Here is a 144,179-nt window from a genome sequence, read left to right as displayed (position 1 = left end):
GGATAGATTTAAACATATATGAATATATATATCTTAGTGACTCAATAATAGAATCTAAAATATTCATTTGAAAAAGAATATAATAGTAAAATCACAACATTCTAGTATATATCAGTTATCTTGATAAAAATCAATTGTAACTTGCACACAGATAATTGAGTAATTTTTGTTTGATGCTATATACTTTCCACATAAAGATTTTATCAATTCCCCATGCTTCAACTCTTAATTTCTTGTATCGCTCCAATTCATATCTCACCTGGTATCTCTTTGAAAAAAAAAAGAAAAAAATCAATAGCTTATTTCCCTATGGGTCTCTCACAAATGAGTAAAATTTAAAAAGTCTCCCTGAAATATACATTAATGTCCATTTATTCTTCTAATTTCAGCACTAGCAATGAAAAGCAGAAAGAATGTATTTATTTTTAAAACATGAAGGAATAAAGAATCCAACAAACATTCTAATTTATTTTTGCTGAGTTTCTAAGCTAATACCATTGTTATGATCTCATAAAAATATATTTGATTCAACAATTCCACTTCTAAGTATCCATACAAGAGAAATCAAAGCAGATAATATGAAAAACTTGTACATGAATTTTCATAATAACCAAAAAGTAGGAACAAGTCCAATGTACATTAATAGATGAATAGATTTAAAAATGTTATATATCCATAAAATTGAATATATTCAGCCATATAAAAGAATGACATATTGATGCATGCCGCAACCAAGATAAACCCTAAAAATATGAGACTAAATATAAAAAAATGCAAAAGACCACAAATTATATTGCTCCACTTACAAGAGGAAATATCTACAAGAGGCAAATCTATAAAAAGTAGATTTGCAGTTCACTGGTCCTGGGAGTGGAAGAGGAATGGAGAGTGACTGCTAATTTGTACTGGATTTTCTTCTCAATTGATGAAAATGTTCCAAGATTAGATTGTGGTGGCAGTTGTACAACCCTGTAAATATACTAAAACCACCAAATAATGTACTTTAAATCAGGGAATGGTATGGTATGTTAATTATATCTCAAGCTGTTAAAGATTAAAATTCAAATACACAAAAGGGGATAAAAACTCAGACGGATATTAAATATACTATTGTAAAATAAATTTGTATATTTAGATGAAATGCTAGTTTTCTAAAAATAACTTTAGAAGGTTTAGGAAAACTGAAGTCCAATAGCATCTAAATAAAATGAACATATTGTCAAAAATTTCACCCCACTTAAAAATACTGTGCAAAATTATTTCATAGGCCAGTTATTTCAAATTGAAAGAGTAATAAATATATACACTATTCAGAATGTTCTACTATAGAGAAAGAAAGTAAAATGAATAAGCAAAACAAAAAAAAGATGATGAATATAGAATAAGCACATTGTCATTTATGACCATTATGACAAATTATAAAGTATTATCAAATTTGATCTACATGTATATTAATAATATACAATGACCAAATAAGTTTTACACCAAAGATGCAAGGATAGCTCCATAGTATAATTAGCAAATTAATAAATCCAGTGAATCCATGGGGGAGCAAGCTTATAATCTATAAATAAAATAAATGACAGATAAATATCAACACCTAATTTTTTATAAATCTTCTCCAAATATAAGAAAACAAGCAGTATTTATTACTATGATTATTCTCTCTCTTTCTATATAAATATATACACATATATATGTATATATCTAAAACTACATATATATTATATACTATATATATTTATAACTGCATATTAATATAAATTCAAATTAACAGCCAACATCATGCTCAATAAGAAACATTGAAAACATTTACAGTAAAAACAAGAACAGGAGTATAATGCTCTCACTCCATATTATTTAACATGGTTCTTGATATTTCAACAACAAATTTTGACTGGAGTATGAAATATAAGTTATGAGTGCTAGAAACAAAGAAAAATTAGTCATTAAAATACTGGCTCTGGAGTCATATTTTCTGTATTAGAATCCTAACTTCTGCTTTATCTCACCAAATACTGGCTAAAAACATGTGACATTTCTGTTTTGAAAGATGTAAATATTTGCACACTCAGAGGGAAGGGGATGGAGAGGACAACAGAAAAATGTCAAGCTGCTGTTACAATTTATCTGGTGAATGCCTGCTGCAGTTTTCCTCAATCTGTCTTGGTCCCAGAAATGTTTATCCTGTGAACTGCCTTCTTGCTGCTTTAGAGATCCATGTGCCTGAGGTAAACATCAATCCATGGGTCTCCAAACATTTTTGACATGTATTTTTATCACCTAAAGACTAGAATGGGAATTCTAATAAATGTGTATGCATTTAATTGAGGATTATATCTATGTACTACTGTATTAAATAACAGAAATATGAAAAATTTACAAGGAAGAAACAAGATGAAATAAATAATTTAAGAGATTCTGTTTAACAGCACAAAAACCGTCTATTATATTTTTATTGAAATCAATATGATTGAATAATAATTTTAAATCTCCCTTTCAGTATTTTATTATAGGTTAACACATAGACCTCTGAGTTTAAAAGAAAATAATTTTGGGGGCGCCTGGGTAGCTCAGTCAGTTAAGCATCGAGTTCTTGATTTCAGCTCAAGTCATGATCTCAGGGTCCTGGGATGGAGCCCCAGCTCAGGCTCTGCACTCAGTGGGGAGTCGGCTTGAGGATTCTCTCTCTCTCTCCCTCTGCCCCTCCTCCTGCTTGTGCTCTTTCTCTGTAAAATAAATAAATCCTTAAAAAATTAGTTTGGGTCATTTTACATTGCTCTCCACAGTATTAAAATGTTCTACTATTGAAAGACTTGTTCCTATAAAGTTAACTATCCATGGTTTGGGGTAGACAGTGAACTAAATCAGGTTAAATATACTAAAAGAAATTAGTGAATGTGGGTACTTTTCAGTGTTACTTGAAGATATTTCATATACTGCTTGATACATGATTCCTCATTTAAAAAAGGATTTTTAAATATCATTTTTAAATGATTTTACTTATTCACTTATTTTAGAGAGAGAAAGAGAGAGTGCATGAGCAGGGGGAGGGACAGAGGGAGAAAGAAAGCAAGACTTCTCAAGTAGACACCCCACTGAGCGCAGGGCCTGACATGGAAATCAATCCCATGACCCTGAGATCGTGACCTGAGCCGAAAACAAGAGTCAGTTGCTCAAACAACCGAGCCACCCAGGCACCCCTTAAATATCATTTTGAATAAACAGAAATTAGAATATGAACATTCCAAACTTGGGGATCACTGACCTAAGTAGTGGTCCTGAGCTACTCACTGACCTGAGCTGGATTTCTACTGGAGTCTCCTTCTGAATGTGTCTATTGCAGATGTCCATTGAGCAGAATCCTGTTTTCCATACCCAGATTCTTTTCAGATGTAAAATGAATTAAATTCATACAAAAGGGGATAATAATTGACCCTGCAACTCCTTAAGTCACTTACTTCCTTCCATGTAATGAAAGTTTAATAACTTTGCTTCTACAAATGACCACTGGCAAGTACTCATTCAGATACACGTTGTTATAATTTCTTTTGCACAATCTCAAATATTCATTCACTAATTGGTGTAACTAATACTTGAGTACCTCCTTTATAAGCATCACTATTTTAGATATTGTAAATAGGTGATCCCTGAAGTCCAATCACTGATGAAGCTTATAACCTCTGGTATTTTCTGTGGTTTCTAATTTCATTCTTTAATATGAAGTCAGCCAAATTAAGCTATCTTGATATTCAGGCTTTTGTAAATTATAGCCATTCATTAATTCATTTCAAGATGAGTGAGCAATAGGAAACAATAACTACAACTCTTTTATCTCCAAAATTACCTTTTCTCTGAATATTTTCTCTGCAAGCTTATGAAAATTCTACATCCAGAAACCAAGTAGTGGATGAGATGAAATGAACTTTCTCAGCACAGCTTTACATCATCCTACCCATTGCTGTGTGTCTGGATAAGACAGACCTCAGTTCCAGGACTCAGTGGAATGTCTCTAGAAATGTCAAAAGACACTGATGACAGCTATTTCACGTTGCTCTATTTTTTATATATATAATGTTGGAGAGGAAGCGGAGGCTCTAGTCCCTAATACATCAACTCCTGAGATTCTCTACCTACTGATTCTCTGCTTCTTCTTTCATAAGAAAACCTCCCTCTCAGGTACATTTTACAACACAAAATCCTAAGTGATATGAAACCTTTGGACATATTTTGTTAGTACAAGCTATGTCAAGGCAAGGTTGTATAACGCATCATGTTAAAATAATCAAAGAGAATGATTTAGCTAAGCAAATTTTATCTCACACTTCATGAAGTGGACCATCTCCACTCTCAAGAATCCAGAGAACTGCAAAGTAAGGAACAGGATAGCAGGCTTTAGGAAGACAATCAGGGAATAAGGAAAGAGTATTTAGGTTAAGTTGACTGGATTGGGTTGTGTATTTGACCTCATAGTAGAACAAGGAAATTACTACAGATTCTTGGCAGTTGGAGATTGGCTGGCTAGATATACTGTTTCTGTTTCTGGTCAAGTGAAGCATTAACAAGAACAGGAAAGTTTTCTAAGTTCTAGTTCCCCAAGCAGGAAAGGCTCTATCTCAGGCCTAGAAATTTATTTCAACGGTCATTTGAATTTCCCAAACACTGTCCATTTGACACTTATAACAAAGGCAAATGATGTTTTCCATGCAGGAAGTGGAGAAGATGCCAATGGAAAACAAATAGATTCTATTTAATAGAATAGATTCATACAATCTATTAAATATCTGAGAGGGAAAATTAATTTTAGCCAACAACATGGGATACAAAATGCAGCACACACAATCATGTCTTATGATCCAGAAGGGTATATTACTCTTAGTCATATATAACTACTAAAAAAAGTAGATAAAATGGTTCCATATGAAAGGATTTTTTGAGTTTGAATGCACTGCTTTAGAATTATCCTTGGCACTGTTGTGTTCATTAGAAAAAAGAGCTGTCAAGTAAATTAAGTCTTTTGCATCGGGTTCTATCAGACAAAAACTATCATCTGCTATTAGTGCTACAAAATAGGATCATAGTTCTAGCTAAAACACTTACATATAGTTAAGAAGTGGGACCACAGAAATGAAACCATATGTGCAGTTTAGTGAATTCCCTAAATCCAGATACACTCACATTCAATAAATACAAAGCAAATAACAAATGCAATTTCTTTTCTAGTAACAATATTATCATCCTATTCTTGAATTAATATCACTCTCATATTAGACTGGCTTAGATCATAGGCCTACAGCTAATCTGTATTCCCTTAGGGGAAAGAGATGCATTGATTTGTTAGGACTGTGATATAGACTTTCTCCAGTCATCAGTCCATCCATATGGATTGAGATCGTGAGAGGATGAATTACCAAATGAGGTGATCAACTGCAGGCAGAATGCATGATGGATGCTCAGAAGAAAACTACAAATACAGCATGGGAGTAAAGGAATAACTGCAGGAAGTCTCTTTGCTGCCTTCTAACAGTCCTTTCAGTTAATGTTTAGTCTCTCCAGAAAAAATGCTATCTATGTCTCTTAAAAAGCCTTGCTCTTCCCTGCTTTCCCCCCCCAAGATGATCTCTTTCTCAAGGAAGTTGTGGCAAACATACTGTTGGTGGGAAAGATTTGGGAGTCCTTGGTACTTTGTCTATTGAATGTTCTGGTCCCTATCAGCTTATTGCCTGCCTCCATCTCTTGTTTTCCATCCTAGAATTTTTTTTTTATCATACCCTAATATCATCTATACTTCAACCACAGTGAAGCAGACCTTATGATTTCAAGAACTGGGGCAGAGGAAGTGTCTTTGCTATTAGAGGACAAGGACAAATCTACGTTGTGACTCCTCTGATAATATTAATGATAACACTTATAATGATAATAATAATAACACTTACAAAGCAACATTATACTCCCTAGTTTCATCCATATTATTGCAAATGACAAGATTTCATTCTTTTTTATGGTTGAATAGTATTCTCTTATGTATATAATGGAATATATATATATATATACACTTATATATTACATCTTTGGTATCCATTCATCTATAGATGGACACTGCTTCCATATCTTGGCTCTTATAAATAATGCTGCTATAAACATAGGGATGCATGTATCCCTTTGAATTAGTGTTTTTGTGTATTTGGGGTAAATACTTAGTAGTGCAATTCCTGGATGGTAGGATAGTTCTAATTTTAGCTTTTTGAGGAAACTTCATACTATTTTCCACAATGGCTGTACCACTTTGCATTCCCACCAACAGTACATGAAGCGTTCCTTTTTCTCCACATCCTCACCAACACTGGTTGTTTCATGAGTTGTTGATTTTAGCCATTCTGACAGGTGTGAGGTGGTATCTCATCGTGGTTTGATTTGCATTTCTCTGATGATAAGTGATGTTGAGCATCTTTTCATGTGTCTGTTGGTCATCTGGATGCATTAACTCAGTTTTCTACACTGTCTACCTAAGAATTTACCTCTTCCTCCATTGATTTGTGCTGCCTTCATTATTTACTAAGTACCTTATAAATAAAATGTTTCCAAGTTCTCTTTTGTCTTTCTGCTACTTTTCTATTACTGTGTCTTTGTAGCATGTCTTATGCTGGGTCAAATAACTTCTTTTTATTCTACTTTTCAAAGCTGAGCTAACAATTCTTGCACCTTTTTTCCTCCATAAATTTTAGAATGAATATATAAGGTTTCTGAAAAAAAAAGTTGAATTCTGATGATAATTTAGTTGAATTTATAGATTAATTTGAAAAGAATTGAACTTTTTTATGTTATCCTGTCATTACTTCCAAAAACATGGATTATGTCTCTGTAGATAATCTTTTATGTCCTTTATCACATTTACAAACTTTTCTGCAAGAGGGTCTTATATGTTTTGGAAAAGTAGTTACTAGACACTTTATGACATTATTTAAAAATCATCCAAGATCTATAAAGAACTTATCAAACTCAACAACCAAAAAACAAACAATCCAGTCAAGAAATGGTCAGAAGACATGAACAGAAATTTCTCTAAATGAGACATACAAATGGCCATCACATACATATGATATATATATAAGAATATACATAAGAATATTACTCAGCCATCAGAAAAGATGAATAATTAACATTTGCTTTGTCATGGGTAGAACTGGAGGGTATTATGCTGAGTGAAAGAAGTCAATCAGAGAAAGACAATTATCATATGGTTTCACTCATATATGGAATATAGGAAACAGCACAGAGGATCATAGGGGAAGGGAAGAAAAACTGAATGGGAAGTCATCAAAGAAGGAAACAAGCCATGAGAGACTCAACTATAGGAAACAAACTGAGGGTTGCTGGAGGGAAGGTGGGTGGGGGGATGGGGTAACTAGGTGATGGGCATTAAGGAGGGCACGTGATGTGATGAGCACTGGGTGTTACATGCAAAAGATAAATTGTTGAACACTACAAAAAAATCAGCTCTTAGAGGCATAACTTATATTCAATAAAATGTATGCCTTTAATGTGTAAGGTTCAGAAATTTGACAATGGTAAATAGTTGGTAACTATCATCATATGTATGGTCTGCAAGCTAAAAATAGTCTTTACATTAACGGTTAAGAAAAATCAAGATAATAATATTTTGTGACATGTGAAATGACATGAAATTCCAATGTCAGTATCTATAAATATATATTGGAACACAGCCACATTTATTCTTTTGCTGTTGTCTATGGTAGATTTCACACTAGTGGCAGAGTTCAATAGTTGCAGCAGAGACCACATGACCTGCAAGATCTAAAGTATTTACTATCTCTTCTTTTACAGATATCTGCTCTTTTTGATTCATGCTTTCATTCTACTGTATCACGATTAATTACTATCACCTCTTCTCTCAAACCAACAATGCTTCTTACATTCATTTACTTTCAGCTCATGATATTGCATCCTAGTTTACTAAGAACAGTTAATAATCAGAAGAGAATTTCAACAAGATCTCAGTAAATTTACTTGCATATAAGCATCTCAAACCACCCAATATATCTGTTCGTATTTTCACCATAAATGAACTAAAAGTTCTTAACTAAAAGCCAATCTTTTTACTTGTGAACTAAATTGGATTCTTCTATTTAAAGACATTGCAATATTTCCCCCATTTTTGCCTATATAACCAAGTTTTGACTTTCCTCTGGTCTGACAAATTATATGCTATTACGTCTCCCATTCTTAAAAAATAAAAAAAAAAAAACAACTATCACCATAATAAGATAATACTACTCACCTATTGGAATAGTTGTAAAAATAGAAACAAAATATCTGACAATACCCAGTGCTGACAAGGAAGCAGAGCACCTGGAACTCTCATACATTGCTAATAACAAAATATTCTAGGCAGTTTGGATAGCAGTTTGGTGTTATATGCAACTAATGAATCATTGAACACTTCATCAAAAATTAATGATGTACTATATGGTGGCTAATTTAACATAATAAAAACAAACAAACAAACAAACAAACATACACAGGGTGCTTCGGTGGCCCAGTCTGACTCTTGGTTTGGGCTCAGGCTGTGATCTCAGGGTCATGGGATCCAGACTCCCCTGTGGCTTCACACTTAGTGTGGAGTCTGCTTGGGATTCTCTCTCCCTCTCCTTTTGTCCTTCCCCACTGCTCTCTCTCTCTCTCTGTCTGTCTGCTTCTCTCTAAAATAAATAAATAAATCTTTAAAAAACAAAATAAAAGTAAACATATGTTTAACATAAACTCAGCAATCTCACTACAAGGGTTTATTCTAGTGAAATGAAAACTCATACTAGTACAAAACCCTGTACTAAATTATTTTGATGGCTTGTTAAGCAAAAACTGAAAACATCACCAGTATCTCACTTGGGGAGACACACAAAGTCTCTTACTTGGATAAACAGATTATGGCATATCCATATATTAGAATATTCAGCAATAAAGAGAAATAAATACCAATACATGAACATATATATGCTATAATTTCATCATGCCAAGGGAAAGAAACCATATCCAAAGCTTACATACTGTATGATTCCATTTATATTACATTGTAGAAAAGACAAAACAATAGAGACAGAAAGCACATCAGTGGTTGTTAGAGATTGGGAATAGGGAAATTGTCAACTACAAAGAGGCACATGAGAAATTGAGGAGTGACGGAACTTTCTATATTGTGATGATTGTGGTTGTTAACACAACTAAATGTGTTTATCAAAACATAGAGAATTTTACACAAAGAAGGGCAATTTACCATTTGTCGATTATTCCATAATCACAATAAATTTTCTTAAATGAGTGACACTTTCAACGCAGAAAATAAAACTGTTTTAAAGAAGCCAAGAATAATCAATCAATCAATAAAATAAAGAGGCCAGAGTCTACCAAAAGAAACAAGAAATGAAACAATAAAGGTAATTGTAGAAATCAATGAAACAGTGAACAAGAAACAAACTATAGAAAATTAAATAAACCAAAAGCTGGATCCTTAAAAAGATTCATAAGTTAGATACACATCCTGGCAAGTTGAACCAACAAGCAGAGAAAAGTTGTAAATAATCTATTGAGCGATGTAGGAAAAACTACTGATTCAAGAAAAATATCACAACAGGAAGCATTATAAGCTAGTATGCCATAATAAACTTGAAAACATACTTGAACTTGCCTTCCAGCGAAATCATGATCCCCATGAGCTTGTCTGTTGAGATAGCAATAGCTGGGACTGGAGGTCCCCAGTCTGGACAAGGGCAGGCTGGCGCGCAGGGACGTGCTAGAAGACATCACGCTCAGTGAAATAAGCCAGATTCACAAGGACAAATACCGCATGATCCCGCTTTTATGAGAAACCCCCAATAGCCAGATTCATAGAACCAGAGAGTAGAATACTGGTTACCAGGGGCTGTGAGGAAGGGAAGGTGGGGAGGTGTCGGCCAAAGGGTACAAAATGTCAGTGTGCCAGATAAATACCTTCTGGCGACCTACTCTATAACATAGGGCCTATAGCTGACGATGCCCTATCCCATACTTAAAAATTTGCTAAGAGTAGCTCTTCTGTTAGGTGCTCTTTCTACCAAAGAAAATAAGATTAATTTTAAAAATAATAAAATAAAGGCAGGAGGAGACAATGTTTGAAGGTGATGGATAAACTTACAGCCTTGACTGTAGTGATGGTTTCACAATGTATCCTTATTGTCAAACTCAAGGAATCGTATGCTAAACATACTTAATAGTATGTTCAGCTTTTTGTATGTCAACCTTACCTCAAATAAAGAGGGTTTTGTTTTGTTTTCTTTTTTTTTTTTTTAAGATTTTATTTATTTGACAGAAAGAGAGACAGCAAGAGCTGAAACACAAGCAGGGAGAGTGGGAGAGGGAGAAGCAGGCTTCCCGGCCAGCAGGGAGCCCGATGCGGGGCTCGATCCCAGGATCCTGGGATCAACCTGAGCTGAAGGCAGACGCTTAATGACTGAGCCACTCGGGCGCCCCTGTTTTCTTTTCTTTTCTTTTTTTTTTTAGATTTTTATTTGTTTATTTGACAGAGAGAGACATAGTGAGAGCAGGAACACAAGCAGGGGGAGTGGGAGAGGGAGAAACAGGCTTCCCGCAGAGCAGGGAGCCCGACGTGGGGCTCAATCCCAGGACCCCGGGATCACGACCTGAGCCGAAGGCAGATGCTTAACGACTGAGCCACCCAGGCGCCCCGCGCCCCTGTTTTCTTTTCTTTTTAAGTGCTGATGCATTTCTTCTCATCACTATTGAGTGTAGGGCCTGTGGCTTCTGGGGTTACCTGGCCTGGCAACCTTCTTGCTGGAAGGATTCCTCTCAATGATTCTTGTGTTCCTGTAGCAGTGATATTCTCTATGCATACCACGCCAGGAAGAAGATTGAGAAGCACTGCTTTGAGCATCCTGTCAAAATAATAAAACCCTTTGAGGCAACAAAGGCATTTTTCTTTATTCTCATTAGCCGTCAGTATTTAATTCTATCTGTTCTTCAAATCCTGTGCTGAAAATCAGCTGCTTCCTCATAAACACCGTAGGGCATTCTGAATTTGTGATATATCGTGACAATTTATTAATAATGGGCCTATTCAGACTATCTACTCACAGCCATAGGAAAAAAAAAAAATTTTTTTTAATGCACTTCCATGATGAGAAGGCACAGGGCCATGGAACTCAGGGAATATGCAGTATATCAGTATGTTTTCTCTGTGCTCACAAATTATTGATTTCAAAGAGCATAATGTTTCCCTACAGAGTCAAACATCTTGCGGCCTTATTTTATGTCACTTTCTCTGAGCACATGCAAGATATGAAAAAGCCTTCTGTGACCTCTCTTTCTCAGGGTATCCTGGAAAAAAAATTCTCTAGATTGGGGACTTTGGGGATGTTCATTTGGTGGAAACCTAGAAGAGCAGGGATAGTGTCATTTTTCTTTGTTACACTTTCACTTTCTGAGATCTTCTATCCATAGAATGTAGATGGGAATGACCTCTGGTGATTCAATATCTACGAGCTGCCTGAAGTCCTCGGACAGTACTTCTTCAAAGCTGGAGCATGTCCTAATCATGTCTAGCATTCTCTGCATGAGCCCTTTGTTTGGACATAGCAGAAACTGACTCTTCTCAGAGCTACTGCATCTCTAAGGTGACGGTAGGCTTCAGTATTTGAGCTTCAAGGAAATGATCCAATCAATAACTGCCATAAGAAATGCTTTTCGGAAAATAACTTGAACATATGGCACCTGCAACCCACCCCTCACTATGGCTACAATGCCTAGTGTACTCACATACATAGAAGTATGTGAACTACTTCCCTGTTTTGGCCTCCCCAACTCCAAAGGATTAGGATCTCTGAAGCAAAGTTGTCAGGTACATACTCAGGTGGGACTCAGGAACAATGCATGCCTGGGGCCTCTCTGACATGTGGGACTTGCCCTGGAGAAGCCCTCCAATGCCTAAATATCTCTCATATCATAGATATTTGCATTTGTGCCAGATGACAATGGCCAGCAGTGCCTTTAAAAGATGCAAGCAGTATTTATACTGGAACTTAACTCAAGGGCTTATAAAACAGTGCCAATATTTCCCTCTCCTCTACTTAAACTAAGCTTCAATTGTAACTGACTATTCTTTCCTGTTCTTCCTTTGTTACAAAGTTCAGGATGAGGTGCAAGTTACAAAAAAAAAAAAAAATCATATTTAATAAACACTGCAAATGAATCCCTGGCTAAAACAAAATCTCTTCTCAGTATGTCTTAGAAAAAAAGGAACCATAAATGTGATCTCTAGAAAGGCATTCCTCTCCATATACTTTTTAATACTTCTTTTTAAGATGATATCTGGAAGCCAAAACTCCCTCTTGTACTCCTCTTTTATTCCAAAAGCAACTTGTCAAATCCTTACCTTTCTGTCTTTATGCCTCACTGATCTATTTGTCCAAGGAGACCAGTCTTCTCAGCACTTAGTCCTGAAAGTTTATTAGGGTGAAAAGAAAGCAGTGAACCAGTGTTTGTTCGGGTGAAGACTATAAGCAAGTGTACAATTTTCAGTTGAAAATGTTAATTCTACAGTATGGCCATAGTCTGAAAACATAAGTCAATATAGATAGCAAAATATCAATCACCACTGCATTATAATACATAATGTGGCCAATGACATTACATGATATGTTTGATGTGTTGTTTTCTATTTTCAATTCATAATACAATGCATGGTACAAAGTTGTAGTAAACTCAGTGCATCAACACTGCATTCCCTTCAATCCCTGGGTTGCCTCAGATTTGTGTCTCTGATTTTCACTAAAAAGATACATGCCTTAATATACCACTGAAGGCATCTGATCTGTAATATATATATATGTGTGTTTAGACCTTATGGCCAGCTATAAAATTAATTCTATAAATCATACATTGTCCTAGGCACTGGAATACTGTCAAGAATAAGACAGAGAGAGTAGCTGTCCTCATGGAGTAGATGATCTAGACAGAATAACTGCATGTGTAATGTACAGAGAGAAGCATTGTGATATATCAGGGGACTTTAACCTACCCTATGGGGTTAGGGAAGACTTTCTGGTAAAATGACATTATGTTGAGATTATAAGGAAAAGTAGACAGTATTAAAGTGAAAATACAAAATTGGATGGATTGACTCAATCTGAACAGAGAATATGGCATAGACAAAGCAGTGGACTAGCATTAGAATGTGTCTTCTTTTAGGCGCTGTGAAAGAGTCTAGAATATCTGGGTGTAGAGTCTGGTGAAACGGGTCTGGGAAGGAAGTTAAGGCTTCATGTGGAGACCCTTATAAGCTGCATTAAATGTTTCAGATTCTATAAATAGAGCAATGGGAATTCATTGGAAATTTTATTTTTTTTATTTTTTTATTTTATTTTTTTATTTGAGAGAGAGAGAATGAGAGACAGAGAGCATGAGAGGGAGGAGGGTCAGAGGGAGAAGCAGACTCCCCGCCCAGCAGGGAGCCCGATGCGGGACTCGATCCCGGGACTCCAGGATCATGACCCGAGCCAAAGGCAGTCGCTTAACCAACTGAGCCACCCAGGCGCCCTCATTGGAAATTTTAAAGCAGAACTAATACAACTGAATTTTAATTTGAAAATAATATTTTGGATCAGGGCAAGTGGATGCAGGGGAACCAATAAGAGATTATTGCAGAGGTCAGGGCAAAGATGTGGTAACTCATGCTAGTGGCAGTATGCTGAAACAGTATATGGCTTAAGAGACCTTGAAGAGGTTGAGTTGATCAACTGGATTTGGTGATTGTTAAATGAAATGGGGCATAGGAAAAAGAATCAAAGGTATTTGCAAGATTGAGTAATTGTAGGTTATTTAATGAGATAGAGAAACCTGAAGAAGGGGCAAATTTGTGAGAAAAATTAATAAATCTGATTTTGGACATTCTGAGTTTGAGGTATATGAGCTGTCCATTAAGCACATAGAGAATGGAATTAGGGAACCATCTGTTGACAGGTGGTAATGGAGCCCGTGGACTGAATACATGCATGTGGGTACAGGTTCAAATGTGTGACTATTTGTTTTGTCATGTAGAAGGGATATGCCATTAAAGCATGTTTAAATGTGGTTGGGATAGAACAAATGAAGGAAAGACTTTAGTGTAGGATTGAAAAGGAATAATTTTGTAGCTGAACAATCTTGGGGGTATTTGTAATATTCCATTCATCCTAAGGAGAGTAGTTTCTGGTATGTAGAAAATTCTTAGTAGAGAATTCTTAATCTATTGAGTACGAATTGTTATGGTCCATATGGTTGCTTTTCGCATAGCTGAAAAAAATTTTAAGGGATGAAGCAAGTGTGCATTTAAAAGAAATCTGACTGGGGTGCCTGGGTGGCTCAGTCATTAAGCATCTGCCTTCAGCTCCTCAGGTCATGATCCTAGGGTCCTGGGATCGAGCCCTGCATCTGGCTCCCTGCTCAGTGGGAAGCCTGATTCTCCCTCTCCCACTTCCCTTGCTTGTGTTCCCTCTCTCGCTGTCTTTCTCTGTCAAATAAGTAAATAAAATCTTTTTTAAAAATTTTTAAAAAATAGTATCTTTCTAGTTCTTATTTTATGTGAAAAAGGTCAAAACCAAACAAGTACAGATGGATCTCTATTAACTTCACATATGACTCATAAGATAAATGCCTTTTTTTTTTTTCCTGATTTAGTTTGTCTAGAGAGGGCTCAAAACTCTCCGCCCTTATTTACCCAGCATTACCAGTAAAAACATTTGCTTTCCAGCTTCAACTTTTGTTTTAAAGAAACCACTTCCTACTTTATTTTCTGAGGCAGTGGGTGGTAGCTTTGAACTTGGAACAACGATTTGTTCAAATGTACATCATTCATCTAAGGGCGTTAACCATACGAGCTAGTCAATTCCCAAATAAACCCATAGATTTGGAAACCCTGGCTTGTAGGGGGAACCTAGACATGCTGCAATATTTTAAGTATTTCTGTAGAGGCCTTTACAAAGGTTGTTAACAATAGTAATGCTAACATTTAAATTATAAAGCAAAAACCCAAGTGAACACTCTTTAGAAGAAACCAATCCAAGAACAATTATATCGTTTCTGGCTTTCCCTTTGTCTGTTTAACAGAATGAGTACCAACATTCTGAGAAGCCTGGAAGGAGCACATAAAAATATAAAGCCATCTTAGAAAACTCAACCCAGACATGACCCTCCTATAATTGTAAATCCTCACAACAAAGGCAAAAGTTCCTTGTACTGTTCCTTCCCTCAGGCCTCTCACCTTCTATCAAATGGCCAAGTAGAAACAATGTTTCCAGTGTTGCCCATTTGGAAATTTGTAATCTGAAAATATTTTCATCCACTGCCACTACCGAAAAACAAAGCAAAACTTAAAAATAGATATTCATGGGATGAAAAGACACATTATTTAAATGACATTGGTTTCTACGGCCCTCATAGAAAATAACCCATGCTCGTGTTTTTATCATATGGTCCCAGAGCTTTATTTTGGCATACAGTAAGAATCTCTCATGTTCTGAAATGTCTAGCATGTCTATTGTCCTTTGGAGAATCCTTTCTTAGCTTAATAACTTACTACAACAGCAATAAGTACCGTGGTGCTGCCAAGCAGGGAGAAACATTACTGTTTATGAGGTTCTTAAACCAGCATCCATAATAGATATAAATACAAAGTGATATTTAAAAATGTAGATCATCCATCCTCACAACAGACCAATTAAATCAGAATTTCATGATAGAGGGGTCCAGATATCAGTCTTTAAAAAAAAAATACCCTAGATCATTCAAACGTGCAGACAGGTATGAGAACCACTTACACACAACAACAAGATGACTGAAACAGAGTTTTCATTTTTGTTTTTGTTTTTTTTCCTTTTTTTAATGCTGATTGGGGTGCAGAGAACTATCGTTTCCTTTTAGACTCTTAGCTTTTTTGGATACCATAAGGCCTTGTTGGGTATTTACATTTAAAATATACGTCATAACCAGTTCGATCAAAATCACTAAATGGCATGCATCAATGCAACTACTTAAACGATTAGCTACTAAGAAGTATGCTTTACCTCATGGTTGTGCTTGCCTGTTCTTGAATCAGGTCAGACTAAATCAAATTAAGTCAAATAAAAAACCAGTGTTATAAAAGATGCTTTATATTATCGCAAGAAAAATAAGAGTCATTTCCTATCCCAGCTACACTAATATTTATAAAATACTGGCACTGGGGTGGACACTGTGATTCCAACTTTTAAGTTTTAGAGCAGCAATGCTATTTAATATAGAGTTCCAAAGATGGGGTAGCAAGAATGAAAATACCATGGCTGATCCTCCACACACCAACCACCAATTTCTAGCTATGTGACCACAAACATTTAACTTCTCTGAATCTCGGTATCCTCACATGAGAATGTAGTACTGTTATGATATTAAATCATGTCAAGGATCTGGCACATAGCAAATCATTCTTTGAACTGCTTATCATCATTTTTTACAGTGAGAGTAACTTATCATCTACTGTCTAGTTTCAAAGACAATAGTATTCAGGATAGATCTTGTTTTCAGATAGTTACTGTTATTGTCTTTTTTTAAAGATTTTATTTATTTATTTGACAGAGAGAAAGAGAGAGCACAAGTAGGCAGAGTGGCAGGCACAGGTAGAGGGAGAAGCAGGCTCCCTGCTGAGCAGAGAGCCCGACATAGATTCCTGGACCCCAGGATCATGACCTGAGCTGAAGGCAAATGCTTAACCAACTGAGCCACCCAGGCGCCCCACTGTTTTTTTCCTTATATTAGAGGTTAGGTGGCTTTGGTTGGCGTGAACATATATCACTTCTGCCTTAGTAGAACAAGAATGTTTCCTAAACAGGGCTTCATAAACGAAACAGAATTCTCCTTCCCTCCCCACCCCCTTCCTTCCTTTCTTCACCTCTCTCTCTCTCTTTCTTTCCTGTGAGAATATAGTACACCAATATAGTTGCAATAGAGCAAACTCTGATTGAGACTATACGTGATGATGAAATTATCAGTATCAAGCCAAGAAGAAACATAAAGTCTTCTGAATACAATCAAAATGTAAAAGTCTCTTTTTTGAGACTTTAGTTTTTACCTTGAATAGCAGCAATATTACTCATGTTCACATGTCAGAATGATAGATATAAATGTATATTTATGCTGAAGTATAAATTATAATTAGATGTAAATATTACTTTATATTCGTTGCTATGATTTCTTCATACCATTACTTCATACTAATTGAAAATAAATGTTGATACTTAAAAATAAAAATAAAATGTATTTTAATAACATCTATCTACATTCAGCAAGTAAATATTTTATATATCTGTATTTATCAAGTAAAATTTTTCTTTATATTTCCCCTTCAATTTCCATTGTATTTGTTACTCCCTAGCTCAGGTAGTTACACCTCATGACTTTACACTGCAACAGATACCCGGAATTTTCCATTGAACACTGTGTTTAGTTGATGATTACGTGTTCAAACAAAAACCTTTCTGTTATATTTCCATAAGGATGAGGGAGCAGAAGGCTAGCTGAGGACAGGCAGAAGTTGACACGCCACAACCCCCCCCCCCATGGGATATATGTGACATTCCTCAGTCACTCCTGGCTGCCCTAAAAGAAAAACAAATAGTTAATTTACAGAGATTACAATCCTACAAGATGTGAGTCTCCTTCAGTTTACAAAAGTCTTGGCACTTTACAAGAACAAAGCATTTCTATCAATGGCCTAGCTTCCAGAAGGGAATGTAGATAGAATTAAATGACCTTATAATCTGCAGCCATTGACAGATACTTTAAGTGGGCAAAGTGTAATGTTCCTCCAGGAAGCTCCCAACTATCTTACTGTTAATGCCTTACTAGAAGGAAAAACAACTTTAACTTGACAATGGCAAGGCCTCCTATCCTGTGAGTCTTCTTTAATATACAAAAATCCTTTTGAAATCTCCATTTTCCATACCTCCCCCAATTCCCAAGTATATAATCAGCCACACCTCACAAACCTGGGGCAGCTTTTTCTGCCCATGGGTCCTGTCCCCATGCTTTAATAAAACCACATTTTTGCGCCAGAGACGTCTCAAGAATTCCTTCTTGGCCATCGGCTCCAGACCTCACCCCCACCAAACTTCATCTGTATTCCAAAACCCCATCAATAAGATTACACATTTTTTCTTTTTTTTTTTTTTTAAGGTTTTATTTATTTATTTGACAGAGAGAGACACGGCGAGAGAGGGAACACAAGCAGGGGGAGTGGGAGAGGGAGGAGCAGGCTTCCCGCTGAGCAGGGAGCCCAATGAGGGGCTCGATCCCAGGACCCAGGGATCATGACCTGAGCAGAAGGCAGACACTTAACAACTGAGCCACCCAGGCACCCCAAGATACCACATTTTTTCCAAATCTCACTTTTCCAGCTGCTTTCCATCTGTTCTCTTCTGAATATTCTACTTCCACCAACCTGCTGATATACCTCTTTTGAACCTGTTTCTTCTTCCACCTTTTTTCTCTACACACACCCTGGAATTGAATTCATCCTCTTCTTTAACAATAAAAACTCATCTTACCTTCATCATTTTACCTACCCAACTTGCTTCTCTTCTGCAACGACTTCTCTGGTTAGCCAAACCCAAAGTTTTTTCTCCTACTAATAAAGTCCCATAACGTAGCCTTCTGAAAAACCGTTTGTCAACTAGATCCTGGAACTTGCATTATGTGAGGTACAGTTGGCAGAATAAAGGCTCTCTCACAATGTTCACCTCCTAATTTGCCAACCCTGTGAATATGTTACCTTACATGCTGGAAGGGACTTTGCAGGTGTGTTTAAGTTATCTTGAGATGGGGAGATTTTACTGGATGGCTCAGGTGGGTCTAATGTACTCACACAGAAAGAGAGATGTAGGGCGCCTGGCTGGTTCAGTCAGTTGGGCGTCTGCCTTTGGCTCAGGTCATGATCTCAGAATCCTGGGATCAAGCCCCGCATTGGGCTCTCTGCTCAACGGGGAGTCTGCTTCTCCCTCTCCCTCTCCCTCTGTGCTCTCTCTCTATCTCTTTATTTAAATAAATAAAATCTTTAGAAAGAAAGAAAGAGTAGAAAATAAAAACACCAATTTGAAGAGATATGTGCACACCTATTTTATTGCAGCATTATTTAAAATAGCTAAGATACAGAAGCAACCTAAGTGTCCTTTGATAGATGAATGGCTAAAAAAGATGTGATACATATATCTATATACATATATACTGGAATATCATTTAGCTGTAAAAAGGAATGAAATCTTGCCTTTTGTGACAGCATGGATGGATCCAGAAAGTATTACTCTAAGCCTTACAGAGAAAGACAAATACTGTTTGATTTCACATATATGTGGAATCTACAGAAACAGAACAAATGAACAAACAAAACAAAACAGAAACAGACTCATAGGCACAGGAAACTGTTGGTGACCAGAGGAGGTAGAGGCTGAGGGGCAAGCAAAATCGGGGAAGGGTATGAAGAGGTCAAATGTTCAGTTATAAAATAAATAAGTCATGGGGATGTAATGTACAACACAGGGAATATAGGAATAATATTGTAATAACTTTGTATGGCACTAGATGGTAACTAGACATCACAAGGATCATTTTGTAATGTATAAAAATATTTAATCACTGTGATGCACATCTGAAACTAACAGTATATTATATGTCACTTATCCTTCAATTAAAAAAAAAAAAAGAAAAAGAACAAAGAGATGAGAAGGCGAGAAGCTGGAAAAGGAAAGGGAATGTAGTCTCCCTTAGAGCGTTCCTTTCTGAAGGAATGCAACCCTTCCAACACCTGGATTTCCGCATAGTGAGACCCACTTAGGACTTTTGTCTTCCAGATTATAAGACATAAATTTGTGTTGTTTTAAGCCACTACGTTTGTAGTATTTGGTTGCAACAGCAATAGGAAAATAATACCTGAGGTAACCACATATAATAATGAGACGAGTGCTTCACTGTAAAGACACACATGGAATAAAAGGGACAGGTGTGTCAGTCACCCAACTTTAATTCATGTCATGGGATCCAGGAACATGACCAGCCCCCGCAGCTCGAACTTAAGCTGTCTCATGGACTTCTGAATGTACTTCAAACCTCTTCGCAATAGCGGGAAAATGCTATGCTTTATCATTAAAATTGAGTCAGTTCTTTTTGTCTGGACTTACACCCTTCCTGTGGTTACTATTAACTCTTCACCTTTTAATCTGCAAACCTATCCTGCACTTCATGGCTTTTGCTTGATCTTGGCTTCTGTTTACACATCATTTGCCTCACCTCCTTGTGCTTTTGACCTACATGTCTACCCACTGGCATTTCTGTTAATCTTTCAGTTCTGCTTCCAAATGCCTGTCCTTGTCTCCACATCTGCAGGTCAATATACGGAGGAAGAGAATAGAAGTGGCCCAGATTGTACTTGATGCTTCTATTTGGATTCAGCTTTCATATCAAGTCTCTTTATGAGTTGAACTGGTCATCAGTTACTGGCTTGGCTTTCTCTGGCACGTATGTGACTTTCAGTTCACTATATATACACATTTATGCTTTGTTTCCAGAATCTGATTACAAGAACTTTGATGTCTAGGACCAAATATTATGTTGTATTCAACCCACCATCATATAGCTTGGGGCCCAGAGACCGAGGTTTTAATCATTTTGTCATTTAAGATTGAAAGTATTGCCATCAATCCCATTAAAGAATGAAAAAATGACAAAATATATTTCTGCCAAGTCTGCCACTTCTTCAATGTAAGGTAAATGATGAGTACCACAATTTTTGTCATCATTTTTCAGATATATATGTAACATATATAATAAACATATACATGTGTGTATATATTAACTATACACATGTTTATAGGTAAATAATTGAAAATATACATTTATATCTATACATAAATGAAAGCAGATTCTATGGTTTATTTATAATGTTTCAAATTGAACAAATATGTATATTCTCACTGACTTCCCAGTTAAAATATCTATAAGTTAGTGCTTCATTAGTGTTTTAACTTAAGGGGAGCTTAGGTGGCTCAGTCAGTTAAGCATCTGCCTTCTGCTCAGATCATGATCCCGGGGTCCTGGGATCAAGCTTTGCATTGGGCTCCCTGCTCAGTGGGGAGCCTGCTTCTCCCTCTCCATCTGTCACCCACCCCCACTCATGCTTTCTCTCTCTCTCTCAAACAAATAAAATCTTTAAAATTTTTTTAAAAAAGAATTTTAACCTAAAAGTATCTATGCTATTAGAAGATACAAATTTTGGGTACCTGGGTGGCTCAGTTGGTTAAGTGTCTGCCTTCGGCTCAGGTCATGATCCCAGGGTCCTGGGATCAAGTCCCACATCGGGCTCCCTGCTCAGCAGGGAGCCTGCTTCTTCCTCTCCCTCTCGCTCTGTGTGCACTCTCTCTCACTCTCTCTCAAATAAAATAAAATCTTAAAAAAAAAAAGAAGATATTAATTTTATGCACTTTCCTATAGTACACAAGAAATTTATCCCTAATTACACATTGTTCTATGGTCATATTTCTTTTAAATTATTTAAATAAAATTTATTTATTTATTTAAAATAATTTTTAAAAAATGTTAATTTAAATTTCTTTTAAATTAATGACAATATGTGTAACTTCATAGAAAGTCATGTAACATGATAATGTTGATATAAATATGGACATTGATTATTTTTGCTCTATGTTTTTATACCCTACTCATGTTCTATAAGGTCCCATTATATGATGCCTTCCATGTCACTAGAAAATAAATGATCAGTTTCCTAAACACTGAATATATCTAGTTTAATTTATATGCTTAAATATGTCTTATTTTAAAAGGAGAAACAGACTCTAGGATAAGCTAAGATTGTACTTTTGCCATGGTAAATTTTGTGAAACACATTGGAGAAAAATAATCTGCTTTACAATAGACATATTTTACATTCATATATAATGAAGCTTCGATTTTGTCTAGCAAATTACATTTTTTGCCAGAAAAGGAGCATGAATTCACATGAAGCACCCATTAGGAATGTCTTATTATGGAGAGTTTAAATGATAATGTGTTTCTGTCATTATTTATCAGGAATGTACCTTTCTTCTTGTAGAGCTCAAATACCAGTACAGAAAAGCGTATAATATTATGCAAACAGTTAAATTCTTTCTTGGCAGGAAATTCTTCCTGAAAAGGGTTTAAGAAGCTTGTTATGCATATTTCTCTTTTGTGCTATCATTTCATAAATAATTGATTAATTAGAATATAGAGCATATGAGATGTCTCATTTTTTTTTTAAAGGATAAATCATTTATTGAGCACAAACTAAATGTTCCTTTGAGATGTCTCATTTTTTTTTAATGCATAGAGACTGGAGATAGTTCTCCAGCTTTAAAATGAACCGGATGAGGCAATAAGCCCCATAATGCTTCTTTCAAGTAAGTGGTAAATAGTGCAGAGAGTGAAATTGATAGTGTTCTCACTACTGTACACAGAACATTATTTTTTTAAGCATGATTGGTCCCTATCATGAAGTGCCTTCTATCCATTCTTTAAGCAGTAAGAATAAAAATACTATAAAAAAATCTAAAAAGCAATAAAAGTCTGAAAACAATATATGGAGAGTCACTCTGGACTTAGTTGTTTTCTTCAAGTCCTTTTTTACTTCCTTTCAGATGCCTGATAACAAAGATAAGAAACGGAAAGTGAAAAATTGCAAATAAGTAATAAAGGAAGGCCATACATTTATTGCAATATCCTCTTGATTACACCCTTCAGCTTCAGTGTTTGTGGAGGTTAACTTGTGTTACTTTCACTCATTCTAAAACATACAGGAGCCACACACCGTGTAAAGTCAGTGTGCCCATGGCTTATAGTGCAGCTTTCCTTAAGGGATGCTGTTTTTGTATCTTTTCAAGTCACTTAACATCTCAAAAGTGAGTCTCAGTGATATTTGCCTACCTGATGTTTACCAGAGGATAGGGGCTGAGGGGATGGGCAAAATGGCTGAAGGGGAGTAGGAGGTACAGGCTTCCAGTTATGGAATGAATAAGTCACGGGGTAAAAGGTAAAGCCTAAGGAATATAGTCAATGGTATTGGAATGGTGGTGTTTCAGGACAGATGGTAGGTACACTTGTGGTGAATATAACATAACCTTTGGAGTTGTTGAATCATGGTGTTGTATACCTGAAACTAATGTAATGTTGTGTGTCAACTATACTTCAATTAAAAAAAAGTATTGTTTGAGGTGCCTGGTTGGCTCAGTTAGTTAAGCATCTGCATTCGGCTCAGGTCATGATCTCAGAGTCCTGGGATCAAGCCCCACATTGGGCTCTCTGCTCAGTGGGGAGTCAGCTTCTCCCTGTCACTGTCCTCCTGTGCTTTCCTTCTCTCTCTCAAATAAACAAATAAAATCTTTTTAAAACAAATATTGTTTTTCTACTCATTCCAGATTTACTACAAATTTAATACAAAAGTAATAACTTCTTGGACTAGGTGCCTTATAAAAGAAAATGCACTGTTCAAATTCAAATGGTATTGTATTAATTTATGGCAACAACTAGAAATAGAACAAGAAAAGTAAGTCTCTGTGAATGGCACATTTTATTTCTCTTGACTAACCAATTTTATAATCAGCAATAATAATGTCTACAGCTGCTAATATTTCATTAGAACTTAGGAACCATGATAGTAAACATTTACATGTATGTTCTCAGAAACTTCTTAAAATAATTTCATAAACTAGGTCTGCGAAACTAAAGCTTGGAAAGCTTTGTGTGGATTTATGGCTTTTTCATGTGACTGGAGCTAGCTGTGTGAGCAAAGAGAAGGGACAGCAGAGGTAGAGACAAGGTCGGAGAAGAGGCTGCTGCAGTGAACATAGACTGGAGCTGAGCAAGTGTGAAGCGGAGAGATCACTGAGAAGCCCTTGCAATAATCCATGTAAAGATGATGAGAGTTGGGACACATGGTAAAAGCGGGCAGAAACGGGAAATATTTAGAGGTGTCTCCTACGAGAATTACTTACAGCTTATATGGAATATGAGAGAAGAGCCAAGAATAACACTATTTTTGCCCCCAAATAATTGGAAGGATAAAATTGCTTTCCCAAAAAGCGCAAAATTATCTCTCAGTGGTCTCTCCCTTGTTAGGTTCCAGTCACACTGACTTACTTTCCTCTCATCCCACAGATAAATATCTATCTCACTTGGAGGCTTTTGAACTTGCTGTTCAGTTGCCTGAAATGCTCCCTCTTTTCCTTTAGCTGGCTTTTGCCTGCCCCTCAGGTGTTAGCATGATTATTAACTCCCAAGAGCTATGTTCCCTGATGGCCCAGTCTAAAGTAGAACATTCTGTTATCTGTTAACTCACCGACTTTGCCTTATAGTACAAGCATACATCATTTCCTTGTGTTTTGCTGTATTGAACTTCACAGGTATTGTGGGGTTTTTTTTTTTTTTTTTTTTTTTTTTTTTTACAAATTGAAGGTTTGTGGCAACCCTGCATTCAGCAAGTTTATTGGCACCATTTTTCCAAAAGAATTTGCCCACTTCATGTCTCTATGTTACATTTTGGTAATCCTCACAATATGTCAAAATTTCCTCTTATTATTATATTTGTTGTGGAGATCTGTGATCATTGATCTTGGATGTTACTGTTGGAATTGCTTGGGGGCACCACAAAACAGGCTGATATAAGATAGCGAGCTTAATCAAGGAATGTTGTATGTGTTCTGACTATTTCCCCATCTCTCTCTCTCTGCTCAGACCTCCCTATTCCCTGACACATAACACGAGTGAAATTAGGCCAATTAAGAACCTACAATGACCTCTAAGTATTCAAGTACTGTCTCCCACTTTAAATCAAAAGCTAGAAATGACTAAGCTTAGTGAGGAAGGCATGTTGAAAGCTGAAATAGGCTGAAAACTAGGCCCTTGCACCAAAGTTAGTCAAGCTGTGAGTGCAAAAGAAAAGTTCTTGAAGGAAATTAAAAATGCTATTCCAGTGAACACACAAATAATAAGAAAGTGAAACAGCCTTATTGCTGTTATGGAGAAAGTTTGAGTGGTCTGGATAGAAGATCCAACCAGCCAGAACATTCCCTTAAGCCAAAGCCTAATCTGGAGCCAGGCCCTAACTCTTTTCAATCTGTGAAAGCTGAGACAGGTGAGGAAGCTCAGAAGGAAAGGTGGAAGCTGGCAGAGGTTGGTTGATGAGGCTGAAGGAAAGAAGCTGTCTCCATAACAGAAAAATGCAAGGTGAAGCAGCAAGTGCTGATGTAGAAGCTGTAACAACTTATCAAGAAGATCTAGCTCAGATAATTAATGAGGGTGGCTACACTAAACAACAGATTTTCAATGTAGACAAAACAGCCGTATATTGGAAGACAATGTCATCTAGGACTTTCATCTAGGAAGTCGATGCCTGGCTTCAAAGCTTCAAAGAACAAGCTGACCCTCTTGTTAGAGGCTAGTGGAGTTGGTGACTGTAAGTTGAAGCTAATACTCATTGGCCGTTTTGAAAATCCTATGGTCCTTAAGAATTATGCTAAATCTACTCTGCCTGTGCTCTATAGATGGAACAACAAAGCCTGGTTGACAGCACATCTGTTTACAACATGGTTTCTTGAATATGTTAAGCTCACTGTTGAGAACTACTGCTCAAAATAAAGATTTCTTTCAAAATATGACTGCTTATTGACAATGGATCTGGTCACCCAAGAGCTCTATTGGAGATGTATAATACGATTAATGTTGTTTTCATGCTTGCTGACACAATATCCAACCTGTAGCCCATGGAACGAGGAATAACTTTGATTTTCAAGTCTTATTAAGAAATACATTTGGTAGGGTGCCATAGATAGTGATTTTCCTGATGAATCTGTGCAAAGTAAATTGAAAACCTTCTGGAAAGGATTCGCCGTTCAAGATGTCATTAAGAACATTTATGATTCATGGAAAGAAGTCAAAATATCAACATGAACAGGAGTTTGGAAGAAGTTGATTCCAACCTTCCTGTGAGACTTGAGGGGTTCAAGACTTCAGTGGAGAAATCGGTTGCAGTTTTGGTGAAGGTAGCAAGAGAGCTAGAGTTAGAAGTGAAGCCAGATGATGTGACTGAATTGCCACAATCTCATGAAAAATTTTAATGGATGAGGAGTTACTTCTTATGGATGAACATAGAATGTGGTTTCTTGAGATGGATTTACTCTTGTTAAAGATGCTGTGAAGATTGTTAAAATGACAACAAACTATTAAGAATATTAATTAAATTTAGTTGCTAAAGCAGTGGTAGGGTTTGACAGGATCGACCCCAATTTTGAAAGCAGGTCTACTGTAGGTAAAATGCTATCAAACAGCATCCCGTGCTACAGAGAAATCATTCATGAAAGGAAGAGTTAACGGATGTGGCAAACTTTATTGTTATTTTGAGAAATTGCCACAGCCACCCCAGCCTTTAGCAACCACCTGATCAGTCAGCCGCCACCAACATCAAGGCAAGACCCTCTACCAGCAAAAAGAGTACAACTCACCAAAAATCCAGATGATGGCTAGTACTTTTAAGCAATAAAGCATTTTTAAATTAAGGTATGTACATTGTTTTTTAACATAATGCTATTGCTCCCTTAATGGACTACAGCATGCTGTAAACATCACTTTTTATGTACTGGGAAACCAGAAAAATTAATTTGGCTTGCTTTATTTATTCTAGTGAATATTACAATATTCACTTCATAAGAGTGGTCTGGAACTGAACTGCAATATCTCCAAGATATGCCCATATATACAGACATATGTATATACATATATACACACATAAATATGGGAATATATTTGAATATATGAACATATATACATGTATTATATGCATATGATTATTTTATAAACACATTTGTTTTTCATATGTTTATTTACTTGATTTTTGTGTATTCATTCAATTTTATGTCCATGAGGATAAGATTTACTTCTGTATCCTCAAAATTTAGCACAGCCCTTTGACCATAGAGTATGTGGATTAATTAATTAATTTGTCTTGATGATATCTTATTCTTCCTTCAGTAACCACCTTCCACTTCATTCTCTATTAAAAATTCTTTATTAAAACTTAATCTGGTCAACCAGACCTTAGTGCCATCATCCCTTTTAAGATGACTCAGGAGAACCCTGCTTTGATTTAGTATATTTATAGTCTACCATTTTACTACAGGAGATAATTTTTTTTCAATACCTAGATTTAGCAAAACACCCATGCCAGTTATTAGCTGATTCTATCACCTAAATTTTAAATCAGGCTTTTTTGAAGTGACTAAAAGCTTGCACATTTTCTTCACTTTAGCAAATTGGGTATATATTGATGAAATACTGGAATGCGTAAGTACATCCACAATGCATACAGTTTAAACTAGTCTGAAGAACGACTGAATCTTTATTGGTAAAATTGTCTGGCTCACGACTAGAGTCACAGTAATTTCTCTCTAACGTAATCCTGCTGATTAATGCAAGATTAACAGAATCAGGAGGTTCTGTTTAGTTGATTCTCAGGTTCTGCCTCTGAATAAGGAGAAGATTACACCCAATTTCTTTTTATTAGTAACTATTTAATTCTTATTTCTTTGAAAATTGAGGATCATTTCAGATAATGATAATATTCAATGCATGAGAGCATTATATTCTTTACCTTCCATACTTTTTCGTACACTAGCCAACTATTGGGAAATCACTGAATTACTGTTAACAATTATGAGGTCCTTTGTAAGCCCAAAATAGGTTATGTAGGAAAGATAAGAGAGGATAAGATAAACTCTTAGTCTGACTTTTAAAACTATACTGATCATTATATTTAGATACTAATATTAAGGACGATTTATTTCAGTAAAAAGCAGAAAGTATTAAAGTGTTGAATAAATTAAATAGGTCATGGGAGCAAAAAGAAGGATGAATTATAATTAAGGTATATGGGAAACTTCTTTTTCAGCAGTGATAATTTTATTTCAAATTTCCATAGTATGTTCATCTTTTCCTGTATTCAAGAGAAAACATATGTGATTACTAATACAGAAAATTACTGGTACAAATGAGGTGAGCTCCTGCCTAAGAAACAGCACTAGAAAATTCTCTCATTTCATTTTCTCTTAATGAAAGAAAATAATTCCTGCTCCTTTTTTCTCTGGAAACATCATATGTTAAAACAGATTCCTTCTTTATTGTTCCAGCTCTCATTGAACATATTTCTTCAATTATATCAAACCGCATTCCCATCTCTGCAAGTAAAAGTTAATAAAATTTATTTGTACTTTATATTATATAAGTGTCTTAGGTTCACATTCTTCAACAGCTGTTTAAGCTCACACTCTGTATTGTTTGGTATGGTAGATTGGCTAAATGCAAAAATAGTCTGTAGTTTGGAATTAAAAATCAGTTTGTTTTATTATATTTTACTTCACAGCTCTCTTTTAGTAAAATAAAGAAAATTTTATTTAGCTGAAAGTTCTAGCTGTTGGTGTTTAATAATCAAAATATTGTGTTATCAATTATTTCCATAGAATGGAAGTATAATTTGAGATCACTAATATATGAAATGTTAGTCTAATTCGGGTTTGATAAATGCGGTAATAGAGATAAATTAATACTATTTGAGAATAGGTATTTAACTTAGGATTTTAATGAATCCATCTTTGTACTTCCATATCCTTTGTCTCTGACTTAGGTTTAGAGATGTGAATCTTGCCCAGATTTTCTGACTTTGGTTTGGCAACCTGATTCCAGACACATAGAAACATGGTCAGGGAAGACATTGGAAGATTTACTACTTCAGCTTCTTCTCCCTTCCCATCCCACATAACCCTGAACATCAACCCTAATGCTCTATCATAAAATCTCTACTATAAGATCTTTCATAAAAATAAAAACTAATTCAGACTCTGAAAATGTTCAAGGAGAGAGCTGACTTCATATGAAAGGCATGCCCCCCAATCTTCTGTTGGAAACATATTTGGAAACAACACGCTATGTTTCAGCAACATCTAAGCTCTGCTCTAGCCGGGCGTCTAGACTCCACCTCTCACTCCCTCCAGCCTACATTGCAGTGCTCCTCACTGGGTAACCTAAGGCTGAATCCTGATTGCTACAGTTCTGAGAGGCTCAGGAAGGTCTGTGGGTGCTGCAGGGAACACACTTACATTTTCCTCTCCCTTCAATGCCTGGCATAGAGCAGGTGGTGAATAAGGATATTAAGTAATTCTCAAAATGGATCAGAGAGAAAAACGTGAAAAATCTTAATGCAGTCATATCCATATGAGAAAATGCTTTCTAAATGTTTGTGTTGTTGAGACGAGTGTTTAGGACAACTATAAATAGCCACGTTCTGTGATAACGGCTTGTAGAAACCACAGGTCCTGGCTCTCCCATGGTTCACAGCACGGAAATGGAATGCTCGTTTTCATAACCTCTCTGCTCAGGTCATTCATGTGAAGAACAAATACAGGAAACTACAATTTTTTACTCGGAATCTGCCCCTGTCAAGTCTCTATGCTACAAACGTGGAAACAAAGATAACACTATGACTCTACCTTCAAAGAGCTTATAGTTCAGTGGGATTGATAAAAGGTGCTCACAACCAGCTGTGATACAGACAAGATTTCAAGAGGCAATGTGCTGTGTAAAAGATACAAGAAAATGATGATTTTTGACACCCTCTTGTAATAATACCTATATCCCTGTGGAAGTGTAGAGCTATGTTATAGAGACATGTATAAGGGACATCCATTTGTAATAAGGTGGGTTTTTTTTTAATTCAAAAAATGCTTGAAATTTGGTGGCAAAGTATTTTTTTTATATCACCCTTCTCTATAGATCCAAAAAGAGGAAAAGAGTTAATATGTCGTTGATATATTCATGAATATATAAAACTCAAGTTCCTAAGTAATGACTTAGCCTTGACAATTATTGCTTTTTAACATATGGATCATTACTGATTTCATCTTAATTGATATGACACTTTCCTCTACACTCTGTAGCAACATTTGGCATTGTGGTTTTATTCATAATAAATAACTCAAATATCTGGCAATGTAATTTGGGGATATGGGATATCTGTCAGTCCAAACTAGAACTGGTCATTAATTTTGCAGCATCAAAATATTTAGAACTTTAGTGATGGAGTGCAATATGATCTCTGAAATAATTGAACTTTTTCTAGAAATTACATGTTCATATCAAACAGATATGCTATAGCAGCATAGACAATATTTTGTAACTCTCTTTTTGTATAAATATTTTAATTCATACAGTAAAATTTATTAACTATAATTTTTGTTCCCCATCATTGACTAGCAAATAATTTTTGATCCTCCTTTAATGAAACAAGATAAAATGGACTCTCCTCTTGGCTAGTTTCTGAATGTCTTGTGGTTCAATTACTACATATATGATGTCTGATTTACAAATAAATACTTTTATGAATATTGCCAGTAATACATTCCATGATTTTTTTTTACCTAAAATTAAAAATAGCACAGTATTGAAATGAGCAGTAGTAGTGGTTGACAAAAATGACATCAAGGATTCTCAGCTAAATGAGGGGTTGTATCAAAATGATCTAGGGAGATAATTTTAATTAACTAGGCACCCCCACCAACAGTGTTCTTTTTTATACGCACCCTATTCCATCTCCCTGCCTCAGTCAGCTACTCTTACTAACAGCTCATTTTATTACTTAGGTGTGTGGAGGGACAGGCAAATATTTGAGAACCATTGGATTATAATACATTAAAAAGAATTCCATATTTAGTAAAAACAAGTCACTTCTTCCAATACCATTATATTTAGGCAATTTTCATAGATAATGAAAGTAGACACAAATTGTTTCTACCCCATTCCAAAAACTGATGTAATAGATAAAATGGTTCTTATTGGGCGCCTGGGTGGCTCAGTTGGTTAAGCGACTGCCTTCGGCTCAGGTCATGATCCTGGAGTCCCGGGATCGAGTCCCATATCGGGCTCCTTGCTCAGCAGGGGGTCTGCTTCTCCCTCTGACCCTCCCCCCTCTCATGTGCTCTCTCTCTCTCTCATTCTCTCTCTCAAATAAATAAAATCTTTAAAAAAATGGTTCTTATTATTCATTCTTTGTCTTTGCAGATATGTTGGCTACTATGAGAGCATATACAATGAAATTGTGTTTTAAGAATTACTGTGAACTTGGCCAATTTCAATTATTCACTTTGGACATATACATAGAAGAGTTTGTGTGAGGCCAAAGATCCTGCATTTTTCATTAATACTGATGCAAATGTTTCATGGCTCATATATGGAGAAACATTGCCATGAGAGTTGAGTTCAAGGTCTTTGGACCTTGTTTAGTTTTGATTACCAGATCTGCCCTTTTCAGTTAAGCCACCTGAGGCATTACTTAATTTAATACAGCTAAGTTTATTTAACTTAGTTTATTTAACCACAAACCAGGAATAATAATGGTGCCTATTTCTAGCTGAGGATGCAACGAAGTGACTCATGCAAAGCATTTAGCTCAGTCTGGCACTAGGAGGGAGCCATTAAGTTCTGCTATCATCACCATCATCACCTACCAGGCATAGAATAGCACTTTATATTAAAGATACATAGAAGTAGCTTCCCTTAATGCTTATTATTTCTTTTGATGGTATTTCATTTAAAATTTGTTTGTTTGAGTTGTTTGAGTTTTGTTTTGTTTCTTGGTTGATCATTTTCTTAACATATAAAATCTTTAGAGCTATTTTACAAAAGCAATTTGCATTTTTGTAAATATTGCAGATTGCTAAGCCATTTTAGGGGAGCAAAAAATAAAATATCAAAATATGTCCAGCTGGAAAAATTCAGCTGAAATGTCTAGAAAGAGTAATTTGTTAATCTTCAAGAGTGAATTGATATTTCCTTCCTTTTGAAGAAAGCACACATATTCTAAGTGAAATAACTCAGACAGAGAAAGACAAATACTGTATAATATCATTTATATGTAGAATCTAAAAAGACAAACTCACAGAAACAGAAAACAGAATGGTTGCCAGAGACTGGAGGTTGTGAGAAATGAGGAAATGTTAGTCAGAGGGTACAAACTTCCAACTGTAAGATGAGTAAGTTCTAGGGATCTCAGGTATAGTATACTGGTTGTAGTTAGCAATACTATATCATATATATGAAAGTTGCTAAGAGAACACATCTTAAATGTTCTGACCACACACACACACACACACACACACACACACACGGTAGTTATGTGAGATGTTAGAATGTGTTAAATAATTCTGTGGTAAATATTTTACAATATATACTGGTAGCAAATCATCACCTTGTATACCTTTTACTTATACAATCTCGTATGTCAGTTATATCTCAATAAAGCTGGGAGAGGGGAGAAATATCCCAAGAGTAATAGAAGTTCTACAGAGAGGAACCACCCACATAGATAGCTCTTTACTCACTTGAGCCACACGTGGGACACAACTGAGAAGATGGAGAGATACCCTGTCCCTTAGCTACACTGCATCTATCCTGCAGTTGGGTCTACCAAGAAGGCTGAAGATCCCAGGGGAAGACTTGTGCCTTCAGACCAAAAAATTGATAGTCTATTTGTGTCTAAGATTAATATTTCAACAAGAGATACCAGTTGAGAAATACCGAAGTGTCATATTGTTTCTGGGGGCTTATTATTTCATTAAATGTTCTATGTTTTTCACCCACTTTTTCCATGCAGAGCATCCATTTGCACAACACAGTTTCATAAGTTACACTCTACAAGCAAAGCTAAGACATATACCCCCCAACCCTCCATGTGATTTCTGAGGAGGGATGCTTTTTGAACTACACTTAACCCTGGATATTCTCATATTTTCTAAATAAGGTTTTCCCACTTTCTTGTATACCCTATCCCCTTAAAAAAACAGATAATGTAAAAAAAGTTGTATAATGTAAAAGTTACCTCAAAGTTCCTGAGGTAATGGAAATGTTATGCATCTCATTTGGGGCGTTGGCTTTATGGGTGTATGCATTGGCAAAAACTCACTGAATTACACAAATAAGATCTTTGCATAAATTCCCCATATATAAATTTTCATCAGTTAAAAAGAGAGTGATCTATGTTGATTATTTTGTTTGCATTTTAATATAGTTTCACACTGGCCATTTTTTTGTGTCATAAATTACATGCCTATTACTAGCTCAATCAAAAGAGATGAAGCATTGAAGTCTAGACTCTGTGGCAATATTCTCACCTAGTAGCAGCAGACTACCATTGCAAAAATGGGATTTACAAGGAAAATTGCAGCACAGAGCTGCAAACAATGGAAAATCATGGCTTCTCAAGGATATCCTCTTTTAGTTACCATGGTTCCAAATATTTTATATCTTGAGACCAGTTAAAGATTTTAATCTATGAAGAGTATCTGGGTTTGAAGAGACCTAATCAACATATCTGACCACCGCCAAGACTCCTAACATTGCAAAAAAGACAAAAAAGCCCAAAATGTCAGCCTTCTGGGGATACCTTGGAAGATACAGTTTAAATGAGAGTCAAAAGACTGACCTCAGTTCCAGCTGGGAAAGGGTGAAGCCCTCATTCTGTTGTCTGTCTTACTTCCACTGGTTTGAAATGGAGATGGCAGCTCAGATAAAATTCCCAGCGCCTATATCTTTCGATAGATAGGTCAAACTGAAAAATTCATAATCCTACCTTTTACCCAGCAACCAGACAATTGGCTCTACCTGTGTGAGTAAAAGTAAGTGGGGAAGAAGAAGAAAGAAATGTTCAGGGAACATTGAAATCAGGAGTGCAAAAGAGGGTCCTTCCCTATTTCAGAAAGAGATAAAATACATAAGCAGAAACTATGTGAAATCAGGATATGAATTGTAGGCATCGTTGGCTCCAGTCTTGGACCTTATATAGCACAGATCATTATCATTAGATTTTGGTGATGTACAAATTCATCGAAAGAGTTCTTTGCAGACTCAGATTTTTAAAATGTTATTACAATACCAAATATCAACATGAAAAATTAATAAAATTATAAAGCAATTCGTCCAGCAATGCTTGGTTAAAAAGATCTTTGTCAATCCCTGCATATTATTTTCCAAACCATTTTCAAGGACATGTGTGGCTATCTGCTGCTGGGCAAAGACAAGGTCAAAAGACTTCTGTATATCTGATAGGATTATTATTACTTGGAGGTAGAAAGGAGTAGAGACAGAAATCACTGATGTGGCAGGCCACGGAAGCCTGCTTGTAGGTATAACATGACTAATGAAATCTCCGGATTTCTTGCTGTTTGTTGAAACCTTCCAATGGCTTCTCATTTTACTCATGGTAAAAGCCCAAACACTGCTAATGGCCTACAAGATCCTTTGTGATAAGGCATCCCATTACCTTTCTATCCTAATCTAACACTGCTTACCCTATTATTTGCTCTACTCCAGACACAGGAGCATCCTTGCTATTATTCCTCAGACGCAGCAGGTATGACCCCACCTCACAGTGTATCTGTTTAGCTCATACCTTCACGTCTTTCAAGAGTCTTTTTAAATGTCACCTTCTCAGTGAAGCCTAATAATGAGCTCAATACTTCTGGACACCTTGGCCCTACTACTTGTTTCCCATGGAACGCATGACCTATCACTATATAATATACATGTTTGTTATGTGAGAGTATGATTCCCCTGACTGGAATAGAAACTCCAGGAGAGAAGGCATTTTTGTCTCTTTTATTCACTGCTATATCGGATGAATGAATGAGTAGTCACACGTAGGATGACAAAAGCAAAGGGCATTGAGGCTTCCCTGGTGCTGCAGGATACATGTCTTTTGTCTTGGGTCTGCCATGCTCTGTTATACCCCTGACACTTGCAGCTGGCTAATCGAGCAGCAAGGAATTATCCAGAAGCACAACCCAGTTGTTAGGTATTTTCCCAGGATAACACTACAAAGGCCCTAGTGCTTAGCTATGTCTCTGAACTTATCTGTTTGGTCCCTGGATTTATACTTCAAGCCTGTACCTCAGCTTCTGGTCCCTTCACGTCGACAATTGGTTTGGGCTTTAGTTGAACTTCTTGCCCTTTCATCCAGATCTTTATATCATGTCCACGCTCACCTACCTCCAGGGTCACCTCTCATCCTGCACAAAGGGGGAGAACCAGAGAGCAGCCTGCTTCATTTTTACATTTTTAAAATATGCAGGCCTCAGGGTAGTCATTTACCACCTACAATTTTGTACTTATAGCCATGTCTGCGATTTTTAAAATCCCAGATATAACATGCAGAACATAAGGAGGAGAGGCTTTTTTTTTCTTCATTCTAATCATATCATTTTCTCTCTTCTTCAATTTTCCTCTGCTCTCTATTGAGTTATTTTATTTTCTGCTTGCCTTGAGGTCTCTCTTCCCAGACAGTATCTTAGGGGACTATTTCCCATGGCTTACCTCTCTGTATGTTAAATCTCAGAAGCAGGTGTGGAGTGCGGGCATCGGAAACACATCATCCACCAACAAGGTGCAGTGGTGAATACTGAGTGGAGGCCAGGGATGATGAAGCTGGGGTGGGGGATGGAGCCAGGGCGAAACTGGCTTATGATGCTGAAATGTGGGATAGAAGTCACAGAGCCAAGAAAAAGAGCCTGATATAAACTTTCTGCCATATTAAGGTTTTCATTCCGGGAACAAGAGAGATTTATTTTTAAGTCTTAGCGTCATCATTTGCTAGTGGTGTAAGACTCGAGAGACGATTTTCCTTCAGCTGTTTTCATCTGGGGCTGCTAAAACCTATCGTGACTGAATCCAGCTGACAAACTCTACTCCCACACTACGATCCCAGCCGACTGAGGTTCATGCTTTGCCAACACAGAAGTTGGCAAAGGTTGATGATGGATGTCACTCTTATGGGTATGTTACGTTAAATAAAACTCCATCTTACTAGCACACTTGCTCTAGACTCTCCTTGTTGGCTTGATGAAGTTAAATGGCATGTTGGGAAAGCCAGCATGACTAGGAACTGTGGCAACCTCTAGGAATCACAACAACCTCTAGCAGGATAACCTCCAACCTTTAGCCAACTAGATTGAGAGGGGCACCCAATCCTACAGCTGCGAAGAAATGAATTCTGCCAAAAACCTGAGTGTGTTTGAAAACAGACTCTTTCCCAATCAGGCCTCCAGATGGGAATGCATCTCCAGCTGACCTTTATTGCAGCTTTATGAGACCTTGATATTTGGTGATTATATCAGTATAAGCAAATAGTTTATAACTTTTAAGCTAATAAGGTAGCTAAGCTGGGCCCAGACTCCCGACCCATAGAAACTTTCAAGATGACAAATCTATGTTGTTGTAAGCCTCTATATTTGTGGTAATTTGCTACACAGCAGTAGTTAATACACTGACTTTGCAAACCCTGGTGGTTTGCCCATGGTAAACTAGAGGATGTCGCCGTGTCAATAGTCCTCTGTGATTTTTACCAAAGTAAGCCATTTTCCCCACTTTCTCAGGCCACATTTTGCCGTACTAGGATTGGGCAACTGCTAGTTCCTAAACTAAAAGATATGACTTTGGTAATCCTTCTTGAAAACTATGAAAACTATGCCAATTATAATTTCTTCATACAGGGGCGCCTGGATGGCTCAGTTGCTAAGCATCTGCCTTCGGCTCAGGTCATGATCCCAGGGTCCTGGGATCGAGCCCCACATCGGGCTCCCTGCTCAGCAGGAAGCCTGCTTCTTCCTCTCCCACTCCCCTGTTTGTGTTCCCTCTCTTGCTGTCTCTCTCTCTCTCTGTCAAATAAATAAATAAAGTCTTTAAAAAAAAAAAAAGAATTTCTTCATACAGTTAACACTAAGTAGCACCATAAATGTCTCACAGATTTTTGGGAGGAGGATCACGTTTGAGAGCATAAGTGAATGTGTTTTCTACAATATACAATTCTGTCCACATATAAGGTGTTAATATTTTATTCTCATAAGTTTCAAAATAAGAGGTACCTAAATGTCAAATATAGCCTTCACCATTTATATACAAATTTACATTGTATTGCTTGTGTTGCTATTTCTATGTTAGATATATTTTTTAAAAATCTTTGGTAATGAATCCACTTATTAAACACTTGCTAGTGAGAGATATTTAAATCAGAATCTTTTTAATGGGAAGAAACAAAGATAGCATGGGGCCCCTGAATTTATTTGTTTATTATAAATATTTGTTAGTGGCAGAATGAGTGCTTAAAAAGTGCTGAGGGTATAGAAAAATAAATTTGTAATTTTATTATGGTTAGCCTTGGTAGAAATCCAAAATCAAGTCTTCTTAATAGCAGTCACGTAGTATATCTGATTTATTTAGTGTTTTTATTTTATTATTTTTTTAAATATTTATTTATTTATTTGACAGAGAAAGGGACAGCGAGAGCAGGAACACAAGCAGGGGGAGTGGGAGAGGGAGAAGCAGGCTTCCCACCGAGCAGGGAACCCGACATGGGACTTGATCCCAGGACCCTGGGATCATGACCTGGGCCGAAGGCAGACGCTTAACAACTGAGCCACCCAGGCGCCCTATTTAGTGTTTTAAAAATAACAGTTGTTCAGTATTGCCAATTATAGGAAATGACAGGTGCCACTAAGGAAAAGATGAATGAGACACAATACATTTCATCAAATATTTTACACCTAGAGTAATTAACAATATATATCAAATATATTTCGTTCAGCCCTTAATAGAATCATTGACATCAAACACCACATGCTTCACTATTATTGAGAGAAACTTGAAGGAAAATTTGATATTGTATTTTAAAATATAACATTGGATAAATGTTTACTGTTTTAATAAAGAAGGAAGAGACATTAACAAATATAGCAGTCACAGTGAAATCTCCACTTATTCTCATTAGAAGGTTGAATTCTGTCTATTTCAGTTAATAAAATCCCCAAGACCAGTCCTAAGTGATTGACAAGTTTCCTTTCATAGTTCCAGACATTTTTGACTTAGTACTTTGATAATATAAATACTTTTTATGGGGAAATAAATATGTTAAAATATCTGTTGAGGAGGGGCACCTGGGTGGTTCGGTCAGTTAAACATCTGCCTTTGGCTCAAGTCATGATCCTGGGGTCCTGGTATCGAGCCCTGCATCAGGCTCCTTGCTCAGCAGGGAGCCTGCTTCTCCCTCTGTCTGCCATTCCCCCTGCTTGGGGTCACACACTCTCTCTCTCTTTGTCAAATAAATAAATAAAATCTTTAGAAATATATATATTTCTTGAGGAAATAATGACCTGCTTAAACTAGTAAACTATGTCACAGGAGATTGGCAGGATCACAACCTGGGAGCATGGAGAAAGGGGGCCAACAGAAAATAGAACAGCAGGACATGGTTAAGTTTTGTTTTGAAGGATAATCCTCAGTTGAAAAGCAGAGAAAGAATGGCAGAAATAGACACAGAAATATAAAAGAATGGTCTATTAAGGGCTGAAAAATACCTTTAATTAAAATATATTGTCACCTAGTCTATTTGAGAAGGTTCCTCTCAACATTTGTGATTTATGGTGCAAATGTTTTAGTAATATTCTTACTCTAATAAACTAATGTCTCTTTTCTTTCACAATAGATCCAGAGTAAAGATCACATACAGATTTTATAAGCAGTGTAAAAGCTTCTAGACAAAAGTATTATCTAGTATTTCTATAACACCCTGAAAGTGGTTATTTAATTTAAGGAGGCATCTTAGTGCAGTTGACGGAGAAGTCAGGTACTTAAGACATTTTTAAAAAACATACTTTGTAATGGCAATTTCATACTAAATTCCTTAAAGGGAGGGTATTGTGTAACAAATACTTGTGGAAGAAAATATGTAAAAACGCAAACAGTTCTCTAAGCACTATTAATAAAGCTTTGAAGATGCAACATATACATTAACATGATGGTTAATTTTTATGCATCAAATTGGTTCAGTGATGGTGCCTAGATATTTGGTCAAACGTTATTCTGGAGGTTTTGTGAAGGTGTGTTTTTGATGAGATTAACATTTAAATAATTAAATTTTGAGTACAGCAGATTACTTTATAACATGGGTGAGCCTCATCCAATCAGGTGAAGGACTCAAAGGAACAAAGACTGACCATTCTTGAGCAAGAAGGAATTCTGTCAGTGCATTGCCTTTGGGTTCGGGTTGCAGTTCTACCGTGGATCTCTGGCATGCTGGCCTACCCTGGAGGTTTTAGAGTTGCACCTCCACACTTACGTGAGCCAATTCCTTAAAATCTTAAAATAAATTCTCTCTCTGTTTATCTGTTTCTCTGGAAAACCCAGACTAATACAACAGTCTCTGTCACAATGAATACTTAATCGCTCTGAATAATAAGTTCCCAATCCATAAAATAAAAGAACCAGACTACATGACTTCAAAATTCCTTATAGCCAGACTTCCTATGAGCTACAATTTAAGGTCATGTTCTCAAAGAATTGTGAGATGCGAAATCTTAGATGAGCCACATTTTATTTTCATAGTGTGTGTAAGGAGTAAAAGTTACAATTACATACAAATTAAATAATCATGTGTAAATACCCAGTTTCTAAGGAAATAAGTTATGCCCATGTGATACTTGTACAAATGGCAAGAGAGAGAAAAAAAATCTCGATACACAGAGATTTTTCCCAAAATATTACCACTTTGTTATTTTTTTATACTGTGTTTTTTTTTTTTTCATGAACTGACCAGAACAGCTAACACTTGGTTATCATTTTAGTTAAGAGTTATTGCTTTGATTGAAATTATGTTTATTTTCAATGGTTACTCCATCTTTGCAATGTTATTTGGCCTTTAAAAGCTAATGATCTATGCAAACTTCACATGCATATATCAAGAGCATTTACATAAAGACACAAAATAATTTATTTTCTTGATAATCCATCCATGTTGGCAACTATGTTTTTTAAACAGATGACACTATGATAAATTATCCAATATGTAGAAATCATGGCATGAATCTGGAAACTTTGCACAGATGCTTATAATGAGATGTTCATGATCACATACCACTTGCACATTCAGAGAATGACAGAGCCTTCTGTTGTGAAAGACATTTCTCCGGTGAGGTTTCTTTTAGCAATGTTTAGGGATGCTGCTTTATTTAGGGTGATGTGTTCCCCAGGAAGTAAATATGTTTAGAGTCTCAATCTTTCAGGTAAAATATTTCTAAGGGAAATTTTTGATGGTAAAGATCAATTTAGAGTTCATTCATTTTAGTAAAAAGAGTTGAAAATACTCTGGCTTAACAGAGTTTACAAAGTTAGCTTTTCAGATCTCAATACGATTTTAATTTTCAACCACAGTGCTCTCCAGGAGAAAAACTTCAATTTGTTATAGGGAGAAAATATTGTTTCAAGTGAAGAACAAAATGTTGATATCACGATATATGAATTATGATGCTATGTTAATTCTCCTTGAAATACAGGTCACAGAATAGCAGGTTAACTGGACCACTCTGGAAAAAATCTTTTATTCCAAAGGCACAGAGTCAATCAACCTGAGTTGTAAAGGACTTTAAGATGATATTAATAGGGAGCTAGTGACTTGGAATGTTGAGTGATGATTCCCAAGGAAGGCAGATAAATCACTTGACATAATATGAATACAAATGACTGGCAGAAACATGTATCATAACAATCTATTTCTTGGCTCTTTACTACTGAAATATTTAAGTCTCTAATATTCTAGTACCTGAGTCTCAACTCCAAACACAAATTCTGACTTTCTCTGATTTATATATGGAGAAAAACACATGGATCCTAGCATATTCCAGGCCCTAATTTACTTATGTTTACTCTCTGTCTCTGTACCTTTCTTTCTGTCTGTGTGCGTCTCTCATATACATACCACATATATATACAAACACACTTTCTAAAAATTCAGTAGAGCAGATATAGATATATATAGTATATATATATATATATATATATATATATATAGCAGATATTTCTGAATAATACATGAGAAATTCTCATCTGTCCACATATTTATCATATTGGCAGTCATTACTGAGCTTTACAACTGGAGACCAATGGTGATGAATTACAAGCTAAATTAGGTGCCACGTGTCTTTCAGTTGTATATTTCTAGATAATTGAATTATGAACACTTTTTTCCTAGGCACACTTAAGAGTTGCCTGAACAAGGTACAAATTTGATGTACAAGATATACAAAGGCTGGGCTTTGTTAAGAGAATATTCTTGAAAAGCAAAAGTGAAGGCACTTAACATAGCAGAACATAAGCTTCTGTCACAACAAGAATTGAAGAGTGGATGGAGGAAGACGTATGACTTGGCCCCAGGAACACGTAACTTATCTGCCATGGAATGGGGTTTAGATGACCCTGTTATGAGACTTAATGGAGGCCATGTATGGAGAAGCACATACAGTATCCTAAGCCTGGCCAGCATGGGTCACACCACCATCACAGAGTGACATGAGACTCACACCAATGCTTGAAGCATATCAATTCCCACAGGAGTATGTGCTTCATGTGTGCTGGGCTGAAGAGTCATGTAGGTTATATTTCTCATCATTGCCTGGTAAGGACCTTCATCAACATTTCCTGCAGGTTGCTCATGAATCATCTCATGAATCAAGTGATTCTCACTTACGCTGCATGATTTTTCAGAGATCCATCCAAATGACCAACATGGTGTTCCAATATTTACTTCCAGACTTCTTGTAAGCTTTTTGAATAACACCAGAGAATTTATGAAGTTGGAATGATATGAAGGGAAAGACCTTAGTTACTACTGGACAATAGAGGTGAAAACATTCCAGACCTGTTACTTATGGGGGATTTATGTAGGCACCACAGAGGCATTACTAGTTCCTGGAGGGGGGGGGGGGGGGGGGGGGGCCTAGTCATTTGAACCCAAGGGCATGACCCTGGGGGGGAAAAAAGGAAGGAAACATGCCAAGGAAGAAAAAAGGGAGGGGGGGGGGGGGGGGGGCAGGGGAAGAAATGAAAGGGGTAAAAAGGGAAAGGAAAGGAAAAGAAAGGAAAGGGAGGAGTGGTGCCTCGGTGGCTTAATCAGTTAAGTGCCTGCCTTCAGCTCAGGTCATGATCCCAGGGTCCTGGGATCAAGCCCCATGTGGGCTCCCCACTCAGCGGAAAATCTACTTCTCTCTTTCCCTCTGCCTGCCACTCCCCCTCCTTGTCCTCTCTCTCTGTCAAACAAACAAACAAACAAACAAACAAACAAAAAAACTTAAAAAAAAAAGGAAAGGAAAAGGAAGGACATAGAAAACCTTTAAATTTTATTCTTGGAATCTGAACTTTCAAAATATGGTACCTCTTTTCAGGTACAGAATACAAATTTACACAGCTCAATCCCTAAGTGTTTTGGTCTACAGAGAATTTATTCTCTAGACCAAAAAGGTTGGATTTTGTAGGAAAAGATTGGTCTCTATAACCAGCCCAAAAAGAAAATGTGCTGCTGGTAAGGTGGACACTAAGTCACTCTGGAGATGTCTTGGGAAGTCAGAGAAGAGTCTTGTCATTATTTAGGATGTGAGGACACTCGCATTCCTCTTGAATCAGATGCAGTTGTGACTCACACCTGGAAAATGATGCATAACTGCTCAAAGAAAGCTTTGCCTGTGTTGGTGGCATAGCTACTAGTGATGGAAATGAATATTCTTGGGCCCATTGCAGACCTGCAGAGCAGGAATATATGCTCCAAGAGACCAGAGCTCAGTTACAGATAATAAACTCGTATCTTCAGAGTTAAAATGTGTAACTAAACACAGAAAGAGTCAGGATTCACGGCTCTTTTCCAATAATCTTCTTAGCTCTTCCAAGTAAAGCCTTCCCTGGCTGCAAGTGAGGTATTTTGGTAACATCTCAGATAAATAGATCAATTCCATGTCCAAAGTGGTATTATATTCGCACTTAAGTAAATGCACACTTTACCTTAAAAAAAAAAGTTACAGGCAATCCATGCATTTTAAATAACAGCAATTAATTGTATTTGTTGAAGTAGAATTTTCCCTATCATACTAACATCTCTTAAAATAAATTTAAGAAGCTGCAACAATCGAGAAATTTCCCAGGGATATTTTTGAAAAATCAATATGACTTATTTACCAAAGCTAAGGTGAGAAATCTGACATGTGTGTCTTTCAAATATTCACATCCAATCTAAGGCCATCAGATACAGCTTATAGCCAATGTTTGAATGCAAACACTTCAAGATCTGCTTTATAAAATGATGCCAAATACAATAATAAATGCCCTTATAAAAATAAGACTCATAAAAGACATTCCTTGTGGACAGACAACTCATGCTGAAAAGCTTGTGAATTCCAGAATTCTTCAGGCAATACTTCCATTGGCTAGTCTCTCTGGCCCAAGTTTACAATGTTATCTGATCATCACAAAAAAGGTGACTAAGAATGCATTTTAAAAAGAGTTTGGATAATTTTGGATTTGCAGTGGTGACAACGAAGAGCTTTACTAGGTTATATTATCCTTCTAGATGTGTAGACAAGAGGATTAAGCACTAAAAAAAAGTTTCCAGCAAAACATGCATGGTTATATAATTAAGAGGGCAGCCTTAGCCTATAAACAAAAATTTCCAAACAGCACACAGTGAAAAAATGCAGCCATAAGTCTACTTAAAGGGTTTCTTCATTCAGGCTTGCAAACATAGCATTGTCTTTGTCAATTTGTCTGTAGTCCGTTCTGGTAGGTGACATTGTTCTTGAGTACTAATCAATTGATGTCTCCGTGCCATCTGGTATTCTGTTGCTAAGCATAGCTGCAACACTCTAAGGTGAAGTGTGAGTGGCAAGAAGCAGGGTTTGTGTTCCTCACGATGTCACAGTTCAGACTACGCAGTCAATAAATCCTTGGTATGCCAGGCTTATCCTACCAAATGAAGAAATGCCTTGGCAATGCATTGCAGAAAATATGATGAAAAGTAATCATTCCAATGAGATTTTGAAGATCTTGCTTTATGTAGAGTGACCTCTAAGAAAGGATACTGTTCTTTACTTGGGACTGAATATTTAAAACTTATTAACATCTATATCACTACATAAAAAGATGGTACTGAAAACTCTGAGTTCTTATTTGCTTCTTTACCACTTAGTTACGTTTAATATCTCTCACTGACTCATTTTCATTTATCAGTAGTGGCCTATATTACTTGTTTTTAAACTTCTGAGAGTAAAAGGCAGCATGCAGGGAAAACGGGCATATACTAGGAGTGTCCCAGAGAAATGTAATACAAGTCTGCAATTCCAGGAAATGGGGTCCCATTAAATATTGTAACATTCAAATAAAAACTTCAGTTCTTATCAAAATGTTTTCAAAATACTACTAATTGTTTGCTTTCAGAACATCATAAATAATCAGCTGTTGTTAAGCTTGGGGTGGTGAAATTTTACGCAAATCTTTCTCAAAGCAATAACAGTAAGGTGTTGATTTCAGTGATAATTACTCGTGCATTTGATCAATAATCACATTGTAACCTATACATTCCATGAAGTTTCTCTTTGCAATTATGTTTCGTAATACCACAATCGGCATTCCTACCACCTCAGGAATATGCCTGACTAGTTCAAGAATATCTTGAATTTGATCTTCCAAATCTCCTATTGCATTCCTTAGACAAAAGACACCTGACTGACCTTCAAATAAATTGCTGCATTGAGTGTATCCAGCTGGAATAGAAGGTGTTCAGAAAACACCTTTGGGAAAGGTACTGACAAATTCCTGTGGTAGATAACCACCTGTAACAGTTGAAGGTTTCAAAGGTATCCCCAGTGCTGGGAAACATTTCTTGTTAAAAAAAAAAAAATGTAGTTTCTCTTTCTAACAATGAAACTCTTAGAAAAAAAGGCACACTGTACATATAAACAGTTTTGAGTAAATTGCTCTATATGTTTTATAGATTATACAGACAACTACCAAATTTTTATACAGTATTTACTGTATGCCAAGGAATTTGCAAGATGCTGAGAATACAAAGATAAAATTATGTTCACTTTATAAACTCAAATACAAGAGGGTGCCCCAAGAAAATTAACTTAGAAACTATGGTAAGGTATTTACTCTGAAACCAAGCCCTCTCTTTTTCCCCCTGACCACTTACCCTGGCCTATTCAGATGTTTTAACTGAAGTAATCAATGAGTACAACATTCACTTCAAAATGACTGTTTATTTGAGTGATATCAAAGGGAGGAGAAATAGAAATAGACTAAGCACCCGTCCTTCGATTTTCACATCCTCGCTTAAAAAGTAATATATTCTTGTGATATGGCCATCTTTCCTCAAGATCGTGGTGACTGCCCTTAACTGTGGTTGTGTTTGCTCCTGTACTTGGACGTTGCTACTTCTGGAAATCCTCCACTGACAGGTATCATAACAGAAACAGGGGCATTTCTCACTTTTGTAAGACCAAGTGTGAAGAGTGGCACTAATCGTTATTGGTGCTACAATTTTATTGTGCTTTGGGAAATAGAATATGATTAGCAACAGAAATAAAAACAGTTTCTGGTTATTTACATTTATAAACTATAAAATAGAGCAATGTAACAATATGACAATTTATTACATGCTTTCCATGCATCACTTCATGTGATTTTTCCCAAAATCGAATAAAATAGACAAACAGAAGTACATAGTCTCTGCTGAAGGCTCTTTGGGTCTTTTGTATGCCTAGTGATACAGATTTGCATAAACTTATACATCCTTAAGTTTAAAAATTACTGCATAAAAATAAGTTAGATATGTACAATCTACTTGTAGAGGAATACTTTGTAAGGTTACAAATAGGTCGTCCTTTCATATTATGTTTCTTGGGATTTGTAGCACTAATTTATGTTATATGTCACATTGATTATTTAAACAGAGCCAGAAATTTGACATCAGAGGAATGATTACACAGAGAAGAACTAAAGTGCCACCTGATGGGTTTAGGGAAGAAATCAAAGGTAGAACCATTGCTTGGAGGCAGCAAATTATTTTAAGTCTTCTTGTGGCCAAAACAAGCTTCTCCATATTTAAGAATATACTCTAAATAAATTTCCTTTATATGGTCAAATTATTCTATGAATGTGATCACCAAATATGAACAGACTGAAAAACAATATTAAGATGCAGATGGTACTAGGACATGGTAAGATTAATTATTATTTGCCTGATTATATTTAGTAACTGCAGTAATGCCCCAGCAATCCAGCACTTTGCTAAATGTCAGGCTATCTTGGCATCCCATTTGTACTCCAGTTGCACAACAAAGGTGAATCTCAACGGTTTACATTATGCCTTTTGCCTCTCTTTCTCCCTACTCTCTCCAAAAATAAGATTTAAATACTGGTATTTGAAAAGTCATCCCGAGGTGATAAAAATAAAGTTGCTTTTTTTTTTTTTTTTTTTTTTTTCTAAAAAGTAGACAGAGGAATCTGGAAATACTGCAAAGAAGATGAAGGGAGGGCGCCTGGGTGTCTCAGTTGCTTAAGCGACTGCCTTCGGCTCAGGTCATGATCCTGGAGTCCCGGGATCGAGTCCCACATTGGGCTCCCTGCTCAGCGGGGAGTCTGCTTCTCCCTCTGACCCTCCTCCCTCTCATGCTCTCTCTCATTCTCTCTCTCGCAAATAAATAAAATCTTAAATAATAATAATAATAATAATAATAATAATAATAATAATAATAATAAAAGAAGATGAAGGGAAAAAAGACCTAGGAGACAGAAGTTAGGGGGAAAAGGCTGAGGAGGGATGGCCCTGGGAATGAAGGCACCATCCTGCCGGGGAAGGTGCCACCAGTGGCTTTTTTTTAACCTTTGTCTCAGAAATCCCTGTATGACTCCAAAATGTGCTTTTATAATGATCAAAATTATTTTATATGAAGTTTATTTTTATTGAAACATGTTATATGCAAATTAGGAAATTTTTCAAATTATGGAAATGAAGAAAGCAAAAGGTTACAATTTCCCACCTCAGAAATATAGTAGCATAACTGTTTTATTTTATAGCCCATAAATCTCTGTCTTTTCCATCTCAGGCCTCGCTCTGTATATTTTGCAGCCAGTGTCTCTCTACTACTTACACACACACACACACACACACACTCTCTCTCTCTCTCTCTCTCTCTCTCACATTCACACATTGGCTCAAGAATCATTGAAAAACAATGCTAGTCCATACTAACAAACTCAAGGATTCTCAGGAGACATTTAAACCTCACTGCAAACATCACCCTTCCAAAAGTCTTTCTCATGCACACAATTCCACAACATTTGTACTCTTTAGGGCAGCTCCCCAAAGCACTCCCCTTCCTGTTAGCTCTTTCACCTTACCCACCCTAAAATCTCCTAGCTCCACTTCTTCAAACTACAACTTCTTTTTTTTCTTTTTGTTGTCTTTAACTTATTTTGCCATGAAGTTTGTATTATTTTAGTAATATCAAATGAGTAGCTTTTCCTCTTTCCAATTCTCTAAACCAGTTAACACAAGCTAAAATCTCATCAGATCACCTGAGCATGAGGTTCAGGAATTTTTTAACTACTCCATCTGGTGATATACAAATAGTGATTATAGGATTACAGGAACAATAGTTTTGCATTACAGAAAACTAGAAAACAGAGAGAAGCAAACATTTAAAAAGTAAATATTATATATACTCTCTATGCAGCAGCAACCACCATTAATATCTTAATGCTTATCCTTTCAAATCTTTGTGTGTGTGTTCTGTGACCCACTTCTTTTAATCAAGAATTTCCACCATAATTATTCTCATCTAATGTAACACCAGTAATTACTCAGATTTTCAAAACTGACCCCCAAAATATCCTTTCTGATATTCGAACCCATTTCTAGTCTGCACCATGCACTGCATCTGATTATGTCCCTTATGTGTTTCCCAGTCTAATGTAACTGAACTTTCTTCACTGTTTTTTTTGAAATGACCAGGCCTGAACGTCCCACTTTTTGTCTGGTTACTTCATTGTGATGTCATTTATTTTTTCATTTATTTTCTTTATTTCATATGAAGTATAAGTCATATCTTAAAGCTTGATGATAAAACACACAACTTAAAAATTTTTAGGTAAACTATGTACTGTTCTATGCCCAGTATTCCATTGATCCCACCATCCATGATGCTAAATTTGAACCCCCTGCTTAAATTATGAAATTCTGAATGTAATATGTGTGGTTCCTCAGGAATATCAAATATCCAGTTCTTCATCAATCATACATCTAATGATTTTGATATCAATTGTTAATTCTTGCCTGACTCAATATGTTCATCAGGGTTTGTCAAATTTTTGTTTCTAGCATATTATTCATTCTCCATTTATTGGTTGCCCTTTTTAAAGTTAAAGTTGTCCCTCAATAACAGAGCTATTTAGTTTGTGTTCTATTTGGTTAGACTGCTGATTGAACTCACTTACATCTACTGCCAGAGAGCAGGTAGATTTCCATAGATCTTAGGGATAAAAAATTATAAAGACTGCAAATAATACTGAAATAATTCAGAAAAAAATAATAGGCACATATGTGCCCATACACATATATTATCCCATACATATATATGAAGAAAGAGAGAATGATATTGAAAATGGGTCAAAATATTAACCTGTGAATCTGGGTAAAGGTATCTGAGAGTTCTTTACACAGTTTTGAAACTTTCCCATATATTTGAAATTATATCTAAGTAAAAGTTACATTTCAGAAAACTAATAAACGCATGACAATATATAGTTGTGGGGCACCTGGGTGGCTCAGTCAATTAAGTGTCCAACTCTTGATTTCAGCTCAGGTCAAAATCTCAGAGTCCTGGGACTGAGCTCTGTGTCAGGCTCCATGCTCATCAAAATTCTCTCTCCCTCTCCCTCCGTCCCCCCACCAAATAAATAAATTAAAAAAAAAGAAAAAAGAAAATACATAGTTGATCATAGCAATGAATTAAACATAGTAATATTTTGTCACGTGAAATGGGAAAATAATAATCTATTTTCTTTTGAGCATTATAAAAGAAACATTTTCTTAAATTGCAATGGAAATATAAATTGATAATATTTTGTGGAGGTAGTTGGTCATATATATCTTAGTCATAAAGCATGCATTATTTTTGAACAATTCTGATTTAAGTAATTATCCCATGAAAAATAAGAAATATATAAAAATATTTACAATTGTTATGTCCATTTTTATATTATTATTCCCATGAAAAATTTAAAGTAATCTACCTATACAACAAAAATGAGTTAGTACAATCATAATACATCCATAGAAATGATTAAAACACAGGTAATAAAATTAAGTTGAAGAGAAATATTTGATAGCATCAGTTATATGAAAGCCTACTACAAAATATTATATTTGACATATTTCCAAATTAGCTTAAATTTAAAGATGTAATTGCACATGAGTAGATAGAAGGAAAAAGATAAACCGTATATATGATAGGGTAACAATTTCCTGAGGAGACCAGCCCTGGGACTCTGCCTCTTAGTGTGGTCTGTGAACATCCCTAATCAGCCTCATATACGTGGCTAATTTATTTCATTATTTTTTAATTTTTTATTTAAATTCAATGTAGTTACCACATAGTGTATTACTAGTTTCAGAGGTAGAATTTAGTGATTCATTAGTTACATACAATACCCAGTGCTCATCACATCGAGTCCCCTTCCTTAATGCCCATCACCCAGTTACCCCATTCCTCCACCCTTCTCCCCACCCTTCCCCCCTCCAACCCTCAGTTTGTGTCCTATAGTTCAGCATCTCTTACGGTTTGTAGGAGACTAGTTTAGAAGACCACTGCAGGTCTACCAGAGCCAAAGTCCAGGATGGGGTCCAGGAATCAGGATTTTTAGAGCCCTTGGATTGATTCTGTGGCATGTTAATGTACAGTTTTTCTGAAAGTAAAACTCTAGGATTAATCAAATGTTTAGCAAGAGTAAATTTAAGCCAATTCAATAAATCAGATTATAAACAAAGAAGGGCGCTGCTGCTTTTCTCTCTTTCTTCATGCTTAAAACAATGAGTTTTTCTTTCTTTGCTCAACCACTGTGTGATTTAGTTTCAGAGTGTATTTCCTCACTTTGATTCTCCTGCCCTTGCAATTTCCATGAAAATCAGTTTGGTACCGCATATCCTCAGAAGCCATGGATTTTTTTCTTGATTTTAATTATCTTCTTAGAGTGTAGGGTTCAAGATTCTAACCAAACTGTTGGTGCCTATAAACCTCTCTCCAGAACTCCTTTACACAAACTCCCTATATACCCATATAAATAGCACAGGGCTACTTCAGACTCCCCATCATTCAGTCTTCCTTAACTCCAAAAGATCTTTGTTACATCTCTAACCACCTCCAGGCAGTTAGCTGCCACCACACTCTTCGATAATTTTATTGTTTGCCGTGCTGGACCCACTTCTAAAATCTGTCCAGAAATCAACATTTAAACACCTGTCACATCCAGGTATGAATGTATAGTCTCTTAGCTCCAGAGACTTCATCATATTTATTCTGATTAAGATTTCCCCTTTTTGCCAGAATAGTTGGAAACAGTCTATGGAGGATCTCAGAAAATTGCAAAAAAAAAAAAAAAAAAAAAAAAAAAATTACTTTGTACTAGTCATATTCAGTTATTCCACATATGGGAAAATAAATTAAGAAAATAAGCAAAAGTTACACCTAAATATCCATACACAAAAATGCCAATTGTAATAGTGCTTACATAAAAAAAATATTAGAAAGTACTTTTATTACCTGTATGATTTTTTGGCAAGTTACTTAAACACTTTGTGGCTAAATTTCCTCAACTGTAAAATAGGGATAATGATTATACTTATTTAAAAGGTGACTTCAAGTTTTCAATGAGTTAATATATTTATTTTTTTTAAAGATTTTTATTCATTTATTTGAGAGAGAGAGAATGAGAGAGAGAGAACACATGAGAGGGGATAGGGTCAGAGGACGAAGCAGACTCCCTGCCGAGCAGGGAGCCCGATGCGGGACTCGATCCTGGGACTCCAGGATCATGACCTGAGCTGAAGGCAGTCGCTTAACCGACTGAGCCACCCAGGCGCCTGAGTTAATATATTTAAAGTGCTTAGCACAGCGTTTGCAAACAGTAGTTATTAGCTAAAAATATTATCATAAAAATAACAAATAGTGCAATAAATTATGGTATACTCACTATAATACATCACTCAGTCATTAAAGTATTTAATAAAAATTAATATGATGAAATAAAATAAAAACAGGAAATAAGATTGATTCCTATTTGACTATTGTTATATATAACTCTATAATTATGCACATACCTTTTTAGAAGGCTAGAATGAAATACAACAAATGATCTTTTTTCATCTCTGTCATATGTAAAATGTGGAAATATACTTTTTTGTAATCCATATTTCCTTTAGAGAAGGTATTATTCTTGTCAAAAAAACCCACAGAGGATTAATAAAAGATTAGGGCATCTTGGGGCATCAATATGCCTAAGGAAGACTAATGTATAATATGGGATTTGTATTCCCCACCCTTTCAAATCTCCTTGAATGCTGCTCTCTCGAAAACAACCAGCCCAATGGTAACTAAGTTACAATAAAAGCTTAAAAGCAAAAAGCCACCATAATAGGCTAACTGAAAATGAGCATAGAGTCGAGACCATAATGATTGTCTTGCCTGAGCTTGGGCATATATGGCTGCAAAACCTGAGCAGTGTTAACGTGTCAAGAGTCTTGTGGTATTTTAGCAATGCCACTTAAGAGGCATACCCTACCTAACAGTTAACAGCATGATCTTAATCATCCAGGGTGTCAGGGAGCAGAGTAACACTTCCCTAACCCTGAAACAAGACTCTTATGGCCTTGGACCTACATGAGCTCTGGATATATGTTAAAAAAAAAAAAAAAAATGGTGATGTAAGTTAAAAGACAGCTGTTGTATGTTGAGGCACAAAGAAAGAGACACTCAAATAAAACAGGAGGAATTCTTAATTGTAGGAAACAAACTGAGGGTTGCTGGAGTGGGGGGTGGGGGGGAGGAATGGGGTGACTGGGTGATAGACACTGGGGAGGGTATGTGCTCTGGTAAGCGCTGTGAATTGTGCAAGACTGTTGAATCTCAGATCTGTACCTCTGAAACAAATAATGCAATATATGTTAAGAAAAAAAAAAAGAAGAAGAAGGTAGCGGGAAGGGAAGAATGAAGCGGGGGAAATCGGAGGGGTAGACGAACCTTGAGAGACGATGGACTCTGAAAAACAAACTGAGGGTTCTAGAGGGGAGGGGGGTGGGAGGATGGGTTAGCCTGGTGGTGGGTATTGAGGACGGCACATTCTGCATGGAGCACTGGGTGTTGTGCACAAACAATGAATCATGGAACACTTCATCTAAAACTAATGATGTAATGTATGGGGATTACCATAAGAATAAAAAAATCATAAAAAAATAAAGCAATAAAATTATTCATGTCATAAAAAAAAACAGGAGGAAAAACATGCACTGAAATAATGCATCAGATAATGTGGCATAGCCGAGAAATCAGAGAAAACAAACTAAAGGGGCAGTAGTAGCTAAAGGGAGTCCACTGAAGCCAAGGTGCTGAGATGAGGAAAAACTGGCAGGTTTTGATATTGCTAGTCAGCCAATTCAAACATGGGTTAAAAAAAATCTGTAGCAGATTATTTTATTGTTTAGCTTCCTATTTAACGATGAAAAGGAAATATGTGTATATATGTGATATATTTTACATGGTGGTGAGTTGGTATTAGGAGCATGCAAAATGCTCTGCCAAAATTCACTAACATCAAAAACATCCCTTGACCGGTGCCGGATTTGAGAATAAGCCATACCAGCACGGAAACAGTGCAGCAGAGCTGTGTCGGAGAGAATTTTGACACTTGACACTTGCATACAAAATCACACTTACTAAACCAATGAACTCTCACCACTTTTTTTTTTTTTTTTTTAAGATTTACTTATTTTAGAGAAAGAGAGCACAAGCAGGAGGGGCAGAGAGAGAGGGAGAGAGAATCTCAAGTCGACTCCACGCCGCCTAGTGCGGAGCCCACAGCGGGGCTCCATCTCACGACCCTGAGACCAAGACCTGAGCTGAAAACCAAGAGTCGGATGCTTAACCAATTGCACCACCCAGGCGCCCCAGAATGACTACATTTTAAACAGAAATGCCATCACTTTATAAAGCATTGCTTAATTGTCATTATACACCTTTTAAAAAACCCTTCCTCCTTTTAGATAGACCATGTATTTTGTAACTTTCGTGTGACTAGGTTGTCATCATATAAACTGCATTCTAAATGCATTGCAAATCATTGTGATTGGGAGGGTTTTTTTTATCTCATAAATACCTCCTGAGTAGCAATTTTTGCAGAAAAGATATTTTTGAAGACCAAAGTGGCTATTACTCGGAAACAACATGAAATGACATCAGACAGATCAAGTTAAAATGTTGATTCCAACCACTAGTAGTGGTAGGATATCTAACAAGTTTCTTATCTTAATAAGCCTTAGCTCCTTCATCTGAAAAATACAGTTAATGATATTTAACTAATATATTTTTGGAATAAAGTAAAATAATTTATGTAACTGTCAATTATAATGACTGGCACAAGGTAGTATCAATAGCAAATGACAGTTCTTATATTTGCATGTTTGAAATTTTAGCACAATATTAAAAACAAAAACAGGTTTGCCTACAATTACATGCCTACTGATAGCCAAAAAGTGAGAGATTTAAAAGTGAAAGCTATCATTTGAAAGAGATAAAGAATGTAACTGCGTTGAGAAATCAAGCTTAGGAGTTTGTATTTGTTTTTGTTTTTTCACTTTCCCAAATATATATTTCAAGGCAGATAAGCCTGAAAGTTATAAATACATCTCTGAGAATTCACATTCTTCCAATTGACAAATGTATCTTTTTAAGAGTTTGGTGAAAATTATTCATTGTATTTTTGTCTTGACCAGAAAACTGTGGCTTCTCCTCACACTCGACTGCCTGCAGGACCCCTGACAGGAAATTACCAGTGCTGAGATTTATAGAACTTAAGTAAGTACTGGGGCACAGGGCTTGGAAGGACATACATAACAGAGACATTCATTCAGTTAACGTAACTAATCTTTTGATTTGCATGGCTTTATCTACAAAGTAATTATTTTGTTTCCAATTTTCTCTTTTGCACTCCTTTATAACTACGGGAAAGGCACAGGTTAAAGGTGCAAAGAATTTCAATACCAAATTTCTTGAGAACCATGTGCACGTCTTTAAATCTTAAAATGAGCACCCCCCCAAAAAAATTTTTATATTTTATAAAAACGGGAAAAGACCTTAAAAGATCTGGTAGTATTTAAAAAGGAAAACACATGCATTTTCTGTTCAGTTTCAGCTTCTGTTAAAGAAACTTCTGTCTTTTTTTTTTTTTTTTCCTTCACTCTGAAATGAGCGCCTGCAATCGTTTGTAAAGCATGAATCTGGTAATATTTTTGTAAATGAATCACTATTGCATTCATACCATTAGCCTCTGAACAGATGTCAGAAAGTAAAGATTGGCTGCCTCTAGATGGAGTTGCGGCTGCCAACTCTCGCGAGCTTCGTCAGTAACAGTTGATTGTAATGTCAGTGCCTTCCAATTTACAGGCTGGAGCAGCAGCTGCATACTGCGCTTCCCCGAAGTAGTACACGATTTCCACTCCTTGCAAACTTTATCATCTTTGTTGCAGTGAGTCAGGTAAGCGGCTCTGAATTTACATGTTCGTGTAGAGATGCAACTTGCTGAGAAGCTCATTCTGTAGGAGGATTGTTACCCCTTCGCTGGTTTGCTGTGCCCCTTTGGTGCTCTGTGGAGAACAGCTATTGCCAATGGGACAGATGAAGCAAGCGAGCAGACACATGCATCAACTCTGCCTATTATTCAAGGAACGCAAACTGAGTCCATTTAACTCCTGAGGAAAAAATGAATTTACTCAACTTTGTGTAAAGGACCGTAGCACTTGTGGAATCACTGTGATGTATCTTCTCAGTGCGCTCCCTAAAGGAAAACATTTTTTGCTGTATTTTACCCTTAAATGCACGATTCAGTGAATCTCTGTCTCTCCTAAAAAGAGTAACAAAAGTGGTTTTTTCCAGTCTTACTCTATTTCTTTTTTCTTTCTTTCTTCTTTTTTTTTTTTTTTTTTTTTTAAGTGGCATGAAATGAATAGTTCTTTTATTGTCTGGCTTGAACAGGATACTTAATCAACATTTTGTCATCTGAAACAATATCAATTGGCAAAGAATAAAGTCTAAGTTTCTTATAACTAAAAGAAAATTCTGTTTTCTAACTCGATATACCAACTTTCCCCCCTTGGTTCTAGTTGTCCTCTTTTTTAAAAATATGTGCACTTAAATTATAGCAAAATATTGTAAATTTGCTATTATTTCTATTATTATACAAACAATTAGCAAATATAGATTTTCTGCTCACCCTACAGTCCTGTACACCTACCTTTATTTTGATGATATCAGTTCTTGTTTAATCAGAGAATTAAGCATTGAGTATAAAATGTGTGAATGATTAAAAGTAAACTGAAATGTGGATGAATTTATTTAATTGTTTATGATTTCTATTTATAATTCATTTTTTATTTCAAAAGTAGGCCTTCCATATTTTTATGAACATATTACACAATAATAAACTCAACTAGGAGGTACTATCACTAGTCTGTATAATGTCTTCCATGATATAAACTATCTCATACTTATGATAAATATATTTCACTTATGTAGTTACTTGTTTAAGGATGAGCATGAGTTTTTAAAGAGTGGCTTTATACTTTAAATGAACATCTTTAGAATTCTCTGTGAATTTGAAATAACACCACCTTTGAATGACAAACAAAATTGCTATTTGGATTCGCTAAGTTGTTTTATTTTCCTAGATTTGTTGTTTTATTGTTGTTTGTTTTTAATGTCCTGCTTCTTTAACTGTAAGAAAATGTTTGAGATCTATTCCACATTTCAGTTTTTAAAATATGAGCTAATAATATCTTAACAAGTCACATCTTGTTTATAAATTTGGTTTCTGCTCTGAGTCATTTTTTGATAATAACATATTTAAATTGTATGTTGTCTTCATATTAATGCTTTCATGCCAAAATCTGCTCATTCTTATAAAAACTGTAGGACGTTAGAGAATTATAATTGAATAGATGTCAACCTAACACCAGTTTCAACTTTCAAAGAAGACCCAAGATCTCTCTAATATTAAATGTTTGAATTATTCACATGATGAAAAGTTTGTGAATGTTCTTCCTGATTGAGGACAGATAAAGATCTTACACTCCTCATACCTAACATAGTGTCTTCTATCTGTACACATTCTTTTAGGGACTAATGGGTATCTGAAGGATCCCTGAAAGACAGTGGTATAGTCTATTTATAAATAGACTTCCTCAGTTCCCCACTTCAGATAGCCTGCAACAAAACAAGCTTTTTAGGTTTGGTATAAAGGCTTAGTTGTTTAATTTGACAAATACATTTTAAAGGCACTTGATCTAGATCATATTATCTAGATGGCTCTTGCCCCACTATTTTAAGGTTTATTTTTATATAGAAATGCATATTATAACTTTTTAAAAAACAGGAAAATTACATGCAGAGAAAACTATTATCAATATTTGCTTGACCATCTTTTTTTTTTAAGATTTTATTTATTTATTTGAGAGAGAATGAGATAGAGAGAGAGCATGAGAGGGGGGAGGGTCAGAGGGAGAAGCAGACTCCCTGGTGAGCAAGGAGCCTGACACAGGACCCAATCCCAGGACTCCAGGATCATGACCTGAGCCAAAGGCAGTCGCTTAACCAACTGAGCCACCCAGGCGCTGCTTTGCTTGACCATCTTTTAAGAAGTCCTTGGGCGGCGAATTATTTTGAAAATGTGGTTGATAATCAACTATGGCAAATGTTTGGCAAATAAATAACTCTTTCTGTCAATCATTTTATTACAGCCATGTCTTATGGCATAACATATATTTCTTAAAATTGATAATACTTTCGGGGCACCTGGGTGGCTCAGTCGTTAAGCATCTGCCTTCGGCTCAGGTCATGATCCCAGGGTCCTGGGTTTAAGCCCCTCATTGGGTTCCCTGCTCGGTGGGAAGCCTGCTTTTCCTCTCCCACTCCCCTTGCTTGTGTTCCCTCTCTCGCTGTCTCTCTCTCTCTGTCAAATAAATAAATAAGATCTTTTTAAAAAAGTTGATAATACTTATAAAATTAAATCAAAAATGAAAAAAAGTAATTTTTTGCCTTTTTTTATTTTCAAAGTTATATTGTTAGGGCGCCTGGGTGGCTCAGTTGTTAAGCGTCTGCCTTCGGCTCAGGTCATGATCCCAGGGTCCTGGGATTGAGTCCCACATCGGGGTCCCTGCTCAGCAGGAAGCCCGCTTCTCCCTCTCCGACTCCCCCTGCTTGTGTTCCTGCTCTCGCTGTCTTTCTCTCTGTCAAATAAATAAATTAATTAATTAAAAAAAAAATCAAAGTTATATTGTTAAAAGTTTGAAATATTTCCCAAAGATTGCCAGTAGATTTTGATATCCCAGAGCACTTTACAACTTTGGAACACTATAGTCTTCATTATCTTTCAGGTTTTTCCTTCTTCCCACACCCATCATTCATTTTCTCTTGCAATTCCAAAAACTCTTGCCTTTCTTTCCAAAACTATGGCAGTAAGTTAAGTGATCTAATTCAGATACTCAGTTGTAGTTGGTATGAAAATTTTCCCCATTCCTTATGATGTATTATGTATTCTCAGAGTTTAAATTGCTTATTTAATGTGACATTAGCCAACTTGCACCAGAATTTGTTGAAAAAACAAATGAAGTTTTATTTAATGTTTTAATTATTAATAAAGATTTCGATATATAGACTAATAACATTTTCTTAGTCTCCTTTATTCATCTTTTGTTTATTTAATCATGTGGTAACATATACTAAAAATACAGAGCAACCTGTTAGAATAGAGAATACCAGATTATGAAAAGGACAACATAATGCTTATTTAAATCAGTACTACAGCTAACTATAAAAATATTACCCTACACTAACAATGTGTATATGAGCACATGCATACTTTCATATTAAAGTCTAGACTTCATAATATGGTATATAAATGCTCCAACAAGTACCATGATGGTGAGTTGGGATTATATTGCCATTCTTTTTTTTTTTTTTTAAAGATTACTTAATTATTTGAGAGAGCGAGAATGAGCGAGAGTACATGAGAGGGGAGAGGGTCAGAGGGAGAAGCAGGCTCCTCGCTGAGCAGGGAGCCCGATGCAGAACTCGATCCCAGGACTCCAGGATCATGACCTGAGCCGAAGGTAGTTGCTTGACCAACTGAGCCACCCAGGCGCCCCTATATTGCCATTCTTGCTGTGAACACATGCTTACGATGATTTTTTTGAATGTTACTAATTACATTATTTGTAAGATGATGACTCATAGGTCATTGTTGAGAAAGCAAGATTATTATTTGCATAAATCATACTATACAAAATTAACACCTAGTCAGCACAAATATAAATAAAAACATACAAGAAAATCAAGCTAAGTTACATAGGAATGATACTAACCTTTTATGTGTTATAGTAGATAGTTTTTAAAATATTCAAGGACAATTATTACATTTATTAATTACATATAAAAACAAAATGTTTTTGTAGTATTATACTTGCTGTGCAATAAAATTATTAAACTGTACAACAAATGTTTGAAAATTATCAGAGACCAAAAATTATTAGCATTAGGTGTTTAGTTTACAAAGGCAAAATAATATTTATATAAAACCACACACACACAAAAAACAGACGGTCTTTACTTTAGATTCAGAAGAACATTGCTTGAACTGGGCCACAGGGAGGAAGGAGTACAACCAGAGATGCTGCAATTAATCTGTTGAAATGCAGCTTAGAGTAAACCTGCTTTGTGTCTTAACTCCTATTTTCTTTCCAAAGCAGGCTTTTAAAAAGAAAAAAAAAAAAAAAAAAAACTCTGCAGCACTTTGTTCTCCAAATGTCACCTCCATCTATTTAAAAGAAAGGGCTTAGAAATTATCAGAAGGAAAAAAAAAAATAAGACTGTAGTAGCTATACCTCTAAAACTCCTAAACTGTCAGAAATATAAAATTTCATTAGTGTTAAGTCTACAAGAACCTTTACATGATTGTTACATTGTTGTAATACTATATCATTATAATTATCATAAATATAGCATATTATAATAGTATAGAAATCATAAATATAGTATAGAAATAGTATTAAAATATTATGTAATTCAATAAAGTATTTAACAGCCAACACATATTCAAAAGTATCAAAACTGATAACATAAAATAATCTCACAGTTTGATTTTTTAAAACCTTATTATTTTTATAACCATTATATATAGACATATATGTGTATATATATGCATATATATGGACAATGATAGAGTTAGATCTAGATATATAGATATATAGACAGAGACAGAGATAGAGATATCCATACGTACACTGAACAAAATACTGTACAATTGATCAGGTTATCCAGATCTTTTGGGGGGCTCAAAAAATACTTGTTGATCACTAGCTGTACTATTAGCAGTGGTGAATGCGGTTGATTTAAAATGTGAGAATCCGGGGCACCTGGGTGGCTCAGTCGTTAAGCGTCTGCCTTCGGCTCAGGTCATGATCCCAGGGTCCTGGGATCGAGCCCCGCATCGGGCTCCCTGCTCCGTGGGAAGCCTGCTTCTCTCTCTCTTCCACTCCCCCTGCTTGTGTTCCCTCTCTCACTGTGTCTCTCTCTGTCAAATAAATAAATAAAATCTTAAAAAAAATAAAAAAGTGAGAATCCTAACTCTGGAACAGTTTTCAGGGTAATACTTTATTCTCTCTACCTTCTGAGACAATATAAATTAAAAAAAAAAAACAAAACACTAATACAGAGTCTCAATGCTCACAGCATTAGCTTCTTAGACACATAGATTGTATTTACAATTATGGTATCAAAAAATAATACAGATTTTTTTTTTTTTACATTTATGGACCTTTGTTATTATTGTGTGGATGAGAATCAGTGTTTGTATTTGACTGTTTTAATCAGGCTTTCTTTCAGTTGTATAAAGATGTTAGTTCTTTTAAATGATATGGGCATTACATTTTTGTGTCCCTCTTTGTTATGTGAAGTTTCAGAATCTGATTTTTAGGTTTTATTAATTTTAAAGAAATTCAGGTGTGCATTATGAATTTGTTTATTTATTTATTTATTTGAGAGGAAGAGAGAGAGCACACACAAGCACGAGTTGGGGGGAGGAGTAGAAGATGGTAGAGGGAGAGAAGCAGACTCCCTGCTGAGCTTGGAGCCCAGTGCAGCTAGAGCTCATGACCCATGAGATCATGACCTGAGCTGAAATCAAGAGTCGGACACTCAACCCACTGAGCCACCCAGGTGCCCCACATTATGAATTTTTAATGAAACTTTGATTTCCACAAGCAATCTTTTCATGCCATCAATAAATATTATTTAATAAAATGTAGGGGCGCCTGGGTGGCTCAGCTGGTTAAGCGACTGCCTTCGGCTCAGGTCATGATCCTGGAGTCTCTGGATCGAGTCCCGCATCGGGCTCCCTGCTCGGCGGGGAGTCTGCTTCTCCCTCTGACCCTCCCCCCCTCTCATGTGCTCTCTCTCTCTCTCTCTCTCTCTCTCATTCTCTCTCTCTCAAATAAATAAATAAATAAAATCTTAAAAAAATAAAATGTCAAATAGTTATAATTTTGTAGGTCTCAAAGATTCCTTTTTCTTCTACTCTTTCCAGTAATTCCTCAGCATTAGTCCTCTTAATCTCACTTATTTTGTCCACTATCAAAATGCAAGTAATCTGACCATGTTAACGCATGTCATGTGTTAACATATAGGCAAACTTGTCAGTTGCATATACTTTAATCAATTAACAAATAGCAGATGTGCATTGAGTAATCCCTGAGTGTAAAATTCCTTCAAAGTATCTCCTCTCACACATTATATTATCAGCTGCTGGTTCTCTCCATTGACATTGTAATTTAGGTAGAGAAGGCTTTCTTCGTTACTCGCTTTTTCTGGTATATATCCTCAGTCTCTCTTCCCGTTTTTCCCATAGTTCTTTACAGTGGCAGCAGATTTGTTAGTTTTCACAATTTTTAGGTTCAATGACAACTGCTGTATTTTTGTTACTTAATATTCTATGAATATATTGTCCAAATTCTCTTCTGGATTGTTTTGAGGAAGAAACCATGAGGCAAAAAGAACCACAGAAGGGACCATGGAAACAGAAAAAGCCAGTAACAGAAGTCTAAGGATCCTTAAAGGTTCTCAATCTACTTCAGTTATGTCAAGAGTCAGCTGACCATGAATAGAACTGTACACATTTCAGAGCATACATGAGCTTATATTTTTTCCTCTAACCGAGGTAGAAATGATATCTTCATAAGTTGACTACTACTTAATGCCACTTTTGGTGGGTCAGTCAAAAAAGTATATCTAGATATACTTTTATATATAGATATATATATATGCCTGAGACAAACTTCCTCTTTAAAATACTAAATCTTCCTTACAGAGACCTGATAATGAATTCCTCCAAATGAAATATTTTCTACTTTTCCATTCCACTTATTCCTGTTCTAAATTGAAAACTGAAATATCTCCAGACATTTTCTGTGTGTGTGGGTTTTTTAACAAAACCTTTATAGTAGTAACAGATTTATTAGTTTTCATAATTGTTAGGATTAATAAGAATTACTTTATTTCAGTTAATTATCATAAATAAAATATAATACTTGATGCATGAGGTTTTTAAAACTTCCTAATTACCTCTCTTTCAGAAATCAATATGCAGAGCAAGGGTACAATCATAAGCATCCGGTTTCTCTTGCGGTTTCTTCTGCTCTGGGTGTTAATTGGGAAGTCACATATGGAAGAAGACATCATAATTACCACCAAGAACGGAAAAGTCAGAGGAATGAACCTGCCAGTTCTTGGTGGCACAGTAACAGCCTTTCTTGGAATTCCCTATGCACAGCCACCTCTTGGGAGACTTCGATTCAAAAAGCCACAGTTCTTGACCAAGTGGTCCGATATTTGGAATGCCACAAAATATGCAAATTCTTGCTATCAGAACACAGATCAAAGTTTCCCAGGTTTCCCTGGATCAGAGATGTGGAACCCAAACACCGATCTCAGTGAAGACTGTTTATATCTGAATGTGTGGGTTCCAACACCTAAACCAAAAAATGCGACTGTAATGATCTGGATCTATGGTGGTGGTTACCAAACCGGAACATCATCTTTACCTGTTTATGATGGCAAATTTCTGGCTCGGGTTGAAAGAGTTATTGTAGTTTCAATGAACTATAGGGTGGGTGCCCTAGGATTCTTAGCTTTACCAGGAAATCCCGAGGTACCAGGGAACATGGGCTTGTTTGATCAACAGTTGGCCCTTCAGTGGGTCCAAAAAAATATAGCAGCCTTTGGTGGAAATCCTAAAAGTGTAACTCTCTTTGGAGAAAGTGCAGGAGCAGGTTCAGTTAGCCTTCATTTACTTTCTCCTAGAAGCCAGCCATTGTTTACCAGAGCCATTCTGCAAAGTGGATCCTCTAATGCCCCTTGGGCAGTAATGTCTCTTGATGAAGCCAGGAACAGAACGTTGACCTTAGCTAAATTTATTGGTTGCTCTAGAGAAAATGAGACAGAGATAATCAAATGCCTTCGAAACAAAGATCCCCAGGAGATTCTACTGAATGAAGTCTTGGTTGTCCCCTCTGATACTCTTTTGTCTGTAAATTTTGGTCCAATTGTGGATGGTGATTTTCTCACTGACATTCCAGACACACTACTCCAACTTGGACAGTTCAAAAAAGCCCAGATCTTGGTGGGCGTTAATAAAGATGAGGGGACAGCATTTTTAGTATATGGTGCTCCTGGTTTCAGCAAAGATAACGACAGTATCATAACTAGAAAAGACTTTCAAGAAGGTTTAAAAATGTATTTTCCAGGAGTGAGTGAATTTGGAAGGGAATCGATCCTTTTTTATTATGTGGACTTGTTAGATGATCAGAGAGCTGAAAAATACCGTGACGCATTGGATGATGTTCTTGGGGACTACAATATCATATGTCCAGCCTTGGAGTTCACCAAAAAGTTCTCAGAATTGGGAAATAATGCCTTTTTCTACTATTTTGAACACCAATCCTCCCAACTTCCTTGGCCAGAATGGATGGGAGTGATGCATGGTTATGAAATTGAATTTGTCTTTGGTTTACCTCTGGAAAGAAGAGCTAATTACACAAAAGCTGAGGAAATTTTGAGTAGATCCATAATGAAATACTGGGCAAATTTTGCAAGATATGGGTAAGTGCTGATTTTTGTCAGTGTTCTTGTTTGATTTTGTTTGGTTTTGCTTAGCTTTGCTTGCTGTCTGGTATAGACTTCATTAAAGGCACAGAAATGTTTTAATTATTTATTCTTTTTGTACCATAAGCTACTTTTGGTTTCTATTATATAATGAATTTCAATTTCTTGCATCAGGGTGCTTAAATCAGTGAAGAACTTTCATGAAAAATATTTTCTGATTTCATTTCCAAAATACTGCAAAGTACTGTGGTAATATTAGCCAAAGTTTATATGCAAATAGATGTTTATCTTGAAAGCTAAAGTTATTGTGACCATACTTTTTTTTTTTTTTTTTAAGATTTTATTTATTTGACAGATAGAGACACAGCAAGAGAGGGAACACAAGCAGGGGGAGTGGGAGAGGGAGAAGCAGGCTTCCCGCGGAGCAGGGAGCCCGATGCGGGACTCGATCCCAGGATCCTGGGATCATGACCTGAGCCGAAGGCAGACACTTAATGACTGAGCCACCCAGGCGCCCCGTAACCATACTTTTTAAACTGAAAGTTTATAGTGTTCACAGGTTTAGGGAAGAGTAGAAATATATCTTCTCCTCATGTTCATAAGCAGAGGTAGTGGTAACTGATAGGTGGAGAAACACCTTACCATTCAGGAAAATCAAAGGGCAAGATCGTGATGGGGTTGGCCCTCAGATTACTTCAAATGCAAATGCAGAGTTCGGGATTTTATCAATTTTTCCCCTAATAAGTTTGTTCCGAGCTTTCAGGTGACTGGACAGGAGCAGCTACAAGGGTCCTCACGTTTAGCTAAGCTGCTTTCAGCTTGAGCAGCCATATAGCTGACATTAGCTAATCTGAAGTATTATAGAAGAACCTATTTTTCCTTCTTTGTTATAAATATTGTGATATTATGCCCCCAAGAGTCAGGAGAAAATAATCTGTTCAAATATATTTTCTAATTTGTATCTCTTAAATATACAAATGTATGTGTATAGAAAATAAAGGGTATTTTTTGTAACCCCCAAAAGAATTTTATACATTGGGATAATTGGTATCAGTGAGAAAAACAAAAGAAATAGAAGTTTGGGCATCTATTTTTAAAATACTGTGAGTACTTGCAGAAACTCACAAATTGATAGATGCATTAATCCAATCTGTCGTAATTGGATCTTTTATAATTGGAAAGAATGTTAATAGTGATACTGTGTTCTAGTTTTCTCTTCCAACCTCCATTTGAAATTCATTTTTACTTCATGTCACTATATATATCTTCTACAAAGTACTTGTATGATGTAATTCTTCTCAAAAATTTTTAATGTTTATCCACTCAGTCTAAAGCAAAAATTCTTCTCTCTGTCAATAAGAGACCTCTATAATCTTACTGCAACCCATATTCCCCAACAATACTTGGCTTCTTGGCAGGCCAATTGTCTCACAAATGCCAAAGATTTTAAGCTTAATATAACCTCTCATCCTTGTTCTTGCTCTGCACCCTGTTTAGAACAGCTACCCCTCTCCTTTTTAATGACATGAATCCTACTCTTTTTTTAAGGTCCTGAACACCCACCTTTCACCAAGCATATCTTTAATTCTTAGAGTTGTAATTGCTTCAGACCTCTTTTTCACTCTCAACAGAAGTTGTTGACTATAACTTGTCTCTGAGATTTTTCATTGTATGCTAAGCCTCCTAAGCTAGACTGAACTAGCTTCTGAAAAGAGAAACTGGTTTTACTAGAAACTCATTAAAGTACTAGTGTGGGTATATGACATATTTATCAAATTATTTGGTTATCAAATGATTGAACAAAAACAGGTAAATGCTAGAATGAGTAAAAAATGGACATATGTTCAAGATATGTTGGCTATTATTTATAGTTGCACAATCTTATGACTTATCCACATCAGCTTCAATTTCTGCTGAAGAAGAATCATCATTTCCAGAGCAGCTTTAGAGTGATTTCTATCTCATTTTGTTCTCACCCTAAAGGCTATATCCATATTAAATCGCTTTAATATGTTTTAAATTCTTTCTTACAATTCTAGAGATTGTAAAGAGCTTAAGGAGATATATTCTTTAAAATTATTGATGCCTGTAATTTTTAAAGGACTTTATTTTGCATGTTAAAATCATCAAGGAATTTATACTTTCTCACGTCACAATGGAGAATACTGAGAATTGGATGTGGCGAATATCTTGACACACAGCAACAGTTCAAAGAAGAGAATCTCTGATGCTTACCAGAATAGATTGTTTAATCCTAATCTACTTCCATGATTAGCATATTTTCATGGGAAATATATGAAGATTGACACATTTCAGTTATAATGATAAATTCATACAAATGAGATTGTAAACCATAATCTCATTTTTAAAGTAGTTTGGCTATCACAAAATGTCATTTTAGTTGGGGAGTTTCTTTACAGTCAATATTTGCACAGTGGAACAGCAGTAGTAATACTTCATACCTGTTGAGAGTTGACTTGTTGGTAAACATAATGTTAATCTCCTGGTATACATTATCTTTCTTTAAAGTATACCTAGGAATAAATATAGAAGTTTAGAATGGTTAAGTAAACTCCAATGGAAACAAGGTTGGTAAACGTACAGTTTGTTAAATCCATCCACATCATCTGACCACAAAGGCTATGTTCTAGCTCTGTGGTTTTCAGTGAAGGGAGATTAATCCCCTGACCCCTCACCTTCCCACCCCTGGGAACATTCACTAATGTCTGGATCTGTATTTGAGTGTCACAGCTGGTGGTGGGGGTGCTACTAACAAGGTAAAGGCCAGGGATGCTCCTACACTTCCTGCAAAGTACAGAACAGCCCCCACAATAAAGAATTATTCATTCCAAATGTTAGTTATTCCAAGATTGAGAAACTGCAGTTTTCTACTTCTTCATATCCCAAAAATGGCATATCAAGAAAGTAAAAAAGTAGAACTAGGAGCAGTAATAATTATTCAGGAAAATGAGTTTTCAAGTTCATGGTTCATAATACATTTTAACAAATTCTCCTTCTTAAATAATGTCTAGTATAAGTTGTACTTTTTGTTATAATCAAATTCAAAATAAGAGGTGCCTGGGTGGCTCAGTTGGTTGAGTGTCTGACTCTTGGTCTCAGCTCAGGTCTTGACCTCAGGGTCATTAGTTCAAGCCCCCTGTTGGGCTCCATGCTGGGTGTGGAGCCCGCTTTAAAAAAAAATAAATTCAAAATAATTTTGAATTTTCCTTGGTGATTTTTTATTTTGCCAATAGGTCATTTAGTAGACTGTTATTTAACTCCCAAGTATTTGGATAATTTCTAGATATTTTGTTATTGATTTCTAGGTTAGTTCCATTCTAGTAATAGACAATATTCTGTAAGATTTTCCCTTTGAAATATATTAAGAACTATTTTATGACCCAGCATATGATCTGTATGGGTTATTAGTTTATGTGCTCTTCCGTTACTTAGTATGGTGTATTCTGTAAATTAATTAGTTCACAGTCATTCAGGTCTTCTAATATTCTCCCTAATATATTTTCTACTTGCTTCAAATACTGAGAGAAGGGTATTAACATCTTCAACTGTAATTGTGGTGTTACTCATTTCTCCATTTAGCTCTGCTAATTTCTTTTAGTATTTTAAATCTATGTTATTAATTTCTATGCATATTTAGGATCATGTAGTCCTGATTAATTGACCATTTTATCATTATGAAATGTCTCTTTATCCCAAAGTTGGCTTTGTCTAATATCAAGATAGACATGTCAAGTTTCCCATACTTATGTTTACACATTTTGTTCTATTCTTTTATTCCACTTATATTTCTAAAGAAATCTTCCTTACAGTTGAGTTGGTATGACTAATCCATTTGACATTTAATGTATTTATCAATATGATTTTAAGTACATCATCTTGCTTTTAAAAATGTCATTTTATATAGACATTTTAATTTGCCTTTAATATTTTTTCCCATGGTTGCTTTAGGGCTAGCAATTGTTTCTTTAACTTGTGAAAGTCAACTTATAGTTAATACTGAAACATTTTGCATTTTGCAACTGACATTTCCCACTTTCTTCACAATTCACATTTCCCATTTTCTCCATCACCCTTACTACTTCACAAATGCAAGAAACTAACAATATTGTTTCACGTATTCTTGATGTTTTTTGTATTGCTGTCATATGGTTAGGCAATGTGTAATATAAAATCTCACTTAATATTAAATATCATTAAAACATCATTTGTTTTAAACCATCAGTTATATTTATGTAAATTCATAAAAGAAAAGGAAAAGTGGTCTTTTATATTTACCCACAGAATTGCCATTTCTAACGTTCTTTATTCTTACCTATGGATTCTAGTTTTCATCTGGTATCGTTCCCTTCATGCCGAGGAACATTCTTTAGGATTTCTCATTGTGTAGGTTGGCTAGTTACAACTAGCCATTCATCAACTTTCTTTTATCTGAAAATGCCTTTATTTTACCTCCGTTGAAGGATATTTTTTAAGAATATAGAATACTGAATTGTTGGGGTGCCTGGGTGGCTCAGTCGTTAAGCGTCTGCCTTCGGCTCAGGTCATGATGCTGGAGTCCTGGGATCGAGCCCCACATCGGGCTTCCTGCTCCGCAGGAATCCTGCTTCTCCCTCTCCCACTCCCCCTGCTTGTGTTCCCTCTCTCGCTGTGTCTCTCTCTGTCAAATAAATAAATAAAATCTTTAAAAAAAAAAAATACTGAATTGTTTTTTTTTTTTTCTTTTCCATTATCTTCTTGTCTCTAGTTCTGATGTGAAGTGCGCTTTTATTCATATGACTTCCTCCCTGTATGCAATATCTTTTTTTTTTTCACCCCCTGGGTTGATTTTAAAATTTTCTCCTTATCTTGGGTTTTCAATAGTTTGTCCATGACATTTCTAAATATATATATATATATTGGTCTGGGGTTCACTAAGTTTCTTCTTGTTGATTTTTAATGTCACATTTGAGATATTTTGGGTCAGCATTTCATCAAATATTCTTTCTGCTTCCTTCTCATTCTCATCTCCTTCTAAAACTCCAATTATACATATACTAGGTTGTTTAATATTTCACAGGTCACTAAATTTCTGTTCCCTTTTCTTCAGTTTTGCTTCTGTTTTTCAAATTAAGTACTTTTTATTGATTTCTCTGCAAGCTCATTGACCCTTCTAACCTTCTCCAATTTGTAGCTGAACCCACCCCATGACTATTTTATTTCATTTTAGTTTTCAGATAAAAATTTCCTTTTTAAAAAATAATTTCATTCCTTTGCCAAGAGTCCCTCCCTGTCTCCTATTTAAAAAGATATTATTTTTTAAGTTCTTGAACATATTTAAAATAGTTTTAAGGTTTTGTTTGCTCATCCAATATCTGGTTCACGGGTTCAGTTTCTATTTTTCTATTTCTCTGCATGCTTAATAATTTTCAAATTTATACTGGACTTTGTGGATTATATGCAGAAAAAATTCTATATTATTTTATCCCTCTTGGAAGAAGTATGCTAGCACTGAAGAATGTTTTTCTATTTTACCAGGCCATTCAATTAAAAAATGTGTATACACTTAAGTTTGTCTCAAATGTGTAATAGGCATGGTTTTATATTTTGTTAGAGTGGATTCAGGAGAGGTCCAAGATATTTTATAGATCCTCCAACTTGGCAGGACTTAAACTCAAAAGTCTGTTTTCACTGAGGGTATTGCAGGTACTTGGTTTCAGGGTCTGTTAGGATGGGATAGACCAGGTCTAATTGTATTCCTTACTTCTAAGGCTTGTCTTTGCCTCCAGCTGGACACTGAGTTTTAAAGAGGTATTAATGAGATGTAAATGAAGTGTTGACAACATTATGATAGTTATTCACTCTCCAACTTTTCCCATCTCTCTTCTGCTCTCAGCCTTGCAGCATCTTCTCTCTAGTCTGCCTCTTAGACTCTCACCCTGTACATATTCAGCCCAGGCCTCAGCCAAAAATCTGCAGGGAATCCCTGCAGAGAATTTGAGCCTCACTCCATCCTTCCTGGAGTCCTGCCCCACAGATTTCAGCTTCTGTATCCAGGAACTCTTATTTCTGTCTCTTGACCTCAGTGAAGCTACTCAACTGCTTAGCCTCACGCTCCCTGCATCTTGGATGAGAAATTCTCCGCATATGTGTAACCACAGTAAACACGGGCTCACCTTAGAGTTCCCTGCTCTCAAATAACACAGACTTGTGCTGCCTGTTCTCAGGTTCCTGAAACTCATTGCCTTGTTTTTTGTTTTTGTTTTTGTTTTCTTTTTTGTCCAGTATTATAATTGTTTATGGTGGGAAGGCTAATCCATTTTAAATCACTCCATCATGGATGAACATAAAAGTCCAAACTCCCCTCATTTGTATTTTAAGGGAATCCTAACCTTTATATTTCTCATTCAGTTACATGAAACACCTTTTTTGCAGTTACTTTAGAATATTTTATCAATTTTCAAGACATATAAAAGCCTTTTTAGTTTGACTTATTGGCAAAAATAAGAAAACATTATTCTGTGGTAGCACTAAATTGTATTCAGATTTGGTATCTCTAGTTGTAATGTTTTAAATTCCTTCTAAAACAGAAGCCACACTATTATGTAAACCTTTGCTAATTGTAATTACCACCTCTATGTACTTTGCTTGCTCCTGCTTTTCCCTCAATCCCATCTTTGAAAATGAATTTAAAACCTTACCCAAATAGCACACAGGTCCATATGTGCATTACACCCAATACTCTATACTAATATATGTTGAAATATCAGTTCACGTATATATCCATCAATCATTCATCCAAGCAATAACTTGATGGCCAAGAAATTAAATTAAGCAGAACTTAATGACATTGATTCAGCACTATCCCAATTATACAGGAAATTGGTGAAATCAAACTTGATTTATCAGAGAGACCAGAGCAGCTAAAGAAAGTAAATAGCAAAAATATAATTAGTAGCATAATGTAAGATAGTGGAGGATCATTATTCCAGGACCCCTCCCGTTGCTTCCCACTGGGTCAGGTCATCTTTTGTTTACTGTGTCCTCTCCAGGTGCTACATTCAGAGCTCCACCAGTGTATAACTTCAAGGGAAGCAATTTACAGTGCAGTTGCACAGTTGTCCCAATTGTATGTGACAGCCCTGATGTGTCCAGTGTTCCCCTTTCTACAGATCTTATATTTATATCACCTTAGGCAACTTACTTAAAACTCCCTACTGTTTTTCCTTATCTGTAAAATGGGGATATAAATATGCCTCCCTTACTGACATATGCAAATGTTACCTTATCATTTACAGAGAATTGCATTCCTCCTTCCCATTAAAACAATATATATTTTCCTCCTACCAGGCACACACTGTTTCAATCTATTCTTATCTAAGATCAGACTTGCATTCTCCCCAAAAATGTACAATTGTTTCACTTCCCAGCTCCACGGGAATTAATCAATGATGTTTTCAAACAAAAAAAGATCAACTAAAAATTGAGGCAGTTGACTGGCTTCTGTCTTTTTGGTGATAATCCATTTATTCAGAATCCCTCTAAAGTGGTTAATGTTTCCTAACACATTTTTTTGCCAGACATAAATGTTATGGCACACTTTTCTTTTGTCCTATTTTGATATCATGAAACCAAAAAAATTACTTAACAAAGTATTTGTAACTTCATTGTAGCTTATCTGCTGCTACTCTCGTGTATTTTATTTCTTATTTATTCCCTTACACTGGAAGAAACCTTATCACAGATGGAACAATTTATTAAGTGGAAACAAAAATATACTACTAAACTCTCAATCCCATGATTCACTGATCTATTAAAAAAAAAAAAAAAGATTAGTTCCTGATTTCTGTACTAAGAAGTATGTGTGATTAAATTAAATGCTAAGCCATAATTTCCTAGTGCACAAGATTTTTTTAAAATAATTGAGACAATTTAAAAATAGGCATGCTTCCATATACTAAATTGTAATTATAATGATTACAAATTACAGATTTGCTAGACTCCTAACGCAATTTGGAATATTTGGGATATATATATATATTTCTGAATACACCCATGCATTAAGGGGTGGGCACTTCGTAGACATTGCTGTAACTTCACTAGACTAGTAGGAACACATGCGATAATAATGTATTTTTTAATATAATGCAAAGTGGATTTAATAATATTAGTGTTTAATAGGTATGATTCCTTCTTGTTTACTTATATATGACACAGGAAATAAAGTGATTAGAACAATTATTTCAACCCCATTTATTTTTTAAGTGAGTGTATTTTCTTTGTGTGTTCTTGTTTTTCCCCCTCCTACAACCATTTTATGTTTTCAAGAGATAATAGAAAAACTGAGGAAAATCAAAGAAAGTGTAAGAATCAGTGCTTTTTCATTCTAAATCTCTGTAGGAATTAATATGTGTCCCTATTCATTATGTAAAGTTTGTACAAATCCCTTCACCAAGAAATTAATTTTCAAATTACACTTGAAATTATTTTTATTATATGTTTTAACTTAACAAAATAAATATTCTGGCCGGAGTATTGGTGGTATAGTGGTTAGCATAGCTGCCTTCCAAAATAAATATTCTAGGACTTCATCACAACACCTTTCTCAATAAGAGATGCCTTAAGTGTAGCAAAAGGATAGTAGTTAAAGATTGTGTTAGCATGAATGATACCATTACACTGGCAAGGTATGAAGTGTATGGATTCTATTATTAGAATGAAAAAGTGCTGAAATGATGACACTATCTAACATTTCAGATGAGAAGTGTGTGGTCCATAGAAGAAAGGTGAATTGGAGCTAATAGGTGACAGAACAAAGATTAACTAGGACTCAAGACTATTAACTTTCATTTCCTTGTATTATCCATTTACCAGGCTGCCTTCATCATGAATTATTGAAAGGAGTCATTAAACAGTCTTAGGAAATGCGTTTGGTTGCAAACTAATAATTTTAACATGTTAGCATGCTGATACCTGCCTGGTTAATGTTATAAGGGTAAGGGCAGAGAACAGACTAAAATTAGACATCATGAGATGTAGAGACAAGTTTAAGTTTGTGGAAGACTGTCATCTGGCCATCTAGTGTAATTATTATCAGGCTTATAATTAGATTTTCTGACAGATAATAGTTCATGTGGTTTCCAGAGTGAAGAAAAAAATCCTTACCCTCTGATTCTCTAATTATTTGTGGTACATTATTATAATTAACCTAACTGAAACATTTTGATGACTTTGCAAAAGGGTCAGGGTTCCAATCCCCTTGGATTTATTTTATTGCTATCATGGCAGCATCAGTGTTCTCTCACTTCCCAAATTCTGCCTGCCTCCCCCGACCCTGCTGAGGAATTAGGTGAGAAATTACTCCATAAGGAATAAAACAATGAGTAGTAGCTGCAGTGTAAAGTACTTTAAGTCTAATAGATAAAATATAAAAGTAGATTTAAAAAAAATATGCATGCATTAGTGTAACTTATTTGAGAAGGAGGAATTACATTATGGGACAGTTTAAAGTGTGCATAAGATCACTTGCAAAACCGTTTCAGAGTGCAGTGGTATTTTACCATCAGTGATAGTGGTATGAGAAGGAGAAACCTGATCCCCCCAAAGGGCTGCATCTATGAAGATAGCTATAAAACCAAAATACATTTGACTAAGTTTTGAAATACTTTATCACAATGAAGTAGGGGAGAACTAATGTTTTTATAGTATAAGGGGGCTCATTAAAACATGGAAAATCACACTGACAGCATCCATTTACTTGGAAATAACAATGTGATTTGTTCTGTATGGTTTTCCAAATGTTTTCTGTATTTGGAAAAAATTATAACATTCAGTGCACTTGTAAATCTGAAGTTCAGTCTGAAATTGGAATTAATCCATTATTATTTTAAAAATCAAAGTCATAATTTCAGTAACATATATATGCAATACTTCAAAAGACCTGTCAGGTATGAAATAATATGTCATATTTCACTAAGTAACAAAATGCTGTAACCAAAATGTGATTTTAAATATTTTACTGTATAAAATACTACTTTTCTGACTGTTTCATAGCCAGATATAACTAAAATGTGTTTGGTCAGATTTATGAGTTCCAAGAAATTATTCTTGCTTCAATTTTCCTTCCCAGTCAATAGCATTCAAGATCCAAGTAAGTGCTAAAAAGCATAACTCCACCCTATTTTTATTTTTTATGTGTTAATATTTTACCTAGACTCCTTCCTAATAACATGATAAATACTATGAACCTGATAGGATAATCGGTAGATTTATGGTGAATGAAATGTCAGTATTAACTTGTCCACAGACCTCTGTTATATAAAAGCAACTGAGTCTTTATCTTGTACAAATTACATTATTTTTGGTGTATCAATTTCTAAGGATTGATACCGAAATAATATTTGTTTTTGTGACTAGAGTTAAAATATTAGCTACAAAAATATATTTTATCTGATAAACCGTTACAAACCAACATAATAACCCAATGATATCACAGGTGTTAGAATTCCATGTTTTGTTTAAAAGCCGTAATTTCAGTCATGCTTTTACTGGTTTCACAATGTTTCTGGAGGTATGAAAATTAGACATTTCATAAAACTCCTTGATATGAAAATCTACACTTTTTATAGAGCACTTGTTAATCACAAGTTAAAAATTTTTGTATGGTTGGGCATATATTATGCAGGCTTGAAGAGAGAGTGAGAAATGGGAGACTAGCAGGTCGGTAGGGCACCACAGAATACATACATTTCTTGATTAAGTTCTCTGTCTTATAGGGCACCACTTATGGTGGCCCAAAACAGTTATGATAGTAACATCAAAGGTCACTGATCACAGATCACCATAACAAATATAATAATAATGAAAAAAAATCGCCATATAGTGAGAATTACCAAATGCGATGCAGAGAGACTCAAAGTGAGCAAATGCTGTTGTAAAAAATACGCCAATAGCCTTGCTTGAGGCAGGGTTGCCACAAACCTTCAATTGTAAAAAATGCAGTATCTGTAAAGGGCAACAAAGAGAAGCACAATAAAACAAGGTATGACCGGGGCGCCTGGGTGGCTCAGTTGTTAAGCGTCTGCCTTCGGCTCAGGTCATGATCCCAGGGTCCTGGGATGGAGCCCCGCATCAGACTCTCTGCTCAGCAGGAAGCCTACTTCTCCCTCTCCCACTGCCCTGCTTGTGTTCCCCCTCTCGCTGTCTCTCTTTCTGTCAAATAAATAAATAAAATCTTAAAAAAAAACAAAAACAAAAAAAACAAGGTATGACCATACTTTGAAGGATGATCTGGCAGGATTTGCTAATAGATTGGGTGTGGGATATGAGAGAGTAAGTGATGGCAAGGATATCCCAAAGTTTTTGACCTGAGCCACCAGAGGTGCCAATTTCTGAAATAAGGATACCAATGGGATCTTGTAACCAAAAGCGCCATTTTAAACATTTTAAGTTTAAGGGGTCTATCTTAACAGACACTTGGAGCAATAAAATAACAATTCCGACACTGTAGTCTAGAATTCAGGGGTTCTAGTTCTAGAACTAGAAAGGTAGGGGTTCAAGATATAAACCTGGTATCTAAGGGCATGAAGATGGTATTTAAAGCCACGAGATGGATAGAGGTTGTGGACAGAGCAGATGCCTGAGCACTCCTAGGCCAGAGGCCCAGAGGAAGAAGAGCAACCAGGAGAGAGAATGAGTAGCCAAGGACTCAGAAGGGCAACTAGGAGAACAAATGATCTCGCCAAGAGCAAATGAAGAAAACGTTTCAAGCAAGGGGTAATAAAAGTATCAAATATAGACTGAGTATAATGAAAACTATATGAAACTGTACACAAAGGTCTGTGGGTTTGGAAATGTGGAGATTATTGGTGGCAAAGACATAGGATTTTTGATGGAATGTTTGGGAACGAAAACTTTAATGGATAGATTCCAAAAAGAAAGGGAGAAGAGGAATTAGAAATTTCAATTTGAATCTATTTTTCAAAGAGGGAAAGGATGGGACTTTACTTTCCCTGAAGTCGAACAGGGAGATCAAGTCTGGGATGTAGGGAAAACAGAGAGCAGGAGCCTCTTTGTGTCAACTTAAAATTAAGAGCCAGGATGAGAGGCAAAGGAGCTTTTATTTGAGATCAAAGAATTGCAATTCGGGGAGCACAGACTCAGGTAGAGACCCAAATAGTGTTTCACTTGCAGGTGAAACCAGGGCAGTTTTATGAGGAAAGGCAAGGGGGCAATTACATGAGTTGAAGAAAAGAAAGTTTTTCTATGGGTGTTAACAAGCTTTCTCTGGTGTTAAGTCGCAAACCACTCCGGGTTATACATTAATGGACTGTTGATTTTATCTTCAGAAAGTCCACAAGTCTCAGTCTGTGACCAGGATATCTGTTGTCCCACTGATTTCTGAAACAATTGCTTAGAACACTTGCTTTCTTAGCCAGTGCAGAGGTTTGGCCCAGAGCAAACAAGGGCACAGAAGGCAGTTTCTCTGCGGTGGCTGCTCAGGCTTTATTTTATTTTATTTATTTATTTTTTGTTTTGTTTTGTTTTAAAGATTTTATTTATTTATTTGACAGAGAGAGAGACAGCAAGAGCTGAAACACAAGCAGGCGGAGTGGGAGAGGGAGAAGCAGGCTTCCTGCGGAGCAGGGAGCCCAATGTGGGGCTTGATCCCAGGACCTGGAATCATGACCTGAGCCGAAGGCAGATGCTTAACGACTGAGCCACCCAGGCATCCCTCAGGCTTTATTTTAAAATGGCTCTAGGTACACCAGTTTTTGCTTTTTTGCTTTTTTAATGGGAGATATTGCAACATGTCTGTGTGCTGATGGGACTGGTACAGTGAGTGATTAATGTGACTATTTGGGTTTTGTATCAGCATCATAATCATCTACCTAATTGTATTCATTTGTTTATTTTCTGTTTTAGAAAACGATACATCTCCATATAATGCAAACCACTTGGTTAGAAGTCAGGCTGTTGGTAACTTGGATGTAGCAGTGCACAAACTAAGGAATCAAGAGTTGGGAAACAAAGGGAAAATAAACAAAACCACCACCCAAATATTCTGCACATCAAAAAAAAAAAAAAAAAGCTATCAAGAAATACTTCTTTGATATTTATTCCACCAAGAAGGTGGTATTTCATCATTTGGAATCTTTTGGCTTGTAATGTGCCCTAAATCCTAAAAGGATTATTCCTTTACTTTTTAAAATGAGAGACAAATCAGAAGTAGTAGTCTTTTGAGAGCTAAGACAGAAAGCAAGCAACTTTGCAACAGTCTGAGAGGTCATAGGAACAGCAAGAGAAGCAAGTAGGGGGAAAATAACCTCTGATATGCTAGCTATGAGGCAGGGGAGCGAGGTTCTTGTCTCACGGAGTCCAAGAATGAATCTCCAGGACAAAGGAGAGTGGGCAGAGCATAGAGTTTTATTAAGCAAGGGTATGGAAAAAGCTCTCAGGAGTGAGAGGGGTTGACCAGGTTGCCACCAAGGGTTTTTATCTCTGGCCTTTTATTAGAATTTTACCAGGAACTTGCTGGTGGTTAGGTCAGTGATCTGGAAGCAGACATGATGCTTATACATTGTGTGAGAGTCTGCTTCTGTTTTCTGTGACATCTATGATCTATAGATAGGTTTGCTAGGTCTGGTTAATCTTTATCGTTAACTTCTTCGAGGCCTGATCTTTTTTTTTTTTTTTTTTGGTGGTTATTTTCTATTTTCTGTGGTTACAATGTAATTATTAGAAAAACATTTTCGGGGTGCCTGGGTGGCTCAGTTGGTTAAGCGACTACCTTTGGCTCGGGTCATGATCCTGGAGTCCCTGGATCGAGTCCCGCATCGGGCTCCCTGATCGGCGGGGAGTCTGCTTCTCCCTCTGACCCTCCCCCCTCTCATGTGCTCTCTCTCATTCTCTCTCTCTCAAATAAATAAATAAAGTCTTTAAAAAAAAAAAAAATTCACCCTAGCAGTTGGGACAGGGCATCTAGATATTCTTCCTTATCTTTATTTTTGTTCTGTCTCAGTGTCTGTATACCTGAAATACCCTCAGAGCCTAGTTGGGGCCACTATTCCTTCCCTACTCAAAGTCCCATCCTTTCCCTGTTCAGCTGGTGCCCGTGGTAATGAAATATTGACCCTGAGATCAAATAGCATGCTGTGTGGTGCCTTTTTGGTGTCCTTTCACTTTCAAGGAAACACTGCGCAATGCTTGCCAGGAAAATTAATTTGTTAAAATAAGATGAATGTGATTATAATTAAAATAACTGAGGCCTTAAGTAACACGCTTTGCATATGACTTATAAGTAATAATAATTTGGCCTTATTGTGTGGTCAAAATCTACTTAAGAAAGTACTGACTAGCTTTCGGATTATGCTAATAACATGTGCTCGCTGTCCGCTTAGGACTTTACTTCCATTATGCAACTCTCTAAGGAAGTATGGTGGTGACCAACAGGTGGTGTGATAGGGCACTGAAACTTACAGAGCTCAAGCTGCCCCAAATTCTACAGGTATTAATGAAAACCAGAGATCCAATTTGAATCCTATAGTCTGATGGGAGAACACAGGGACCTCTCTCTTCCCTATACTTTGCTCCCTCTCTATTAGAATTTGTGTGTGCCATTGGGGAAGGGAAAGAGCAAATAATTGCATCCCTTTTGTCCTTAGTTTTCTCATCTTTAATATGGGAGTGCCAATACCTATCTCCTGGTGGGCATGGTGATTCGAAAAAAACTTTATGCAAAATAGCTGACATATTTCCAGACACATATTACAGGTAGCATTGCCAAATAAAGTACAGGATACCTAGTTAAATGTGAATTTCAGCTAAACAACAGATAGTTCTTCTTAGTGTTAAGCATGTCCCATAAATTTGCACGGGACATACTATACTAAAAGAATTAAATTACGTGTTGTTGAGCTAAACAACAAATTCATATTTAACTAGGAGTTCTGTTCTGTTGTTGTCCTGTTTCATTCTTGCTAAATCTGGTAACTCTAACTGTAAGTCAGATGGCCTACACAAAGTGTTCTCAGTTGGAGCAGGGTTTGGCAAAAGGTGAGAAAGGTGTCAGAGGGAAGTTCGGCAAAGGGCCCGTTAAGTCAGTAGGAAAAACAGAAGGAAATACAGAACATTGTAGTGAGGTGGCCCTCACAACTGTATCAGACCAGCAGGGGTTGGAGAATGGGGCTTTCAAGGGACGCCCTGCATTTCTAAAGTCCTGGCTACATTTCTCAGGATTAGCTCTAGGGCTAGACAGGGCTCAGTTTGCAAGTTTAGGATTTAAGTGTCCTGAGCTGAGGTAAGTAAGGATTAACGTCATAAGGGCAAAAGTTGATCTAAATATTAACATTAGAACAGAAATAAGATTTTCTTCTCCCTCAGCCTGAATCTCCAAAGCTCTGAATATGCATTTGAGTTTGTTTTATTGTTTATTTTTGAATCTTTTACTCTCCTTTTCCACCTAAGAAAAGATAACCTCTGGGAAATGAATGTTTTATAAAATAGTACAATTTATTCATGAAGACTTTTTTTTAAGACTTTTGAATCATATTAATGAACCCTGAAATAAAGAATGAGGGGAAAATAACATAAACCAGAAAACACAATATTTGCAGGATTTTCAAACTAATTCTATTTACAACACTGGAGTCTGCAATCTCAAATTTCATTTTCAAATTATTTATTACTAAAAATAACAATTTACAATGCTCTGCTTACTTATAAATTTGAGTTATTAGAAATAAATTATTCAGACCTTGTAATTATATAAGGGGTTTTATCACAAAGTAAACATTGTGGAAGTCAAAGAAACCTAATGGTTATAAAATTGATTAAAATTCAAGGACGTACAAGTCCTAATCTTGTCATCTCCATCAAATTTGGGTTCAGATATTCTATTACTTAGGATTATAATAGACTACGTGTAAATTAAGATTGGCTTTTTGATCTCTACCTAAATTATTACAATTAGCCACATTGTTTTATACCTTCTCTATTTAATTACGTTCCTTTTCTACTATTAGTACAATAGAGATCATTTATATGTAATGAATAAGTAACGTAACAGTGAGAAAAATTATTAACTTTTAAACATTAAATTGAACATCATTTTTATAATTGGCCTTTCTTATGTTAAGACATTTACAGAAAATTGGTTTAAAACTTACGAATTTATATTTATTGTCAAATAACAAAGATGAAACAATTTCGTAACAAGTTTGATGTCCTTTATTTAAGGGAAAACAATCCATGGGTTGGGGGGAGTATACAGTGCCTATCTATCAACAGTGGAGCATTCTTCCCCAGGGATGTTTGGGCAAGAGCAAGTTTTCTAGAGCTTTAGAAGCAACAACATGGAGATAGGACTTTACTGGCTGGGTTTACATATCCAACTTTATTTAGAAAGATCAAGAAACAAAAGAAATAAGCCAAGAGTTAGCTTGGTACTGGGAATCAGCTGACTGGATGTTTCTGGTCAAGTGGAGTACTTACAGGGACACAAAAATTATCTGAGTTTGTTTTGCTGACCTAGCACCCCAAGCAGAAACAACTCCCATTTTGGGGTTAGAAATTTATTTTGACATTGTGTTTTAGCTTTTCTTCTTCATTTTTTGGACTAGGGAAAGACTTTGTGTAAATAAGTGAATCTAAATGGTAGATTAATTATGGTTTAAACAGAATATGCTCTCAATCTGCTTTTCATTGTGATTAAGTTAAAGATCACTTACCTTTATTTTGGAAAGCAGTATTGACTTTACCAAATATTGGTATACATATTTAAGTTCTCTCATTGTGAACCTACTCTTGATATAATCAGATATCTACAAATGGAAAATAAGATGGAAAAATCAGAATTGATTTTCAATCTTTAGTGATTAGGAGCCAAAAATTATTTACTTAATAAGGAAGAAAACCAGAAGAGATAAAAGATGATTGTAGGAAAATGATCAACACAAATATTTGACAATTCAATACCTAAAAGAATATAAAAATTATTTCAACATCAAAAAGATTCTACCTACAAAGTATCTTTGAAATTGTATTGATAAATCATCAAAGTGAACTTATTTCTTGTTTATCAACATGCCATAGAGCGCTGACTGATCATAATTTTGCAGTTTGTATTGTTAAATTCACAGTAGCTTCTCTTTCTATCATTTTTTTATCCTGATAAAAAAAAAAAAGTTTTGAACGAAAACCCTGACAAAAAATATATGTGGAGAATATATTGAATAGCTGAAAATGAAAGTAAAGATTGTCTAGCAGTTAGAGAACTGTGGAAATCCTATGCCATTATGAAGAGCATCTGAACATGTTTAATAACTTGAAATGATAAATAACTTGGAAAGGGGGTCTAAACAAAATCTGGAGGAACTAATGCCGATGTTCAATGCTTTGCAGCACAGTCTGTTCATGACTACAGTATACTCCTTATTTAAGAAGGCACACCATCCCACACTATTAGCGTGCATGCCTATTCACCGTATTATGTTTCTTTCTATGGAGTATTAGTTAAACATTTTTCATCATGGGAAAATACCACATTAAAGACCGTGCAAATAAATAACAGTTATATTATAAATAACTAGTAAACAAATACATACGGAAACATTTATGTAAAATATTTAATTTTCTTTTTTATTTCTCTGGTCCTCTAGATTAGTTGAGTTATGAACACAATGCAAGAGATAAATTAAAAAGAAATAAAGATACTATAATCCACAAAATTAGAAATGCCTATCTAAACACAGTTTAAAATTTGAACATGCTGTTTATTTGAAACTATAATAGTTTTATAGTTTTCCTATATCTAGCATGTGAAATAAATGTAACTAGATTATCATGTCAACAAGAGCAAATTAATAACTCAGACTTAAACATAGAATATAAATGGTGATAAGTATGTTTGTATTTCAAGATTTGTAGTAGAACAACAAAAAAGTAAAAGATTTATGAGATCCAGCTTTTATCCAGTTATGGATTCATATCTAAGAAATCTTTGGATGAGGATATTATAGTATTTTTTTCTTTTCAAACTGTTTAACTATTCTAAAATTGTACATTTCAGATGTGGTACCAAAGTGTTAAGAATGGATAAAGACCAAAATTATTTATTTATATATATAAATATATATATAAATTATATTTATATAAATTTCTGTTTGTTCCTGATAAATTACCTGTTCTTGAAAGTTGGTATTCACAGGGACTTCAGGATCCAGCCCGAACATACTCTGAACTTTTGAACCAATCTATATTAAAAAGAGTCTATAGAGAATGAATGACAAGGAGAAGAAAGGAAATAAAGGAATCTTTCTCAGATTTCTAGCTCTGGTCTCAGTGCTTTCACATGTTAACCCACATGATTTCCATAACAAATTTGCTAAGATGTTATTATCTCTACTAACTAAATGACGAGATGGGGTGAGTTAAGTTGGGCAAAGTCAAATGACTGGACATGATTTGAAATGAGAAATTTGAGGAAGTTGTTCTGACACCAAAGCCCATTTTTTTCCACTAGATCACCTAACCAACTTGTCACTCTAGATTTTACTGTTTTAACTATTATTTTCTAATCCCCATTCTGCTCAGTACTTACTCATAATTCCGGGCTGAGACTGACACTCCACACAATAGGAAGGTAAAACAAGGGCGCCTGGGTGGCTCAGTCGGTTAAGCACCTGCCTTCTGATCAGGTCATGATCCCAGGGTCCTGGGGTGGAGTCCCAAGTCAGGCTCTACTCAGCAGGCTTCTCCCTTTCCCTCTCTCTCTCTGTGTGCTCACTCTTTCTCTATCTCTCAAATAAATAAATAAAATCTAAAAAAAAAAAAAAAACGGGAAGGTAAAACAATGGCTATCCATGTAGCCTCCCATCTTGCTGAGGAAATAATGTCTTAATTATCAGATTAAATTATCTTTATTTCAAATTTACAAATTAAAATTTTAATGCTAAAAACAGAAATCCAAGAAGGGAATTTTTGAAGAGAAAATCAAATTAATTTCTTTAGCCAGTTGAGGGTTTTTGTTTTGTTTTGTTTTTTTGTAGGTGTAGAGAATTCAGTTATTACCGAAACATTACCACTGTCTGTTCATGCAAGACTTCTCTCATGTCAGTAAAATTATTTTATTATTTTTCCACTTATGCCACATTCTTGAATCTCCCCGTCACGAGCACACTATGAAGGCTCACACAACAAGTTGTGTCTTTCCACAGTGTCAGCTTTATTCAATCATAAAGCAAAATTAATCACAATTATAAAGCAGGTTCAGGATCGCAAATTCAATGACAATTCACTATGTGATAAAACTTGGCCTCTTACACAGCACACAGAGCAGGACATTAGACAAACCACACAACCAACAAGATAACAGAGGGTGCAGGAAGTTAACTGAACCAAACACAAAGTTAGTCTGTAGGCACACAGTTGAGATAAGGCCTCGGTCTGGCCCAGGTCAGCTCTGGGCACCTACTGCTTCTGATGTTCAAGCAGTGAAGGATCTCAGTTCTGTTCGGGGATCAAACAGAGCCTTCGGTGGTAGTTGCCTTTTTTAAGTGGTCAGACATAGGTCAGGTCTGAAGAGTCAGTTTGCTGCCAAAATCCTCCCATTTTTAAAGGCATTTCATTGGTCTTGGGCCCCTGCAGACCTCCTCTGGTTCTGCTCATCATCAGTTCTGGGGTGTCAGCCGATGCTGGTCCTGAAAATATCTTTTAACTGCCGTATCTTTAACTGCTCGTGTCATTGCTTGACATGGGCTCCTGCTTGACATGAGAACCTCCACTTTGCTCTCTACACCCCCACACACTTACACTGTGTTAGGCATGTTTGCACAAGGTGGGGCATCTCTTCATGAATATATATTTGCACAAGGTGGGGCATCTGTTCATAAATATATAGGTAGATACGTCTTCACTTCTGTTTCAGATTGTTGTCCTTTGGTATTAAATGAAAATTTAGTTAAAAGAAGAACTAGGGGGCGCCTGGGTGGCTCAGATGGTTAAGCGTCTGCCTTCGGCTCAGGTCATGATCTCCAGATCCTGGGATCCAGCCCCATATGGGGCTCCCAGCTCAGCAGGGAGTCTGCTTCTCCCTCTCTCTCTGCCTCTCCCCTGCTTGTAATCTCTGTTTCTCCCTCTCTCTCTCAAATAAATAAATAAAATCTTTTAAAAATTTAAGAAAAAGAATTAGACCTCCACTTGCATATGCAGTTATTTCTAATTTCACCTTTTCTGTGGCGATTGTAACTGCATATTAAATGGAGATCTAAATCTCTCAACTTTAGATTCATTTGCAATTTGGGTCTTCCACTTCCAGCAAGATTGCTTCATTTCTTGAGTTGGTATATTCTACTAATTAATATTTAACATTGTTGCTGTTATCATGACTGATTCTTTTTAAAAAATAATGATTTATGGGTATCTATTTTAGCTTTAATTGTGTAGCTTTATTTTATTAATCATCACTATGAAATAAATGTCAGTCAATTTAACTCATGACTCTTAAGTAAAATGTTTAGTTTTTCAAAAAAAGGGGTACTCACTAACTGCGTGTTTTAATGCATTAACACTGAGTTCGCTGTTTCTAGTCTTCCAAAAGTTTCCCCTTACTTTTATCTTCTGATGTTTCCACAGTCTGTCCTTTGAGCTAAGAGCTCCACACCAAGAACAAAACTTTTTAAGATTTTTTTTTTTTTTTAATTTATTTGAGACAGAGAGAATGAGAGACAGAGAGCATGAGAGGGAGGAGGGTCAGAGGGAGAAGCAGACTCCCTGCTGAGCTGGGAGCCCGATGCGGGACTCGATCCAGGGACTCCAGGATCATGACCTGAGCCGAAGGCAGTCGCTCAACCAACTGAGCCACCCAGGCACCCCGAACAAAACTTTTTAAAAGAGACAGAAGGAATAACAGCTTGCTTCAAATACTGCTAAGGATACCAATACCTAACAACTTACTATTAATTTCAAGTGGAGGAACTTGATTCTCCGAATTGCCACCCAGGCAGGGCTGAGGACACCGTGCATCCTACTCCCAGTGGCTAGTGCTATTTGTCCCACTTTCACAGCCTAGCCTCAAAACTGAAACACTAGCAACAAAATAACACACCCAAGGAGAAAATAGAAACAAATGTTGTAAAGTGAGAAAACTATGCAAAGTATAGGGAGAATCCATCAAAATACATTAGCACACAAATGAAGGAAGTGTAAGTACTAGGAATCTGCACACTTCCAAGACACTAAATATACTAAGATATTTTGAGTGGCGCCATAGTCTTCTCAGTACGGACAATATGGAAAACTTTCATAAACATTTGCTGTGTGAATTGGAATCGGCTGCTAGAAAATCACTACTTGAACAGAAAAATATTATCCTTAATTCATACTGAGTATAACTATAGATAATAAAACTGTTATTATCAGAGATTTATTTTTAAAAATTCAGCATGCAAGAATATAGCCTGCCTGAAACTTACTATTTTTGTCTCCAAAACAAATATCAATTTCTATAATTGATGTAAAACTAGAGATTTTTTTTTTCAAAATCACCTAATACAATGTCTATCATATAGTAAGCACGATTAAGAACAGTAATTTTTATTATTGATAATCATAAATATAGGTATCATCCAAGGAATGTTTAAAACTCTACTAACTTCTTTAAAATACCAAACAAATAGGGGCATTTTCCAATAAATTATGATAACAAAAGAATACTTAGCTTGGTAGCACTTTTTTTTTTTTCAAGATTTTATTTATTTATTTGAGAGGGAGAGAGAGAGAGCAAGAACAAGGGGAAGGAGAAGCAGGCTCCCCGGGGAGCAGGGAGCCCAATGTGGGACTCAATCCCAGGACCTTGGGATCACGACCTGAGTGAAGGCAGATGCTTAACCAACTGAGCCACCCAGGCACACCCACTTTTTGTTTTTGAAGCTTAACAGTTCAGGAAATTTAACTAAGTGCCATGCTCTACTAGACATGCTTAAAGTCAACTTTTACTATTATAAGTTTGATAATCACAAAAACCATGTCACTTTTCTTAGAGAATTTGTCATATTATGTACTTTACTTTGGAAGATACTATAATATGAAAGTATGCTGTGCTTGGATTATAAAAATGCATGGTAATATGGATGAGATATTTAGAGGAAAATATACCCAACAAATATTGGCCTTATGTACCCTTGCTAAACTTAAGCTAAACATGAGCATTGGATCTAAACAGTTATGCATGTGCGATTATATAGATACATACAAAATGGGAAGTAAGATATTTATTTTATTTTATTTTATTTAAATTCAATTAATTAACAAATAGCATATTATTAGTTTCAGAGGTAGGGAAGTAACATATTTTTTTTTAAAGATTTTATTTATTTATTTGACAGAGAAAGAGAGAGCACAAGTAGGCAGAGTGGCAGGCAGAGGGAGAGGGAGAGGCAGGCTCTCTGCTGAGCAGGGAGCCAGATGTGGGGCTCAATCCCAGGATCTGGAGATCATGACCTGAGCCGAAGGCAGCCGCTTAACCAACTGAGCCACCCAGGCGCCCCAGGAAGTAACATATTTTAAAGCATCTTGAATGTCAAAAAAAATCTTTAAAATCTACTCATTTGTCCTATGTTTTTATTATATAACAACAACAACAACAAAAACTTGAAAAATGTCCTTTATTTAAGTTGTATTTAGTATGCCACACAAGAGAGCCATGAATATTCAAATTTGGCAACCATGTGGTCTTGACCTAAAAGTTGAAAAAAAATTCAAAGTTTTTTAATTGAAACCACATAGAAATTGGGTTTCGTTATTTTTTTACCTATTTTCAGTTATACGGGCTTAATGTTATCCATCCACCTCCCCAAATAGCCCACATAAAATGATAGTTGTTTCTATAAGATTACAGTGTTCGAGTCACACTATTCTTCTCTAATTTAATGACTGAGTTTTGCATACTCAATCAACACAGCCACGGGAAGAACCCAGTTTGGTCATTAAAACAATCAGAACAATATTTCATCCATTTTGACTATTATTCAGGCAGATTAAAATAAACTACATAATCATTATTGTTGTGATATGATTACACCATTATTTGGGCATCTGGTTCTAGTCCCTCTCTGCTTCATACAATATTATGAACAAAAAATTATGATTATAAAAAATCAAATATTTTATATTAAATTTTACCCCACATCTCTATAATATTTTATAATTTATTCATTGAAAAAACTGTTGAGCACTAATTATAAGCCAGGCACTGTGCTAAATGCTGTAGAGTCAATAGAAATACACTGCAGAAAAAATGCAGTCCTACCATCGAGGAGATACCACTTACTGCTGAAAGAAAGCAGCAAATAGCAATTTACCATGCACAGTGATAAGGGCTACACCATGAATGAAAATAGACTTCTGTGGAATACAACTTAGAAGGAACTTGAGTCAGTCCTAGGGTCTTATAGAAACATTTCTCAAGGAGAGAATCCTTTGGGAAGATGAAATAGTATTTGCAAAGACCCAAAGGTGATAGAAAGGGCAAGAGAAAATAAGGCAGGCAGGTGTGGGGAGACATGAGTCTGGAGAGACATGCAGAAGCCAATTCATAAATGTGTCAACCCTACTAGTTTGGGATCATATCAGAAGGGTACCATGTGGAAATATTTTGTTTTGTTGCTTCTTTGTTTGTTTAAGTCTGGGTAGAATACTATTAAATTAGCATTTTAGTAAGATCAACCCGTCTGCAGGGAAAAAGATGGCCTAGAGATGAGCAAGAAAGGTGATGGGGAATATGATTTGGAGATATGTTTCAATCATCCAGGGCAACGATAAAAAGCATAGATTAGAAGGGTTCTGTTGAGAATGAAAAGACCAGTCAGATGCTAGATTTGAGAGGTTTGGTAGATATAAGTCTTAGATAAGATATAAAGGGTATTGGAGAAGAAGGAGAAATCAATGAATGTTACCCAATTTTCTGACTCAACTAGCCAGGGTCTCTTCCTGAGTTAGGTACATGTGGATGACAGGGTTAAATTGATGTCAGCCCTTCATATATTGAGCTGGTGCCTATGAAACACCCAAGGGAATAGGTTGATAGGTACTTGGATATAAATAGTAATTTAATCAACCAAATTGGGTGTGATCACTAAGATATTTTATGTACAATGAGAACCTATGATACTTGACAATAACCGATGTTAGGGAGGACGAAAAGGAAAAGGAGCCTAAAATTCAGAGTGGGAAGGGGTGGCTAGAAAATTAGAAGGAAAAAAGAAAATAAGAAATTTGTAGCGTTTCTAAAAGAAATGGAAATAAATTTCTTAAAAAGAAAGGTAAAAAATTAGCAAAATAAGCACCAAAAAAATGACCTTTATATTTAATGATCTAGGTCATTGGTGTCATTCATCTGTGCTGTATCTTAGATCTTCCAGAATTACTTGAAAAGAGATAAATGTCTCTTCTTCTGCCTATATACACATGAGTGTGCAAGCATTAAATATTCAAAATATGTAACAAAACATCTTATACCACTATGAAATAATCTTGTGTTTAAAATCCCTTTGGAAATGTATTTGTGTGTCTATAATAACCTATACTGAAATATGCAATAATCAAATTTTCACTTTTTCTAAGCTTCCAAACCCCTCCAATTATCCCTTCTGGAATTCCCAGTCTGGCAACAAAATTCATTGCAGTTTCAGTTTTTAAACATTTCTTTCATCCTTTGGCATTAACTGATATCTGGCTGATCCTGAAGGTTCTATTTTACCTTCAGCCCATTCAAGTGATGGCTGTCTTTATTCCAGGATTCATGTACCACAGAGTTGTAAAATATCTACCTGAATGTTCATCACCATTTCTGAAACATCATTCCTTCCACATCCCTCAGAATAATTCAAGTCTGAAGCAAATACTATGAAACACTGTCAAACTATGCTACCCACTCCCCATTCTTGCTGTAGTCATCTGCTTAAATCCTAGTGAATCCTACTCATTCACTGGAGAATTCTAGCATCTGGCATACTTGCCTTCTCTCTACCATAAATCACATAAGCATTTTTAATTATTTTGGTGTTCATAACAGTAATCCATCCAATGCTTTGACTCATTCAATCTTTCTCACCTGCAGGAATCACAGCTCTATTTATGTCTAAATATACAATTGCAACCAAACAGTTTAATGTGCCTGTAAACACACACACAAATACACATACACACACACTGTGCTAATAAATTCAAGACTTTAAATTCAAGATCTTTAATGTTGCCTAGAATTAAATGTCGCTAGCCAATTTATTTCTCCAGCTTTTCTGGAGAATATATTTTCTCACTCTTCAAAGCTTAAAAATTCCTCTTCCAGTCACACTTTCAGTTATAAACTTGCATTTTACACACACACACACACACACACACACATATACACACCCAGACTCAGTCAGCTCACCAAATCAACCTATCAGAATTCATGCTTATGTACCCTACCTTCCTCCTTCTGCAGTTAACGTTCTGTCTCCCATCCCCCCTGTAAGCGGGATTCTGTAGAGCCCATCCACTCATGACTATGCAAGAACTTAGCTCTTAAAATTATTTTCCTTCTCTCTTTCATCATCATTTATTTCTCTATATATCATTCCCATTGTTTTATTAGTGTATAATATCTCTCATCTTAAAAAAAAAGACTTCACATTGTTCAATAGCTACTTTCTCATTTTCCTATTCTCTTTGACAACAAAACTCTCTACATGAGTTCTCTCTACCAATTGCCTACTTTTCTTTTTCTCATTCTATATTTAAACTATTCCATTACCCCAGTCACCTCAAATTGACTGCTCTCATAATGGTCAGCAAATTATATAATCATTTCTCAATCTTCTTGCTAAACCTGTCACCAGTGTTTGATCTTGCTGCCTTCTTTCCTCCTGGAAGCATCTTCTCCAGTTGGGTCCTGTGAACCGAGCCATGGCCAGGCTTTGTCTAACCTTTCCAAACCTATTTTTGTCCTCTCTGGTGTTTCCTCTCTTCTCACATCTGCATGTTGTAGTGTTTCCAAACTTAGTCCTTGGACATGTTCTCTTTTCTGTACATTTTCATCCCATAGGTGATCCCATCCAGTTTCATCCCTTTAACTACCATCAATATACCAATGACTTCCAAAATTTTATCTGTAGAGCAGACCTCTCCCTGAACCCCTAGACCTTATGTCTGTATCTGTTTAGGTATTTAGTAATATCATAAACTAAAGAGCTATAATTTTCTTGTAATATTCTCCTCACAGGCTTTCTCATCTCAGTTAAGAACAACTCCATTCCTCCATTTGCCTAAGTCCCAAATCTCAGGATCAATGTTGCTGTCTCCCTTTTTATCCTTCCCCTCATCCAGGTTGTCAGTAAATTCTGTCAGCTTACCTTTAAGAAAATAACCAAGCCAGAATTCTCTTGAAGAGTACATGTTGTTTATAATGATTGATGCTCATTGCGTATCTTTGAATCTAAAATAGTCATAAATAGAGCCTGGGCATTCAGTGATATTAAGAAATTATTGTTAAGTTTATTAGGTATGACAGTGCTGTTTTGGCTAAGTAGGAATATGTCCATTTCAGGGAGAGGGAGATGCATACTACATTGATTAGGTGAAAAATGTAGTGTTGGTACTACAGCATAAAACAAATAAATGGAAGGAGTTTAGGACTCTTGACTGCCTCACTGCTACTCCTTTGGTTCAAACCACATCATCTCCCACATGTATTTTTCTCTAGCTTTCTGCCTGGTGTTTGTTTTCTTGTGTTTGCTCAAACTTCATCTCTTCTCAGCACAGCGTCTCCATTCCACACCATGCTTGTTCCTCGCTGTTTCTTGAACGTATGGGGCACACTCAATACATTATCCTCAGAACTTGTGCAGAGTTCTTCCTCACTGATCTGTTTGCCTCCTTCTCCAGATATTTGCATGAATATACCCTTCATTTTCTTCAGGTCAGTCAAGTCACCTTTTCATGGGAGCCTTTCCTGGCTGTCTTTTAACACATTCTCAATTTTCCATGCATTTAACATTTTCCTTCTCTACACATGTTTGTCCTCTTCACACGTATTATTTAGCAGATTGATCTTATTCACCATTTTGCTCTCCCACCAATATATAAGATCCGGAAAAATAGGGGTTTTGTTTATTTTGCTCAGAACTGTATATCCAGTACTTGTAACATTGTTGGGCACATAATAGGTATTCAATGAACAATTGTTCAATGGAGTAAAGAAGTAATTGAATGGATTCTTCTCGACTTCCCTAAGCGCTAAAGTTCTCCAGAGTTTAGTTCTCAGATCTCTTCCCTTTTCTTTTTTCTATTCTTTTCCCTAAGTAATCTCATCTATTTCTATGATGTTAAACACTATATATATGTTCACTAATTCCATTTGTAGGTCTGTAAATGTCTCTTACGTCTATAAGTTGCTCAAAATCTAAACCTTCCCTATTTTTAAATCCTTATTTTCTTCATCAGCAAATTCTATCGGCTCAATCTTCAAAATAGATCCAAATATAACTTAGGTCTCACTGTTTCAGATACAAGGCTGTTCTCTACCACCGATGTACCTATTCTGGTGTACTACAATAGCTAGTCTCCCTGGTCCCTCCGTTGTCTCTTTATAGTTTATTCTCCTTCTTTATAGTTGCAGTCATCTTTTCAAAACGTTAGCCAGATCTCATTGCTGCCTAGATAATAGCTCTCTAGTGATTTCTTCTTTTATCTAGAATAAAATCTAAATTTCTTATCATTATCTAAAAGGGCCTATATGACATGTTCTTTGGCTATCTCTATTAAGATTCTCTCCCTGCTTACTATGCTCCAGCCAACCTTGTGGTCCTCTTGAGATCACTTATTAAAAATGTATGGATAAACAGGCTCTGAGAAGTTGAATAACATCATGCAAGTTCAAGCCGTTTTTAGTAGTAGAGTCTGGTTTCGAGGCTTGTGATTTCAAACCATGTATTATGCAGCCCCTCAGGGTGTAATGTGATACTGGGAGCACGTTGGGGACATTAATTGAATCTGAGAACACAGAGAGTGACTTTGTGGAGTTTAAATATGGTGTGGTCCCATAGAGTTGAAGGAAAAGCAGAATTATAAATGTAGGTGTAAATGCAATGGCTGGGATTTCATGACTAGAGCCCAGTTAGGTGTTGTGGATGAAAGAATGTGGAGAGAGACCTATGAGTTCATCATGTACAAGAATAATTAAAACTGAGAATGGATACATTTGTCAAGGGAGTGGATAGAGGCAGAAAGAAAATTGGAGTCAAAGTTATCCCTTGTAAGCCCAGAACCAAATAGCAGTTTGATTTTTAAGTTATTGCAAACATTTGAATAAAAAGGTCTTACTTGCCTCTGGAATATTGGATCACAATGACAGTGACTGTAAAGATAGGGAAGAGGACATATACCTTGACCAAAATCTCTAGGTGAGAGTGTGCAATTTTAAAAAGTCCTGCAAATAAATCTGAACAACCCCTAAATAGATGTGTCTCCTTATCACTACCGTTTTCTCCTCTCTTATTCTCTTCCCATTAAGAATCACTGCTTTAAAAAGATGAAACCAGAGAGAGAGACAAACCATAACAGACTCTTAATCTCCCAAAACAAACTGAGGGTTGCTGGAGTGGTGCAGGGTGGGAGGAATAGGGTGGCTGGGTGATAGACATTGGGGAAGGTATGTGCTATGGTGAGCGCTGTGATTTGTGTTAAGACTGATGAATCACAGACCTCTACCCCTGAAACAAATTAATACATTATATGTTAATAAAAAAAAAAAAAAAAAAAAGAATCACTGCTTTATAGCTTAGGAGACAGAAACACACTTAAAATATTTTTTTCAAGCTACACAGACAAAATGCAAGTTAATATAAAATCAAATGATGACAGTAGCAAAAGAAACATAAAATATGTATTTAATTAAAACTGTGTCATGGGGATGCGTAGGTGGCTCAGTCGGTTAAGCATCCAACTCCTGATTTAGGATGGGGTCATGATCTCAGGGTCCTGAGATTGAGCCCATGTCAGGCTTCAGACTTAGCAAGGAGTCTGCTGGATATTCTTTCTTCATTCTCCTCCCCTACCCATGCTTAAAAAAAAAAAAAAAAAAAAAAAAAAAAAAAAGTGCTATCATGGATAACATGCTCATCAGTGTGCAAATAAGATAAATTACTGGTAAATACACGTCTAAAGGAATATGTTTTCTAAAAAAGAGTTGGGGGCGGCGCCTGGGTGGCTCAGTCGTTAAGCATTTGCCTTCGGCTCAGGTCACTATCCCAGGGTCCTGGAATCAAGCCCCGCAGCAGCTCCCTGCTCAGCGGGAAGCCTGCTTCTCCCACTCCCCCTGCTTGTGTTCCCTCTCTCGCTGTGTCTCTCTCTGTCAAATAAATAAATAAAATCTGAAAAAAAAAAAGATTTTTTTAAATTACAAGTATATTTGAAAGATGAAACACTTTCATTTTCATTACTTTTTAATTTTAAAAGTATTAAAATAGATCATATTAAAAGTTGAAAATCTAAACACACACTGAACTATGGATTTCTTGGTTTTTCTTTCACGTCCAACAAAAAATGGCCTTGCTTTGTTGTTGAACTTCCAGCTAACTATGATGGATCAGAAAGAACATGGCCATTAGAAGGAGATACAGTTGATGCTGAAGTCCATGTTTACCATGTAGTTTCCAAGGTGATTAATTCCTCTGAGTCTCTATTTCCCTAAGAAACCTATTTCACACCTTTTTGGGAAAACTTGTCCAGTGAGTCATATAGTCATACATATTGTACTATGGAAAGCCTACAAGAAACAGCCAGAATGGTTTTGGTGGTTGTAGAACAGTGTTGTTATCTTCACTGTTGTTATTGTCATCCACTTCATCATCACACTTGCATTTATTAAATATTTTATCAAGACCCTGGTATGACTCTAAGCATTCTGCATAGATATTTCATGCATTCTTTACAACTAATCTATGTAAAATGCATTAATATCCTTATTTTACAAATAAATTGATGATTGGAGAGTTTAGGCAAATTGCCCAAGGTCACATAGCCAATAACATTTTTAATAAATACTTTTCTGCTCCATTTCTTGATACTAAAATTGCTTCTAAATTATAGTACCTGAAATAGCAGTTTAGAAGACTTTAAACTGTGAGATAAATATATTGTTGGCAGGAATACTCCTTATCTTCTTTAGATAGCTACTATTTTTATGTAGAAAATAAACTTTTATCCCACCTCTCAGATTAAGGACATTTTAAGATTTCTAATTTCAAATATATATACTTATTAATTTTATATATTTCATAACATTTATTTCATATTTATATATTGATATAAATGTTCAAAATATATCTGATCATAGCAAGGTAATTATTTCTGTAGCTCTTATCAAAAAACAGCATACAACTTAATAGAAAAATATTTTTAATTCTTCAGCATTACTTCAGATATTTTTGCATAAAATTCATGAAAAAGTGTCCAAGGAACACTTCCTTTATATTCACAAGTTATTGAATCATACTAGCCAGTATAAAATAATTATCTTTTTAGCTTTTATTATGGTATATCTGCTTTGAATATAAGAAGTAAAATCCTGTGACTTGGCTGCAATTTGCAAGTCATTCAGAAATTACATTCATCATCATCACTAAGGAAGAATCTGGAAGGAATTGCCTGAGCTGTATTTAGCATCTATGAGAACCGCACAGTCCACTCTGTTCATCCTTCTTACATTTCCTTTTCTAAGGAAAAACCAGGAAACTATAGCCAAGAAGCAGCACGTAAAGTAAGGTTTGCTTTCAGCACCCTTCAGCTCACCTCAAACTCTTTACTGTGACTCAATAAATAGGCAGTTCTGAATTGGTACATGCTTTTCAAAGATGTTTGGTTGTACTACTTGTCTTTCTTCATAGACAATATTACTATATGAATTTTTAAGGTCCGTTACTTCGTTTATATATTGTCTATCTCCACAGATTAAAATGGAATTCTGTGATCATGGAACTTCTCAGTCCTATTCACTGCTATACCCATTGTCCAGAGAGGAGTTCCCAGAACAAACTGGCAATAAAATTCAAAATAAATAACAGCTTCCTGGAAAAAAAAAAATAGTTTGATATTTTATTGTGGATTTAAAAAATTCAACAAAACACTATCATGTGATACATCTACAATTAAGAATAACCTCATTGTCTCACAAGTGAAGAGGTTATGATTAGTCTGGAGGACAAAAAAAAAGGTGTCTGTTGAGGGGACAAATGTATCTAGCTTCAAGTAAAACAAAAATGTATCATAAAAGAGAGTTTAGATATATTCTATGTGAGGAGGAAGCAGAGAACCTTTGGTTAAATTCATACAGAGACCATTTTTAATTTAGTATTAAAAAGGAAAAAAAACGGGCGCCTGGGTGGCTCAGTTGGTTAAGCGACTGCCTTCGGCTCAGGTCATGATCCTGGAGTCCTGGGATCGAGTCCCATATGGGGCTCCCTGCTCAGCGGGGGGTCTGCTTCTCCCTCTGCCCTCTTCCCTCTCGTGCTCTCTGTCTCTCATTCTCTCTCTCTCAAATAAATAAATAAATAAATAAAAATCTAAAAAAAAAAAAAAGGAAAAAAACCATATATTTCTCTTTGAAAATGAATTAAAAATAGCCCCAGTGCCTGGAACTCTAGTAGGCCCTGAATACAGGTCTGTTCTATCAAGTTGAGTTAGTAGTGAATAAAGTGGTCTGGGGTTAGAATGACCTTCTCCAGAATGTGAGACACATCCCTTTATGGAAAGTGCTTTATGGAGATATTTTAGAGAAAATGAAACATGGCATAGGAGATTAGACAACATTATTTCAAGAAACCTTGAGTAAAAAAATAAAAATTAAGTAATAGAAAAGTTAGAAAAAATATGCAGAGAAGAGTTAATTTAAAAATAGAAAATCATTGATAATAAAACATTTCCAACTCCACACTAATAAATAATAAAATATAATACTTTAATGAGAAATAATGGAAGGCTGAAATGGGGCATCATGAAATTTTTAAATAATGGAAAAATGGATAGGATAATTTTTAATTTACTAATTATTGGTCAAATAATATAAGAATTATTGGGTGCCTGGGTGGTTCAGTTGGTTAAGCGACTGCCTTCGGCTCAGGTCATGATCCTGGAGTCCTGGGATCGAGTCCCGCATTGGGCTCCCTGCTCATCAGGGGGTCTGCTTCTCCCTCTGCCCTCTTCCCTCTTGTGCTCTCTCTCTCTCATTCTCTCTCAAATAAATAAATCTTAAAAAAAAAATTATTGAAAAACATCATATTTTATATAGTAGGTAGCAAACAGGTATTTACTGTTATCTCTTCAATGTTCATATAGATTTAATATAACTTAGATCAAAGGTTTTCATCTTTCATTAAAATATGATTTTTTGTATGTATAACTATTTTAATGATTAGAAATTCAATATGCTTGGGTGCTCACTTTGGAAAATTCATTAAGCATCATTTGAAGCTCCATATATATGTGTATTGCAATAAAACATACTTAAATTATTTGTTGTGCTGACAGTTTTCTCCAAAAATAGTATTAATTTTACTTTATTTTCCTTAGAAACAATGCCCTATAAATATATAAATAAAATCACATATACATAATTTTTAATTTTATTTTGCAATATATTCATCATATTAGCTAAATCTTTCTTAGCACATTAAAAAAATTATATTTATATATCTATACATAAAATTACACTAAGTTCCAATACAGTGAATTTAATGGCCTACTTACTTAAGCAAGGTCTAGTAGGTAAAACCTTTACCAAGTAGCTTTTTTTTTTTTTTTTAAAGATTTTATTTATTTATTTGACAGAGAGAGACACAGCGAGAGAGGGAACACAAGCAGGGGGAGTGGGAGAGGGAGAAGCAGGCTCCCCGCAGAGCAGGGAGCCCGACGCAGGAGGCGCCCCCTTTACCAAGTAGCTTTACTGAGCACTGACTGTATTAGGCTATGGGAATGAACAAACATGTTCTCTGCTCTCATGGAGCTTTTCAGTCTAATGGAGGTGATGACTCAAATATAGGGACCTCCAGTGAATAGTGATATAAAGAAAATAACTTTGAATTCAAGAAGAATTATTTGATATGCTCAAACTACCCATTAAGGAAAAAAAAAATTGCAGTAATTACGATTTTGTATAATTTTCTTAGAGCATTTGATTTCCCAAGTCCCTTCTACTGTTTAAGTGTTCCCTTAAAATCAAGCTATTTTAAGACATATATGCTACTACAAAACTAAGTTTCCAGGACTTTTTCTTGGCATTTCCTGGGCTTATTCCTGAAACTGTGGGCTTGCTGCCATTAACTTTACGGCAGAGACTAGAGCAAACTGGTAGAATTTGGAACACTCAAAAGAGAAGCCAATTTGTTTCAAGTTTGGGATTATTTTCTATCCATAATTAATGCTAAGTCTGCCCTTTATTCAAAATAAGTGCTCTGGTGCCATTATGTGAAAGTGCCTTTGAACTTTCTGCAGATCCCTGGACTGTAGCCTCTCTGGGAAATCATGTGAGCCTATCCAAATGATAGCAGTTGCTCTATTGTCACTAGAAAACAAAAATAGGTACAAATATAGTGCATTCTGACACTTAGAAATTAGGCAAGATATCTGGATGCAGTTGCCAAGCTATTAGAAGAGAAGAAAGAAAAGGAGGGAGGGAGGGAGGAAGAACAGGTTTCTGCTTCTCTCTAATAAGCTTCTGCATAGTGGAGGAAACAACCAACAAAACTAAAAGGCAATGTACGGAATGGGAGAAGATATTTGCAAATGATATATCAGATAAAGGGTTAGTACCCAAAATATACAAAGAACTTATAAAACTCAGCACCCAAATATAAATAATCCAATTAAAAAATGGGCAGAAGACATGAACAACATTTCTCCAAAGAAGACATGCAGATGGCTAACAAACACTTGAAAAGATGTTCAATATCACTGATGATCAGGGAAATAGAAATCAAAAATACCGTGAGATATCACCTCACACCTGTCAGAACGGCTAAAATCAACAACACACTAAGCAACAGGTTTTGGCGAGGATGCAGAGAATGGGGAACCCTTTTACACTGTTGGTGGGGATGCAGACTGGTGCAGCCACTCTGGAAAACAGTATGGAGGGTGCTCAAAACGTTAAAAATAGAGCTACCCTATGACCCAGCAATTGCACTAGTAGGTATTTACCCAAAGGTTGTAAAAATACTGATGTAAAGGGGCACATGCACCCTGATATTTATAGCAACAGGATCAACAATAGCCAAATTATGGAAAGAGCCCAAATGTCCATGGACCGATGAAAGGATAAAGAAGAGGCAGTGTATCCATATAATGGAATATTACTCAGCCATAAAGAAATAATGACCTCTTGTCATTTGCAACAACATGGATGGAGCTAGAAATTATTATGCTAAGGAATGTCAGACAGAGAAAGACAAATACATATGATTTCACTCATATGAAATTTAAGAAACAAAGGGGAAAAAAAAGAGAGAGGGAGGCGACCAAGAAACAGATTCCTACCATAGAGAACAAACTAACGGTTACCAGAGGGGAAGAGGGCTAGGGGCATGAGTGAAATAGGTAATGGGGATTAAGGAGTGCACTTGCTGTGATGAGCACCAGGTGATGTATGCAAGTTTTGAATCACCATATTGTACACCTGAAACGAATATTACCCTGTATCTTAACTAACTGGAATTTTTTTTTAAGATTTTATTTATTTATTTATTTGAGAGAGAGAGAATGAGAGAGAGCACATGAGAGTGGGGAAGGTCTGAGGGAGAAGCAGACTCCCTGCCGAGCAGGGAGCCCGATGCGGGACTCGATCCCGGGACTCCAGGATCATGACCTGAGCCGAAGGCAGTCGCTCAACCAACTGAGCCACCCAGGCGCCCTTAACTAACTGGAATTTAAATAAAAACTTAAAAAAATGCTAAATCAATCAATCAATCAATCAATCAGTCTAGGATTCAGCCCAGTTCATTTTCTGGAACGCTGGAGGAGGCTAAACGTTGCCTGGTATTCCTCTTTAACTCTCCAAATAACTAAGCAATTCCTTCTGTCCAAACAATGCAGAGGACAGAAGAAAGATTAATTTTCCAGACCATGAAAGCTCTGTTTATCCATAATACCATACTTTGCCAGGATAGTAAAGATCTTAGAGATCTTTTGTTTGACAACCTTTTGCCCGTTCAGCTGATGAACAACTGAAGATGAGCAGCGCAACCCAATTGCTAAATGGTAACTGCTCATTGGGAATCAATTTATTTGCATGACTCTATCCAACTATTTCAGTGAAGTATTTAGGAGAGTGGGTTAAGTCCAATAGCCACTTTAAAATACTAATTGAGATGTAAAAGTTCTCACAAAACAGAAAATGTGCTTTAAAGTGGGCATCTTCTTCCTAGTTATAAATTTAGAAAAAGAATACTACATCTCAGCAAAGGTGAAAATGTGTAGGAAGATTTAGATTTGGATGAAAAGGAGAAATATGTTTATGTGTATTTGAGACTTTTTTTATGTCCCCCCCGCTTTTTTTTCCCTAAATATGATTGAGTTCAACAACACTGATTGATAACCAGTGTCAGGTTCTCTGTTAGGGGTTAGTTAAAAAAAAAAAAAAAAAAAAAAAAAGTTTAGACAAGGTTCCTGACACCAGGGAGCGCTCAAGAAATCTCCCTTTATATGCAATATTCAGCAGCTTGACTTTTTAGGATCATCCTTTAGACTGGATATTTCTTTCTTACTTGCCAGGCATCCACTTTCATAGCACACATCTGCTGTGTTAGATCATAATTGGCCTTTGCTTATTGCCAGGGCTGAAACCTCAGCCCATCTCCTGTATACCTTCAGTTACAACAGTTGCTAATTATTCTCAAAGTTGGAAGATGACCTGCAACTAAACAGATCTCATTTCCCTATTGGTATTTATTTAACAGAAATGTAATCTGTTCCTTCTTATTAATGTTGAGTGAAAATAAATCTTTCCCCTTTTTTTTTCTTCCCTTGGAGGTTTAGCCCATTGATATGTTTTGCCTTTTGAGCAGATCGGGTCGCAGGATCATACAGTTTACATATTTCCTTTAGGATTCTTCTCTCTTCTTCCCTTCCCTTCCTGTCTCTTCCCATTCTTCTGGTCTCTCTTTCTCTCATAAAGACCTGTACTCCTATTTCTCTGTGAGGTTGACAATATATCCCAATCCACTACTTAGGAATGATGAAATAATAAAAATTTAATAACCAACTTGACCATGGACTCTACCCACACAATAGATTTAGATGCAAGAAATCATTGTTAGAGCATTTGTGAATTACCAACAACTTCTGTGGTGTACTAATACAATACTGCCCCTCTGGGTACCCAGATTCCTGCCTAGAAAAACAAACCTGTTGAAGTAAGGAGGAAACTTGACAAACCAATGAATCTAGGGAATTGTTCTTCAATAATTACTTCTCTCATCCCCACAGTTTACAATGGAAATGTCAGGAGATGGAATGAAGCAAGTAAGAAAAGTGAACTAGATTTAGATATTTGCATTAACTATAATTTAAATTGCAAATAATCCACTTAAAAAACTCTATGCACAACTACATGATTATACAGTACAGATTGCTTTAGTAAGTAATATTTTTGCCCTTACTGCCTACAGAGGGAAAACAGTACAATCATAAAAAACTTTCTAACAAACTACAGTAAGGCTAAATGAGGGCCATAAATGAGCCTTGGAAAAGAGTTGAGTTTTAGTTTGTGATCAAGGCTTACAAGAAACTCATGCATATTGTGACTCCCCCTCAGCTGATGTAGGGCTTTGACATCAAATGCATTATTATACTAGGCACTTGAAGAATCAATGAGTTTTCAAGTTTTCAATCTGAGAAGAGTATTACCTATAAGCCTTTTTTGTCATCTTAGCACAGGAGAATGAAGTTAATTCCTCTCTTCTAATACTGTGAAAATTAGTATTCTACGACTGTTACTGAATTAATCTAAAACATACCCAAAATTCTGAAGGCTGTTCACTTAGTTATTTTAGCAAGCATTCATTGAGCATATACTTTCTGTGCAGGCTTATGATAGATGCTGAATGTGCAAAAGTGAATAATATGTGATTTGCTCTAAAGCTCAAAATATAGTTATTACCTATATAATTTGGCACCTTTATAGTGAGTTTCAATAGGATGATGTAAATTAAATATGTATGTGATTTACAACAATTGTTTTGGTACCTCTAATATTCAAGTTGCAGTACACACACACACACAATGTCGGGATTCAGATACACAGAAATATGCATGTTTGTGTGTTTATGTGTCTATATCTGCAAAGGAAAATTATTTAAATGATTCCATTTGTCTTTAAAGATTCATCTCAGAAGCTTGTAGGAAACCATAAAGTTCAGTATAAGTTTTTTTTTTCTATTGTAGTATTTATGGCATTTTATTATAGATATTTTTCTTTTTTTAAATTTTTTTATTATGTTGTCAGCCAGCATATAGTACATCATCAGTTTCTGATGGAGTGTTCAATGATTCATTAGTTGCATATAACAGCCAGTGCTCATCACAACACGTGCCCTCCTTAATCCCCACCACCCAGTTACCCCAGCCCCCCAGGCCCCTCCCTTCTGTAACCTTCAATTTGTTTCCCAGAGTCCAGAGTCTCTCATGGTTTGTCTCCCTCTCTGTTTCTTCCCGTTTTATAAAACTAATCAATCAACCTAGGATATAGCCTTATAGGTTAAAATGGACCCAGTATGATTGCATTATTGGGAATGCATTCATGAATTAATACTAAGTTGCTTGAATAGAATTCAGTGGCTATTTAGTTGGTTATATAATTAAGAATAAATGTACAATTAATTTATTTAATTTAAGAAAGCTATCTTTGGGTAGGTTTTAAAGATTGAATAGATTTTAGAACACTTAATTAAAGGAAATCAGCAATGGCACTTGATCAAATTTATAAATATATTATAGTCACGGAAAATTCCTCTAGAAGGAATCAAAAACAACTTCAAAATGTATTTAATGTCTATATTTATCCTAAGGAGTTTCCTGTATACAGAATGAAGCAGAGACCATGATCTTGAGAGAAACAGTATTTTATTTATCCTTTGCTATTTATTAGCGTCACTGTTTTACCTGTGTCTTCATATTTTTCTGAAACAGATTATATTATGAATCCATGTTCATCATCATATACTTAAATATGAAGAGAAAATTTGTTTACTGTATGAAAATTGCTTTGTTCTTTATATAAATATGTCAAAATAATAGAAGCAACTTGTGTAATTTTTACTGCTGCTAACACTACTAATCATGATACTAAATAAATGTCTCCTTTTTATTTTCCTTTTTGCTCAATTTTGCTCAATTGGTTTCTAATTTTTTTCTAAGAATACTAAACCCGCACATCTCCCTTTTCAAATGTCAACCTTCTAGGCACAAGTTTACGCTATCTTATCAATTATTTTATTTAAATGTTAAACTATCGTGGTAAAAAAATAGTTCACACGTAAGGCACATGTTAAAACTATCCCACAGTCTCTTACAGCCTTATTTAAAAACTAATTTGAAGAAGAATTTCATATTACTTGGGGTTCCAAATACTGATTTTACTAAAATTGGAGAAAAGGCCATCTTTGAAATATAATTTCCCATGTGGTGGTAGTTTTTAAATATGAATATTTACTATAATTAAAGGAAAATGAGATAACTTGAACTATCAGTTGTGATATTTCTTATTTTTCTATTCATATTTCTTGCCTAAATACTACGAGTCAGGCATAGTTCCACAATACTATGAGTCAGGCACGGTTGTAAACAAAGCAACCAAATGATGATTTGCATGGAGCTTACCTTCTGTCTTAGTCCATTCTGGCTGCTATAACAAAATACCACAGATATGGTAGTTTATAAACAACAGAAATTTATTGCTCACAATTCTGGAGACTAGAGGTCCAAAATTTAGTCACTATAGCATAGTCATCTTCTGGTGAGGACCCTCTTCCTAACCGATAGCCAGCTCCTTTTCACTGTGTCCTCACATGGTGGAAGGGACAAAGGATCCCTCTGAAGTCTCTTTGATAAAGGCACCAATCCCATTCATGAGGGCCTGCCCTTATGGCTGAAGCATCTCCCAAGGGCTCCGGCTCCTAATATCATCACCTTATTTCGGGAGCACACAATCATTCAGACCATAGCACTCTGTAATGAGGGAAAATGAAAATTTACAGTTAAAATCAATTTTGAATATTACTCAGCCATTAAAAATATGAAATTTTGCCATTGGCAACAACATGGATGGAGCTAGAAATTATTATGCTAAGTGAAATAAGTCGGAGAGAAAGATAAATACCAGATGATTTCATTCATATGTTGAACTTAAGAAACAAACTTATGAACAAAGGGGGAAAAAAAGAGAGAGAGGTAGGCAAACCAAGAAACAAGACTCCTGACTCTAGAGAACAAACTGCTGGTTACCAGAGGGGAGGTGAGTGGGGGGATGGGTGAAATAGGTGATGGGGATCAAGGAGGGCACTTGCTGTGATGAGCACCAGGTGAGGTATGCAAGTTTTGAATCACTATATTATACACCTGAAATTAACAACTAATTAGAATTTAAATGAAAACTTAAAATTTTGAAATATGAGGAAATCAAGACTGGCTATTTTAGTGGAGCCAGCAAAGAAGGCCTGTCTGAAGAGATAGTAGGATGAGCAAAAAACAAGGAGATACAATCTGGGAAGGGACAGGTGCTGTATATCCTATGAATTAATTTATTGCTATATGTATATTTTTAAATGTCATTCCTGTATTGAAATTTGGAAAGTGAGTCACAATTTTGGTATTCCTGGGGAATACTACATTAGAGAAGGCAGAGATTCCCTCAGGAAAATAAAGATTAACCACTAAATTCCAACTGCCTACTTCCAATCTTTATTTGGATCTCAAATTTCATATATGAAGAACTAAATTCTCAATACTTTTCTTCAAACATCCTCTTGCAGCAGTTTCTATCTCAGTAATGGCAACTCCATTCATCTTTCCAGTTTCTCAGGCCAGAATCCTTAGTGTCATCCTTGCCTTCTCTCTATTACTACTCCATTGGCTAATTGCAAGGGCACTGTCTACCTTCAAAATACATTCAAGATCTAACTACTTCTCTCAATTTCTACTATTACCTCCCTGGTTCAAACAACCATCATCTCTCACCTAAATTATTCCTGTAGTCTCCTAGCTGGTCTCCCTGTTTCTGACCTTGGAGTCTCTGTAGACTATTCCCAGAATTCCAGCCAGATGATCTTTTTTAAAAAATATTAAGTGAGATCTTGTCCTTTCTTTGTGCAAACCCTCCAATTACTTCTTCTCTCATTCAGAGTAGACATAAAAACCTTACAAGGACCTACAGGTCACTAAATAATGTGGCCTCCTGTCACCTCTGCAACCGTGCCTCAGACTACTCCTTCCTTGGCTGGCTCCACTCTAGCTACACTCTCTCTCTCAGTTTTCTTGGAAAACCCCAGACAGCCTTTGCTGTCTATTCCTTCTGCTGAAATGCTCTTCCTACAAAACACTGTATAGATCACTCCTCTCTTCCTTCAAGTCTCCACTTAAAAGTTTCTTTCCTCTCAAATATTTCTGTTTCCTTACCCAGAGGTAGCCAAAATCAAGGTTAAGGGCTCAGGCCTTCAGATTTCCAAGTTGGCTCAAGATTTCTTTCTTTAAAAAAAAAAAAAAAGTTTATTTATTCATGAGAGAGAGAGGGGGAAAGAGAGAGAGGACAGGAGGAGGAACAGAGGGAGAAAGACAAGCAGACTCCACGCTGAGTGCCGAGCCCGACATGGGGCTTGATGACCTGAGCCAAAACCAAGAGTCAGACACTTAACTGACTGAGCCACCCAGGTGCCCCAAAGTTGGCTCAAGATTTCTGACACCAGTTGCAAGTTCAAGGTCACCAGGGTCACCCTCACTTCAGACTAGCTGGCTACAAATTTGAGATCCCTAAGGACTTCCTCAGATTTAATCATGCCCTCGAATAACTCACAGAACTCAGGAGGGTGCTATAAATACAATTGCAATTTTTATATAATAAAAGAATATATGTATCAGAACCCGTCTGGGTGCCTGGGTGGCTCAGTCAATTAAGTGTCTGCCTTCGGCTCAGGTCATGATTCCAGGATCCTGGGATCGAGTCCCACATCAGGCTCCTTCCTCAGTGGGGAGCCTCCTCTCCCTGTGCCCCTCCCCATACTCATGCTCTCTCTCACAAAAATAAATAAATAAAATCTTAAAAAAAAAAAAAGAAAGAACCCATCAAAAGAAGAGATACATAAACAGGATCTGATACTCACAGGATTCCAAAGGTAACGCTTCTGTAACCTCAGAGACGCATTACCTTCAAGGCATTAATTATGGCAATGTGCACATGGAGTATTGCTAGCCCAAGGAAACTCACCTGAGCTTGAGATCCAGAGTGTTATTGTAGTTTCATTATATAAGCATAATCGATTAATTTATTAGCCTTTGTGGTTGAACTCAATCTTTACACCACTCCCCTTCCTGGAGGTCAGGTTATCACCTGACTCAAAGTCCCACCCTTCTTCTTTTTTTTTTTTTTTAAAGATTTTATTTATTTATTTGACAGAAAGAGACACAGCCAGAGAGGGAACACAAGCAAGGGAAGTGGGAGAGGGAGAAGCAGGTTTCCCACTAAGCAGGGAGCCCGATGCGGGGCTCGATCACAGGGCCCTGGGATCATGACCTGAGCCGAAGGCAGACGCTTAACGACTGAGCCACCCAGGTGCCCCAAAGCCCCACCCTTCTAATCACATGGTTGGTCTTTCTGGCATGGCCTTCCTTCCACAAGATTATCAGTGTGAGCAGGCCCACCCTTAGTCAGACCTTAAGTAAAAGCCATCAGGTGCCCACCGTGAGTCACCTTGTTAGCATAAACAGGTACAGTGCAAAATTCCAAAGATTTAGAGGTTACCTTGCAGGAATTATGGACAAAGGCCAATGAAATTCATGATTACACACTCCTTCACCACTGTCCCCTCTCTAGCAGCTATTATATATTTTCCTTCTTTGTCTTATTTATTGTCTCTCTTCCTCAAAGTAAGAAAACTGCAATAGGCAAAAATTTCTATTTTTGTCTTTGTTGATTTTCTGTGACTTAAATAAGCCTGACATAGTATGCACTCAAGTAATACTTGTTGAATGAATAGATGAATTTTGTTTTGCTAAATTCACATTCTCTTATAGCTCCTCTATTCCTTAAATTAAAATACAATTTTATTCAAGTGACTTGACATAGAATATAGATCTATGAATATTTGGGGTGCCTAGGTGGCTCAGTCGTTAAGCATCTGCCTTCGGCTCAGGTTGTGATCCCAGGGTCCTGGGATCGAGCCCCGCATCAGGCTCCCTGCTCGGCGGGAGGCCTGCTTCTCCCTCTCCCACTCCCCCTGCTTGTGTTTCCTCTCTCGTTGTGTCTCTCTCTGTCAAATAAATAAAAAAACTTAAAAAAAATAAATGAATAAATAAATCTATGAATATTTGTATATCTAAGAAATTATCCAACATAATCTGTATTCCCTTTGCCCTCTCAGGACAGTAGAATATTTCAGCTAGCCTTCCAATTTACAACTACTAATTATGGCTTTATTTTATTAGATTGTAAGGCACACTGAAATATATTCACTTTAAAATCATTGTATAGCTTTCTTAGACATCACTGTCTCTGAATTCTTAATCAAAAATAATCTTAATTCCTATGTTAGGATTGATGGGCAATCCTGGGATTTACAATCCCAAGAAAACTTGACGCATGGAGCTGAATGCTTACTACTTCTTCATATCAGGCATCCTGAGTCAATTAATGTGTTTTTTATAAATCTGTTCATAAAATAAGATCTCAAATCTGTGCTCAAATATCAATGACAAGCAGTAATTTTCTGAAATACAGATGTTAGGAAAATATTCTGCCTTTTTGGTTAAATAAGCTATGTCTTAAACTTTTCAAACCTACATAAAAGGAAAAGTGTAATGATGGATGATCTTTAGACCACTTCTGTATACCACAAAGTAGAACACAAATCTCACAGTAAAAATAGAGCAGAGATTTTTCTATTTCATGGAAAATTTTAGGTATTATTGCTTCAAAGTCTTCATTTTGTGATGAGAACAGGAAATACTTTTGAAAAATAACAAGAGCCAAGATGTTTAAATATACCTTATAATTCTGAGATTAAAATTATATAGTGTTTCAGAATTGCATATCTGGAAAATGTGTTGTATTTCACAGTCTTTAATTGATACAGATAGAAAGAGAATTATATCTCTTGTTAAGTTTTAAATTCTTTGAAGATTCCTTCAGATTATACAGTAAAATGCTCCATCACTTCAATAGCTATTTCAATCACTTTTTGAAAACTGTATCTATACCCATAGGCAAAGGAATTTTATTATCTCTGGATTGCATTTTGGAATGTCATGAGCTATTTCATAGGACAAAGCTTATCAAATGAACATGGGCAGTGCCAGTAGGGCTTTGCTCTTGAACTCAAGTACGAGGCAGCTTTGTTCAAGTCACCATTTGCAGAAGCCAGAAATGAATGAGCAGTTAAAATGGTGCCATAAGTTAATTAGAGTGGAATTAGAAGGAAAGTGGGCAATTTAGGAACATAAGAATTGCCGTACCGAATCAGACCAATTGTTCTCCTGGTTTAATATCCAGCCTCCAGCAGCTGTACTTGTAAGTTTCTAAACCTTTAAAAGAAAGGGAAAAGACTACATAATTCACCTAGACAAGTGTGCCATCTGTGATCTGGAGAAATTTTCCTCATGATGTCTCTCAAATAATACCCTGAAGCAGGAGGTTTCAATCCTGTTATGATATTGGTTTACCTTGAATAACTCTGGTTATTAATAATTCTTTTTAATCATCCAATTCCTACATAAAATCAACTAGTCCCTCAAGAAACTATTTATCTCCAAAGCTCCTGAATTCATGGTTGAATATGTCTGCTTCTATGATAAAAGGATACAAGTTCTTGATGGCAAAATCTGCTCTAGACAACCATGCTCAGTGAATGCCTGCTTCTCTTTCCAAAATCTACTGGGTTCACAGCTTGTGGCCAAAAGAAATCTTGTACTGCTGTCCCTGCTCCCAACTTTCTATTTGTTACCAACCTACAGAGCTATTTGAATGATGAAGAAATTTGCGCACTGAACTTTTAGAAAAGTTCAACTGGAGTTTTCTTACATGATTTTAATTAAGGTGGAATGAATCCAAGAGAGAGGAATGAATTACTTATCCTTATCACTTTAGTCTTTGTTTATGATAGAAGTACCTGTGACTACTTTATAAATTTCTTGGTTATTCTGGATAGCCTCCAGGTCAATATTTCTAAAATGTTATGTTCAAAATAAGCCATTTAGTCAAAAATCCCTCAAGAGTAGTAAAGGCCTACAGTAACAGTCTAAGCCATTTTCCTAGGCTGTCAGATCTTAATGTGATTAACACTAATATCCTAAAGCTATCACTCTAATAGGATCTCCTCTATCCTGTATTCCAAGAAAACTAGTTTTTTCATTGTGTTTTGACCTAAGATGAACACTCATTATTTATTTATTTATTTATTTTTAAAGATTTTATTTATTTATTTGACAGAGAGAGACACAGCAAGAGAGGGAACACAAGCAGGGGGAGCAGGTGAGGGAGAAGCAGGCCTCCCATCGAGCAGGGAGCCCGATGAGGGGCTCGATCCCAGGACCCTGGGATCATGACCTGAGCCGAAGGCAGACGCTTAGCGACTGAGCCACCCAGGCGCCCTGAACACTCATTATTTAGAACAATGTTATTTCTGTCCCCTTTCTTTTTTTAAAGATTGTATTTATTTATTTGAGAGAGAGAACAAGAAGGGGGAGGGCCAGAGGGAGAAGCAGACTCCCTGCTGAGTAGGGTGCCCCATGCAGGACTCAATCCCGGGACTCTGGGATCATGACCTGAGCCAAAGGTAGTTGCTTAATCAACTGAGCCACACAGGCACCCCAATTCTGTTCCCTTTCTCTAGCTTTCCCAATTTCACTTTCTGGTTTAGTTCCTTATTTACTCTCCTTACTTCAGCTAGAAGCTCTTTCTTTCAGGTAATTTCTTTTCAAACATGTAGTGATTATTCCCTCTTCTGACAATTTGTGTCCCTTTGTTTATGTTTGGTTTAGGCTACCATATATTGGTTCTTTTTTTTCATGAATGGTCTTCCTTGTAAATTCCCTGGGGGAAACTATATTTCCCATGTTTATTTGTATTTCCAGATCCTAGAGCAATGTCTATCTCATAATCATAGCATAAAAATATATTAAAGGGACGGGGGTGGGGTGGGAGGGATGGGGTGACTGGGTGATAGACACTGGGGAGGGTGTGTGCTCTGGTAAGCGCTGTGAATTGTGCAAGACTGTTGAATCTCAGATCTGTACCTCTGAAACAAATAATGCAATATATGTTAAGAAAAAAAAAGAAGAAGAAGAAGGTAGCAAGAGGGGAAGAATGAAGGGGGGGAAACTGGAGGGGTAGACAAACCATGAGAGAAGATGGACTCTGAAAAACAAACTGAGGGTTCTAGAGGGGAGGGGGGTGGGAGGATGGCTTAGCCTGGTGATGGGTATTGAGGAGGGCACGTTCTGCATGGAGCACTGGGTTTATGCAGAAACAATGAATCATGGAACACTACATCAAAGACTAATGATGTAATGTATGGGGATTAACATAAAAATAAAAAAATAAAAAAAATATTAAAGGGAAATCTATAGAATCACCAGTGACAACTTGGAGCCACTTGCAAAATGTTTACTCTTTGAGTTTGTGTTTGTGTGATCTAGTTAAGACCATATTACTGAGTGCTACAAAGGTGTAAACAAACCCCCAGCTATACATTTCTAAAAAAATAGAATCAACTGTTATTGATGTAAAAATCACAGTGAAAGATATGGGAAATATCAGCACAAAAAGAGAAGATGAGAAAGGGAATCTGAATTGTCCTAGCCCATGCCCTTGGGAAATGAAGGGATTCCAAACTTGACAGCTGGGACAAAGGCAAGGGGGTGAAATAGAGGAGGGAATTCCTCAGAAATTGCCTCTAATTCCTGTTGGTTAGCTCATGGGAAGACTAAGTGAGAGTAAGCTTGGAAATATGGGTGGCACCATGTTTGTTAAATTTATCTGAACCTGTTGGGGAATTATTGAAACATTTTTCATCGGTGAGCAGATCTACAAGAATGTAAGATCAACTTAAAAGTGAGACCGAAGGAAGTTGACTACAGTAATGAAGTTATTGCATAATAGGATGTGTAATCAGTCACAGACTCAGGCAGTAATGACAAGAACAAATAGAATGACATGATGCAAGATACTGAGCAGAAATGTACTAATGTTCACTGGGAGAAGATTGAGTCTGAGGTAAAGGAAGAAAAGGAGACAAAAGGAACATTGCTCCTTCGAGCATGTTTAAGTGTGAAGAAAACATTAGCATTCTTGAAATAAAAATACGTTTTCTCCCTTTATATTAAGCAGAAATGCATGTAAAAGTTTTTCTTTAAATTTTAATTCCTACACTTTTAATTTAGCATTTCAAGTTGCTGAAAATATTCCACCCAGTTCATTTTTACTTGACATCATCAAAACAAATCCACATTTTTTTCTGACATTTAAAAGCTGTTGTTGGTTTTTGAGCACACTATTCTCTTTAACAATGATTTCAGTAGAACTATAATGTCTCTCTTTAATTTTTTAGAAATCCAGATGGAAACCAGAACAACAGCACAAGATGGCCTGCCTTCAAAAACACAGACCAAAAGTATTTAACCTTGAATACAGAGTCACCAAGAGTATACGCTAAACTACATGCTCAACAATGCCGATTCTGGACACTATTTTTTCCCAAAGTCTTGGAAATGACAGGTGTGTGTTTTTCTAGTATTTGGTCAAATAATTGGTTGTGGATTATGTAAAAGGGAGAAAAGGTAGCCTATCCAAGGCACAGTGATGGTGTTAATCTGTGAATTTACAATTACTTGATTCCAGTAAATACATTACTTTCACAACTTTTCTTCCAGCAAGTTTAGATATTTGAGGGCTTACTACATGAGCAGCACTTTAGTAGTAAAATAAAGAAACTGAAGTAGAGATTTTCCCTTAGAGGAACATAAAACCTCATAATGGAACTAAAATAGGGCACTACTTGCCTATTCAGCTCATCTTTGTGGAGTTAATTAATGGATAAATGAATAAATAAACATAAAATAAGCAATGTATAGAACTAAAAATATAACTAATAAAATATAGAATGAATATAATTTATACTCAAAGGAGGTAAAAACAAATTTATTGATAAATAGAACTCTTGATTTCTAAGGGAGGAAAAATACTCCAGAATTTAAATATTTAAAAACACAATCCAAATATTTCTAAATATTTTGAGCTTAGAGCACATGAGCTCATGAGCACATACATATATAACACAATCCAATAAACAGACAGTAGTTTAGTTAACTAATCTTTAGGAAGGGATTCCTTAAGTTTATATAAGGAAATACTAGGAAGATTGGTTCAAATTTTAGTGTTACTTCAAAATTCATTAGTAAGAAAATATTTAAATTAACTTGAAGGAGCAGCTTGAATGATCGCCTCTTCTGTGAGGAAAATGACATACATATCTCATTCACTTGCCAGTTTTAAAATGCCCAGCTGTTTCTAATCCATGTGACTCCTCAGACCTTGATTTTTCAAGTAAAAGTAATTGACTTTCAACCATCAGATATATTGCTGCACAGTTTCCTTAGACTTTACCACTCTGTTCATCATAATACTCTGTAATTTGGGGGCCATGTTAGATATTACAATAGAGTAGATGCTTTAGTTTCCTGTTTAGAGAGGTTGGGGGTTAGTTTCAGGCAAACATGGGCATCTTAGAGCTGTTTTTGATTGTTTAATATGCTTTTTAATTATCAGACATTACTCACCAAAATTATAATTATCTACTCCATCTGTTTGGGAGATGTTTCTGATATACCACTGCTCTGTGTATTACCAAATGTTCTGTGACATAATATACACCCAGAGATGGGTTTCTTCATCCCTTGGCAAAGCTACAGAGCTGCCCTTGTGTCCTCGGGGTGTGAATAACAATGAGGTAATGTGTTTAATCTGCCAAGAGACCAAAAGAGGTACCATTTAACATAACACAGACTACACGTTCTTAATCTTTACTTAAAATATCTTTAAATGAGAAGGTCGTAATTGAGGGACAATGAGAAGGGGTGGGGAGGATTTTAAATGACTAACTTATTACAAGCCAAACTGACCTGTTCTGGTTTGAGCTTCTGTGGTCTGTTGCTATTTCTTTGTTGATAGAATAAAATTTAAGTATCAGCAGTTTTTGAAGATGTACTTCATAATCTCTATCTCTAAATACTCAACTGCCAAAAAGCATGTTGAATAAACAAACTCCTAAGTTTTTGGCTAGCTGCCATGCCTTCCTATGCAGTGAGGAATCACTTTCTAGTTTGAGCAACACTGAGCTGTATGGAAATAGCAGGCCTGGCTCTGAATTAGTACCGTGCTCTGGGATTGTTCCAAAGCACCTTAAAAACATAATTTTATGCTTTAGCATTTTTTTCAGATAATTCCCCCCCAAAAGATTATATTAAATATATTTTATAAAATGTAAAGTAAATGCATGATAGGATTGTTGTAACACGGGGAGCCTGGTGGCTCAGTCGTTAAGCATCTGTCTTGGCTCAGGTCATGATCCCAGGGTCCTGGGATGGAGCCCTACATCGGGCTCCCTGCTCTGCGGGAAGCCTGCTTCTCCCTCTCCCACTCCGCCTGCTTGTGTTCCCTCTCTCGCTGTGTCTCTCTCTGTCATATAAATAAATAAAATCTTTACAAAAAAAAGAGATTGTTGTAACATCAATATCCTCATTAATAATCAAAAATGTTTTACATTTAAACAGAACCAGTTTGAAGTTATATGTTTCTAGATTTAGCAAATGAATAATGTAGGGGATTAAAAAGATTAAGAACACATGTTCTTACCATATTTTGTGTATTTCAAGGTGCAAAACCTCACACATTTCAGTATTCGATATTTTGAAAATTGGGGTTATTCACATGACCTGGGCTGAAGTTCCTATGGAAATACTATGTTTTTTAAAAAAGCAGCTCTACGGGCACCTGGGTGGCTCAGTTGGTTAAGCGACTGCCTTCGGCTCAGGTCATGATCCTGGAGTCCCGGGATCGAGTCCCACATGGGCTCCCTGCTCAGCAGGGAGCCTGCTTCTCCCTCTGCCCTCTTCCCTCACGTGCTCTCTTGTCTCTCATTCTCTCTCTCAAATAAATAAATAAAATCTTTAAAAAAAAAAAAAGCAGCTCTACATGTAAAGGAAAATTATTGACTGGGTTTCTTAAAAGTAGAAATGTTTACCTCACTCATGATGGAAACCCAATGAGCTTTTATAAGTACCACTTGAGCAGTAGTTTATATTTGCACAATAAATGTTCTCAAATAAAATGATCCTTAAGACCTGTTTAAACACAGGAATTCTGGCACTTAACATTTAGACTATACTTCAGCATATGCCTGGGCTATTAGTGTGTGCACCTGCAGGAAATAAAATGTGCAATATTTGTTTTAAATGTTCTCAAACTCAAAATTTTCACTAGAAAATGTAACTGAACAAAATATTTCACAATTGTTTGAAAAAGAAAGAAAAAGAAAGAAATGACCCATTCAATGTCAATAAGATATCAGTATTTCTCACTAAAAGTGGAAGAGTAAATTTACTTTGACCTTCAAATCCTCCCAATGAAGAAAAATATTAGATCCAGTAGTTTTTGCTTTGTTTCATCTTAAAAATACAGGCATACATTGAAGACATTGCCAGTTTGGTTCCAGACCGCCACAGTTAACGCAAGTGTCACAATATCCTGAGTCAATGAATTTTTTGGTTTCCCAATGCATATAAAGGTTATATTTACATGATGCTATAGTCTATTAAGTGTGTAGCAGCATTATGTCTAAAAAAATAATGAACACATCTTAATTTTGAACACATCTATTGCTAAAAACACTAACCATCATCTGAGCTTTCAGTGAGTCATAATCTTTTTGCCGGTGGAGGATCTTGCCTCAAATGTTCATGGCTGCCGACTGATCAGGGCTGATGTTTGCTGGAGGCTGAGGTGGCTATGGCAATTTATTCAAATAAGACAACAATGAAATTCACACATTGAGTGACTCTTCCTTTCACAAATGATTTTTCTGTGGCATGTGATACTGTTTGATAGCATTTGAGCCACAGTAGAACTTCTTTCAAAACTGGGGTCAATCCTTTTAAACTCTACTTCTGCTTTATCAACAGAGTTTATGTAATATTTTAAATTCTCTGTTGGCATTTCAACAATCTTCACAGCATATTCACCAAGAGTAGTTTCCAGCTCAAGAAACCACTTTCATTGTTTGTCCAAAGGAAGCAACTCTTCATCCTTTAAAGTTTTATCAGGAGATTGCAGCAATTCAAATATAATAAATGAAAAGACTGAAATACTGCAAGAATTACCAAAATGTGACACAGAGATATGAAGTGAGCAAATGCTGTCAGAAAAATCATGTGGATAGACTTACTTGATGTGGGGTGGCCACCAACTTTCAATTTATAAAAAAATGCAGTATCTGCAAAGCCCAATACAGAGAAGTGCGGTGGAATGGGTACACTTGTATGTGGTCTTCACCAGGCTTCACCTGAGTTTAGAGTAGTTCACTCTACAGTAGTAGTTGTAGTTCACTCTCATCCCATACTCAGAATCGTAACAGGACAACTAATGGGATTCTGATCTGCCCCATAAGGAATTATGCATTCCTCGGAAACTTTAATAATTGTGTAACAAACAGGAAAATAAGCAAGTAATGGGAACAAAAGAGATTTTCAACGAAATCTCAGAGTACATGAATTATTTTTTTATTATAATGATTAACACAATTCAATATCCAATTTAATCTTTTCTTCTAACTTTACCCCATGAATAATTTTGAGTAGACTCACTTCTCCTGTATTCTTTCTCAACGCCTCAGACTTGATTAAATAGACTCTGCTCTGGTGAAATATTGTTCTTACTCTTTTTTCATCGACAAGACAAAAAGTAGCCTTATTAGTATTATTCTTTCTGTTGGGAAGAAAGCTTGACTTTTTCTTTTTTCCAAATGAGCCAACAATGTGGACAAATCAAAGATCACAAAAGTCCTGAAAAGTTGTGTCAATATATTTATGAACTACTGGTATCGATCTAGCTGTACATGGATTCAATAGGGAGCAAAGTTAAGAATAAATTTTTGTAAGAGAACAGTAAATTCATTAGTGGAGTTCCCAATAGGTGTATAGAGCTTGATTTCGTAATATACACACCAGTTGATTTATCCTTCACAGTAGCACTGCAAAATAGTGATCACCCACCCCATTTATAGTTGGAAAACTAATTTCAAAAGTTAAGAATTTTTTCTATGTCACTAATATAGTAAGTGGTCAAGCTGGAATTTAACCCATGTCACTCCAAAGCCTATATATAATGTCCTTTTTTTCACTTTGTAGTACCTTGTTAACTACAAAACAAATAGATCTACATCTCACAGATAATAAGTCTATATTCACTTAAGTAGTATTCCAGTTCGGAGAAAAAGAAGTAGGGGGAAGAAAAAAAAAAAAAAACTTCTAAGTTTGACTTTGATTTATGTCATGGGACTCAAAATTTTTGTTATCTTTTCACTATGGTATATTCAGTTCTGGGTTGTATTGGAAAATAATCAAATGTTTCATATTTTACTATCTCAATCAAAGTTCAGCATTATTAAAGAAAAAAATTACTCAGGTCTACAAAGCATTTGTACACTAAAAAGCAAAGTATTTCAATACACTAAATTGTATAGTGTTTGATTATGATACACAAGGAAATAAATTTACATTTATATGAATCAATGAATTTGGTATCATTCTATGCACAAGAAAGGAAAATCAAATCTAAGACCTCTTCTCTGAGTATTAAAATTCATGGGGTAAGTGGTAGAGTACCATCACTTACTTGTTATATCAGAAAGTTTGTTCTTTCTGAACTTTAGAGCCCTTACTTGGCATAACATTTAAAAAAGCATTTAATTATGAAAAGATACCAAAAGAGTACATCATTTGGTGTGATATTTAATGTCTTTCACATCTAATGTTTTTTAGAAAAGTTCTAGTATTCAGAAAATAATTACAGTCATTGACCTTCTAAAAGCCATTTTTAAAATGGGACATTTTTGTATATGTTCTCAAATATTTGTCCAAAGTCCAAGCAGTATGAACATTTCAAACTTACATATATCCTAAATTACAGGGGATATTTTAATAGCTGTATAAATGTTTTAAATATTTTGATTTTCATATAAACTAAAAATGAATCACTGAATGTGCTCCATTGTTAATAGTATGAATGAAAAGAAGACACGTTTTCATGTATAAAGTAGTAAGATCACATGAACTATCTTCTCCAAATTAGTATCTTATAGAATTATAATTAATTTAAAAATTCCTAACTGTAAAGTATATATTTAAAAAAACTGTCAAGTCCTTATTTTCAGGATAGCTGAAATAATGTAAAATGTTGTTTTTTAACTCAGTGACTAGAGCACAGCATCCTAAAAGTTTAAGAAGAGAACTACAAATGTGGAAAATACTAATAGACTTAAATAATTTAAACCATCTTCTAGCTTTATCATATGTATTTATATTAGGAACATAGATACATGATTTTAGAGGTTTGTAATTTAAGAGTTTCTGTTCTTCACAAACCTTACTCTTTAGTGTAATACATTCTCAAATAAATCAGAATTTCAAGGTGTTTGTAGTACATAGACCATTTTTGGTTCATTGCCTCACATTGCTTCTGGCATAAACACTCCCCTCCTCTGACACATGCATACATTTTGCAAACTACTGGAAAGCAGAGATTGTCTTAGTCATCTTTCTAATTTGCAAAGCAATTAATAAACTGCTTTCATGTAGTAGCTTCCATTAACTGCTTTCAATGATTATGCATTGTTTGGAATTAAAGTACACCGATACAGAGTGAGAGTAAAATTTACATGGAGTGTCAATTACAAAGTTACCCTTAGGCATTAATAAATATATATAAATATTTTCATCAGAAGTAAGCCTGCTATATAATTATATATGTAAATGAGATGCATTAAATAAGATTTCTGTTATGCATAGGAGTTCAGGAAAAGATAATATCTATATATCTTCTTAGAAACTTAAGTAAATATATGTTATATGATATAATTAGATGTAATATATTGATTTATTTTCATATTTTTATGGTATATGCAATTTATACATATATATAATTTGCATTTTCATATAATGTATAAAATTCTATTAAAAGCTTTCCAGGTAGTGAAAGAAGCTGATAATAAATAATGAAAAATTAAAAATTACTGTGCAGTGAACTTGGAGAAAATGGCATCTGTGATCAAAATTATTTTTCAATTAATGTAAACAGATTAAAATTTAGATTAATACAAAAAAAATTTAGATTAATACAACTTATTCCATGTTTTACAGGAAACATTGATGAAGCAGAACGAGAATGGAGAGCAGGATTCTATCGCTGGAACAATTACATGATGGACTGGAAAAATCAATTTAACGATTATACTAGCAAGAAAGAAAGCTGTGCGGGTCTCTAATTAATAGATTTACCCTTTATAGAATGTTCATTTTCCTGTAGATCAAGGTAAAAATATCAGTAGCTCTCTTACATACCCAGTAAGAAAGCTATTATACAGTTGAAACAAAAATGCCAGAAGGATAGTATCGATTCCTCACATCTTCCACTTAGTATTGTACCTAGCATTTCAAAACCCAAATGTCTAGAACACATTTAATTAAATTTCACAATATAAAGTTTGACAATTAATTATATGCATATTAAAATGATTTGCAGCTTCAAACTCTCTTTCCTGAGTAACTTTATGAATTTTTCTCCTTAAAAATACCCGTATTCTACTTTTAGTTGTGTATTTTCATTACCACTCATAAAAAGGTATCTTTTTAAAAGGAACTAGGTCTTGAAACACTGGACACTAATTTACAATACTATAAGTAATTTATGAATTTAATGTCAACATGGGATATTAAAACAAACAGAAAATAATTGGTTCCCTTTGTTTTTTATATGAAGGCAAGAGGGAATCTTAAAGTAAAAGGCTTGGTCACTTTGAAACACCTAATGACTACAACAAAATGTTGCTCCCAAGAGACAAAATGTAAAAGAATATAATTATTTCTGTTTTTATTTTTTTTTAAATATGTACATTCCTAGTCCTCAAACTCCTGTCTTCATTCTTTCAACTCTTGCCCTTCCTCAGCCCTCACTCCCTGACTCTCCCAAAGGTGTACATCTGTAAATTACTCTTCCTGTAACTGAAAAGTAAAACATGCAGATGAGCAGAAGTCTAAAGTCAGAAGTCATATACCAGCTGGGATAAGGGAATTCTTGTCTTGGACCCAGAAATACTAGGATTTTAATAGAGAAATTGTTTAATTCCAGGAAAAAAATTGTTATACTTTCTGCAGATAAATGATATTATTTTTATAATTTAAAAAATTACAAAGCTACATTTACTAACTGGCATGGCAACTAAACACATCCATTGAATAAATTAAACTAGTTCATTAATGGGGAGAAGTCATAGATTTTAAGTTTCAGAAAAGGTCAGTGCATGTTGATTATGTTAATTAAGTATTGAAAACCCCACACTCAGGATAGGACAAAGTATTTAGTATATAGGTCTGTAGATTGTTGGTTAAAGTGTGTCCTATTGTTCATTGGTCATAAGGATGTTCAGAGTCAGATCCAGGATGGTCTGTCGTGCTCACTCATTCAAGTTTCAGGCTACTTTATCAGCTTCAGCTGATTAGAGAGAGAATTTATTATACAAAGCAAGGCAGTTTTGATATCACTTCAGTGCTGCTGTAAATGCACATCTTTGCTTTAGAGTTCTTCCCTCATCCTATGATGCAGGAAAAAAACAAAAAAAAACAAAGCAAAAAAACACCACAAATGATAGGCGAATGAGCAGACATTCCATTCTATGCCACCATCTTTGTTTCAGGTGCCATTCTTCCAGAATCCATTATGTTTTTTTGAATCATTTGAGCCCCCTTTTCATGTAGAACCGTCTGAAATATGAAACAACAGGATGATGCCTCTTCAACAGCATTAAAGACTCTTTAGAGATACTCTTGATGAAACCAATAATTAGGAAAACATAATTTTGTTTATAGAATACCTGCAACCTGCCTTAAATGACAGGCTCCAGTCATCTGAAAAGATCCCATGGACCACTTTGTCCCACCTTGGACAACCAGTTGGTTTGTTCTTGAATTTTACTGCAACAACCCTTTACTTACTCTGAAGCTTTTAACCAAATGCAACAAGAAGTGTCAGCCAGCATATAAACCCCTCTGCGTTTGTTCTGTAAATAAATTATTACGAATCCACTGTGAGCAGCACCATTGCAGGAAGATAGGTTAAGGCTTTTCAAGAAAACACTGTATAACAGTGTCTATACAGTTTCTCTTACTATGATTGACATTTAAAAGGCAGTTTCAGTGTAGGATTTTAATTCAGGAAACCCAAGCCAAGGGAGAAACTTGTGCATAAAGTGACGGAAATTAGTATCTCTGAATACTTGGAGATTTGTCTTTCAGCAGGCTCACAGGTGAAAGAACTTTCAGTTGTCTGAGATACTAGCAGTATAGAAGCATTAAAACCTAAAATGGCATAAAACCCTTCCCAGAAAGCAGAGTATAGGGAGATAATAGCATACATACACAAAACCATGGAGGCTATCACCTAATTCTGGTACATTTTTAAGGTACATCTCTCAAAAGTATGAGGGAAAATTATGTCTAAGGTTACAATAGAACAAGTGGAATTAGTCCAACCAGTATCACAACACTTAGCTTGATCAATTATTTAAGTGAAAACATTATTTCTTGCAGTGCGGTGCTCTCCATAAAACTTTGCATTATAGGGTTTACTGAAAATTGATTATCATTTATGGTTTGGTATCCATGTAATACGTGTAAGGATTAAGGTAACAAGTCACATACCTTTAAAGAAATACCATTAAAACTGGTTTTATTTTTCAAATAAATTGGCTGCTGAATATTATCAGCATGAAGGCAAGGTAAGTAATTTCTGGTCAATCAGAAATTAAATTTCATGGATAAATCTTAACATAATTGAAGCTGTGACATTTTTAGCAGAATATTCAAATAAATGGAGCCTCCCTGACATTGCTGAAGGATGACAAACTCAACAGCTAGTAAAATTTCCTGTTGTGTCTGCAGCCTTACTGATTTCAACAAAAGCGTTCTCTTTACAAAGAATTTGCTTTAAAATTAGGATGGTAAGAAAAGTAAGACATATATATATTTTTTAACTAAACGTACTTAATGTCAATGCAAACCCGCAGTGCAGTTTATCAATATGATCTTGGTGGAAACTAGACTGTTAAAGAATAAAGTAAATATCAGATTTGAAAATAGACACACTCAAGTACATGCATACATACATACATTTATACATACAGGACTACTCTATTAATGTCCAGCAGGTGATGGCTTTGAAGAATTCACTGAATAGCTCCAAGATAGGGGGAAAAAAGGGGGGTTGGAGTATAGAAAGTCCCTGATTTATAAGGATTCGACTTAGGATTCTTTGATTTTACAATGGTGCGAAAGCAATAGGAATTCAGTAGAAACCATACCTCAAGTTTTAAATTTTGATCTTTTCCCAGGCTAGCGCTATGTGGTATGAGGCTCTCTCATGATGCTGGACAGTGGCAGCGACCTGCAGCTCCCAGTCAGCCCTGCAATCATGAGGATAAACAACCTTCCCATTAACAGCCATTCTGTTTTTTACTTCCAGTACAGTATTCAATAAGTTATATGAGATATTCAATATTTTATTATAAAATGAACTTTCTGTTTGACAATTATACCCAACTGCAAGCTAATGTAAGTGTTCTGAGCACATTTCAGATAGGCTAGGCTAAGCTATGAAGTTCAGTAAATTAAGTGCATTAAATGCATTTTTGACCTATGATATTTTCAACTTACAGTGGGTTTACTGGGATGTAACTGCAGTCATGGTAAGTCATGGAAGATCAGTATTAGAAAAGGAGAGTGCATGATGGTCATATGATGGTCATCTAATCATGCATGAGACACTAATGTGAAATATAATCTATATTTTATTAATATAATATATATTTATTATGTATTAATATATAATTATAAAATATTATTAAATTATATAACATATAATATAGATTGTATTAGGGCCAATTCTGATAAAACACAGCTATCACTTTGACATGTCATTGACAAAAGCTGCTGTAACTAGAAAATGTTTTACTTATAAATTGATTAAAAAGACACAGACCAATTACTGAGTGAGGAATGTTGTCAATCAAAATGCAGGGAAGGCATTACAGGTTGTAGGGGACAGAAAAGGTAAAACCTTTATATAGCCAAGCCATAAGTCTAATATTATATCCAAAAATGAACAACATCTAAAATTCCAATTTTCCTGAAAAGAAGCAAAGAAAATGAAGGAAGGAAGAAGGAAGGAAAGAAGGAAGGAAGGAAGGAAATTCCTTCTTCAGTTAGGCCCTAGCTTCCATGAGTTCAGCTTACCTTGCTCTGTCTTATCCTTGGTCCAAAATCTCACCATTACTGTTACCAGCTGTTGAGATATTAAGGCAGTAGAAGTGGCATAGTGATTTTAGAGGTGAATTAGAACACAAATAGCCATAACACACAACACAAAATTCATTCACCTCACCCAAAAAATCTGGGTTTTCTCTAGGCATAGCCCATTTTCATAGCCCAGTTTAACCCTTTACAATTATCCTGAAAGACAGAAAAATCTGAATTTCCAAGGCAGTTAACTGCCAATGTCTGGATAATTATCAGATTCATCTGTGTGTAGATTCCCAACTAGGAACTGCATGCACAATGCCACCACACTGTATCTGGTGCTTGTTAACTGAGTGGATGAATGAGAGGATAAGATAGAGCATGGTTGAGTTCCACTACATAGGAGCAAAATTGTAGTGAGAAACTTTTTTTTTTTATGATTTTATTTATTTATTTGAGAGAGAGAGCACAAGAGAGGGAAGGGTCAGAGGGAGAAGCAGACTCCCTGCTGAGTAGGGAGCCCCATGAAGGACTCGATCGTGGGACTCCAGAATCATGACCTGAACAGAAGACAGTCGCTTAACCAACTGAGCCACCCAGGTGCCCTGTAGTGAGAATCTTGAGGAAGCCAGGAGGAAGCATGAGAAAAGAAAAATGGAAGACAAGAAAGAGGAGCTGGAGAAGGAGGAGAAAGCCTTCACTTGGAATCGAATTTACCCAAATGATCTCTCTGGGCACTTTGAGAGTTTCAAGGCAGAAGACATGATGAGAAAAGAAATTGCAGATAGATAGATATAATTTATTAGATAATTTTACATTGATATATAGGGCATTTAATTCAGTTATTTTCAACTTTGACCCTCAGCTACACATTAGAATCCCTGGCAATAACTGCGGCCTGCACACACCAGACCAGGTGAAATAGAATCTCTGAGAGTAGAGTCTAGACATCAATATTTTTTAGAATTTCTCAGTTGATTTTGATTTTATCAGGTTGAGACACACTGATTTATTTTTCTATGATAGCACTGTTTGTCTTGACAGATTTAAGGACAATGCTTTCTCTAGAGAAAAAAAAAAAATCATAGGTCCTAGGTCAGTAATTCCCAAATTCTTTACATATTAGATTTGCCTCAGAATTTATTAAAAAAAAAAAATCCCAATATCCATGTCCCACCCAATACCAATTAAATCACAATGTGAGGGTGGGAGGTAGGCATCAGTGTTTTTCTTTCTTTCTTTCTTTCTTTTTTTTTTTTTACAGGTTTTTTTCTTTCTTTCTTTCTTTTTTAAGATTTATTCATTTATTTTAGAGAGAGAAAGCACAATGGGAAGGGAGAGGGAGAGAGAAACCCAAGCAGACTCTGAGCTGAGTATAGAACCCCATGCAGGGCTCAATTTCACGACCCTGAGATCAAGACCTGAGCTGAAACCAGGAGTTGGACTTCCAACCGACTGTGCCACCCAGGTGCCCCTGAAAATGATTCCTGACTGGTCCCAATATACAGCAATGGCTGGGAACCAATGGCCCATTCCAGACAGTTAATTTAAAGAACAGGGAGGATATTCATATTCTTTTAGTACTCAGAGCAGGTAACTATAAAACTTGCAATTTTATGTGACAAAGTAATGTACCTGTTACTGATATTTGAGAAACTAATAGTTTTTCTCTGAACAAGGAACTGTAACAGAGATTACTGATCATGTGAAATAAATTTGGAGTGCATATTTTCTTCCTCTACACTAGACATCATTTTTACCAAAAAATATAGGGTGTAGAGAGAGATATGTTTGAAAAATAAGATGAGTAGGGCGCCTGGGTGGCTCAGTTGGTTAAGCAACTGCCTTCGGCTCAGGTCATGATCCTGGAGTCCCTGGATCGAGTCCCGCATCGGGCTCCCTGCTCGGCGGGGAGTCTGCTTCTCCCTCTGACCCTCCCCCTCTCATGCTCTCTCTCTCTCTCTCATTCTCTCTCTCAAATAAATAAATAAAATCTTAAAAAAAAAAAGAAAAATAAGATGAGTAAATGAAATATATATATTTTATGGTGGTATATATAATAACAGTTATTATAGAAGATAATTGTTTGCCCTGAGGTAACCCAAATTGGCTCACTTGACAATAACTAATAACAGTAATTTATATTCAAGAAAAGGAATCAAAATTTTACTTTTCATGTAAAAAGTATTTTGATGGTCTTGTGAACTCTCAAAAATGCATGTAAGTTTTCATTCTTGCCAGACTCATAAAGAAATGTTGTTAGGATTAATTACTTAATGATTATTAAACTATGTAGGTGAGTACTAAGAGTTGTTTTTCATCTCAGAAGAATCAGCAGAAGCTTTTTGCTGGAGGCAATTAATGTATTACTTTGTTTTTCTGAAGTGAGACCTCCCATTCTAATTGTTTTGATTTCCTTTAACAGTTTAGGGAGAAAAAGGGAAAAAAAAAACTTATTAAAGACATCTCTGGAGAATAAACTATAAAAATGTACTTAATAATGTTAAGCGTTCTAAAATCCTTGAAATTGAATATGCCAAGAAAATGATCTCTATCATCGTCTATCTATCTATATCTATCTATCTATCATCTATCTATCATCATCTATCATGTGTTTGCATATCATCCATCAAAAATTGCCACTCCCAATTTTAGCAAATGCGGGCAGTGGTGACCAGAGGAATGTGACTACTATATCTCATCTAACTTGAAATATAAATTCAAAGTCATTGTTTAGAGCAAGATGGCCTTAATGTCCCCTCCGCTTGACAAAACTTTAAACAGAGTTCTTCCTGACTGCAGGCCTCTGACCTCCTATTTCTTAGAGCATTTACATGAAAGATCTAGCAGTTGTAAATTCATTCTCTGCCCTTTTGAAACAAATGCAAATCGCCCTGCTTCTTGCCAGTTTTGCTTCTCAGGAAATGCCTCTTTGAAGGACTGGGAAATTAGTACTTTAAAATTCAGCAAAGACAAAGTGTCTCCATCTCCCAGTCTCTCAAACTTCAGTGAGATCCAAGTACCAAACACAGATACCCTAACCACAGATAAAAACATTTGAAAACTCAAGGATAATTCAGTGTGATGAATGTCTCCCATTGGTCCACCCTCCCCGAATGTCCCCCAGGACTTTTCTGCCAGCTCACCTCAGGTCTTAAAAACCCTTTCTTCTTTTGTTTCAGCAGAGTTGAGTTCAGTCTCTCTCCACTATTGCAACAGTCTTGACTAAGGTGTTGCTTGCCTATAATATTTTGTCCAGTGCAATTTTTACTTTAACAGTCTAAACCAAAATCCAACACTTTTTATAAAGTGCCTGGGGTACACTCACATTTCTACCAATTTTCTATGACCACATCAGGAAAATACAAATATTTTCTTATAACAGATATCCTTCAGAAAGAGCAGTTCCCCTGCCAACCTAATGAAGAGGGTGGCAAAATTTGATTTCATGAGGTGTTGAATACCTGCTTTTTGGTGATTTTTTCCTCTAGATCTTAGGCAGATAATAATTTGCATTCCTGTGTTAATGTCAAGTTTTTGGCATTTTTCATTTTTAGCATTCCTTAATGTCCTGCTATTTTTCTTTCTTTCTATATCACATTTAAGTTTTCATAGTCATACCATTTTCCTGTTAGAATGGCCATGAACAAATGGATTTCCCCATTTTGCATTTAAGATTTATTTTCTTTTCCCTTTTTTTTCTTCTCTCCTTTCCTCTTTCCTTTCCCAATGTTCATTAATGCAAAAAATAACTACAGATCTTTGTGCTATGGTCTAGAAGTCACTAGTGATATAAAGGATTACATTTACATCTGTAATGCAAATTTCCATTATACTCTTAGGCTTTTGGGAACAGATAACAAAAAACATTTTCATAGAAAAAGATTTATCATGAAGCCAATATAACTTAAACTTCAGGAATCTTCACTTGCAAGGACTCCTTTAAAGGCACTACATGTAATTTTGTATTTGTAATCTCTTATTATTTTTTTTAAAGGGGTTGCCAGAAAGATATGAGTTTGGAGAGGAACAAAATTTGGTTTAGCTTTTGTTTTTCACCATCAACAGAAATGAGCCCTTAGTCTATAGTCCCAGGCACAAAACATTTTTAGTCCAAAAGAACTCTTCTTCTCCCACTGTTCTTAAAGATATTTCCCTGGTTTTCTTTAGCTGAAATGTGTTATCTTTGTTTTACAACACTGTAATATGCTAATTTTGAAGTTACTATCTTTGTGCAAGGTAATAAGTGAGTGAAAAACTCAAATGCTAACATCTGCTGTGGCATTTCAATTTTAAACCAAATGTATGTATAATATTCTCTTTGGTAAGTGAATTAACATTTTCACATAACCATGAGAGATAAAATTTTAATAATCTCCCTTGGAGTTGTCCCTTTGAAGTCATGTGCAAAATATTAAATTAGAATTCTAATAGAACACCATTCCTTCTTTAAGATTTTTGAAGCTTTCAAAGGCAGAGAATGGCTACCATGTCCTCTCTCTGTTTACCTGGTATTACCATCAGTTACAGAGGCAAAGATTTATTTACGTTAGAGTAGATTGAAGGCTACCAAGGAATGCATCAAATTCCAGAGCACCAAAGCTTCTCAATCATTGGTTGGCACCGCTATATGGAATTCCATTATTCTGTACACGTTTTTCATTACCTGAAAAACATTCTTTTTCTATAATGTCTTTTAATCATCTTTTAACCCTTTTGCACTATCTCTTGAAAGAACAAAATCATAACTATTACACGCTAATGTCCTAATGCAAAGTATTTGATTTATCACATTACCATCCTCATTGTCAATTTAAGTGAGTCTGGCTTGGATTCAAGTAAAGAAAGTCCATGGTGGAATGTTTTGGGACATTTTCCCATTTAAGTTTCTACCACTAAACAAATTTTAAAGGTAGCTTTAGAGGAGGACTCTTTGCCATATAAAAAGGCAGGTATTTTCATCTTCAAAACAATTTAATGATTGCATACCCATATTTCAATTAATTATCCTCTCTTTTTCTGTCTTATTCATCTGTAAAAAAATGTTAATAGTACAATTCCTAATTTTAAAAATATATATTCATTGAAAAAAAATCTTAGAAAATATGAAAGAGTAAAAAAAAAAACCTGTATTCATACTGACCAAAGATAATCTTTTTTTTTGGTGTACTTTCATATGCATATATTCATGAATTTTTGTATATTACATATATGAAAAACATATATATGATTACATGACACACATATTTTTTAAAATGTGTCTCAGGATATACCAGGATAATTTTTTATTCACTATTTATTCATTTAATGTGTTTATTCAAAAATATTAACAGCTATTATTATTACTTGTCATGTATACTTTCAGGCCCTGGGGGATAGAGCAATGATCAAAACAGAAAATCCCTCTGCTCTCTTGAAGCTCACATTCGAGTGGTGTGAAATACACGATGAAACAATAAATAAATACACAACTGCATAATGTCCGAGCCAGGAATAAAATATGGCAGGGTAAGGAAAGAGAGATTTATGGTGGGGCCAGGACAACAGCGGACGTGTGAGGCAATCTTGAAGGAGGTAAGGCATTCAGCCATGCCAGTATGGGGGAAGAACAATTCAGAGGGAACAATGACAAGGCCCTGGGAGGACCTTCTTCTAAGTTCTGTGTTTAGGCAGCAACCAGGAGGACTGAGCTGCTGGAGGAAATGAAAGGGTGGTAGGAGACAAATCAGGAAGGGAGAGGGGCAGAATGGAAGCCATTGCAGAGCTCCGAGCAGATAAATAACGTAGTTATGATCATACTTAAGTTTAGAAGATCACTCTGGTTCCTTAGAGGCTAGACTATGAGAAAGCCAGAGTGGGTGCAGAGCGGACTGTTTAATTATTCAAGGCACGGGAGGAGAATGGCTCCAGCCAGGTGGGAGCTGTAGAGAAGTGAGTGGTGTCACAGTTCTTGGAGCTCTAGGCAATAGCCAACAGGATTTGCCAAAGACAGGGAAGACTAAACAATGAATACAAGATCTTCTGCTTAAATAATTGGTTAAATGGATTTGTCATATTCTGAGACAGGGAAAGCTATAGGCTACGCAGGTCTAAATAGAGGAATGAGTTTGTTTCAGGGTGTGTTAACTTTCAGATGCCTATCAGGTATCCAAGAAAGAGAAAATATTGTTAAATGAGAGGAGACTTGAGGGGAGATGCCTAGATTAGAAATATAAATCAGGTGGTCTCCAGCATACAGATGGTATGCAAAGTCACAGGGCTGAAGGAGGCTACCTAGAGACTGAGTGTAAATCTGGCCTGAGCAGAGCCTCACTCCAGCATGGAGACTATAATTTGATGTTTATGTCTCTGTTAAGCTACAGAGCTTATTGCCAGACTTTTATAAAAAACTTCCTCTTTTTAACTTTCTAACCTTGAATCATCTCCCATCCATCTGTAATTCAACAAATTTTTTCTTCGGGAAAACTAAACCGAGACTTTTCATAACTGAGAAAATCTTTTGGTTGCCTTTGCAAATAAATGAATATTTGGTTGAATTTGTAATATCACCATTTAAATATATTTTTCCTCAACTCCATAGCATTCTCTACAGAATAATAGTCTAAGGACAACTAGAATTTTGTTTCCATGCATGTAATCTGTATCTTTTGTGTGTGTGTGTGTGTGTGTGTGTTTGGATGTTTGCAAGATTATATATACATGCATACATGCATACATACATATAAATCACAAGCTGAGTAATGACTCCCCACCAAAAGCCATCCACTTTCTAATTCCTGGAATTTATAAATGTTGCCTTATATTGCATGAAGGAATTTTGCAAAAATGATTAAGTTGAAGATCTTGATGGGGAGAGATAATGGATAATCCAAGAGGGCACTAAATGTAATTACATGTATCCTTGTAAGAGAGAGGCAAAGGGAAAGTTGACACAAAGAAGAGGAGTAGGGGGGCACCTGGGTGGCTCAGTCCGTTAAGTGTCTGCCTTAGGTTCAGGTCATGATCTCAGGGTCCTGGGATCGAGCCCTGCACTGGGCTCTCTGCTCAGTGGCGAGGCTGCTTCTCCCTCTCACTCTCCCGCTATGCTCTCTCTCTCTCTCAAACAAATAAATAAAATCTTAAAAAAAAAAAAAAAAAGAAGAAGAAGAGGAGGAGGAGGAAGAGAAGGCAGTGTGTGGCTTCAGAGGCAGAGACTGGAATGATTCAGCCGCAAACCAAAAAATGCCAACAGTCACCAGAAGCTAGAAGAGACAAAGAATGAGTTCTTCCCTGGAGCCTATGGAGGGAAGGTGACTTCGCTGTCACCTTGGTTTCGACACAGTCAAACTGATCTCAAATTTCCTGTTTTGTGAACTGCGAGAGAATACATCTCCACTGTTTAAGCCATTAAATCAGTGTTAACGGATTGCAGCAGCCATAGGAAACAAGTACATACCCGTAAAATTTCACCATGATATATTTAACTACTATTTATCTAACATAATTTCCCCCAGGTTTCCAAAGCTATTTTCAGTCTGCTAGTTGAAATCTATCTTTATTGGGTGAAAGTTTTCAGACTCATGTCCTTGTGGTTTGTACTCTGTGCACTCTGTCCTCACCTCCACGGTATATTATTACATGAGTCTGATTAACTGATCTGCCCCACTTCAGACTCACTTTCATTTTTCTTGATTCCTCTCCTCAGAAATACTCTGATTTGGGACATTTTCCCTCCAGTGTTTGTTCCTTCTCCCAGATTTGTCCTCTATAGCTAATCCATTATTATTATTACCACCATTATTTTCATTAAATTGTATAACTTTTGTTTTGCGTCCCATATAGCTTTTCTTCACCTTTTTCTTTCTTCATGATTCATTGTTATAATTTCACAGATGCAAAAAAAAATCCCTTTAGTCTTTTTAAAAACAGATTCTTTTATACTCATAAATATTCTAAAAGTTCTTATTTCTTTTTTTTTTAAGATTTTATTTATTTATTTGAGAGAGAGAGAGCCCAAGAAGGGGGGAGGGTCAGAGGGAGAAGCAGGCTCCCCGCGGAGCAGGGAGCCCGATGTGGGACTTGATCCCAGGACTCTGGGATCATGACCTGAGCCGAAGGCAGTCGCTTAACCAACTGAGCCACCCAGGCGCCCCTAAAAGTTCTTATTTCTTTACTAACAGAATTTCAAAAGCAGGTTATTTTTGGATATAGACACTTTTAGATGAATTCTTTTTCTTTTTTTAATTTTTTTTAAAGATTTTTATTTATTTATTTGAGAGAGAGAGAGAGAGAGCATAAGAGGGGAGAGGGTCAGAGGGAGAAGCAGACTCCGCGCTGAGCAGGGAGCCCAATGTGGGACTTGATCACAGGACTCTGGGATCATGACCTAAGCTGAAGGCAGTCGCTTAATCAGCTGAGCCACCCAGGTGCCCCTAGATGAATTATTTTTCTATTAGTCTATGCCAACACAGTATTATGTGATATAAATGTTTGGCAGGAATAAGTAGGTATTCCTGGTTTAACCCTCCAGACACAGACAGAGGAAGAGAAGACACATTATATTTAACATAATTTTAACTCATCAGTGTGGAAATCTGACATCTGGTAGCGCCTGAGAAGAAATTCTAGTGGAGGGCCCTGCCACAGAAAGGATATTTACCTGGATTCCAGAGAGTTTTTTCCTCCAAGATAGGTGTGATAGAAAATTGCCTTAGTAATGTCCCATTCCAATTTTTTTTTCATTTTACTTGTTTGTTTTATTTTCCATTATTTTAGCCTTCCATGGCTTGGGATGCGCCAGGATTTTTCTTCAGAGGTCTGTTTACTCTTTGCCTGGCTCAGTTTTCAGTATTTGAAATATAATTAGTTTAAGTGATAGAGTCCAAAAGCTGCTGACCTAGAGAGGTATAGATTTTAAAAATCCTGAAAAATGTAAAGGTTTAGGTTGGAATTCTGTGTGACACCAGTGCAGAATTTCCTATGCTGGAAAAAGAAGGGAAGAGATACATCCTCAAAAACTATAGAGAGATCAGGGTGTCAAAACTTTTCATCAGAATCTCAAGGAGGCATATAGTCTGAGAAAAGTAAGTAACTTGGGTATAGTGATATCAGCTGGTGATCACAATATTAATATTAATTGTTCTACTAAAGAAATGAATATCAACACCATCAGATAAAAATATAAAATTATTTTTACTGAATCTTAGCACTGCAATTTTCAGCTTGAGCAGCACTTTTACTAGTGATTTTATTTCTTTGCAATAGGCTCCATAACTCTCAGAATACAATATGTAATATGCTTATATGCTCAGTAACATTTAAAGACTCCCAATTGTTTTTCACCGAGGTGTCTTTTTCAATTAAGTGTCAAGAGGCTTGGTGCTGCTAACCTCAAGTTGGAATAAATCAACTCTTGTTGCCCAGACATATTAAATGCATCCAGTGCTGCTTCTTTTTAATGTTTTAAGATAACCTTGTTGATAAAAGCCAAGATGAACATGGGGGGACCATTAAGCCAAGAGATTTTAAATGCCATCATTAAATGTCAAAATTTATTTTGAATATAATAATTTATTTTAATGATAAACTAAGGAAATATTGCTCTAATATAATGTCTTAAGAAAAACTCCTGCCTCACATAAAGCTTCAGCAAATTGTTGGTCCCAGAACTGAACTCATTGAAATTAAGAAACCAGCCCAGAATTTACAGGAAATTCTAGAATAAGAGGGAAGAAAGTGGGGAAATGAACAAAAAACACTAGGGAATAAAAAGATTTCATGGAGGGCGCCTGGGTGGCTCAGTTGGTTAAGCGACTGCCTTCGGCTCAGGTCATGATCCTGGAGTCCCTGGATCGAGTCCCGCATCGGGCTCCCTGCTCGGCAGGGAGTCTGCTTCTCCCTCTGACCCTCCCCCCTCTCATGTGCTCTCTCTCTCATTCTCTCTGTCAAATAAATAAATAAAATCTTTAAAAAAAAAATTCATGGAACAGGTAAAAATTGTGGTCAAATATATTGCCATTAAATTAAAAAATCTTAATGAAGCAAAAAATGGCATAATCTATAGTTCAAAGCAGAGATACAAGAATCCAGGACAAATGTGTACATAACAGAGAAAGATAGCATATAAGTTAGCAAACCACAGGAAAGAAGTAAGAGGAAAAAATTAAACCTCAGGTATAAGGCCCATATTAGAAGCAACAGAGAAAAGAACTATCCCAGCTGAAAACACAAAGAAAACGTGATAGGATTGAAAAGTAAGTGAAATAAAATAAAAGTAAATAAGAGTTTAGAAAAAAGACAAAGTTAATAGGAAAAATTTATAAAGGAGATCAAACACAATCAGCTTGCTAAGCTTGAGAACTGAAATAGGAGAAAAAAGAAAATTAATATAATTCAAGAAGACGTTTGTTAAATACAACCTTTTGTGTGTAAATTGAGAAAGGACACTTTCTCAGGGGAAGAAAAAAATTAGAACACATATCCTAGGAATTCTACAAGACTTTTAAAAAATTTTTAGATCGATAAGAACACAACCTAAATGTCCAATAACAAGAAAGTATTGAAGCTAATTTGGTTTATCCATAAGATGGAATACCATGAAGCAGTCAGAGGGGTAATTTTTATGTGCGAATATGGAAAAATCTCCAAGATTTTTTTTCAAGATTTTATTTGTTTATTTGAGAGAGAGAGAGAGAGTGAGAGCATGAGCACGAGGTGGAGGGGCAGAGGGAGAGGGAGAAGCACACTCCCCGCTGAGCAGGGAGCTGGAGGCAGACTCAACCCCAGGATCCCTGGGTCACTACCCAAGCTGAGGGCATATGCCCAACAGACTGAGCCACCCAAGTGCCCCTCCAAGATATTTTTTAATTGGAAGAAAGCAAGGTGCACAATATTATAGATGAATTATGATTCCTGTTTAAAGCCAATATGCATGGGATGTCTGCTTGAATGTACATTAGGTTATCTCTGGAAACACATCTAAGCAGTGTAACAGTGAATTCCTCTGAGGAAGGAACTAGCTGGCTGTGATAAAAATGTGGGACTGAGAATTAGTTTGAATGTTCTATCTTTGAGCGCCTTTTATACCTTGGAGCATGTGCCTATATAATCTACTCAAAGCAAATAATAACATGTACTTTTAAAAAGATAGCCAAGCCTGTCATTTAGTTATTGTCAGGGAAGAAAATACAACCACAATCAAACACCCATACTGTTGCTTTTGGCAGGCATTGTTCAGCAATGTAACGGAAGATACTAAATAATCCCATCCGACCTGTTAATACCTTCAACTACTTAGAGTGTCCTTTTGCTGCAGACTAATCCTGGAGGACCCATGAAGGCAGTGATATTCAAAATTCTACATTTGGCAAGAGATTTACTAAAGTTCCTCAATATCTACGAATCAGTAACAACTACCTTTAACATTTCCATGCCAGAATGGCTCTTCCATGATCTGTGGCACAGAACTCTAGAATCTCAACCTAGGTATTGATTCTTTTACAGGGAAAAAAAAAAAGGCAATAAACTCCTTAAATAAAAATACAATTTATAGTTTTTAATTTCCATAATGGAATGTTTAAATAGGCACTTACAGTTTCCCTCAATCAATATCAGAATGTATCTACATCGTATGCTGTTGGAATAAATAGTTGGGAGGACCTGCCTGCCCCAGGCCATTTCCCCTTTCTCTCACAAGATAAAGGAAAAGTAGCAGCAACATTTTGGTGTCATAACCTCACCCAGACAGAATTTCTTTCATATTCATGTTATGCATATGCACTCCCTTCCTCCTGTTTTCTGTTGATAAGAAATAAGAGAGGGTACTTCTAATATTTCAAGTACATTTTTTGTATCCTCATGTGTAAATGGGACTTAACAAAAATCAGGAATAGCAAGCTTTCTTTACTTGTATTTTCTAATAATAAAAATGAGATTTTCTTTTTCTCCTTTCAAAAAAAAAAAAAAGAAGAAATTAGAGGGTAGCAAAGGGAAAAAGTCAGAACACATGCCCAGACAGGATTTTTGTCAGACCATCAGTTCTTTTTTTTTTTTTTTTTTTTATCGTTTTAGAGAGAGAGAGAGAGCAGAAGGAGAGGGAGAGAGAGAATCTTAAGCGGACTTCACAGCCAGAGCAGAGCCTGATCTCACAACCCTAAGATGATGACCTGAGCTTAAATCAAGAGTCTTGCTTAACTGACTGAGCCACCCAGGGATCCCCCACCCCAATCAGGTCTGTTTTCTGATCAAGATAAAACTACTGCTTCCTAGAATTTCCACCATACTGGCTATAGTGGCTGAATAAAGCAAGTATGACTCTTATACATAAGATATAAATGAAGGGTACTTTTTATGTGCGAATGTGGAATTCATCAAAAAATATAGTTGACATTTTTTTTGTTACACAACTTCCTTGATACAGAAAGCAGTACATTGTTTTACGTCCTGTTGCAGTTTCTTTTTTCCCATTTCCAACCACTCAGAAGGTTTTACTTAGATGAGCACTGATAAGGTACATCTGGATGATGACTAAGGTTGTGTGGTCAAAATGCTCCCCCAAGTCAGTGATACCTAAATCTGAGATGAAAATAGCAAGAATGGGTGTGGGGGGGCTCCTGGGGGGCTCAGTCGTTAAGCGTCTGCCTTCGGCTCAGGTCATGATCCCAGGGTCCTGGAATCAAGCCCCGCATCGGGCTCCCTGCTCCATGGGAAGCCTGCTTCTCCCTCTCCCACTCCCCCTGCTTGTGTTCCCTCTTTCGCTGTCTCTCTCTGTAAAATGAATAAATAGAATCTTAAGGAAAAAAAAAAAAAAGAAAATAGCAAGAATGGGACTGTCATGAAAAAATCTGAGAAAGAACATTCTAGGCTAGTGCAAAGACCCCAAGGCAAAAATAAGCTTATTGTGTTTGATGAAAAGATAATGAGTTTAGAACAGGTAGCATGAGTCACAGGAGATCAAATTGAACCATGTAGGGTTTCCTAAGAGCATTAGGACTTGGCATTTTATTCTAGATTCTTAGATAGAGAGCTCTTAGGAGGGTAAAAAGCAGAATGATGTGATTTGATTTAAGTTTTAAAAGATCATTCTGTTGTGTGACAAATGGATTCCCAGGAAAGGTAGTCCAGACAGAAGCAGGAAGACCAATATGGAGGCTATTATAATAATCCAGACAGGAAATGACTGTGGCTTGAAAGTGAATAATAATGGTGAAGGTTCAGATAAGAAGATGGAACATGCTTTGAAAGTGAAATCAAAACTTTTTACTGTTCTGATAGGGGGTGTGAAGGAATAGAAAGACTTCAGAATGTTGGGGCGCCTGGGTGGCTCAGTCATTAAACGTCTGCCTTCAGCTCAGGTCATGATCCCAGGGTCTGGTTCCCTGCTCAGTAGGAAGCCTGCTTCTCCCTCTCCCACTCCCCCTGCTTGAATTCCCTCTCTCCCTGTGTCTCTGTCAAATAAATAAATAAAATCTTTTAAAAAAAAAAGAAAAGAAAAAGAAAAACTTCAGAATGACTCTACGATTTTGACTAGACTCACTCGATGTCCTGTGGTGCAGTGAGATGGGGCAACTCAGGAAATGGGACAAGTTTATTAGTAGAGTGTGTGACTCAAGTGTTCTATTCTGGACATGCTTACAATTTGCATGGCCTGTATTTAAGTAAACCCCATACTCCTTGCACCTGTGTTACAAACTGCAGCAATTGTGTGATTGTCATTACTGATCCATCTGTGAGACTGGTACTTGCCACATGTCAGTTGACTCACATATGGTGGGTTGGAAAAGAAATTCCATTAGATAAGGAAGACAGCAAAATTAATATATCGTTTGTTCTTTGTGAATGAAAAAATATAGCAAGCATTGATGGAAAGTGAGAATTTTATAACTCCTTAGGATAAATCACTAGATCATGCCTGATCCAAGACTGTCTGTCCAACCACATCTTTAGTTATTCCCAACAAACATTCAGAAATCCCATTTTCCAAAACAAACCTGCTCCTTCATTTCCCTTTGTCTCAACTACCTACATCTGCATACTTTCCAAATGAAGTGCTACATGCCCTGTAAACCCTAAGTACATGTCAGTTTCTATTACTTTCCTTGACCCACTTCAGGCACAACTGCCTCTTCCTCAGCAGTATTACTTTACTTTATTCATACTTTTTAGTGAAAGGTGTCACACTGACATTCTCATCAACTCCACCATGAGTTCCTCAGGGTGAGTCTGTCTCCAATTCATATTAAGATTCCTGGAAACCAGCCCAGTGCATAAATTCTCACTAAAGACAAATTTTCATATGCACTCATGCTGAAAAATGGCTCACAAGCACTATTTTCATACTCACCCACATACATATAAATAGTCACTCTCTCTAGATACATCTTCAAGTTTGAAGGTCAAAGGTGTGATCGGAAAATCAAAGATTAAACTTGAAAATTAATAGCAAATACATGACTTTTATCAAAGAAAATCTCTTTTTAAGTGTATTTTTTAAGTTTGTTGTAAAAATGTTTCATTTTGGATTGGGAAGAAAAAATACTGTCTTCAGGTGTCATAGTTTCTACTCTTTTTTTTTTTTTTTTGGTAGCAAATATTGCATGAAGGAACACATTATTTCCATGCTAAATTTGCACATTTATAATTAAACTAAAATGGTTTCCTTGCAAGTTGCAGATAGGGGTCAAGAATCTGACAGTGATTCAGAGACTAAGAAGCAATGATAGCCATGTGTCTGGCTCAACCATAGGGCCCATTGCAGAGAAGGATGAGTGCCAGCCGAACGAGTATGTGCTCTCTCTTTTCTTCTTTTAACAACCGTAGGGGTCTGCCAAAAATTTGTAAATTGCTGGCTGGCAGGCAAAGCCAGTCCAAGCACCTGTGTTACAAACTGCAGCAATTGTGTGATTGTCATTACTGATCCATCTGTGAGACTGGTACTTGCCACATGTCAGTTGACTCGCATATGGTGGGTTGGAAAAGAAATTCCATTAGATAAGGAAGACAGCAAAATTAATATATCGTTTGTTCTTTGTGAATGAAAAATATAGCAAGCATTGATGGAAAATGAGAATTTTATAAGTGATTTGAACAGATTAGTAATGGCTATTACATGACAAATGGGAAACCTTTAATTCAAAAAGAAAAAATATATATATAATTTTAGGAACAAAGTCTTTACTCTCTTTAATGACTCATTACACACAAATGGAGTACCAGAGTCACTGGTCCAGAATAGTGGTAGAAGAATGATGTCTTACCAAAGACTACAAAACACCAGGTGAGGTTCATTATCTTAGATTCTCAAATAAGAAAATCTCATTTAGCGAGGCTCAAAAAATCTAGACTTTGTAGTGTCAGAACTTGTCTAAACTAATGATAGGACTGCATTATCAATGAAAAAAGCATAATAAAAATGTCTATAGTGTGAAAAATATTTGTGGGAAAATGTTGAAACTTCTTTTGAGTAGAAATGATTTTTGCATATTTTACTCTGTCAATATGCCGACAGTATACAAATCAAAAACAACGTACTAATAGAAATGATCCCTTACATTTACTGAGCTTCTGACATGTACTGGATGAGGTGTACAAGCATGTTATATTACTTCTTTTTTTTTAAAGATTTTTATTTATTTATTGAGAGACATAGTGATAGAGAGAGAGCATGAGAGGGAGAGAGTCAGAGGGAGAGGCAGACTCCTCGCCGAGCAGGGAGCCCGTTGCGGGACTCGATCCCGGGACTCCAGGATCATGACCTGAGCCGAAGGCAGTCGCTTAACCAACTGAGCCACCCAGGCGCCCTATATTACTTCTTTTAAAGCTGTTAAGGTTCAAGAAGTAAGGCTCAGAGAAGTTACCTATCTTAACCATTCAAAAAATGACCTGTTTAATATTTCTCAAAATGAGTTTTATTTCCTTTATGTTATCTTTGTGGCACTATTCATGGTGGTGCCTATTAGGCAGTACTTGATAAACATCTCAGTCCCTAAGCTATTCAGACAGTACAATCCAATAATATTGTATTATGAAATACATGTACAATATTGTACTAGCTGAGAAAATCAATAGAACATAAACTACCCATGGAATAGGTCAATGAGAAATCTGAAGGATAAAAACAAATATTTGTCACGATAAGGTGCAGGTGGGAAATGATAAATTTGGATTTTAAAAAGCCGGGTTTCTGGCCAGATCTATTAAATGACAAAGATAATACATGCTTCCCATATGTTCGCTTTAGTGTCTCCAACTTTTTAAAGGGCATTTATTAAAGCAAATTCTAGAAGACTGTACACCAAATATCTCTGAGTGGTGAGTACACAGACAATTTATATTTTCAGATTTTGCTCATATGTATTTCTGAAAGACATAATTATTCATTGTGGAGTTAAAAACTTGAAAGGAATAATTAAGATGACCCATTGTAAACAGTAAGCCTGCTACACAGGCTTGAACTTAGAAACTTCAAAGGTAAGTGAGTTTAAAGTAATGTAAAATACTATCATAGAAATAGTAGGAATAGAGATTCTTCTAGATTCTCAAATGCATAGAAATATTGAGAATGAATTTTTTATATTATGAGGTGCTAATTCACTAGATAATTTATTTTTTCCAACATTTCATTAGGAAAATTTTAAAAATACAGAAAAGTTGGAAGAATTTCACAGCAAAAATTCATATATACATGATGTCAGTGCTGAAATTAACGTTACTATATTTGCTTTATCACATATCTATTCATCCATATTCATCTACACATCCCCATGACCATTGATTCATCTATCTTATTTCTTGATACATTTCAAACAAAGTTATAGAATCAGTATATTCCCACAAAAACTTCAACATACACATCATTAACTAGAGTTCAATATTTGGTTTTAGTGCTTTTTTTGTTGTTATTTTTGAGGTGAAATTGATTTACAATTAAATGTATAAATCCTTAGTGTCCTTTCAATGAAATCTGAAAAGTACATTTAGATGTCAGTTTTAAAAGGACATGGACTCATGGTAAGCTCATTTTCTTATTGTTATTTTCTCAATAACTTTCCAGGTTGGTGGATTGAGGGCTACAAATGGAAATCAAATATTCAGCATTAATGAATTGTATTTTATGAGTACTTTCACGATTGGTGAGAGTTTTAAGTTGTAAGCAAGAGATATATCTAGATCTTTTACACCTAAGTAGAAAAGAAATTTATTGAAAATCTATTGTCTTTATATATTTCAATTAAGAGCATAGAAAAAAGCACTAGCAGGCTGGAAGAGCCAGGCTTTGAAACTAATGGAAACATGGGTCAAAGTAACAAGTAGGATCATCTCACCTGGCCAGTGTTCTGCCATGGCCCAACACAAAATCCTACTCATGGCAACACTATGCCGCACCATGTGCAATCCCTGGTGAATGCCCTTGTGTAGCCCACGTAGGTCACATGTTCATGCCTAAGATGTTAGGGAGACTTGAGATGTGAGAATCTAGCATATTTAACTTCTATAGTGTGTGTAGGGAGCTTAGCTTTCCAACAAGAACCACAAAGAAAGAAATTGTTTAAATATAGCGAAGAAGCTCATAGGACTGGTGCCCCCCAAATTGCAAATACTACTAACATACAAAATTTCATTTTCCTGCTCAACAGTTCTATAAAGTCTTAACCAGGGCAAGCAAAGCATTCTTGTTTTATGGATGAGACCGTTCTTTAGACAACTGATACATTGTTTATTTCTGCCTTATTACCAGAAAATTTTCTGGTTTGGCTAGTGAGTACTGGTCAGACTAGAACAATGATCATTCTGTTGTGTGACAAATGGATTCCCAGGAAAGGTAGTCCAGACAGAAGCAGGAAGACCAATATGGAGGCTATTATAATAGTCCAGACAGGAAATGGCTGTGGCTTGAAAGTGAATAATAATAGTGAAGGTTCAGATAAGAAGATGGAATATGCTTTGAAAGTGAAATCAAAACTTTTTACTGTTCTGCTAGGGGGTGTGAAGGAATAGAAAGACTTCAGAATGTTGGGGCGCCTGGGTGGCTCAGTCATAGGGCCACAAGACCTGCTGTGGTCAGACTAGGAGCGGTACCTTACTAACACCAACAGGGCCAAAGAGTTCCTTAGCAAGAAATGTAGACATTTAATTTCTCTTATGGCACCCCTCTTCAAAAGAAGATTCTAAACTTGAGAGCTAATGGCCACCATTTTCAGCAACAAGAGAATGTTGGTCAGTGGCACAACCGAACAAGGAAACAGCCTAAAGTGAAGATTGAGAGAAAGCCCTAACAGTAATCACGTGGTGGTTCCAGTTTCTTTCATAAGGCCTGGCCACATGAGTCCCTTATGAACTGCGAATTACCTTGATATTCCATCCCACTGATACATTTTCCTTTTCAATAAGCAATACTCAACAGGTTTGTTATTTGTAGTAAGAGTTATTATAATCACTATGTTAATTATAGGCAGATGATCCTGATCTGAAACCTCCTTTCACCCACATTGCAAAGATATACCACAATTAATTAAACAGGGGCCTCATTATTTTCTAACTCTAATCATCCATGTAACTAATACTGAATGTATTCTCTCCTTAATGAGTAGTGCCATAGAATAATGAATTTTTCTTAAAACGAGGAATGCCTGCTTGTACTTGGAAATAGCTGAGAGACCAGAAAAGGGCCAAAAAGTCTTGAAGAACCATCTCATCTTCATTTAAATTATTACCCATTTTCTCTTCTCCACCTCATTTCTATAAAACATTAATAAGGCTGTAAGTCTAAGCTCTTATGTCATTGTAACTGTGTGTAGCTTTTGGACTTTACAAGAGATTGACTCCAAATATGGTATTTTCTTGCTACAAGTAATGTGCATATGAGAGGCAATAACTCATCTCTGCAAGGTCTAATTCCATAATAATTTATTCCAAGGCCTTGGCAGCTAATGCTTCACTCACTATTAATAGAAAATTGTGCAAGTGGTGTAGGTGGTACTTTCAGTTTAGTGATGCTGTAGTTAATTTCTTTAATTTATAAAGTATTTATAAATCTCATCTTTGCAAAGCTGCTGAAACTGTGTAGGCAGAAACCAGTTATCTCCTTATCTCACAGCCTCCAAATTGTATCCACTCCTATAGCCTACATAATCATTTACACTCCTCTTACTAAATCTGTTGCATGACCCCATCTGTCACTTTGTATCATGTGAAAGAGCTGATTATTTGCATGGCTCATGATTAAGAAATATCTTGTTGTTGCAATTACTCTACAGCGGGTTTTGTTATGGAGGGTCTGAAGGCTTACCGCCCTCCAGATTCCTGGGCTTTTGCTCAGCAGTGCTTGCAACACTTTCAACTTTTACCTTTTTGAATTCTCCTTCTTTGTATCTGGCAAAAACCCTCACCATGAAGCCTACTTTCTCTGATACTAAGAAAACCCTATCAGCTTTACCATGCATGATGTATCTCTTCTCTTCCTTTTACTTTGCTGTGTTGTAATAAAACTTAATGGTTTCTGAAGTTTGAATTTTATGTAACTTTTTTGCTCATCACACAATATTTTCTTCTTTTCATGTTTTCCCTACCATTTACAATGTAAAAACCACTCTCAGCTTGCGGACCATACAAAACAAGTGGTGAGCAGAATGTAGCCTTTGGGGCATCATTTGCCAACTTCTGCTCTACAACCACACCATCAAGTTAATCCTCTTGAAGATGTCGGATTCAATATCTATAGTTCATTTTTATTTGTTCGATTGATACTAATTGATTATCTAAATTGGGCAAAGTATTGCAAAATTGCAAAGGTCAACAAATAACTCAGGCAGGACTCTGATTCTAATAGGGAAAATAATACGGATAAATATATAGAAAATTCAATATTAAATGTGGCGAGTGACAAAAGAGCATTATGTAGAATACTAGGCAGTGCTTTGAGGTTTTGTTGAGGTGGAATTTAAAAGCAATAAAGTGCACAGATTTAAGTATATAGCTAGAGGAGTTTAACAAATGTGTACTTCTGTAAAACTATCCTCCCAATCAAGAAAATAAGTATTTTTATCATCCTGAGAAAATACCTCTTGCCCTTTACAGTCAAACCCTCACCAAAAACAACCATTATTGAGATTTTTCTCAGATTAGATTGGCATTTTATGTTCTAGAAATATATGTAAATAAGATCATACAACATGTCCAATAATAATGATGGATTTCTCTAGCTATCCCTTTTGTTGTAACAGTTAATACTTCATGTTTTGTTGAGATCTGTTAGTAGGCACATACAGGTTTAATATTTTAGATCCTCTTGTTAAATTGACCCTTTTATCATTATGAATATTTCTTATACCTGGGTAATACCCCATGTCCAGAGGTCTGCTTTATCTGATATTAGTATTGTCACATCAGCCTGTATTATGCTCTGTGTTCACATAGTGTATTTTTTCTGTTGTTTTTGCTTTCAACTTTCCTGTATTTAAAATTTTTAGTTTTTATTTTTTTATTATGTCATATTAGCCACCGTACAGTACATCATTAGCTTTCAATGTTAGTGTTCCATGATTTATGGTTTGCGTATGACACCCAGTCCTGTGTTTAAAATCTCTCGTAATCTCTTCTAAACTGCATATAAATGAGTCTTGCTTATTTATCTAATTTGACAATCTCTGACTCCTCATTGGCACATTAAGTCCACATATATTTAACATAATTATTGATATATTTGTGTTCCTGCTATTTGTCTTCTATTTTTCATCATGTGTTCTTTGTTCCATTGTTCCTACTGACTTCTTCTTTTAATTTTCTTTTTATTTTTTAGGAAATCACTTTGTTACTTTTCATTTTGAAAGGTCAGTTCAATGTCATTTGCAAAATTCAATGAGGAAAAGGGCCACTAAATGTCGTGTCCTGGGAATCACTGAGATATGTCCATCCTGTGGGTGGTAAATGAGGGTGGGTGAGGCGGGCAGACTCCACAAGCTGGCTTTTCTTCTTGCTTTCCCGCAACACAATCCTGAGAGAGATAAGCCTGAGTGGCCTGAAGGTTTGGAAGGAACCAGGTTTATCTGTGATGAAAGCACCTGGTTAGGGGCTGGGAGGTCCCGGATGCAGAGCATGGGGCTCCCCTGGACAGGGGATTCAGGTAGGTGAGCCCCCAGCAGAGGCCACCTGTGGATTGAACTAGTCCCAACACCAATCTGTGGAAGGTTTGTGGGTCCCAACATTTCCATCTACTGATAAATGACCCATGAACCCTTTAGTTGGAAAGCTCTCTTCAACTGTATTACTGGCGAGGGCCTTGAGGTTCCTTCTGGTTTCACAAAGAACTTGCCAAATGTGGAAGGGGGAGTGAAGGTCACATGACAGCTGTTCCCACCCCTTAAGTCAAAGTCTGGGTGAGGGCCTGGGTGGACACCTTTATTAAAAGATTGTCAGAGAGGGCGCCTGGGTGGCTCAGTTGGTTAAGCGACTGCCTTCGGCTCAGGTCATGATCCTGGAGTCCTGGGATCGAGTCCCGCATCGGGCTCCCTGCTCAGCAGGGGGTCTGCTTCTCCCTCTGACCCTCCTCCCTCCCATGCTCTCTGTCTCTCATTCTCTCTCTCTTAAATAAATAAATAAAATCTTTAAAAAAAAAAAAAAAGATTGTCAGAGAAATAAAGTGCAGCTCTGTTTCTTATTAATTACCAGTCTCTTACCTGATCCCTGAGAAACTAAGGTGAATAATGCCTTTGGGAAGCCCTACCAGGTCTAATACGAAAAAGGATCTTTCAGTGAAATTCGACATCCCAAGTTAATGTCTCCAAAGGAGACATCTCACTTAGAACTGCATTTAATATCCCATTTAGAATTGCAATGAAAGTACCCCCTCTTTGGAAGTTCAATTTCTGCAATGTAGCTCAGACAGTAGTTGATTGCCTCACCTAGCTGATCTTGAATATTCTGTTTACACAGAGGTTCCCATCTTTGTGTATACCAAGCCATTTTCTGGAAAAAAATATAATCCTATTCTTCAACCCTATCCCTTCCCAGTTGCTCCTGCACTTTCTCAAAGTCCTACCTGCCTCACATTCCAATTTTAATCTTCTCCCTCGATTTATCTAAAAAGCCATCTATTTCTTTAGTAATTTTCTGCTGTGGGGTTACAGGGTCCAGTTCACCTTAAAAAAGCAAAGCACTGAGCTGGGAGCCCCCAAGTCCCCAGTTTCCAACCTGCTGCTGCTTTCCTTTAAAATCACTTTTTTTAGTATTCCATTTTATCTCCTATATGGAATTTTATTATTAACTCTTCCAATTAGTTTCATGGTGCTTATTTTAAGGAGTACAATATGCTTCCTTAACTTTTCATCTACCTTGAATTAATATCATACTTCTTCACATATAATGCAAGAATTATTTCCACTCAATTCTCTCCAGGCTGATTCACTTCCCATAATGGCTCTTGCAGTGATGCTCAGTTAGCAACCTATTCTCTTGAGTTTTGTTCATCTGAACGTGTCTTTACTTGCTTTCCTTTTTCAAGGATACGTTCACTATCTGTAAAATTCTAGGTAAATGGGTGTTTTTTAAAGCACTTTTAAGAGGCCGTTTTATTGCCTTCTGCCCTCCATTATTCCTGCTGATAAATTAATTATCCTGTTTATTGTGTCTCCGTTGTACACGTTGCTCTCTCTCTTTTTCTTTTCTTTCTTTCTTTCTTTTTTTTAAACTGGTTGCTTCCAAGATGTTTCTTTATATCTTAGATTAAGTAGTTGGGCTATGCTGTGATCTGGGGTGGTTTTCACTGTGCATATCCACCTTGGGGTTTTCTTTCTTCTTGGCTGTGTGAGTTGATGTTTTAAGCAGCTGTTTGAGGGCAGTACTAATACTTTTTTCCCCCACTTTCCCTCCTCCTTTTAGGAC

The 144,179-nt window shown here is 36.0% G+C and overlaps 1 protein-coding gene across 1 annotated transcript; it reads left to right on the top strand.

The window, feature by feature from the left end:
• The first annotated feature begins 54,685 nt into the window (after nucleotides 1-54,685).
• On the top strand, nucleotides 54,686-117,565 carry BCHE (butyrylcholinesterase). The gene is made up of 4 exons (XM_034998430.1): nucleotides 54,686-54,807; nucleotides 61,952-63,476; nucleotides 110,315-110,481; nucleotides 117,177-117,565. Exons 2-4 carry the CDS (start codon nucleotides 61,960-61,962, stop codon nucleotides 117,299-117,301), a joined length of 1,809 nt encoding a protein of 602 aa, XP_034854321.1. The 5' UTR covers nucleotides 54,686-54,807; nucleotides 61,952-61,959; the 3' UTR covers nucleotides 117,302-117,565.
• Nucleotides 117,566-144,179: the final 26,614 nt, after the last annotated feature.

The sequence above is a fragment of the Mirounga leonina genome, unplaced genomic scaffold (assembly GCF_011800145.1).
Source record: "Mirounga leonina isolate KUSES-001 unplaced genomic scaffold, KU_Mleo_1.0 Mir_115, whole genome shotgun sequence".
Taxonomy (NCBI): domain Eukaryota; kingdom Metazoa; phylum Chordata; class Mammalia; order Carnivora; family Phocidae; genus Mirounga; species Mirounga leonina.
Note: the sequence above shows the minus strand (reverse complement) of the source record. Positions and strands in the feature narration are given on the sequence as shown.

What these genes read in the sequence shown, in the direction of transcription:
- BCHE (XM_034998430.1), top strand. Translation starts at nt 61,960, where the DNA reads ATGCAGAGCAAGGGTACAATCATAAGCATCCGGTTTCTCTTGCGGTTT. An exon ending in GCAAATTTTGCAAGATATGG is followed by an intron (nt 63,477 to 110,314) that starts GTAAGTGCTGAT and finishes TTAATTTTTTAG; the next exon opens with AAATCCAGATGGAAACCAGA. An exon ending in CAAAGTCTTGGAAATGACAG is followed by an intron (nt 110,482 to 117,176) that starts GTGTGTGTTTTT and finishes CATGTTTTACAG; the next exon opens with GAAACATTGATGAAGCAGAA.